Here is a 139,202-nt window from a genome sequence, read left to right on the forward strand (position 1 = left end):
CACAATATGCAAACCGTCTAGCTGGACATGTGCACCACATCACCACAACCGCATCAGTCCCACACTTTGCAGCTGTTTCTTGGGGGCCACTGAGTTCTCCCATTGCTGGGCTGGGCTGCGGGGACAGAAAGGCAGCCATTTTGGACTGCAATATGAGGAGGCAACGTTGCTCCTCTTTCAGAGACTTTTATGCTGCTCCCTCCATCGCACACATGCTCTTCCTTGTGGAAGAGCTACCGCCAGGTCAATCTCATACAGAAAGCAATAAACCAGCCCCCATTGCCAGCCTGTCCCAATAAGGGAGAGGCTCTCTGTACACAGCAATGCACTCTCACACTCTGCCTTGTGGCAACAGGACAGCATGGGGCATCAATTGCATCACATCACCCTCTCTCCAAAGCCAGCCAGTTCGACAAAGCCCCTTTCATCCTTCCCACCTATGCCCTTTTCTCCTTCCATTGTGGCTTAGACTAAACTATCCCTTATCATTTTAGCTATTCCTTCTCAGTCACAGCCAACAAGCCCCTATTTTCTCTTTATGCTCATCCAGTCCAACATATACCCTTCCATCAATTTACCCAGCCAGTTGTCCATGGCCCACATATTTTCTCATCCACCTTTCTAGTTTCCTTCACATTTCCCCCCCCCCCAAGTAAATCCAGCTCAAACATCACATTAAATCAGAATGTATTTCATCAGTAATTTCACCAAAATATGTAGGAAAACCTACATGGCAATCTCCCATATTTTATCCATCCATGCCGCATGGGTTCTTAAAGTGACTCACCAATTCTTCTGTCTTTATGATGCTGTGCACATCGTATTCTCCAAGGCTGATCCATCCACGTAACAGATTTGTACGTGATCTCTGTGATACTGGCTCCAGTTTGCACCATGGCTGCAGTTTGCATCCACTCCGTCATAATCAATTCATGGTTTCTGTTGGTGAACATCATTGGTCCATCATCATTAAGCATTCATCCATTTTCCCTTCCACCCATTTTTCACCTCTCTAGTCCTCCTTCATTGACTTCTTCACATGCACCCGGATGCCTCATTTGTCTTGTACTGCAATTTGCCCAAGAGAGGGAGGGATTAACCAGCAAAGTCCAGGCCTGTTGAACCTAGAAGGAGCAACTGGGCCAGACTGGTTTTGGTTGCTCACTACCACCCACCCTTGCATCCTTCCATTAACATTCAACTCTGGTGCTACAAGGGACTCCTGGATGAGTGTTTGGGCCTGTGTTCCCCTGAAAACTCTGTTAAGACCTGGCCCTGCCTCCCATCCCTTTGCATCTCCCCTTGATGGCGATAGAGAGGGAGGTGCATCTCACCTTTTTTCCCATTCACAGTGATCTTTTTATTTCTTCTCTCATTTTACATTTCATCCACTCTGCTTCCTCACCAACACTCCATCCTCCCCCCAACCCTTATCGTCCCCTGGTCTTTGGTCTCTGGGACATTATACTGTCTGCATGAGCTGACATGCCGAGGTTACAGCATGTAATAAAATTATTTCCTTTTCATTTAAAACTTTCAAAAAAAACCAACAACCTGCATCCAGACTATTATTCACAGGTGGAAAGAGGGTTGGAGGGAGGGACACGGAAGAAGGAAAGCCGGCTTGATGGTGAAACCTTTACTATTTCCTCTTTGTTCCTCTGTTGGCCAGAGAATACAAGATGGCAGTACCCTAGGTAAACACCACCCTAGAATACCACCACCATCTAGGGGATTATTCCTTAATCAGCAGAGAAAGATTAACACATGTAGTGCCTGCAACAGATGGCAGCTGGTTGTGGTGTCTGACCTGGAAGAGGATCGCAGGCTACAGTGTCACCTTGCCTGCCCTTTGCTTTGAAGTATTAAGGTCTTTCCAGGTCGGAGGCTGGGAAGCACCTGCTATTAAGTGCTAATAGACCCAGCACCTATGGCAATACATCAGTCCCCACACCTTGTTGCTGTGGAAGATAGGCATTCCATTTCAGGGGATCAAGAGTGTGTGACCTCTAAAAAAAGGGGGTGGCAAGAAAGTCAAAGGAAACAAGTAAATCAACTAGTGGGATATTTAAACTTCTTAAATGGCAGATTTAGAGAGGAGGGTGAGTGACATGTACTGGCCAAAAGTTCTTGTGACAGTAGCACTATTGCAGTCTACCCAACACTGCTTTATCACATTTAAATCCCACCCTTCTTCCATGGAGTTTGGGGATTATATGGGAAATTATTTGCCACATTTTATCTCCACCACGACCCTGTGGGACTGGTTAGACTGGGAAATAATGACTGGCCAAAAATCATCCTTCTTGGTTGTTTGGGGCATCATTGCTGGGGATTTGAACCTAGGACTCTGGGCCAACACTTCACAGGTTCCTATTACTGCTCCAGCTGTGGAAGGGGGCTGCATTTTCCCTTCAATGCAGCCTTGCAGACTGAGTGCAGAGATTTTTCACATTTCGCATTCACATAGTAATGCACTGGTTGAGGTTATTTCATATGTGAAGAAGTCAGAGAGTCATGGATAACTGTTCCACAATTCCTCTGCAAAATCACCACCACCAAGTAATACCCTTATTACCCAACAAAGAAATAAGAAATGATTCACACATACAGTACAACCAAATCACAGCTTGGCTCTACATGAACAAGCCTAGCAGCACTCAAGCTTAAGTGCTCCCTCCTTCCTCCAGTTCCATTCTTGACCTGTCCAAACCATTAAACACTGGTTTCTGATCCCGTTTCACAGGGAAAGTACAAACCTTATTTTTTCCAGTTCAGACGAATCAGCCAACAATGGTTTGCCATAAACCAGCAAAGAAGTAGGTGAGGATGCCACCTCTTAATGATATACAATGGTACCTCAGGTTACAGATGCTTCAGGTTACAGACTCCGCTAACCCAGAAATAGTACCTCAGGTTAAGAAATTGTGTGGCAGCAGGCCCCATTAGCTAAAGTGGTACCTCAGGTTAAGAACAGTTTCAGGTTAAGAACAGACCTCCAGAATGAATTAAGTTCTTAACCCAAGGTACCACTGTATTTGCCTTTTTCTGTGGTTGGTTTTGCCTCCATTGCAATTTTCCAAAGCAATCTTACTGCTGTTGAGGAGTTGGGCTCTGTTTCCTGGATCAAAGAAAAACTCTGGGTGACAGAAGTCTGTAGGAACTCTTAGCTAATTTGCATGTGAGTAATGACAAAGCTGAGCTGCAATGGAGGGCCTGTGAATATCTATCACCCACATCTGTTAGGCTCAATGAAGATCACACAGGGCAGTCCAAATCAACTCAGTCTCAACCTTTGCTTCCATATGGATGTTGCCACCCCACAGGATCCAACATCTGCAATAGGGGTGACTTAGAAAAACCAGTGTTTAATCTCTACAAATGAGATGCTGTAGTCCAAGCACCCCTGGGAACTATCATCTGGGAATGCCTATGCATTATCTGTACTCAGAAAATGGCCAAGTGGTTGCAATACCTTAGATATATTCCATTTAACATGGAACCAGCAAACCAAACAGAGCCTGTCAGCCACCTAACTCACTTGTCACCAGGAGCTCATTGGCCTGCTGATTTTTTAGAATCACATAAAGTGGAGAGACATTGACAGGCAAACAGCAGGCCACACGATACACGGCTGCTGAGAATGATTAGCTGGTAAGTTATGAGCTGCACAGGCCTGCACTTAAGCATTACCCAGATGTAAAGTCAGGCAAGTAGCATCTCTGCACAATTTCTAGCCTAGCCATTTCGATTGCTCGTAGCATCTGCGAGGATTGGGCAGTCATCACGTTGACTTTACCTTACCAAAGTCAGTTCTAGCACCTTTTCCTGCCCTGACATAGATGCTTAACAAAAATGTTTATATATCCGAGTGCCACTGAACAGACCACACCAAGGGATCCCCCATTGTCAAAGATGTCCTTGTTTTGAATCTTATTATTCAAGCCCTTGTAAAGTTTCTGCATCTCACTTGGCTTTCTTTATCCTGCAACTGCATCAAACTGCTACTGGGAGGCTGCCCGACAGACTGGACCACGTCTACACAACACATGATAATCTGTCTTGAAACTGGTTTAATTCTGGCTTCCCAGCCTGACCAAAGGATTGTGGGAATGCTTTGCTAAACTGCTCTTAGGTTCTGCATAAAATGTGAGCTCTGAAGGTTAGTATGGCTCAGAGCCATGGCAAACAGGTTTTGAAAACACTTATTAAAGTTTGCACCATAGACAAGGGATAGTATTCAGTGAAGTCAGGCTCACCGCACACACTGATATTAATTAAGCTGAGTTAGCAATATCTATTCATTTCAATTGGTCTTCTCCAAGTAGTACTAGTGTTGGATACCACCTATGGTATGTTTGCTCAGCTGCTTATGCTGCTTCATAACATCTTCTACCACAGTGCTATCAACCCAACTTGGAACAGTCACCTTTTAAAAAGCATCAGCATCAGCACCATCAACAAAGATTAGTCCACAGCAGGGATGGCTGCTGCCCACAGGGACTAGGAAAGCAGAATGCAGAGAGTCCAATAGCAGGCAGAGCTGGAGCCAATGAGAAGCAGAGCCAGCTAACTCTAGCTTTGTCTAGAGTCTTTCAGACTAAGGAGGAGGAAGCTAACAGCCAGTGGCACCTCCTGGAGGTGCAATGTCCCATTTGTCCTAATGGACCAGCCTACACAGGCCTATTTAATTCTTTATAACATCAGTCACTACGCAGAAGCAGTGAAACGATCAAATATATAGGTACTTCTGAGGAATCTGAGGTGGGGGTGGGTGGGTGGGAGAGCTATGCCACCTATATAAATGACTCTGCTCTGCCCACCCTAAATGGAACCCTTGAATGGGATCCCAAGCTTTACGGGAGACAAATTCGTCATCTCCGCCCTTGTTTTTGAGCCAGCTGTTTTTATTCTTTAATGAATCGGCTCCCCCATTAAATGGATTCCGCGCCCTTCCAAGGGGCCCCGGTGGAATTGGGATGCTTCTGCGGTTAGCAAAGAGGCTTCTGGGCCTCCCAGCCACCGACGGGAAATGGCTTTTGGCTGGCAGCACAGGAGGACTGGCCACTTGCCAAATCCCTTGATCTATGCCAGGAACTCCTTGAGCCCAGCCACGGACAAGGATACTGGCAGAGAAAAACGCAGACAGATTGCAGGGGAAACAGGAGCGGTAAGGACAAGGGGCTGTCAGAATTGGTGCCCTCCAGATATGGTAAAGACTCTGCGCACACACCTCCCTCGGAAGGGCACGTGTAAACCAGACATTATGAACTACTTTAAGGATGCAATGCCATACACAATTAAACACATTTAAGCCTCATTGAACTCAGCAAGACTTAACTTCTGAGGGGACTTAAACAGAATGGTGTTGTAATGCTTAGCTTGGGTGTCATGGCCACGCCAGCTAAGGAACATTAAGGAACTTGAGTTTTGTGAAGAAGCAAGTAGCATTTCCAACCACAAAAATTATTTCAGCTACCGGTACATACTCAGTACTTTTGCTTTTTTTTTTAATAAACTTTATTTCAATTTTGCAAACACAGGTTACAAAAAAAATTCATTTAGCCAAAAACAAAAACATAACAAAACAAAATATAAGAAAATCATATTCCAGACAACAACAGAAAATTAAAAATAGAAAGGAAGAAGGAAGTATGTATATATGTACACACATATATATAGAAAAGCAGAAAACATATAGACACTAATTTGAAATGCTATTCCATTTCAATAGCCTTAGAACTTAACATAATAAATAATATAATAAGTAATACAAATTAATATAACATAATATAACAGAAATCAACACCAATAATAGTATAGCAAGTAAAATATCATACAAACTTAAGATTTGGGTTATAAATCCTAAGATAAAGAAATAAAAAAGAGAATTATAGATTAAAAATTGAAGATTACACAAAGAGCTTCCCACTGTCCATACATCGCTTTATTTTCCATGCTTACCAGATTCTTGCTTCTTTTTAGTTACCCTTAAATTCCTACTACTATTTTTTATAATTGTTATTAATTTTTCCCTGTTTTCTTTTCAATATAGGCATATCACCAGATCTATGTTGAAATTCTCTTTTCTTAAGAAAACATACTCAGTACTTTTGCATCCAGGTTCATTATCTGGTACTTGGTTGAATGTCAAGTATTTAAAGTCTGGTGGTTTTTGCTGTTAATAAATATACAATGAAGCTCCTTGGATCACAGGCACCCCACTTACCTTTTTGATAGGCCATCTGACCTAGGCATTCCCAAGCTGCGGCCCTCCAGATTTTTGGCCTACAACTCCCATGATCCCTAGCTAACAGGACCAGTGGTTGGGGAAGATGGGAATTGTAGTCCAAAACATCTGGAGGGCCGAAGTTTGAGGATGCCTGATCTAACCACTATTTTTATAAGGCTATGATGCAGGGGAGGCTAAAACGGGGAACAAATCAGGCCATGGAACTGAAGCATTTCACTAAGAGACATTCTTATCTTTCCGCTCATAATTTGAACACAGGTTATACGTGCATGCCAAACCTGGTCAGAGCCTCTTAGAAGCAAACTTAAACATACTGTATTGCACTCCACTAGGCCCCAAGCAAGCGCTGCTCTCACCAGGAGGAGATTCCACTAATCTTCCACCTCCAGACCAGTCTGAATCCAACCTGGTACTGATGCTGACCAGTCATTAAAAATAATAATAATCAACAACTACAAGTTAGAAGTGGCTAAGGATCACAAACACACAATTCTCAGCACTATAATACAAAAAATTGAAATTCTGGAGCAACCTATGTCAACTGAGCTTCAAAACTGTTTGGATATACTGTGTATGGCTGAGGCATTTTCTAAGAGAGCTGAAGGTGGCATGGTTGAAACGTCATTTCCTCACAGTGTAGGTGCTCATTTATTTCTGTGGACGACTCTGGCCAAAACAGATCCCCCACCCCCACCCGAAGGTACTTCAAAATCCCTTCAAAACCTGTGAATACAATAATGCTCACCAAACCAGGCAATTATGCTTCTACGATACAACTTTCAACTCACCTGACAAAAATCTTCTCGACTCCTGTTTTACGTGTGCTCTTAATCTGCCTTCAAATAAGTTACAGGATATTTTAGCAGTCTTAAGGCCTGGTTCTGAAGGCCAAAGTAGTCATGAGGATGCAACCATCCATACTGCCTGTCCTGACTGAAGCTGAAGTGGGGAAATGGGTGTGTGCGTGTGAAGAAATTTTATTCTTGCTTGCTGTTCTCTGTTGCTTTAAGGGTAAGCAATTCCCCCCCCCAGTCCCGCTTCAGTATGGGAAGTAAGCCAGGCTTAGAGAACATTGCTTAAAGCAAAAAGAGGGTGGGAAGGGAAGACTAGAGAGGGAGACATGGTTTGCTCCCCTAACAAATATGAATATTTTCATGTAAAGAACATGGACCCACCAATGGAGCCCTGTTTTATATGTGAATGAAGCCAGACAAATCGATAAACCACAAACAGCTATTAGGTCCTCACAGAGGCAGTAACTCTGTGCCTGGGTTGTACCACTTCAGGTGGTAGGTCGCATAACTCCGTACAAAAAAAAAACCTAAATAAAACTTGCACAGCAGCAAAGAAGAGTAAGAAAGATCCCTAGTCTTGCTGATACTGTCAGGTTTCTACATGTAGGCCTGTTTTTGAGAGAGGAAGAGCATTCAGTCATGGTACATTCCCACCCACACCTGTAAACTGGAATGGTACAGTCCAGACACAGACTAACCATGGTTGTTGGTGGCGGGGGGAGGAGAAGGCTTAGGAACTGTAGCGCAGGCATCCCCAAACTTTGGCCCTCCAGATGTTTTGGACTACAATTCCCATCTTCCTCGACCACTGGTCCTGTTAGCTAGGGATCGTGGGAGTTGTAGGCCAAAACATCTGGAGGGCCGCAGTTTGGGGATGCCTGCTGTAGCGTCTCGCTAAGTTTACGGGGAGGATATACTGGACACCACAGGAATCATAGTTCCCAGGTGCATTGACACATTCCTCTCCCTCCCAGGAGGAAACGGAGGGGACAACTCATTTACAGCTTCCTAGCTTCCTTGTTTTTGCTCCTCCATTTGTGTTCCTTCATAGCTAATTAAATGTCTTAGCCCAGAGGGGCCGAGTTAATGAGAACTGAGTGCGCTGGCTCCCCAGAGGGATTATGGTCAGATTTCTCTCTGTGTTTTACACACACACACACACAACCAGCTCTGCCAATGCAATTAAATTCTATATCGCACAACAAAGGTAAAATATATGTTACAACCTGCTATTATTAGATCCGGACATTTCTGAACTAAGGCAGGAGACTTAAACAGGCAGTTACACACGTGCTCCTCACTTAGGTCAGTCCAGTTTTTTATTTGATGGGGATAGTCAAACAAAAAAAATAAAAATAAATATTTTGAGGTTAGACCAGCCCTCTCTGAACAAAGCGGCCATTTATGAGCAGCATCTGCGGTGGCGGCCATCTCGACAGCCCGTGTGGAGCCATGCCTTGACCTGAGAGCCCAGCCCCTGTATTTTGGACCTCACTATCAACAGGTTTAAAAATGGAGGAGGGGGAGGCCACACTACAACATTAAACAGGTGAAAATATTTGTAACATGCTCTAAAGAACCACTGTCCATCGAGCAGCCCACCTCGACACACACTGTCAAAGGATCTCCATCTCCTACAAAGTTATACGCTGGATTGATTTCCTGTATGTATAATTGGCCCACAGTTGGTTCTGAACAGTTAACATTTTACCTCAGAAGCAGCTGCAGAGGGTGAAATTGCAGGCTCTGTGCTGAGCGGGTGTTGGACACGAGATGATGCAAACGTCTCTTACCTCAGTTTCTTGGGAGACAAGCCATATTCACACCACACATTCGAAGCACGACGATGCCACTCTCGGCAATAATTCTGGGAACTGTCGTTTGTTAAGAGTGCTGAGAGATGTTAGGAAACCCCTATTACCATTCCCAGAGTGGTTTGACAGTCTATCCCTCTTCCCAGAGAGCTATGGGAATTGTCCCTCTGTGAGGGGAACAGGGGTATCCTAACAATAAAATCAAGAAGAAATGTAATAAATAATACGGTCAATTTGATTCAATGTCCCAAGCAAGCAGGGTCGCTGTTGTTTTAAGTGGACACAAAATGTGCAGTTGAGAAAACTGCACAGTTGGGAAGCTGATAATGTGCAGTTAGGTAAAATGGGGACTGGGAACGATATATTTTAGGCATATAAGTGTGTTTAGCACTTAAATAATAGGAAATGTCAGGGACAGCATGTGCACAAATCACACAGGGTAGTACCGTAAAGTGCAGCCAGTTTCCATACTTAAAACAAACTGCTCAACCCATATTTAAAAAACCTTCTTCTTTTGGGCCAGGACCTCCTCTTCTTTGCCTTCAACTTTGGGCAGTTAACTTTATTGAACTAAGGCAGATTCGTAAATGAATCACTGCTTTAGAGAAGAGAATAACGACTGACTCCCATGGGGAAACCGCTGTTGATACAAGGAGCAAAACACACACAGTGTTTGACCAGGAATTTGTGCAGTTGGAAAGCCTGCTTTAAATCAAACCCTGTAAACAAGTGTAAAGTGATGCACATTGGGGCAAAAATATTCCTAACTTTGCAATTATGCTTATGTGGTTTGAACCAGCAGTTGCTGACCAAATAACTCAATTACAATGCCAACCCAGTATATGGCAGCTGTGGAAAAAGCTGATTTGTTAGGAATCATTAGGAAAGAGATTGAAAAGAGACCTGTCAACATCATAACACCTTGATACAAATCAGTAATATGACTGCATGGAAAATTACAACATTTGGGTTTTGGGGTTTTGTTTGGTTGGTTGGTTGTTTTTGTATGTATGTTTGTTTGTTTGTTTGGAAAAAAGGCATGTAATAAGGGTAACATGATAGAGGGGTATATAATTATGCAGAATGTGGAGAAACTGGAAAGAGAAAGGTTTTCACCCTCTTGTGTAATACTACAACCCAGCCTGGATGATTCAGGACAGAAAAAAGGAAGTGTTTATTCACACAGTGCATATTAAGTAGGCAATTCACAAGCAGCAGGTGTAGTGATGGTCACCAACTTATACAGCTTTAAAAGGCATTTAGACCAAGGGGGGATGATCTTCCCAACTTCCACCTGTCAATCTTCTGATGTCTCCTGACACCAGGTGATTCAACTTCTAGTTGTGCTGGCAAAATAAGATTTTTGTCTTTGTAGCCTGGCTTGAATTCAGAGAAATGAGAGTGCACTCAGAGTCCACTCCCAATTACTGTAGTCTGCTCTAGCATTAATTTGGCATCTACTGAATATAAAAGGTGCCCAGCTGGCATTGGCACCAAAGGGAAGGGAAGGAAAAATTGAAAGTGGGCTTGGAGTGGGCTCCATCCTTTTCTGTTTGGTCCCATGGGCTAACATGCCTTTGTACCTGATGTAATACGATGCCAGGTGATGGGCAGACAGGCAGGCACAGTGGTTTGAGCCAAACTATCCAAACTATCCTGCAAGCTACTTGGGGAGGCCTGGTAGATCTAATTAGGCTTGTGGGATGGAGGTTTAACCACTGCTAGGTTAAACCAGTTTCCCAAACTGTTTTTGGACTACAACTCCCATCATCCCTGACCACTAGTCCTGCTAGCTAGAGATGATGGGAGTTGTAGTCCAACAACCGCTGGAGACCCAAGTATGGGAAACCCTTGTTTAAACCAACTCGTGGGGGATAATGACCGCTCCACACATCAAATGGAGGGCGACCTTTGCGTGGTCGCGCACAGCCCCCTGATCCCATAAAGTGACTCCCTGGTAGTTTGGGGCTGGCACCACCTTCCCAGGCAGGATGCCAGGGGTCTGGCTGGCCCCTGTGACAACAGAATGCTGGACTAGATGGGCAACTGGCTGGATTCAGCAGGGCTCTTCTGATATCAAGATACTATGCAATTTAAAAGAACCAGTGTCATGCTGTGTAGCATTTAGGGGACTGAATTGGGACCAGGGAGATCCAGGGTCTCTATTTGGGCCAGCCATCCTCTTTCAACCTAAACCACCTCATAAGCTTGTTATTCTGAATATAAAATATGTGGCAGGGGAGGGGGAAGAGAAACTTAGTGTGCTAAAAATATAGCAAATATCAGAGCAGCTGAGAGCCTTGAGGGAATTTCATTTCTAAACCTTTTCCCCATAGCTAATTTGTTTTCCTTTCATAGTTTACTAAGGTTGGGTTTTTTGTTTTTTTTGTTTTAAAGTCTAAATATATATTTTATCCAGTCTTCCAGTCCTGTTTAGGAAAGGGGGAGAAAGGGTTGCTTAAGAGCAACTACTCTAATGCTTCTGAGCATGTGCTGAATGCCTACCAAAGGTATCATATTTCACAGGGAGAAGAGTTGTTTTTTAAAAAGGCAAATTGTATCTTACGTAGCATAATGAATATCAACAAAAAGTCCAAATGCTGGACACGCTCTCTCTCCCCGCTCCCCGACTTTGCAAACTCCTGTTTTGACAGCTTTTCAAATGTGCAAAGTTCTGGCTGCTTGGTGATCCTGGTGGGGAGCTGCGGATCAAGACCAACACAAGGCCGGATTCTGGCACTGTGAGATGGAAGGTAGATTGGGAATATGGGTAGACCTGGCATAGCCACCTAGGTCGGCCCTGGGATTAAATAGGCAGCATCTAGTTTCTGGGCAAGGATAAAGGACCATTAACAGCTGGAATAAGTTGAGCACAGACAAAACAGACAGGAGGTCGGTGGAGGGTGGCCGACTCAGCTCCCTGGCCTGGGGTACATATGGCACTACTGAAGTGGGGTCTGATTTTGGATATCACAGCATGCATGCTCCCAGCCTGGATAAAAATAGGTTTGCTCCCCAGGGACACAGGCAGTTGCATAACGGGGGCTGCAGTTCCAGAAATAAACCCCCTCTATTGGGGCAGCGATGGAAGAGGAGGTGTGGATATGCGTGTTGCAGCTTTGCTGGGGTGACCTAGATTTCCCGTAGCTTAAGCCGAGAAGGACATTAATGCAATTTTTTTGTTGCTGCTAAAATCTTTTGCTGCCAGCCACAATCCTTAGCCGTGCCGGATCGAGAAGGTGCCCCTGGCACCCAGGAGCCTTCAGTCGCTTGCACTGGACTCATCGCTTTTTGTTTGTCAGAATTTTAATAGCACCCTCAGCGCAGAAGGCACTTTACACAGTCCTCATTCTCCGTCTCACAAGAGCCCCGTGAAAGTATGCCAACACTGGTGTAGCCACATTTTACAGAGGGGGGAACTGATACCATTAACGATTTACCCAAGGCCAGGGCTGAGCAAGGGTTTAAAACAGGGCAGCCACTTCTGCAGCCACGATCCAAGGCATGTTTACTCAAACTAGTTCTAATTTTGCCCTCCTCCTGCTGCTGAGTTCCATAAAGGGCAACCTTGGGACACAGGAGAGAGGAGAAGCCAACAGCCAGCGCTCGTCTCCTGGACTGGTTGTAAGGATGGATGCAGAGGCAGGTGAAGAAGTACTCAGAGCAGGCTCTGGTGACCTCTTCACCCTAACGGACTAACCATTAGAAGACGTGCAAGAAGTTTAGAAGATTATGTGCAGCACAAAGAAAGTGGCAAGAGAAAAGTTGTTAGGTGTTATAGGAATTCTAAGGTCACAGAACATTATATACATATAATGTTCATAAATGTACAAGGCAGACACATACATACCGGTAAGTATATAAACCACGTGTCTGAAATAGTACAGGAGAACAATCCTGAAACCATTTTGAGTCTCCCAATTTGACCTCAAATATTTATCTGAAAGGAGGAAGCAAGTGGGAAAAGCTTTCCAATTGCCTTTGGACTGTAGGGGCTTATACGGTACCTCCCTGTAAATACAGTCTGGCAAGGATCTGTTAAGCTGAGCACACTTATCAATATGCATAAGAGATTCAGGAACTAAGTATTTACCATCTCAAAGGAATGGCCTGGCCAGGCTACCCAGAAAAGGCAATCAGATAAGCCTAAGGCATTATCAGGTATCCTGGCAGACAGGAGAGAAGCGACACACTCACATTTCTGCTGGGGCGGACCACCTCTTTCTGTGATGTATGTATGATGTTTTGGGGGGTGGTCTTGAGCTACAGGGTAGGCAATTTCAAAAGCCTATATAAGGGCTTACACACCCAGGGCCGTCTTAAGCATATCTGGCACTGTGGTGCGAAGATCCCTCCGGCGCCCCTCATTTCCCAGCATGGCTGTCTGGCGGCCCGGCGGCCTGGCACATTGCACACCCAAGCCTTGCCTTAGGGCCGGCCCTGTACACACCAATGTTCTGGGTTCCTCCTCCCTCCTGTGTGGGGAGGGGGGGAGAGCACCCTGTTAATAAAGATAAGGCTTACTAGCTGCTTACTAGCAATTCTTTGGTTGGCCTCTGTTATTTTCTCCTACCGAAAGAAAACCTACATAAGTACTCTATATGGGCTCTTGGGTACCCCATAAGGGAAAAGGAACAGTTTCTTTTCTTATAACATAGGTAAAAGGTAAAGGACCCCTGGACAGTTAAGTCCAGTCAAAGGTGACTATGGGGTTGCGGTGCTCATCTCGCTTTCAGGCCAAGGAAGCCGGCGTTTGTCCACAGACAGCTTTTCAGGGTCATGTGGCCAGCATGACTAAACCGCTTCTGGCGCAATGAAACACTGTGACAGAAGCCAGAGCGCACAGAAATGCCATTTACTGCCGCAGCGGTACCTATTTATCTACTTGCACTGGCTTGCTTTCAAACTGCTAGGTTGGCAGGAGCTAGGACAGAGCGACGGGAGCTCACTCTGTCACAGGGATTCGAACCACCGACCTGCCGATTGCCAAGCCCAAGAGGTTCAGTGGTTTAGACCACAGTGCCACCCACGTCCCTAGAATAGTTGTTACCCTTCTCTCATAACACAAGAACTCATGGGCATCCAATGAAGCTGAAAGTGGGAAGATGCAGGACAGAGAAGAGAAAGTACTACTTCTCACAGCACATAGTTAAACGGGGGAACTCACTGCCACAGGAGGCAGCAATGGTCACCAACTTTGGATGGCTTTAAAAGAATGTTGGGCAAGCTCACGGAGGACAAGGATGTCAATGGCTATTAGTTTAGATGGCTAGGCTGGCCTCCAGAGTTAGAGGCACTAGCGCTTCTAATACTAGCTTGCTCCCAAGCATCTTTAACGCTAGCTAGCCCCATAAATGCAATGCCCTGGTTGAACGAGGCTTATGCAAATGTTGTGTATAGTCTGCAGCATTGAGAAAAAAAACTGTGTTGAGGGAAGCTAGTTTCAGCAACATACATTTTATGTGAATCATTTTGTGTGTTGCAGAAGTAAACAAATGGGAGCAGCAAGACCTGAAACCCACAAACTTCCTACCCTTGCATTTTCTTTTGAGATTCCCACTAGGAAGTTCCCCAATATGCAGCAATAAACACAAGAACTCCTAAGATATGTGCTGAGACATTCTGAAGATACAAGACTTTTTTTTCCTTTTTTTCTTTTTACAATTACCAAAGTTAATTTGTAATGGTTCAAAACACATGCGAGAGCCAGCCCTACAATTGATGGGAGGTAGAATTGTCAACCTAAGGCCCCATCTCTGCACTATGCCTTTAAAGCAGCATCTTATCACTTTTAAAAAGTTCTATCTTTCCCCAAAGAATTGTGGGAGCTGTAGTTTGCAAAAGGTGCTGAGAGTTCTCAGGAGACCCTGATCTCTTCAGAGCTCCAGATCTCAAGAGTGGTTTAACTGCCAATCCCTCTTCCCAGGGAACTCCGACAACTGTAGCTCTGTGAGGGGAACAACTTGTCAAGGGTTTTTAACAAACTACAATTCCCAGGGTTATTTGGGCAAAGGCATGGCTGTTTAAAGTGATATGGTACTGCTTTAAATGTATTGTGCAGGAAAAGCCTAAAACTGGGGGGGGGGGGACTGGGACGCACTCAGCTCACTGACCTATAGCCAGCTCCAGACACACACAAACACACACAGCCTAATCTACTTCATGGGGTTGTTGTGAGAATAAAAGCAGAAGAGAACTACAGACATTGACCCTGCGCTCTCTGAAGAAAGTGCATTTGCTTTTTTTTTTTTTTAAAAAAGTTATCCTATGCACCAATACTGGTTGTTGGCCTTTTCTTGGATTGGTTTGCAGGGTGTGGGTACCATTTTAAGATGCTCTGCCTTTTCCAAAAGCTGTATGCCAGGAAAACAAACAACTGGTATGCAAAGGAGAACGATGGCAGCCAGATCTCTAGTCTGGTTGCTCTCTACTTGCAAGTAGGCAACCCAAGAGCCTTGGAGAGCATTAGAGGCAACATCCCTCCTGCCCCTGTCATGTGAAACAGCACAGCCTTTCTGCTGCGTGTATAGCTCCAGTCTAAGGATGAATGCATCTGACACACGTCAAAGTCTGTAAAATGCTATATAAAGGCCAGGTTATTGCAGATATTAACAGGAAGGAGGCAGAGCAAGCCAGACCCTTGAGCTGAAATGGAGGTGCATTTCTCCCTGGCTCTCATCTCTGCGGGGGGGGGGGGCAAGGTAGTCTGGGACACCCATTTGGTAGCAGGGAGCATGGGTTTGCAGCTGCCTGCACAAGAAGGGAAGAGGCCAGGGACCTGGCTGTTGCTCCCCCTTTTGCAGATGCCCCCAGTATCTAGGACTGCTACTGAGGGAGATGCAGTCCTCTCCCTTTTTTTATTCTTCACCCGCTCTGACCTCCTTCTGCAGCTGAATTCTTCCTCCTCCCCTCCCCCCTTTTATGAATGAAACCAGGTTGCTGCAAGTGGCAGTTTTATGAATGCAGCTGGAGGTGCTGGGGACAAGAGGACAGAAGCCCCAAGATCCAGCTCTCCCTGCAGTGCTGTGCGGAGGCTCCTTCTCTCTCCTTCCCACCCACCCCCTTCCCCATCCCAAAAGCCACCACCGGTGGATGTCTAAGCAAGCAAGAGAGAAAAGGAGGGCACAGAAGCGCAAGGAAAGCCAGGCAAATAGCCAAGCTTTGTGATACTGCGTGAATAGCCAGTTAGTACTGCATCACCACCTCCCTGCATTACTCTCCTGCAGCGCTGGGTGAGGGGGGTGGAGGAGAGAGGAAAGCAATGCTACTGCATTCACTGCAGTGGTCTCTTTTGCTCTGCTGCAGAGACTGAAAAAAAAAGCAAATTCTCAAGCTTGTTCTCGTTTTAAACCCACTGTGAGGTGAAGAAGTGGATGATTACCTTTTTTTTTTGCAGAGGCTGAAGCTTGCACTCTTCCTGCAACACGGACACGTGCAACTAGGCCACTCTCGGACAGCAGCTTGAACACGCAAGGGTTGGCAACTGGAAGGCCTTGGGGCCAAATCAGTCTCCTGAAACTATACCATCTGCTCTCTACTCTCCCCTGCCCCTCCTCCCAGTTGCCACCAAGATAGCTATGGAGAGAGGCCACTTCTCCCAACAACTGTCCTCCCTCCCCTGGGTCCCACAGCCTCACATGCCACTTTGTTTTCCTTTCCAAGCCCCTGTGGCCTTTGCTTCTTCTAGGATCCCAGTCACACTAGCTCTTGTACACCCAAACCCCATCCAGAGAATATCCCAATATCCAAGGTCTCTTTTGGCGCCAATCTTCTCGAATGATGAGCAGTAAAACATATACAGTACACTCTTTTTCAAACAAACCCATATGGCCTTTTTGATGGAAACCTACCATGCTTGCAAATCTTGCCTGCTTTTCTTTTCAAGCATCTTAGTGGCACTGGAAATCAGGCCCATGCAGAGTAGGGGGACGGGCAGCCAGATACACTTGCTCTGGGCATCGGACAACTAAGCTGACCAGGGCCCCCTGCTTTTTGTCTTAAGTTTATAACTTTATTCTACGAAGGCTCTGGCCCGAGGCTTCAGACACAGAAGGCTAGGAATTAGAAGCTTTACGGCTCAAGTTTTATCTCATTATACACTACATAATTTAAATCCCTTCTCTGGAGTATTTGACCTGTTTTGACCTCCCAAACCCTGTTCCCAGCGCAACCACACAGGCCAAAGGCAACAGCTCTAGTTTCCAAGTCCTTTCTTATCAGAAATTCCACCTTCCTTCTAGATTGCCCTTTCCCCCCTTCCCCAAACCCAGGAATCCTAGCTAGTCTTCCGTTCTCCCCCATAAGAAGTCCAGTAACAACAAAACATTTGGTACTGCAGGGGTTAAAATCCATGAGTTCCCCCGAAGCTGGAGAGGGGTCATAGCTCAGTAGCAGAGCATGTGATTTGTATGCAGGACCACAGTTCAGTTCCTGGCATTTCCAGTCAGGACAGAGAAGCCCCTTCCTAAAGCCTGGAGGGCCACTGCCAGGCAGTATATTGGAACAGTTTCCTATGTTCCAAGTGATAACCAACAGCTGAGACCACTGAATCTACACTGAAAACACAGCAGCAGGGTAATATGATCTCACTCACTACTTGGGAGGTTAGGCTGGCTCTTGTTTTGTTTGGAGGTGTGGAGTCACTCACACTGGGGGGCAGAAATGAGTGAAAAAAATCACTTCATCTACCATACTTTATGGCAGGGTTTCGCAAACTTGGGTCTCCAGCTGTTGTTGGACAACAACTCCCATCGTCCTTAGCCACCATGGCCAGTGGGTCAGGGATGATGGGAATTGTAGTCCAACAACAACTGGAGACTCAAGTTTGGGAAACACTTCCTAAGGCAAAATGACATGTCGTGGTCTCACACAGACGCCGTGGTTTTCTACATGCACTAAAACACAGGTGTACCCTAGCTGTAAGTAGGCAAAGCTATCGTGGGCTTCTGTTTTGGGTAGCCTAGGAATTCCAATTCTGGAAGGAGCAGCACTTTGATGATTGAGGGATCTTTGGGAGAACCAAGGGATCAAACGAGTTTTAAATGAAAGGTCCGCGCACCATAGCATTTTAGGAAGAAAGGGGAAACGGACGTCCAACACCCCCGCCCCTTCGTTCCCTCACACCTCTCTCAGCTCAGCCCAGCCAACACGAGCAGCTCAGAGCAGTTTCCCATCCAAGATAAAGAAACACCAATGAGTGACATTACATTTTTAATGTTATGTTATAAAGGAAACGAAGGAGCCAAGGTAAGGGCTGAGAAGGATGCAGTTCAATAATCAGAAGTGGGGCATATGCAGACAAAGCATTGAACCCCCATGCCCGCCAGGCTGGAGAGGCACAAAAGAACAAAATCAGAGATCCTTTCCCCTCGTATCCAACTGTTGTCAGTTCATAAGCAACCTACTAAAAAAAGGAATGCGGCAAGTAGGGAGGGAGACAATCTTCCAGCCAAGGGAGGGAAGCACAAGGAGCTACGTCAACAGGAACTCCCTGGCAAAGGACCAAGGAACTAAGAGCTCTGCCTTGCAGCCTCCGCTGCCGTAACCACTGACTCCATGTTCTTCTCAGGGAGAACCAAGCCTCCCTCCACCAACTAGCCTCTTGCTAAGGATTCCTCATTTCCAGTTGCTCTGACCTGCTGCCCATTTCTCTTTGCCAAAGAACGTGTTTGTGGGCTGAGGCACAGGTTTCATTAGCAACCGGAAACAGTAACAAAAATAATAATAAAGATGTCGCCATCAGATTGATGCTTAGTAGACAAGCCTCAAATGCCACAGAGGGAGGTGCGCATGACATAGAAGCAAAACAGGTGTGTCACGAAAAAAGGCAGCGGGAACAGAAGGGAGAATTTAGGAGACTCAGCTGCAACACTTCAGGACCCAAATTGGATGAGAAAGTCATGGATGCCTTCAACTTGCTCCTTTCTGTCTCTGCGCATCCCGGGAAGGAAGCTGACCTCAAAAGCGAGCCCTTCCGCATTCTAAGAGAGATAGCCATGTCCCAGTGCATTGTGGGAAAGGCACACTGAGCACTGGGGAACTCTGGAAGAACACAGCCATTCCCAAGCCCTACTTGCTTTTAGAGAGGGTTGGTGTTTGTTTGACTAATTAAATCCCAGGGAGGAAAAGAAACACATCCCAAAGCCTCTACCCTGCCTCCCTTCCCAGCCCTCACCCTTATCTGGTTAAAGTGCTTGTGTTAAGAAGGTGGTGGTGGTGGCAGCAGCAGCAGCAACAAAAACAACAGGAGGTTTTCAAGGAGAGAGCGACTGCGAGGTGGAGGCCTCCTCAGTAGGCAGGATTTCGATGCTGCTGTCTGGCTGGCTTGGGGAAACACTGTCCGTCAGCTCCATCTCCTGGGCCTGGCTGGGTGACAGCGGCTGCGGGGAGCTGGCTGTGTCGGTGCTGGGTGTTGGAGATTTGCCCTCAGAGAGCCCCAGCAATTCCTGGACATTACGGGGTAAATCCTGGGAGAAAGGGAAAACAGAGATTTTATTTGTTGGGAAAAGTTCTCCCCTCCAGCTCACACCCGATTCAAAAACACATTGCCACAGTGGTGTGGCTGGGTTTCACACTGCTTCAGTGGCATATGAAGGCTGGGACCACATGGAGCAGGGACCACATGCAGGGAGAAAACCCCCAAGTTCAACGACTGCCATCTCCAGCTGAAAGGATCAAATATGTAGCAAGAGGAAAGACCTCTGCCTGAGACCCTGGAGAACCACCAGCAAATGTGCCCTTAGAGCCGAATTCATTATTTTAGCTTCCTTTAATAAGATGTACAAAAAAAGCATCAACAAAAACCAAACCCTTGAAGTGTGGCACATAAGAATATTCCTGCTGGATGAGACCAAATGTCAATCTAATCCAGGGTTCTTTATTGCCCAATGGCCAACCAGATGCTTCTGGCAACCCTCAAGCAGGGCCTGGAGGCGGCAGCCCTCTCCCCTGCAGGGTCCCCCAGCAACTGGTATTCATGCTCCCTCTGAATATGGAGCATCATAGTTCCTGGCCATGGTTGATAGAACCACTCTACACCAGCCAGTGTGTAAGGTATCATCACCTCAACCTAGGGGCAGTGAATTCTGTAGATTACGTATGGTGTGAAATGCCAAACTGTGTGCATTCCCTGAGCAGTGTCTTCAGCACCCCAGCTTAAACTTTCAGCATGTAGATAACAGTGGAGAAAGTTAACAGGTCCAATTCCCAGAGTTGATGTTCCAGTGGCAAACAACATTCCCCAATCAGGGAAAACTCTCAAAAAACAACATCATAAGGACTGAGAATGCTCATCGGACATAGAATACTGACTTACTACTGGAGGCGTAGGGGAGGGATACCAGGGTGTGTGGCAATGGAGTACCCTGGGAAAGGGTATGGTTGGCTGGCTCCCTGGACGGCAACACTCCAGGCAGCAAGCATTTTTGGTCGTAAGAAAAGATGACATGCATGGCATGGGGGGGCCTACTGTGCTGAGTTTGGGGGCCTCCCGTTTGGCAACCCTTATCTTTAAATCTGCTCTTGGTAGAACTATATTTTGAAGCCACAAGGGGAACCGCTGCATTTCCATTTTACTTATGAATGAGCACATGAGATGCTTGCTGCCTTGTTCACTCACAGAAGCTTGCTAGCTAGATCATGATCGTTTTATGTATCCGTTTTGCTATGAGGTGCCCAATGGTAAGGATAGAGGACTATAGGCTTGTACAGGGTGTGCAGAATTAAGGAATGCTTGGAGGCTCCACGCCTCCTCAGAGGATACCAAGGTACAGAGGTCTACATTCATGCTGGACTGGGGGTGGGTGGGGGTGGCGCAAGACTCACTGGAGTAGCTGCCAGCTGCCTGTAGATCGCCTCAGCCCGGCATAAGATGTCTTCCACACTCATCTTCATGGTAAGCTCATTGATGTGCTGTGAAAATGCAGACACGGAAATCAAGAAACTCTGAAGGCTAACTAGGAACAACAAAGGGGGGGACACACAAAGAAATGCACGTATATATTTTTTAGAGAGAGAGAGAGAGAGAGAGAGAGAGAGAGAGAGAGAGAGAGAGAGAGAGAGAGAGAGAGAGAGAGAGAGAGAGAGAGAGAAGAGAGTAGGTTGTTGCAAAGGGTTGGTTGGTTATGTATTTCTGGAAAAATAGTTTCTGGTTATAATGCTGCAACTGGAAAAATACAAGCAGCATTAGTCAGGAATGCACTATGTAAAGTGTACTGGGAAATCCTTACAGAGGAAAGCCAGGTATATAGAAAGGCTCAAGCTCAAGATGCTCAAGATGCTCCTGGGGAAGACTGAGATCTGTGGGGGGGAAAGATAAGCGTTGCTCCTTAATCAAGCAGATGGATCGTACTATGGCTCGTCTGCTATCTAATCGTTCAGCAGGAACTTCCCATACCAGCAGGGGGCAGTGTGGTGCAAAGGCAGACTGGAGTTGGCAGAATGGAGCCAAGCCCAAGAAAACGAAGAGCCAGGAGGAGGGGAGGAAGTGAGGGAGGATGAATGGGGCCCTTGTTTGTTTTGGCTTTTGAGCCTTCAGAGCAACCCTGACCATCCTTTTCAGAAGTAGGTGTAGTGCATAAATCACATTTTGCTTCTTTAAAGAAAAAACAACCACCTACGAATATTGCAGGGCTTAATGTACTAGAGCAGGCATGGGGAACCTGCAGTCATCCAGATGTTGCTGAACCACAGCTCCCACTGCCCCCGACCATTGGTCATGCTGGCTGCTGCTGATGCGAGTGGGAGTCCAGCAGCTACTGGAGGGTGACAGCTTCCCCATCTCTGTCCTAAGCCCACACATGGCAAGAGTTAGGCCCCCAAGCTCCACAGTGCTCACCTTCAGGATCTCATTGAAGCCAAAGCCAGAGTTCATGAGTGCCTGCCTCTCTGCATCCAGAATGCCACAGGCCACCAGCAGGTGGAAATTGGGGCAAGGCAGTCCCGTCCACAGCACCTGGGATCAGGGGACAGACACACGGCATGGATTGATGAGGAAGCATGCCATAACCCATCGTCAGGAGTGTTCTGTACCATACTGCCGGGTGTAATCCTCTGCTAATGTCTGGCTCTGCATTAGCCAGACTGAATCTATTTCTAATGGGAGCGTTGCTCGTAACTGTTGGTGGGCGATATGTATTGGCTGGCTAGAAGCCTGGGCTTCCCAGGTCATGCTGTGCCCTCGGACTAAACCCCAGACAAGAACACAGCTCAGGTTAGACTAAGGCAGCTTTAGCAAGACGCTCACGCAGCACTCAAAGAGAAAGAGGGACAACGAGATTTCTACTTTCTACGTCTGCTCCCTGATATGGCTCTCCTGCAACCAAGTAAGCTGCAGCACCTGCCTGCTTCATCTAGGGCAGGAATTGAGAAGCAACATTTTGCTTTCCTTTTTTCTTTTTCTTTTCCTGAACACAACCTTGCATTCTTAGTGACTTTTTCAAAAAGCCTAAATACGTGGTTAAAATAACTAGGCTTGTTCTGATCTGGGGCGAAAGGGGAGGCATGAAACCTTTTTTAGAACTAGGCAGTTAGAAATTGAAAGCTGGAGGAGCTATAAATAACCCGGACCTCTAAACCAAAGCAACTATTCCTCATGGCTGTAGCGAGCCTCTGCAGCTAAAGACATCTGATTTGTTTTAGGCCGTATTCACTAGTTCCAGCGATAAAACTAGTTACTGGATAGCCATCTAATCCAGTTTATCAGGTGATCTTTGGGATTTGAGGGGAAGGAAGAGGCCAAAGGAGAAGAAGGATGCTGGCATCCCTGTGGAACACTATGAGATTCCAACCCTCAAGTGGCTTGTGGAAACATTTGGCTGGAAGGATTACAATGCAGTTACTTTGCTGAAGCTTAATACATCCAGGCCTGGTCAGAACTTAGATGAAGACCACCTAGGAACTGTACATGACTGGGAAGGGGGAACCTGTGGCTCTCCAGATGTTGATAGACTACAGCAGAGGTTTTCAACCTTTTTGAGCCCATGGCTCCCTTGACCAACTACATTCTTTGTGCAGTACCCCTGTGGGGTTCAGGAGCCCAGTTATGTCACCCGTTGCCTACAGAGCCTCTCACCTTTTTTCAAACACCCTCCTTTGTGGAGTGCTGCCTCAGCCTCCTCTCCTTAGGAGCTGCCACCTGTGGTCTCTGAGCTGCCCCCTGCCCCAAAGACAGGTGCCTCCTCACACTGCCCCACAGGGACCTGGGAAGCATCCCCTGGCCAGCCCCAGAAGCACCATTGGCCTGGGGAGCTTGTAGCCAGGGCTACTGCAACAAACAGCTGTGCAAGCCTTTGGGAGGCAGAGACAGAGGACGGCATCAGAGGAGGGAGGGAAGGAAAGAGGGACAGAGGCCAGTGTTGCCCACAGCACCCCTGACTGTCATTCATGGCACCCCAAGGTGCCACGGCACACTTGTTGAAAACCACTGGTCAACAGCTATCATCCCTTGCCATTAGCCAAACTGGCTGAGGCTGCGTTCTTCAGAAAACACCCACCCACCCCGCTGCCTTCTCTACTTTCAAACCCCAACATTGCAAACCAAAAGTCTGTGTATTCACTCTCCTGTTCCCATTCTTCTTGCCTTTCCAACGCTGAAATGCCATCATGACAACGTAACTTATGTTTTCCCCAGCCAGAGATCCTCTCCCCACACAAAACAAACAAAAACCATTCAGTCTCACCTCCCATAGCTGAAGAATTTCAGAGAAGGCAAATTCCCTCTTGAACCAGATCAAGATCCATCGGAAGCAGAAGCACAAGGTGCCAGATTCCTTAGAGTCTAAGAGAAGTAGCCAAGAAGGGCAGAAGGGGTCAGTAACAGTTTAATACAATCAAGAATTCCAAAGATTAAGAAACGCCTCACTTGCTTCAGTCTTTGCTTCCTTTAAGCTTTCAAAAGGAATTAGCCAGAGACTAAATGAAAAGAGCCCCCAAATAATTAACCGAACCCCTACCTACACCCTTTTATTGAAACCAGCCAAAATGACACACAACTGTGGCAAGCTTTTGAGTTATCCAGAACTCTTCGTCAGGGAAGATGTTATACAAAGCTGGGGAAGTGAAGAAAAATAAAAAGCAAAGAAAGCGGTGATTTTGTAGCCAAGAGCTCGGTTTGTGGAGCTCCAAATTCACCTACTTGAATTTAACTATATTTCATTATTAAAAGCAGGCACCCACAATAGGTGACCTGTCCTTTCCAGACGACCTTTCAGCAGTCCCAGAACTAGGTGCACAAGTACCTAGGAAGTCACAGAGTGGGGGGTCCAGCACCCTAAGGAGCAAATTGAGCTGAGACAGCTGTCGCTTCATGGACTCCTGGCTTTCTTCAAAATTGCGGTGCTGTGGGCAGAAAGTGAGAGTACGTGAACAAGTTTATGGAAAGAAGGTGACATTTGGAACAGCTGCAAGGCCCTTTCTGAGCTCTCCCAGGCCATGTACTCACCACCAGCTCCATAAAACCACAGAAACACCAGAAAGCGTCCACTTCATTCTGGGTGACGTAGAGAATGGGGGACAGGAGGTCGCTCATGCCTTGGACATAGCCTGTGCAGGAAAGCAAAAGACATGAAGCCACTGGGTTTTACAACTGAAGCTGCAGGCCCACCAAGTTATTTTCTCTTTCTACTAGGGTGTTGCAGAATGACGGGATGAGAGATACAATTGCGGGACTGGTGAGGGTTCAGAGTGTTAAGAGGGCCCATAAAAGACTAGCTGAAGAAGTCTATAGGGCCATCTGCATTGTGCATACTTCTCAGCATGGAATTCAGTATCCCAGGTATTTCAGTTTTCAGTTTCATGGAAAAAATTGAATACTAGAGCCAAGTTTCTAGTCCGCATGACTGTGTGAAGCTTGAAAACAGGTGATGGGTTTGTTTTAGCACAGAATACACACAGCAGTACTTGGGCCCAAGATTATCAAGAACAGGCAACTATTGGGATAGCCTAAACCATTAAGGGAATCATCCACAAAAGGCTCTCTTACTGCAGACTAGCCTCCCACAATCTGGTGAGCTACAGATGCTTTGGAGTACAACTTCCATCAGCATAGCATGGCAGCACCAGCTGGGGCTGATGGAAGTTGTGGTCCAAAATCTCTGGGTTTGACTAGTGAGGGGTAGAACAGAGTGTAGCGGCCTCTGAACCAATACAAGTCCCTTGGGACACCATGGGAGATTCTGGAATGCATTCTGCAGCCACTTACCATGACCAGATCAGAAATGGTATATACCACCTCCAACCTAGCAAAAGGCTACAACAGTCTTCCCTGTGCTGGTGCCCTCCAGAGATTTCGGATTCCAACTCCCCCCTGCTCCCGCCCCGGTAGTTAAGGGGCCCTCCTAGGCCAAGCTAGCCAAAGACCCCCGAACCTAAGCTGGTTCTACAATGGCACACTGCTGGCGTTCCCTCCCCACCTCCAAACTCACCCAGGTCAAAGTTGTACATGCAATACGTCATCAGCACATCATTCAGGAGCACTAGACCAGGGTTCTCGCTGCCCTCGTAGAATTTGTTGTTCCTATCCGTGCGGCTCACGTCTCTTTCTGCAAAGGTAGACAGACACCCTCCACGAATTATCCATAAAACTCATTCATTGGCTTTCTGCCAAAGGCCACTCAAAGCGATGACGAATACCAGACAGTAACGAGGCAAATGAGCGAGAGAAAGTAGCAACACACAGCTTAGAGGAGCTGCAGAAGCACGACCCCAGGAAAAGCTCCAGGGCCCCCCAGCTCAGTGGCAGAGCAAAGGCTTTTGATGCAGAAAGTTCCAAGCTAAAGTCATGGTACTTCCCCTTCTGCCATGTTTTGAAAGTAAGACAGCTTGGCTGCCCTAACATCTTTATGGAAGTCCATGGAATGGTCACAATTGGAAAACTATGTGCAATTCTGCTAGGCCTCCCCCCCCCCCACCCCAATGTGGTGGCTGATGCCTCATGGGGCAGAAGGCGGGGAGACCAACAGCAGGTGGAATGAGAGCCAACTAATTCTAGGAACACAGGAAGGTGCTTTACGCAGGGTCAGTCCATGGGTGCAGCTACCTACAGTGACTAGCAGCAGCGCTCCGTGGCTTCAGACCAAATTATCTTCCAGCCCCATCTTGAGACACTGGGGATTGAACCTGGGACCTTCTGCATGCAAAACAGAGGCTCTGACAATTGTGCTACAACATTTGCCCGTTCTAGTTTTGTCCCCATCCAGGGTGCTAGCTTAGGGCAGAATGAGTTTGGCAGGGCAGTGCTCCATTTGCCCTAAAGGACCAGCCTCCATTGCTAGTCCCGTCCTTTAAAAATATCTATTTTAGAGGAGGAAAAGGTGCAAAAAGCCAAAAAATAAAGGAGCTGAAGTACGGTACCTCCTCAATGAGATGAGGCAAAAGTGTTTGGATCCATTTAGTTTAGAAAGAGATGATTGGGGCAAAACAGAAGTTTATAAAGTTATGAATTCTGTGTGGAGAGAGAGAGAAAGAGCGAGATTCTCCCCCTCCTCCCACAATCCTGGAATGCGAATGTCACTTAAATTGATTGGCAATCGATGCGGGATGGATAAAAGAAAATGGCTCTTCACACTATGCATAATTCATCCCTGAATTTTACTGCCACGAGATGTGGTGCTGGCTGCTGACTTAGATGGCATTGAAAGGAAGATAGATCCATTGAGCACGGGTTTTAATGCTCTCATTTATCAGCTAATAGCCACAACTGCTAAAGAGAACATCCATCCTCAGAAGCAGTATATCCTCCTCTTGAATTCCTGTTGCTAGAGAGAATGGTTGCCTTCGCTTCCTGCTTGTGGGCTCTCTTAATGCATCTATCTGGCCGGCCACTGTGGGAAACAGGGTGACAAAAAAACTTTGGACTGATCCTGCTGTCAGGCAGGGGAAAGAGGACGAAAAACAAAAACGAATCAAGAATATCTCTTGTGACAAAGAGGGGTGTTGAACTCCTAACAAATGAGGAACAAGAACCAGAACTTATACTGACCAATCAGGCTGCGGTAGCCACGCAGCAAGGAGTTCCGCTGTTCCTGTTCCTCGCTGACCGACTTCCACTGTAGTTTCATGCGGAAGTACTCATCTCTGTGGAGACACGTGGGAAGGAAGTTGTTAAGAGAGTTCAGAGGCTTAAATGCTGACCCACAGACTGATCACCTCCTTCCAAACCTCAGTTGCAGTACTCCTTTGGCTTCCCCATAACCCTGACCCAGACTTACGTTTTCCGCCTCACTTGTGCCTTGTTCTCTTCACTGGTGTTGTCCCATGAGTAATAGCCCAAAAGGCATTTCCAGGCTTCTTTGCGTGATGACATGTTGAGACCCTGGAAGAGGAGCGTGGGGGGAGAAGGTGAATTAGGCCAAGTGTCAAAGATGTTGGAAAGGAAACCAACACAACCCCACACTGCATTTATCCCTGGCCCAACAGGGAGTCACTCGCGCTTCTGTACAGATCCCCAATTCCCCCTGCAACAAACAGCCTCTCGCGCCCTCTCCTCCCCGCAGACCTCACCCCAGCGAAGATCCTTCTGCGCAAGGCAACGGGGTCCCTCACACGCCCATCTGGGTCCAAGTGCTGCTCCCATTCCTGCTCCGAGACGGGAGCCTCCCGCTGGACAGATGGACGCTCTCCTAGCCGTGCCTGCTGCCAGGGGCAGAAAAGAGGAAGGAATTTTTAAAAATCCCTGCACTGTTGGAAGGATTGCAGGGAACTTTCTAGGGTGCCTGTCTACGTTTGGGTCTGGACCAGTGGTTCCTAAATGGTGGGATCCACGGAACCCAGGGAGTCTGCGGAACCTACCCAGGGGGTCCGTGGCACATAATAAAACAACTATCATAACACAACAAAAACTACCACAGAGAGATCAGAATTTTCAAAAGTAGGGGTCCATGGCTTGGTTTTTGAAAAGCAGGGGGTCCACAGCACTTAGCTAATTGGGAAGAACTGGTCAAGAAGACAAGCAGAAAGCATATCGGATTGGTGCATGCTGTGGAGGAAGATCAGCAATGGTGAAAAGCTTACTTTTACAAGTTTGCCCACTCTTACTGATCCTCTTGCCTTAGATTCCCCAATAAGCTTCTGCAGAGCATGAGGGTTCCAAGAACAAATGGGTTGATATCAGAGCATTTTTGAAGCCACATTCTTGGTTCTCTAGCCCTCAGGAATTACCTCGTCAGTTACATGTATATTCATGGAAGCTCAAGGCCCTGGATTCTGCTCCAAGGAAAAATGAGGTCAACAGAGGCCTCGCCCCACTCACAAACCCATCACAAACCATCTAGACGAGGCTAACTGCTTCAACCACCAAGCCTGCCTTGTAATGTTGTAGTGTGGTGGTGGTGGGTGTGGGGTAAGCATGATGCAAATCTCCTTAGGCCTCTGTGTGAATGGATGGCTTGGTCCTCGCTCGATGGAAAGTGCTTTCTTGCAAAGGGGCTCATGTCCACCCTTCCATCTCTCTGGTATTCACCCCCATTTCCTTGCTCACACTTCTCCCACAACCGCTCCCAAATAGTCACCTCTGGTGCAATCATAGGCCAGTAGGCGTGAGCGGGTGGCTGGGAGTAAAAGAAGATGGCCAAAGATTATCTCGGCCTACAGAAAAGCACATACAAACACACATACACTGGGTGCCATTCCTCTCCCCCTCCACCGCCCAACAGTGGAGCTACCTGTTCCAACACTCACACAGGTGATAACTTCAAAGCCTGTCTCATCCTCAACGTTGGCAGCAGCTGGGTCACCATGGGAATGCTGGATGACGCCGTCCTCATGGTGCAGAGCCCCACGGAAGAAGTTGGTGACTTTGGAGAAGCCACCGAATGTGGCAGCATAAGGATCCTGCAGGAACCGCTAGGGAAAAAGAAGGTGGCTTAAAAAAGAAGAAGCCGCATATCACCTTTGGCTTGCTGCCCAATTCTAGCCTTGCTGAATTAAGATTCAATTTGGGTTTCTCAGCTCTGCATCAATAACCGATTTTCCAGATACAAAACACAACTTTATACCATCACTGCCTTTCTGTTCTAATATAATTTATTCAGAGAAACCCAGGAGTTCCCATAACTCCCTTCTCTAACCAGTGTCAGCACCTACAACAGACGACAAGTCTCCCTGTTTATAGCTTTTGTCCCCTCCCACATAATCCCACTGCCACAAGTCTTTAGATTTCTCCCACAGAACCAGGCCACACAAACACACCCTCTCTGCATTCTAATCCTCTAGAACAGTGGTTCCCAATTAGCGGTCTGCGGACCCCCGACCAGGAGGTCCATGGCACATATCCATCCTGTTTTGGGGAGTCGTGCTCTCATGCGGGTCACATGACTCATGCAGGAGTATGGCCTGGAAGACACACGTCTCCATTTTTGCACTGGGACATGTTGGAGGGTATGGTGGCGCCATCCGCATAACAAAACTACCACAGAGATATCAACATTTTCAGAAGTAGGGAGTTCCATGACTTGGCTTTTAAAAAACAAGGGGTCCGCAGTACTTTGCTAACTGGGAACCACTGAACTAGAACTTAAGTCACAGTTGCAGGGCATTTTGGAGAAGGGCCTCACCGACACAAGGTTGGAAGAGCTGTCATCGAAGAGTTGAAGCTCATCAAAGGAGTGGGAGAGGGCGTACGAATCATGAGTGTAAACCAAGTAGAGGCGGGAATCTTTGGGGGAGCTGCAAGGCGAGAAGAGAAACCAGAGTGAGTTTATTGCCTTCCAGACACTGTTAGGTTATCTGAAGGACCACTGGCACCTGGATGAGCTGCAAAATTAGCGAAATCAGAGGCCCTCCTTTCAGGTCCATGAGTGAATGAGCACCATGGGCAGGGCCTTTTCAGTGATGGCTCAGCACCTATCACATCCCCACCCTAAGGAGGGCCTCATCATTGTTGCTTTTAAAAAGCAATTGTGAAAACATCTTACGCCAGTCTGAGCCCAACTAATTTACTGCGATGGTGTTTTTAGTTCAGAACTGAATATTGTATCTATTCTTTTTCTTCTTTAATTTGCAGTGCTGGGGAAATTGCTCCCTGCCTCCAAGTTTGTGCAAACTGACTGCCTCGATCCTGAGTAATGTAGCCCAGAAGTTGAAGGCTAGTCAGGCAGCGCCTTCCACATCTGACTTAAGAGCTTTCTCTTTACTTCCACCGCCTTATCTTTTGTACACATAAGGAACCCGGCACCACCCTCACTCACGTGGCTATGATAACATATTTGCAGAGCGCCTTGAGCAGGGCTTTGGTGCCTCCACGGTGGAAGTGCAGGGCTTGAATGGAGATGCCGTCTTTGGTGATGAAGATGAGGTATGACCAGCCCAAACCTGGCTTGCTCTTGCGGATGGATTTCAGCTCAGACAAGCTGAGGGAGAAGGCCCACTGACCACGTGGGACCGGAGATTTGGGCCCGGAAGCTGCTGGAGAGGGGAAAGCCAAGCACAAATATAGAAGGGATGATGTCAAGAGAACCGGAAAAGAATATCCCACATTTGCCAGCTACCTCTTCTCCCCTACCACCATCCTGTATCCCTTGTTGCATCTTTACCAGCAATCCCTGTACTATGCCACTTAAGTATACCAAGGGGCAAGCATCCCCATCCTCATTTTGATTACCATTTGTTTCCTCTTGTGCCCGAGCCCGGGTCCCCACTGTACTGATCACAGCCCAGTCCGGTTCATACCCCGGATCAAAGATTTCTTCTTCAGTCTGGCAGCCCACTGGGTCCTGGAAAACGGAGAGAGAGATCGGGGCTTTCAGAAACTACCCAATTCCTTACATTTCATCATGATCTTCAAGGAGGTGCTCACACAAATTATGAATTCAACGGAATACACTTGGTCTCACTGAGAGGAATTTGAGTGTGGAAGGCATGGAAGGACAGACTCCTCTTTAAACAGAAGTGCATGCCTGCCTTTATGAACATTAACAGACCTGAAATTGCCCTGCTCCCTTTCTGCATCACAATGGAGGGGCTACTTCCTAGGATGAAAAATAAAGGAGAACTCACAGGATTCACTAAACACAATCCTCCTTGTTAGGGGAAAAAATAATGCACTGTTATATGTAAAGAGAATGGGAAACGGTATAGAAGATCATTCCCCATCCTGAACAAAACCATAAATGAGCATCAAAAGGTATAAGCGCTTCCTTAGGGTGTTCCTGTCTTAAAACATAAGAATCAGTAATGCTTTGCACATAGAAAGTCTCAGTCCCTGCCATTTCCAGTTAAAAAGATCTAGTGCAGGAGGACCGAGAAAGATCCCTGCCTGATGCTTTGTAGAGAGCCACCACCAACTGTAGTGGGCACCCTAAGCCAGTTGTTTGACTCAATATAAAGCAGTTTCAAATGTCCAACATTTCTGCTGGTTTAACTATATCACAGGATACTTTTTCTGTTCTACCATTTCCAGGATTGGCTCTGATCAACAGAGGAGGAAAAGATGGCATCCTTTATAGAAAATAGAACTGCAGAGAACTGGCATATCCTCATCACTTCATTCTCTACGATCCCCCTAGAGAGGGGGTGGGGTGGAGAAAGCAGGAAATAGATCCTTGTGTGCAAATCATAAAGTAGTAAAGGCACATTCCTGAATAACATTTGCAGCTTTGTGTCCTGGTTAATGGGAATGAAGCCCAGAACAACTACCTAACTACACCAACTCAAATGGAGGGGCAGTCTCAGCAGCTGCTCCACAGTCCTACAGCTCTTTCCCCCAGAAACCGATACAAAAATCTACCGTTTTTGAGAGGCTATGGCAATGTGATATGAAAAGAACAAGGAAACTAGAACACCAGTTCCCAATACAGGCAAAACTTTTTAATGAATCACTAGTCTAAAGAATGTTTTATTTAGATGATGTTTTGTTACTTAAGTTATTAGGACACAATGTGATGAAGATTTAATATACCAGTAGAAGTTTATACCAGCAAGAAAAAGGGCCTCACCTTCTTGGTATATGTAATCTGAGCAGCATCTGATGACTCTTCTATGGGTGTCCATTGTAGCAAAGTATCCGAACCCTGAATAAATGGAGAAAGACAGTCTCATGAGAGAGTCTTAAAAAAAGATATCCATAACTGTGTACATACTTTACTAAAACAATCCAGATGCTGTAACAAAGTAATCTGAATTTGATCACCTAGATTATATAAGTTTAAGGAAAGTTTAATAGCACTACTGATTCTCCAAGCCTCAGGGAAGAATAAGAAAGTATGCCAAGCACTAAGGATTGCCACCTCTGTATACCTCTTCTCCTACAAAAGTGACTCATCCCCAATTAGTGGAAAATCTGTTCAAGCCTACACCCTCTCTATATTCCAAGATGTCACCAGGTACTGCCTACACTTTTCACAATGTCACCAGGCCCAGCTTACAGTTTTTCAAGCCTACTTCTGAAATCACGAGCACTAGGAACACTCTTTAAAATCAAAGCCCAACGTACTCAGAATGCTGAAATCGATACCGACCAAATTCTACCACCACACACCACACGCACATGGCCCTGACCTTTTCCCTATCTTGGGTGCACAACCCTTCCCTCATCCCTTTTCCAACTCCAACCTGTATCCCACCTCAACCAACCTTCTCGATTATGCGGATAACCCCCGGGATAAGGGAATCCTGGTCAGGATGACGCTTTGCGCTGGTGTGTAAATAGACACCATCCTTCTCAAATGCAACCTGGAGGACAGGATAAAAACAGGAGGTCAGCACAAGAAGCAGGTTCACTGGCATCCCCCGCCCACCTCTGTAGAATGCAGATGGGGAAGGGAACCCCTGTCTCAAATGAAGGCCGCTGCTTTATGGCCCCCCAAAGGACTGCTCAATCACACTAAAGTAAGCGGAAGGGCGACTTTATAAAGACAACTCAGAGCAAGGGCCTTTTAGGAACTTCCACCCAGGAAGGGGGTCAGATTCCGCTTCTCCCAATTAACTATCCAGCTAAGGGGACGAGAGAGCCGCTCTACCAACCTCCCACTGTGCTCAAGAGGAGGAAAGAGACCCTCCCGCTCCGCTCCTGGGGGACAAATGTGAGCTCTCCGAGAGAGGGGAAACCCAACCCTCCCCCCAAGCCTCCCCTTCTCCGAGGAGCTGGCCAGCCCTGCCCCACTGGGGGGAAGGCCTCCCTCACCCTGCAGCCCCCTAACTCCATTCTCCCTGACAGCCACTTCCGGAAAAACAAACCGTCATTTCCTGCTCCATTTGCTCCACCCTCTTGGTTAAGCCGCTTCCCACCCACCCCGGCCGCCATCCTTGTTCCTGGCAGAAAGCGCCTCAGCAAGGAACGCTTACGGGCGCCACGTCCCTGGACGCTTCTGCCGCCATCTTGGTAGAGGGCAAGGTCGCCGAGAGCCACGGCTTTGCGATCTTTCCCGTCAGTGGGCAAAAGGCACCAATCGGATTATACCACAAACACTAACGGGAAGGGAAGCTCGTGCATTCAGTCGGGTCAAATAGAAATGTGCTTTTATGCTTAAATACGGGGTGTGAACATTTATAACCGAACCGCAATCAATTAGAAAAAACAATTAACGCAACAGCTTATCAAAGACAAGCAAGGAGGGAGGGGAGAGGAAAGTTGACGCACCCACCATCTTTATACAGGGCAAGGTACTAAGCGGGAGGGGCAACCGCTTCCTTCCGCGCCCTGTTTCCCGTCGCCTTTATCGAGGAGGCGAACGGCATTTACGCGTAGAGATAGAAAAAGGGTAGAGCGATGCACACTGCTCGCAGATGTTCATCCACTTCCGGGCCAAACCGGAAGTGCTACGCACATGAAATCTCCCCGCGCGAAGTGCAGAGAGATTCTGTTCCGAAGGCACCACGCTGAAAAGCGCCCAAGAAAAAAAAGGATGGGCGGCTTTCCCGTTATTCACAGCCGTTCAGGCCTGAGTGAAGTTAAATGGCAGCGCCGTTTTCGCAGGGGGGCAGCGCCGAGCCTCCTCCTCCATCCTTGCACGGAGCGCCTCGAAGCCCCCGGTCCACTTTTAGGAAGGGCGTTGCGTCCAGCAGCGTTGTGCGCTCTCGGCTGCGGTCCTTGCCCTGAGAGCAACCCCCACTGAGCTCAGCAGGGACTGCCTTAGGAGAAGGCGCGCGTAGGCCGCCGCCGCCGCCGCCTTCCCTAGCCCCGGACGGAACCAGCCCCCCGCCTTCCCAGGAGAGCCCCTCGCTCTCCAGCCTCCATCTTTGAATCGGGCATGAGAAAAACCTTCAGGCCTTTAAAACGGAGAGAGGGGGGCGCTGCGCTCTTTTAGCTCCGCCATCTTCGTAACGGGAAACGTGCGGGCGCCTCTCTCATGCCTTGTGAGGGCAGAGGGCGGGGCCTCCGGGAGGAGGAGGAGGAGGCGGTTGTTGTTTGGAGGAGGAGGGGGCCCCATAAGTGTGTTGGGGAGGGTCAAAGGTGAGAGGTCAGGGTTCCGAGTGGTGGCCCCCGAGGGGGGTGGGGAGGCTTCGGCGGCGGAAGAACTGAGAGGTGCTGGCAGGTAATGCAACCCTTCCCCCCTCCCTCAGGAGCTCTTCTTGGAAGGGGAGGGGGGAAGGTGTTTGTTTCTGCCTGTTTCTGTCCCCCTTTCTTCCTCCTCCCGTTAGCGTTGTTTGTCTGGAGATATTGTGTCCTGCCTCCCCCGCCCTCAAAGGGATGAACGTGCGTTTTGCCGTATTGCTGGAGCAGAACCCAGGAGTCCTGGCTCCCTGTTTCCATCCCTCACTGCGACCCGTTAGAAAGGACCCCACTGTCTACTACCCCCCCAAAAAAGAGAGCCCCAGGGTCTGGGTAGGGGTAGCCTTTTCTGCTTGCCCTTTTCTGGGGACCCTGGAGACGTTGCTTCTTGACCCTCCCTGCTTAATTGTGCTAGTTTGCCTTCCTTCCCAATGGCAAAAGTTTGCCCCTGATAGAATAGGCAACAGTTCTCTTTAATAAAAATGATTCTTGTTTCGATACAAATGCTTACAGAAATAGTGGGTAGCAGGTGCTGCTTTAGAAGAGGCATTACATGCAATTCTCTTCAAATACGGTCCATGCGTGTGGTCAAAAGGAAAGGTTGTTGGGTTGCCTCTCAAGTACTGTTTCATCCATATAACTTAAGCCAATTTAATATTTCAGTCAACTAAAGCCCTTAACGTTTGCCCAGCTGCTATTTCCATAACATTAACGTGTGTACCCCTTCTCTTTTTTGTTTGCCTGTAGGATGACGAACATGGCGGATAACCACAAGGAGAGCTGGGCGGCCCTGGTTGCTGCAGCAGAACAGTACCGGCGTCAGACAGGCAATGAGATAGTGCTGCTCACCGCCTTCAGGGCCCCACCCCCTGGTGGCTTCAGCTACGCACAGCATGGAAGTGGGGCCCTGGCTGATGCCGTTCAACGCTACCTCGAAGATATCGCGGTGGTTCACAAGACCACTGCCTTTACCTATGCTGCCCGTCCTCCTTCTGCCCCTCGCCCAGGTCCCACCAACGGGTCTTACTCCAGGAGCTGCCCCTCTACCAATGCTTCAGATGAGCCTGCCCCACACAGGACACCTACCCCCCAGGGGCCCTTGCCCCAGGCTTCTGGAGGCCAGGAGCCCGAAGAGGATGACGATGAAGGAGACAGGAACACATTGACAGAATTGGAGCAGCCAGGTGGGAGAGAGCATCCCAGTGACACCACTGGTACGTCTATGTGCAGTCGGTGGTTTGTTTGTGGGGAAAATATATTTATCTCCTTAAAATGCTTACAGTGGCTGATAGTAGCATCATTGAAATGCTGTATAATCACTAAAAATGGGGAGTGATAGGCAACATCTTAACAAATAAAGCAGCCAGAAATAAATTCATTAAGGCAACATTCACACCATACATTTAAAGCACAATGATACCATTGAAACAGTTGTGGCTTCCCCCAAAGAATTCTGGGAGCTGTAGTTTGTTAAGGGTGCTGAGAGTTGTTGGGAGACCCCACTCCTCCCCCAGAGCTTAAAAATCTTAGTGGTTTAAGAATCGACCCCTCTCCCCAGGGAACTCTGTGAATTGTAGGTCTGTGAGAAGAGGAGGGGTTTCTTAACAACTCTCAATTGTTACCCTTAAGCTCCCTTTAGTATCGTAGTGCTTTAAATATATGGTGTCAATGTGTCCTACATTATTCCTGCCTCCCAGGAGCTGCTGCTAGGACTCTCCCTTCTCAAGTAGCCTGGAGCATTCTCTGCTGTGGATGTGTCCCCAGAGGAAGCCACCAGACCTCTTTCAATTCAGGAAGGCAAGCTTTGCAGCACTAACGCTCACCTGAATCAGTCCGCATAGGATAATGCTTTGTTCAAAGCCATTATTATTATTATTATTATTATTATTACACCCTCAACAAGGGCTTGTTCAATGCATGAGGTTCGTCCATAGCAATATCAACATTTCCTTTTGTGGAAAACTGCTGAAAGTGTGCCTTTAACTCCTAGAAACGGTGTTTCTTTCTTCACCGCAAAATCCTGAGTATTTTGCCTGTTCTAGTCAGGATGCACTAGTCTTGTTCAGAGCACAGATAATAAACAGAGATAATGAGCTGAAATTTTGGTGTGTGTGGCTTTCTCATTGAATCTGCTTCTTCCAAAGTGATGCTTTCTTCACTCCTGTTGGATGTTTCCTGACACCTTGTATGCAGTAGTTGGGTCTCAAGCTCTACAAGTATCTGTAGGGTGCTGCTTTTGCCAGCTGAATAGGAGACACCCCTTTCTCAGAAACTCAACTTTGGATAATGCTTTTTTCCAGATCAGAATCCATATCCAGGCACACAGCACATCACCATCCTTGCCTGCCCAAAGGGGAGAGGAGCTCTTCACCATTTTAGCACTACTTGAAAGTATAATTTTCGACTCTTTAAATCTGTCCCCTAAAGAGTTGCAACATAGCCCCTAGCTCACAACCTAGAAACAAAAGTGTTGCAAAGTGGTGTTTATGGTGATAGAACTTGCGGAATCGACCACTTTAGTGAGAGTGGTGGTTTGATGTGAACATAAATAACAGAAAAAGACCCTGTGTGAGAGACAGGGAAGGGAAGATCTCCCAGGGTGGGAGCCTGGAAGATGAATGGGATGCTCCCAGGTGAAAGCTGGGATGGTCCATTTGCTTTTGTGTGAGACTGGTTAAGATCTACCCCTGATAGAGGGCTTTGTATTCCCACCCACCCCTACCCCTTCCACTTTTTCCTTTTTACTATTTAGAATAGTTTGTTTTTTATTGTATTGTACTGTATGCTGAAAAGTTTTGATAAAAAAACAAAAAAACACAAACACACCACCTACCAATACCCATTGATAGCTTTATCCTCCATGAATTTATCTAAGCCCCTTTTAAAGCCGTTAAAGTTTGGTGCCACTATTACATCCTGTAATAGTGAATCCCATCATTTTAACTGTGCTGGTCCAGTTGCCGTCCCAGAAAGCTGGGCTGCTGATGTACATTGCGATCAGATGTTATCGCAGAAAAATACGATTTCCGTGTAACGTTGCTTCTGTGCTCCTTAAGGAAATGTAGCAAAACTGACTTTCAGGTTTCCAGGCTCTGTCCCAGCTCCCGTTTTAGCTTATATTTTGATGTGGAAATAATGAGAAATGCGATATTTTCCAGAGACTGAACACAAATGCATTGTCCTTTAATCTGTAGCTCTTGGCACTGAAAAGAACAACCCCTCTCCCACTCTCCCTCCGGTACATTCTTAAATCGGAAATGCTTTTTTTAAAACTTTCACCTCCTCATCTGGTGAGGAGTTCCATACAGGTATATGATGATAAAATTGGCCACTGACCCAGGTTGCTTTAAAAGAGGCTTGTACAAATTCATAGTCGTGCTATAGTCCATGGGGTCACGAAGAGTCGGACACGACTAAACAACAACAAATTCATGGAGGAGAGGGCTCTCAATGGCTATGATCCATGCTGTCTATTCTCTGCCTCCACAGCTGGAGATAGTAATGCTTCTGAAAACCGGTAGCTGGAAACCACAGTGTGGGAGTGGTCTCCTGTGCTTGTAGGTTTCCCACAGGGCATCTGGTTGGCCACTCTTGGGAGCAGAATGCTGGGTTAGAGGGGCCATTGACCTGATCGAGTGGATTCTTCTTAGTTTTTAAAGTTGTCACAGGAAGGGGAAGATGCTTTGCTTACAGTTACCACTAGCATCTCTCAGTTGAGAGATGGAACTTGAAGCAAAATATAGCTGTACCTAACTAGTGAATAAGGGATCCCAGTATAATTGGGGGTTGGAGTTTGGGGGGGGGGGTTCTCCGGACGTAACACTGTTGATTGCTCGATAAGCAGTCCCAGAACGGCTACGTCTCATGTTCAAATAGGGGGTCCCTGTGCATACAACTCAATGAGATCTAATTCTGTTTTGTTTTTAATTCACTTCCAGGTTTGTTTGTGATGGACGAGGATTCTCCAAGCCAGGAATATGAGCCTTTCTTTGACTCTGATCTGGAGAGCACTGACGGTGAGTGGCAGCTGAATCTCCCACTTTTTTTTTTAGTCTCTTCACTCCCTCTGCCAGCTTCCCACAATGTACATACATACTATGTTGACTGCAAATGTGGAAGAAGCCAAGATACTGCTGATTGCATTAAGCCTGGAGTCATTCCTGGTATCTTGAGGGAGCAGCTTTTCCCACGCAGCTCCTCTCTGTTTGTCAGGGTCTTCCTTGTAGGGCATTGGAGAGGATCAGCAGTCAGAGGAGTGAAGTGGTGAGAGTGTACCAGAGAAACTTGGGTTTGAATCCCTGCTTGGCCCTGAAGCTCACTGGGTGACCTTGGGCCAGGCTAGCCTACCTTACAAGGTGGTCTATGAGGATAAAAGAGGTGACCCCCCCCCAATCCCCACACTTGCTGCTTTGAGCTGCTCAGGAAGGATATAATAAATGTGAACAATGGGTACAAGGAGTAGGGCTCTGTTGCTTCATACATTCATAAACTTTTTTTATTCTACCAGGGTTTGGAAGGGAGGTAGCAGCAGAAGTTATGTGCATCCTAATGACAAACGAATTGCCTTTTCCAGCCAAATGTCCCCATAGTCCTTTTGTTCTACCTCCAGCAAAGTTAAAGCAGATGTCTCGGGAAAGCTTGCAAGTGGGCAGACCACCTCCTGATAACTTGGCTCCAAATATCACATACCTCTTAAGATGTAGAACCCGGCAACAGACTTGGAGATACTGCCTTGGAACATGGAAGCTCCATGTTCATCTTACAAACCGTAAGGCAAGCCGGGAAGAGTCTGTCTAAAAAAACCTTGCAAAATGGCTTCTAGAGATGCATCTAATTTTGCTGTCCAGGTGAGGTAGGGAAAAGAGATCAGCAAATATGTTAGGCTGTTCTGACAAGAGCCTCAGGCCATTGGGAACTCCTTGATCTAGTAATTGCAAGAACTGGTGGGCAAAGAAAAGGAGTAACATTTAAGAGATTTTATCTTGGTTGAACACTTCCAGAAGGGAGTCCGACACTCTCTTGTTACTGCTAAATTTACAAATGATAAGGGAGGCATGTCAGGGACTTTATACAGCAGGAAGGAGACATTTGCTTGAAACATGCCTGCCTGGCTTCCTCTCTTCAGCCCTCTCCCGGCCAAAACTGAACCTTCCTTCTCAGTTGCACGCTATGACAGCAAAAGCTGGAGGTTTCATGGGGTGCTGCAAAATAACATCACTTGTCTGTAAAAAACATACAACCTTTTCAATGCAGTGTTGGCTCCTTAGCTGTTGTTGGACTACAACTCCCATTATCCCCAGCTAGCAGGACCAGTGGTCAGAGATTATGGGAGTTGTAGTCCAACAACAGCTGAGGACCCAAGTTTGAGAAACACTGCTTTAGTGAGTTTTAGGAATTTGAAATAAATGGGAGCATAGTTCCTGTGAGAGTGATGTTATCATTTCCCTCCTGTAGCTAGGGAGGAGGGTGCTTTCTGATGGTTCATTTCTTTTTATGTCCTTCTGACCCATTTTTCTCCCCCCATTTCTCTCTCCCAGATGGGAGTCTAAGTGAGGAGGCTCCTGGCCAGACAGCCCCTCCACCCCTCAGCCATCAGTATGCCAAGTCGCTGCCTGTCTCAGTGCCTATCTGGGGCTTCAAGGAGCAACGGCAAGAAATGCGATCCTCCGATGAAGAGAACAGCAAGGTGGGTAGGAACTGAGAACATGTGAATTGGAAAGGCAGACTTTTTTTGGGGGGGGGATACACTCCAGAGCTCTCTCCCTTCCTTTTTAAGACAGGTGTGTAGGGTTCAGCTGGTGGGTAAGATCCAGAAAAAAACACATCTTCCAGCAGGGTGGTAGGATCCCTGCTGGAAATGTGCTGGGGCCACATTTGCAAAAAGTTCACACACCCCAAGTTCCTACAGGTGTCACTGTAGCTTTTGTAAGTGGGTGGGGCTGTGCATATCCTGTGGCTGCAGCTTGAATGCACATAAATGAATGTCTTGCGTTAATTCAGCAGGCAACGAGTCTCAGCTTTGCTTTGCTTTCTTTAAAAATCAAGTTCTTACGATTGCAAAGATAAGCTTTGAATGTGCGTGGCCAACAGGAGAGAAGTTGGAAGTGAAGCGAGGTGAGGCCTGTAAGTCCTCCACAGCCCTTTCACTCTCCTCATGACTGGCAGACAATCGTGTGATGTGCACTTTATGCGAAAATCAGCAATGGTGTTGTTTGTTTTTTTAATGGTGGCTTGAGCAAAGGATAACGCCTGAGACTGGTTTGATGGAGAAGAGGGAGACTTAGGCGGCCTGGGTGCTGGAACTGCTTATAATTAGTGAGAGCTAGAAAGCAAAGTAGGTGAAGGGGGTGTATCTTGGGTTACTAAGGGCCAAATGGCTTCCACTAGGAGTTGGGCATTTTAGTGTCACCAGTCCCATGCTGTGGAACACACTTCCAGCAGAGATTTGGGAGACCCCTCTCCCCCCCCCCAAAAAAAACTGTTGACTTTCAGGTGTTTCTGGAATACCTTCTACCACCAGGCCTATATGGTGGCTTAAAGCATCCTTGATTGACCTGTCATTTTTAATTATTGTTTTTAATGGTGCTCAATTCTGTTGCGCACTGCCCTGATGCCTTTTTATTGTTCTGTGTTATAAGCATTGACAACACGGAAGAAAAGAGATACGTCGAGTCTCAATTTGGAGTTGTGCGTCTTAGAGTAGAATCCAAAGTCTTTGGAAGTTGGGTGGCAGAACCTCCAGACTTCCAGTGGGTGCTTCTGTCGAAAAGCTCTTCTAGGTAGAGATCTGAATTTAGATGTAGGATGGGAGCGATCTAGTTTTGCTGACTTTCGCCAATATTTAAAACAAATAACGAAGACTTCTCCCCCTGGCTCCCCCTTCCCTCGCTCCTCAATACAGCATTCATCCCCCGACCTGGAGAAAATTGCCGCCAGCATGCGAGCTCTGGTGCTGAGGGTGTCAGATGGCACAGAGATGTTTGGGGACCTGCCTCGGCCGCGCCTCAACACGAGCGACTTCCAGAAGCTACAGCGGAAATACTAATGGATCTGGTGGCCCTTTGTCCTGCGCCCCTTCCTCAGTTTGTGCCCTTTTTTTCTCCTCACCCCCCCCCCCAATCCAAATCGGTGGACAGGGTTGGAAGCTCCCCTCAAGCCATACAGCTCGAATTCCCCCTCTCTCTTCTCCCGCCCTACCCTTCCTGAGCTCCCACAAGCTTTAAATTAAAGTGATAACCTCAATCTCTACACTACAGCTGGGGTGGAGGGTCCAATTGCCTCCCGTTCTCTCCACGCCAGAAATTCTGTCCCACTTTCCCCTTCTATCCTATCTAATTGAAGGAGGTACAGTTGTTTGGGTTTTTTTTTTCTGAGAGGGGTCCCTGACACATAGAAGAGGGAAACGGAACACTACGGACAGATACTGACATAAAATACACCCCCATATCTGTTCTTGCCACCACCGTCAACCCTTCCGATCTACCCCAGCATCTGGCTGCAGTGGGTTCCCTTGGTCAGTTCCCCGAGCCCCCCCCCCCGTTTTTGCTTTCTTCCTCCCAAAATAAGTGTCTTAAAATATCCTTTGCACATAAGCTGGGTTTGTCTATACACTTGACCTAACCGACCCTTTGTAGAGCAGGGCAGCAATGGTGGGGGAAGGAATCCTGTCGTTTTGTGCTCACCCCACCTCCTGCCCCCCACTTTCCCCATGCATAGCCCTCTCCCAATTTCCAGGAGCGGTACTTCAGGGTCCTTTTTTCCCTCTTGGGGGGAGGGGTGGTGCAAAGGTGGGGCTGCTCTCACGGCAGGCGGGATGTAAAAGCGGCTCTAGGAGTCACCTACACCCCTCCGTTTATCTCCCACCCACCCCCTTCGCTGCCCCAGCATAATACTTTTGTATAAGATTTTTCAAGGGCGCTTTGTGGCCCTGGCCCTCTATTTTTGTCCAAAGATGATTGGTGAATTGGAAGGGAGAGGATGTACTTTTTTTCTCCTTCCTGCAAACCTACAAGCCAATAATAAGAATAAAAAAGCTGTCTTTTACCAACTCTTTTGCTGTATTGTCTGATTGACAGGAAGTGAGTTAGAAGGGGGGGGGAGTTGCATCTCCAGAAAGGTGGTGGGATATAGCAGGCCTTTATGGAAGACCTCTTCCTGTAACCACCAGCTACCTTCATCCAGACATATGAGCGGAGCAAAACAGGAGGGGGGGGAAAAACATGCCCCATTATATATTTTCCCTCTTCTGTTTATATCCCCCTCCCTCAAAGAGGAGATTGCCTCGTTCGTAAAATCACTTGCCATTTGGGCTGATGGAAGGTTAGCATAAAGAGTTCTGAGCAGCTGTCACTTTTAACCCCTAGCCCAGGCATCGCCAAACTTCGGCCCTCCAGATGTTTTGGACTACAATTCCCATCTTCCCTGACCACTGGTCCTGTTAGCTAGGGATCATGGGAGTTGTAGGCCAAAACATCTGGAGGGCCGCAGTTTGGGGATGCCTGCCCTAGCCCAAAATACAAATGTGCAGCAGAAAATAAATAGAGCGACTGAAAGGGATTAATTGCTTTATTGGTGCTTGGTATATAGTTCTGTTATATACAAAAGTAACAAGATGGAAGGGCAAAGGGTGGGTGGGTGTCAGGTTCACGATGTAAAATATAAGGGTGGGGTGGGGATTATGTAGGCTAAGATGAAAGGAAATATAATCCCACTCTAGGCCTGAAAAGAGTTATGAACAATAAAAGATTTAGCAAAAAACGAGGTCCTTCAGAGGGAAGGGGGTTATCTTCCTCTCCCAGCAGATATGGCATGAGCCTAATGGCAGGAATGGTCTTTGGCAAAAGGCCTCAGGCTCTCAAATAAGGAAGAAAGTGAAAGGGAGAGGAAGCAAGGGAAAGTGGGTGTCCTAAAGGAGCTAGGAATCCCCTTGGTGCTGCTTCTGAGCCGCAAAGATGGAGGAATGAAGAATGTACTTCGACGGGGCTCAGTCATAGTATTTCTCTGCCCGCCGCACCTGACAGTACATCAGCATGGAGAAAACGATGCCCAAGACCTGGAGAGACATAAATCGGGTCAGACTGACACACAAAAAAAGAGGGGGTGAAAGAGTCCCAGCCCAGCATGTCACTTCCTTACAATATTGGAATTATTATATCCTGAACTCCCCTCCTCGCCACTGCCTCTAAAATGTAGAAAGGCTGAGTATAAGGTCTCAGGTCCAACCACCCAGGATCTCCAAGCAGGACTATCTAAAAGGCTGGAAAGCTGCTGCAAGTCAGTGTAGACCAGGTGTAGGCAATGAGCTGCCCTCTAGATATTTTGGACTACAACTTGCATCACCTGTGACCTCTGGCCATGCTGCCTGGGGCTGATGGGAGTTGTAGTCCACAACTTCTAAAAGGCCCCATATTGGCTAACTCTGCGTTGTTGTTGTTTAGTCGTTTAGTCGTGTCCGACTCTTCGTGACCCCATGGACGGTACTAAATGAGCCAATGCCCTGGCTTCCGGCTTCCAAGTCACCTGCTTCTTGGCCCATTTTGTACAAACTGGAGGTGGCAGAGGGAGCTTCTACATGGTGTTTTCCCAGTCAGGAAACCATCCTCCTGGGCAGTCTTCTCTCCTAAAGGGGGGGGGGTGCCTTTTGAAAGTACAGATTGGACCAGCTTATTTGTTGCTTCCAATTTGTTTATTTACTCCCTGTGTGACCATGGCCAGTGTTGGAAAGAATTCCTGCCCTAGCTGCACCCTATTCTGTTGCACCAGAGCAGCCTCAGCAGTTGCTCAGGTCAGGTGTGTCCCCTCCCATGGCTGTTCCTTCCTGCTCACCTGGACAACAATGATGCAGGCAGCAAAGATGCCCATGGCTGAGATGTTCTCTCCTAGCCAGCGTTTCACCTTCTCGTAACAGGGCTTTAGGGGAATAGAGCACAAAACAAACATGGTCATCAGAGAGCGCTGGCAAGAGGAGGCAGTGCCTCTGATCTGGGTTGATCACACTCTTGTGCACCCAAAAAACGTCATCCTCCATTTAATCTAATGTTTATTTAACATGCAAGCTGTTTCTAGTAGGAACTCTGGGTCATTTGTTCCATTGTGGAACTGCGCTTGCCATCAATCAGTTGAATATTTGGGTTGAGTATTAAACTGAATATTCAACCCAAATCAGCTCCTGTAATTTAAAATGCCCCCCCCCTTCACTGGGCAGAAGTGAACAAGCCTTTCTTCTGCATCAGGTGAAGCCTGCCTTCTGCATCAGGAACCTTTGCCAGCATGCGGGCTGCATTTTCTTCTTGGCAGCTAGCTGGGAGCTGCAGGCTAGGATGGGCGAAGGAGTGAAGGTAAATTTTACCACTGTACAGTAAGTAGACTGCTTTCTGCAGTCACCCCTCTTTGTCCTCCACCCAGACAAGCAACAGGCATTATGAGAGTTCAAGGACCTACTACAGTCAAGCAAAAACACTAGATATGAAGCAGAACCAGTGAGGGATGAGGCCGAGGAAAACTTCAACAGACGGATAGGTCTGGCAGGCTGCATTTGACCCTGAATGAAGTTCCATGCCACTGCTTTATGTGACAGCACTTCTCCTCGAAGAGGGCTATTACACACACGCCCCTCTCAGTCTAAACAGAATAAACATACCCGGTTCCTTCAACCTTTCTTCCCAGAAGGATTATTTTCCATACAGCTGGTCATCTTCAGGGCTCTTTTCTGAACCTGTTCTAATTTGCCTATATCGTTAAAACTGCAGCTGACCGCCACTCTCTTTTTATGTAAGTCTTTTGAGAGTAAAATATATTAGGGAAGGGAGGAAGATAACTAAATAGGATGTATCCACACTACAGCCTGGACTAGGTGTTGTTGTTTCCCCCCCCCAATATATTTATAGCCTGCTTCTCATTAGCAACTTTTAAGTATAAACAACCTGACTTTTTCAAAATCATAAAGCAGACATACTATCCTGCTCAAAAAAAGAGCAAGAAAATCTCACAATTAAAAAGATGAGTAAAATTAACACGCTAGCTTTGAGAAGCAGCATTAATGAAGCAATGAAAGGCCTTCTCGGCAGTGGCACCCGCCCTGTGGAACACCCTCCCACCAGACGTCAAAGAGAAAAACAACTGCCAGACTTTTAGAAGACATCTGAAGGCAGCCCTGTTTAGGGAAGCTTTTAATGTTTGACAGACTATTGTACGTATTTTAATATTTTGTTGGAAGCCACCCAGAGTGGCTGGGGTATAAATAAATTATTTATTTATTTATTTATGATTATGATTATTATTATTATTATTATTATATAATTCAAAGATTTTGCTGCAGCTGTCATCAAAACTCTGTTGAGTTGAAACATCAGAAGAGGACTGGGCTAGGCTGCATTCCTCAGGAAAAGCAATTCACAAAGGCCCTGTGTCTTATTGCATATTGCTAATGGCAAGAAGACACACAAAATAGCTAGTCTTGAAATTTTTTGGGGGCTTCATAAAAGTCATGTGTTGGTCCACAAGCCATCAAAGACTAGGAACCCCTTCCCCCTCTGGTTTCATCATTCCCTCCCTCCTGAGACATCTCAACATTGAATGCACAAAATGTTAAAAACAGAGAGGTCTCAGCACCTCCTCGAATGATAATTCTCAGGATTCACTGGGATAAGCCATGAAGTTAGAACAGCACAAAAGTAATTCTGAGTGTGGTGTATAGTCAGAGAGGGAGATGAGAATCTACGTATCAGCCAGAAGCTGATACTTTTGTCGCAGGACAGAGTGTCAAAGGCCCTCTCAACCTCAACAGCTTCGAGAGAGAGGTCTGCTGGAGGGTTTTAAGGCTGGCCTTGATCGGACCCTGCATTTAGTCATTTGTCACTTGCTCAGGACACAAGCATTCCTGGAGGGGGGTCAGCACACAACCCAATTTGGAAACCACAGCCGTAGGGGATTCTCTGCTCCTTGAAGGCAACTCTTGCTGCCGTCTCACCTCCTTCCACCAGCTGGCGCTGTCCACTTGGCAGGTGTCGCTTTGCTGCAAACAGCAGGACTCGGGGACCCACGTTCTGTTGCGGACCTCAAACCAGTCTGTGTAGTTCTGCACCCCACAACAACGAAACTGGAAAGCAAGGGAAGAAATCAGTCTCACACCGGGGCGGGGGGGGTGTGTGGCTCTTCTGAAATGGGATGAGGATGCTTAAAGTGGGGAAATCTCCCTGCCTGTTTCTTAGCTCTCTAAATTCGCTTCCAGATGACCTCTTTGTGGGCAGATTAGATGGCAATGCATGATGCAAGCTCCACCCCACACTTCCTACTGCCTTTCCCCCACCTCTTTCTTGCAAAAAAATAAATAAATCCCAATATATTAGGGAAGTGGGTTTGTTGCACAAGAACTCAAAATCAGCTTTAGTTGTGCAGCCTGAAATTGCTGGGATGTGGCTGATGGCCATTTGGAAGTGTGTGTGTGTGTGTGTGTGTGTGTGTGTGTGTGTGTGTGTGTGTGTGTGTAACACTCACCTCATTCTGCACAACGTCCCATGCTCTGGTTAAACCCACATTTCCCTCTGTCTCATACAGCTGAAGTCCTTCCTTTAGATTGGACTGGGCATATCTATCAAACTAGAGAAAGGACAAAATAAGCACATCCAATGGACCAGCAGGACCTGTGTATTTGATGATAAGAGTGATGCAGAGACTAGATTGTGACTTCGGCTTGGTGGGGCCCTCATGGTGCTTATTCAAAGTTGGATGGAAACCTTGCCCTGCCATTTTTCTTCTAAACTTCTCCAAACCTGAGGAGTATCGGGAAGCCCTCCGATGTTCAAGTTAGGGGGGTGGGGGTGGAGACTTTGCCAAGTAGATCACTCCAACAGTTTGAAGTCCAGCCCTCATTCTTTTTTGAACTTCCCTTCTCTTTCCTCTCACTTCCTAATTGCGTGGGTTCCAGACCTCGTTCTGGAAGATACCACCCTAAATGAAATGGTGCAATATTCCAAATTCCAAGGACGAATTAAAACCTGCTATCTTAAGAAAGCATGTAACTCAAATAACTTTTATCCACACTGCAACTGTTCCATAGACATGAGACAAGCAAACTCCATGTCTGAGTGTAGATCCTAACGGAGCCAAAAATGGCACCATCCATTAACAAGTGGGAAGGTATCAGCAGGCTTGGCAGACCCCAGAGTTTGAAGAAGTATATGGGGTGTGGTGGGGAGGTGCAGGATGATGATTCATGAGGTCTAAACAATGGACTCTTTCCTCATTCCACAAGAATCGGGACAGGCGCATGGTTTGAATCAGTTTCCTCTCTGCACACACATCTGTTAAGAGCATGGGTGCTACAGGGAGCTGCCAGTATTATAATGGCATCTTTAAGCAAACTACCTTGTACCAGAGTGTGGATCTCAGGAGATGTCTCAAGCTTTGCATTACAAAGCCCTGGTGACCCGGGGGCAGCACAATGGTCAGCTTGAGAACTGCCCCCTTAGACCTCTTGCTAAAATGCAAAGCCTCCTTTTTAGGGGAACACAGGGCTGCACTCAGCAGTGGCAAGGGGCGTGGGCTGCACTGCAGGCCTGTGATGGCTGTACGTGGCCTGCAGACCGCAGGTTGCCCAAATGAGCTGGATCTCACCATCCTCATTCTACATGAAGGTCCTTACCTTGTCCCTGCAGGTGACAAAAACCAGCAACCCAACCAGCTCTAGGAGGAAGAGGGTGGAGAGGACCAGGAAGAACTAGGGAAGAGAGATACCCAGATCAGCAATCCCGGGGAGAAGGAGAAAGCCTCATACAACACGGTTTTGTGTTTACAGATGTGTGCATCTCTGAACAAAGTGTGCCCCCACTTCCTACTGCACCCCCTCTCTCTCTGCTCCATACTTGATTGCAGTCACAGGATCACATACATGCAACCAGACCCTCTGGTTCAACTAACCCTGCAAGTCCTCCTTCCTCCCAGCCACCCACAGTTAGATGAATAGCACAAGTTGCCGCTGCAAGCAGAGATCACTGGCATGGCTGAAAGCTACATGCAGAACCCACAGCTCTGCATCGCTCAAGCCAGCCAGCCAAGTCACAATCAGGAAGAAAATTTGAAAACAACAACATATCTAAAGCAAGATGTCCCACAAGCAAAGTTATGGCACGGCTCCCAATGGTTTTATGCACAGAAAAATGCACCTCTTGGACCCCATCTTGTCCACATCTTGTCCACATCTTGTCCACATTGAGGGCATCTCAGAAATGCACTTTTCTGCTTCCTACTGATGACTGCACTCTGTCTATGCTCCAAAGCACACTGTACATCATTTTGCATATTGCAGGGCTGAGCATTCTGGCATTTAACACATGCTCTGTAGAGAAACTTTGCTTTGAATTAAGTCAGCTACCCATTTCTCTGCCGGACACCGTCTCCTACTGAAGATCTTGTTAGACACCTCTGTACCAATTTCATCAGAGTGTCTCTCTCTCTCTCTCTCTCTCTCTCTCTCACACACACACACACACACACACACACACACACACCCTCTGCCCCCCAGTGTAACACCCAGTGGAGAGATACCTCTTACCGTCAGTAGGAGGCAGCGGTGCTCTGTGGCTGCCCCCAAGCATCCCAGGAAGCCCACAACCATGATGATGGCTCCAGTCGCCATGAAAAGCCCCGCTGCCGACAGAGACGGGAACGAGAACGACAGGGTGGCAAAGCGGCCCTGGGTCACGGCCAGCCATACGCCCACGCCAAGCACCCCACAGCCGCCAAGCTACGGGGAGAGAGAGAAGGCAAGCTCACACCAAGAAGAGCTATTATCACTGTTAAGGGACACATGCCAGGCATGTAGAATCACTAGAGGAGGGTGAAGATCAAGGCTAGTGAGGGGTATAGCTTGGGCAGAGTCCTGAGGGTCAAGTAGAGAGGTCTGGAGAGGTTCCCTACCTCTGAGGGTACCACCTCCCCCCACCCTCCGTCCAGGATGCTGTTGTGGAAGAGATCATCGGCTGAGTCTCCACTCACCAGCCGCAAAAGCTCTCAGTTCAGCCCCTTCCTACAAACAAGACCTAGTTCCACGTGACTCCCAATCCTGTGCCAAGTTTTTATTGGAACAAATAAAGCAGCTGTCAGCATTCTGTTGCTGACACCCTCCTGCCCACCCTGGTAGTTACAATGCCGATGAAACTTCTGTGACATCACAAGCGGTTCAGCCAATACTGTAGTGGAGAGTGGGGTCTCTCAGGCAGTCTACAGTCAGATTTTTGGTTTGCTATAAAATGACAGCGTTTTAACACACAAATGCACTTTCCATCCCGTTCGTCCTCACAAACCTGTAAGGCAACTTGTTGCGTTGCTTATTTATTAAAAGAGAAATGCCCTGCCATCAATAATAGGCCCACAAGCCCTTCCCACTAATCCTGGGAGACCCCAGGTCAGATGTAGACGGAAAGGCTATCCGATGCATTTTTGGACTTTCCCACAGCCTTGTCTGAGGAGAGGTGCACAGACCCGCTGCAACTCACCCAGAAGATGAGGTTGAAGACGAACATCTTCACTTTAACGCAGAGCAAGCAGCCACGGCTGACCCCCATGGTGGATGTGTCTGGAAAGGGGGGGGGCGGCAAAAAGAAAACAACATGTTGTGATTCTGGAACATTCATATATGAGCACTTACAATACAGTTGGCAGGAGGAGAGGGAAGGTGAAAAAGTCTGCTTGGATCCCACAAGCAATTTATTGGGGTTTTTCATATTTTAGGTAAAGTAAAGGTAAAGGTACCCCTGACCATTAGGTCCAGTCGTGACCGACTCTGGGGTTGCGCGCTCATCTCGCATTATTGGCCGAGGGAGCCGGCTTATAGCTTCCAGGTCATGTGGCCAGCATGACAAAGCCGCTTCTGGCGAACCAGAGCAGCACATGGAAACGCCGTTTACCTTCTTGCTGCAGCGGTTCCTATTTATCTACTTGCATTTTGACGTGCTTTCGAACTGCTAGGTTGGCAGGAGCTGGGACCAAGCAACGGGAGCTCACCCCGTCACAGGGATTCGAACCGCCGACCTTCTGATCAGCAAGCCCTAGGCTCAGTGGTTTAACCACAGCGCCACCTGGGTCCCTTTTCATATTTTATTCCCTTTAAATTCAAATACCGGTAATAAAAAAAAAATAATAAGAGGGAGAACTATGTATGCCACCTTGATCCCCTTGGAGGAGTGATAGGATACAACTGTTATAATTAAGAAATACTAAGCTGGTGTTACTCAGTGTCACTCAAACATTATGAAATAAAATGAAGTCTCTCTCACTGAAAAAAATCAGGGAAATGTTTGGTTTCCCCCCGCTTGCCGCTTCAGCCAAACTCTGATTAGGCTAATCTATATGAAAGGAAGCCTTTCCTCAGACAAAAACAAGCATTTCAGAGTTGGGAGACCCCAAACGAACAGGAGGAGGTAAAATTCCTTGGCCTAACTAACTGGGAGGATGGGCAGGTCAAGGCCTGGTGAGCATTAGAAATGGTACTGTGGATTCTACATAAAGCTTAAATACCGTCTCTTGGACATATTGAAAATTTTAAATGCTCACCTCCTTCTTTAATCAAAGTAAACAAGTTGGTGGCTATGGCCTTCATGCCTGGCACATTGGTTTCTACAATTTTGTACAAACTTTTGTTTATGTTATTCAAAAAGCAAAGGGTGGCTAAGGGACTCTCACCAATTGCATCCTGGCAACCGCCCCTGTGAGGTAGGCTAGGCGAAGTTCTGGCCGAAGGTTCATGGCTGAGGTGGGATTTGAACTCAGGTCCCTTCCTGAAGATAGCCCCAGCAGTCCAACCACTACACAGCCCTGTCTCACTATGGCTTCTAAAGTGCAGAATCAGTCAGCTGGTCAGAAATAAAGATGCTTCCGAACAATGATTAGACATACAGTGGAACCTCGGTTTACGAACACCTCGGTTTACGAATTTTCGGTTTACAAACGCCGCGGACCCATCTGGAACGGATTAATTCACTTTCCATTACTTTCAATGGGAAAGTTCGCTTCAGTTTATGAACGCTTCAGTTTATGAACATACTTCCAGAACCAATTGTGTTCATAAACCAAGGTACCACTGTAGTTTTGAATTTTTGTGGGGCAGGGTGTGGGAGCAATGACCCTTTAGGTCCCTTCTATATCATGCCAGTAGCAAGGGAACTGTGTATTCAGGCAGAACTGAGGGGAGTTTGAATCCAACCAGCTCCTTAACAGCCAAAAAAAGAGGCCTATCAAGAGAATGGCAAAATCTTCCCCACAAACACAGACAACAACCTTCAATCTGTAACCTCTGGACATCAAAATGGAGGGAGTTATTATTGGTTCCCAATGTTCATATACTCTGCTTTTTTAAAAGAACAATGCTGTATTTATGTACTTTTAACTTTAAAGGCTCGCCTATTTCCCACCTCCTCTTGAAAATTACTGCAATAAGAATTACGAATGCAGTCAAGCTTGGGAACCGTTTTATTTATTTATTTTTGTCCCATTTAAATGGAGAGCGCACCATGTTTTAAGTATCAAAACAACTAAGAGTATAACACTGTTTAATTTTATTTTTTTAGGAAAATAACTGGAAATACATAAAACGTTGGTTTATCCCCTTCAGACGAAGTGGCTAAGGAAGGGGGGGCGGGAGCAGGTAAATTATCTGATTTAGGGAAGGCTAAATAAACAACAAATGAACTGGGGGTGGGAAAGTCCCCTTATTCAGGCCCAGATTACAGATTTCCTGTAGGGCAGCACATCTCCTGCTATCATTTGTGCTGAAGATGAAGGTGCTTGAAGGGGAGAAAGAAGACAGTGTTTATCCCCAGACCACGTAAAAAGAAACTGCCAAGTTTTCCTTAGCCAAAAGCTCCCCACCCCGTAGGTCTTTCCTGCTAAAGCTACCCCACCCTTACCCTCATTTCTTGCCTTTTTGCCACTCAGAGTTCCTTTTCCATTTTTTCAGCAAAGCCCATTCTGTAGAAATAAAACATAACCCACATTCCAGACCCACCTTCCCAATTCTAGATCGAAACCTCCCCACCCCGTTCTGGATTTAACAAGAATGTTAAATTCCTGGATCTGAACTGGTCGAATATATTCCTTACAGTCAGTAAATAACCCATAAAATTGTGATGGGCTTCTAAAATGCACACCATTCCCGCTGTCCCTTAAATTATTTCCCTAAAAGCGGCGGGGGGCGGCGGCGGCGGGGGGGGGGGAACCAAAGGGGAGAAAAGCAAAATAACATGAAAGCAGCCTTTGGATCTCTTTCTTTCGTCTTTCTTTTAACAAAGTACCAGTACCTCTGGAGGGAAGTAACTAACTACAGCTGCCAAATCTCTCTCTGCCCCCCTGATCTTGCAGTAAGAGACTTTGGGGTGGGCAGAATCAGTTCTATGGGACCCAGAAAAATATTGCAATACAGCAGAAATCATCCCCTCTTCCCCCCCCCCCCCAAAGGAGGGAGTCTCATCCTGCTTTTTATATCCATCAAAATATTCCTGGTTCGACATATCCCTTCCCGCGCCACCCCCCCATCATCAATACATTTCCGTGCGCCCCTCACCTTGGTCTCGGGGCGGGAGACTTCGGGGCGGGAGTGCGGATTTGGGGCGGGAGCCCCCCTCCCAGACACCTAGACCTCTTCCAAGTTGCTTGTCCTCTGATGGGATGCAGGATGGGAAGGGAGGGGAGGCAAATTCCAGCACGGGACAGGGGGAAGGAAATGGGAGGGGAGAAAGGGAGGCAGGAATGGGTGTTTGAGACTGTGGGGAGGAGCCCAGGGGGCTCTGGGAGGGAAACGGGTTTCTATTCGAGACAAAGGCGTCCAGTCGGATTTGAACCACAGTTCTTGTTTAAACATTCCACCTCCCCTGCAAAAAAGGACAATGAAAAGCGACTCAGTTGTATCGCATTAACATCAGAAGCGTGTGGCTCCGGATTCTGTTCCATTCCTGTCTCAGTACGGCAAGTCCTATTGGACTCAATGAGACTTACTTTTCGGAGTAGACTTGTATGGGACTGGAGAATAATTTTTCTTTCTGCTTTCGAGACGTTTCCAAATTATGCCCCCCCCCCGCGGAAGGGAGGGTGTTGAAATATGCTTGCAGAGACTGGATCTCATGGTTGTGGGTTCCTTCCATCCCCACGTTGGGCAAAAAGATTCCTGCATTGCAAGGGGGTTGAGGTCGATAACCCTCCGTGTCCCTTCCAAGTCTACAATTCTAAGTGAACGCCGCCAACACAGACTGCACGTGACAGATAGCCTCAGATTTCCAACTCTGCTCAAAGCACTTCCGAGAGCACCTCCTGTTGTGCAGGAGTAGTTTACTCTGGGAGCAACTTCGGGAGTAAAGTACTTCGCTTCTGTACCTTCCACATTGCCAGCTTCCAAGTGGGTGTTTATTGTGGGTTTTGTGCTCCCCGTGCACACGAGTTTTCTCCAGCAGCGTTCACACGTCAAAATTCCAGCCCACCTCCATTCAATCCTGATTCACCCTTTCCACTGCCTGCACACCACATGCATTTAAAGAACATTCTCTCCTTCAAAAGAATTCTGGGTGCCGTAGTTTGTTACGGGTGCTGGCAATTGTAGCGACGAGAGGGGTAAACTACAGTTCCCAGGATTGTTTGGGGGAAGCCGTGCGCTTTGCAATATGAAGACCGGTTTGCCATATGAAGATCCCCGTGTGGAAGACAGAAAGTTTATTGTCAAATAGCAGATGCGGGGAGCGGGGGCCCAGCAAAGTACCTGGGCAGCACTCAGGAGGATTTCACAAGAGGGGACCTTTACCTCGGAATAAACCCCTGTTTGAGATGGTGGCTGTTATCAACCCCCTATATATAAATATTCCACAATCTTTACAACAACCCTGTAAGGCAGCAGTATCTTTATCTCGGGGAGAGAGAATGCGCATCATCATCACTCTCAAAATTTAAACCGCATACGCAAAAATTCCAATTTTGGGGGGCAAATGCCTTTATTAGGGCCAAGCAAAATGTATGAAATTAGCAAGCAAACTTCCGAGTTCTCCAGAATTCTTCCTCAGTCGGGATGTGAAAGAAAGAAAGAAAGAAAGAAAGAAAGAAAGAAAGAAAGAAAGAAAGAAAGAAAGAAAGAAAGAAAGAAAGAAAGATCTCCGGGGCGGAGAGAAAGAAAAAAAAATTTGAGAAAGAAAGAAAGAGAAAGAAATTGGGAGGGGAGAGAAAGAAAAAAGCTTGGATAAACGCGAAGATTCCGAGGATGTTAGCAACAACAAGATGTGATGACCCTCTTGCAGATCGATGCTGCTTATAAGGGGAAGAAATTTGGGCTCCGCTAGGAAGGGGCGGTGTCGCCGTCGGGGCTCCTCCTGCTACTGCGGCGGCGCTTGTGTCTCCCTCTCGCGGGCAGCGGAAGAAGCCAGCCATCGGCCTCGCTGCTGCGTCAGAACCACGAGGGACCCCCGGGAGAGAGGAAGGCGGCCGAGGCGGAGAGGAAGGTGGGGAGCGGCGGGGCGAAGGAGAAGGGTCGGCCAGGGAGGAGGGCGAGGGGGAAAGATGGCAAAGGGGAGGGAGGTCTGGGGAGCGCCGAGCTGGCGGGAGAAGGCCGGGAGAAAGTGGATGTGTGGGGCCGGGGAGTGAGAGATCCGGAGAGGGCGAGGGCTGCCTCCACTTCCCGAAGGTGGGACCAGGAATGGGGGAAGCGCTTAGGGGAGCGGAGTGTTCGGGACGGCTCCAAGGACACGAGAGGCAGAGATTCACCCGGTGAAGCTTGTAGAGAGAGTGGGAAAGACGCAGTAACAGAGGGAAGCAGCACCTGTTCAATTTCAGCCTTCCCTGAAGTTGTTTACAAGTGTAAAAGCCGGGGGTGAGGGCGTGGCCTTAACCTAAGATGTGGGGTTTTTTCCCCTCCCATCGTCTTTGCAGCAAGAGCAGTTAACCCGTGTCTGGCTGATGATGATAATTTTTTTTGGGGGGGGGGGCTACGGCTTCCATCACCTTTGGCCATTGGGCATGCCAGTTGGGGTTGGTGGGAGCTGGAGTCCCCCACCATAAAATATTTGAGGGGTCGGGCGTCCCCAAAGTTGATGAGTATTCCCATTCAAATAGTGTGGGTGCACTGCATTGTGTGATCAATTATGTGGGACCGGGACTTACCTGGACCCCCACAATATTTTATTCAAGTTGGGGGCCCCTGTTGTAAACTAAGAATAGCTACCGTAGGAAGCCCAGGAAGGTTTAGTGGGAAGAGAGGAAGCCTGGGTGACTTGCCTCTCTTCCAGTTTCTCCCTCCCCAAAGTATATTCCTTTTTAGGCCACTTCACAATGATCATCCCAGTTCGGTGCTTCACCTGCGGGAAAGTTGTGGGCAACAAGTGGGAAGCCTACCTGGGCCTCTTGCAGGCGGAATACACAGAAGGGTGAGTCCACAGGTTTGCCTCTTTGCTGTATCTTCTAGGATTTCTACCTTGTCTTTCTCTGTTGACCTGCTCTGTTGAAGCAGGCCAAAGGCCCATCTAGCCCCACATCCTGTTATCACAGATAATAATAATAATAATAATAATAATAATAATAACAACTTACTACACAACTTTTTTGGATGAAAACTTTTAGTATATGTACCTGTAACGTTTTAATGGTCTGCTTTCTCCCATCTCTGTAAATGGCTTCTGGACTCCTTCCAATTGTTGTTGTTGTTGTTGTTTTATTTGTATCCCACCCATCTGACTGGGTTGCCACAGCCACTCTGGGCGACTTTCAGCATATACAAAAACATAATAAAACATTATACATTTCCCTATACAGGGCTGCTGCCCTCAGGTTGTGGGATAAATTGGATTAAATTAGCTAACTCAATACATGGGACACTAGTGTTTTATCTGTGTCTCCAGTTCAGAGCAGGCCACTGCTGAAAGCACAGGAACAGAGGGCCACAGAAAGGCTGGCAATCCGAGTCAGGAAAAAGAGAAAGGGAGAGAAAATCCAGAAAATCTTGAGACCACCCACTCATTTTTCCGTTCCCTCTCTCAGGGATGCATTGGACGCCCTTGGCCTGAAGCGCTACTGCTGTCGGAGGATGCTCCTGTCACACGTGGATTTGATTGAAAAGTTGCTGAACTATGCGCCCCTGGAGAAGTAGGAGCGTTGGCACCCTGGAACAGAGCCACAATGAGGCTGGAAGACACCCCCCCCCCCCCGCTCTGTGGCTAGAAAGAGAGAGAGGAGAGAAAGATAAGTCTTCAGATTGTATCCAAACCAGGCACCTCCCACTGGAGGGTGCTGTTGTGCAATGGAAGGATTCTGTCTCATTCAGTGATGTGCAATAAAGAGCATGATGCATAGGAGCACACGCACTGTGCTCTCAAAAGAATGATACACACAAATTTACTCTTGTTTTTTCCATTGTTTTTTTTTTGTATTTTGTGGCATATGTTTGTAGAGTAGATTGTACTGTTGCTTTTGATTTTGTCTTCAACACTGTCTTCCTCGGGATTTTTATTTTGAATGACGGGAGAAACATAATTAATTATGCTTGGAGCGGTTTATGCAGCCTTGTTTCCCTGCATATAGGCTTGCCCAGGTTTTTAGAACAATCTTGTGAGATTTGATCAGAACTAGTGTTAAATCAGAACAGACAATACTCTGGACAGTGAATTATTGAAGCAGGCTTTCCAACAGAACAGAGAATGATTTCAGGAGACGTGCCCTTCCAACAACCACGGGTCCCAGAGTTCCTCAGTTCCTGCAAAAGCCAATAGGGTATGGCAGCGAGAGAGAGAGAGAAGCATCATTCTCCTTAAAAACAAGCCGGCCCCAGAGATTGCAGGAGCCAAGATTTACAGGCCCCAGGAACATATTACACACCACCCCAATCTTCTTGTGTGGGTCTGTGTTCCTTTTTGGAGAGGGGCACAGCAGAGTCTGTGGTGTCTTTAGGATATATAGTTTATTTACACTTATATGCAAATTGTGGCTACTGTGAACCTATGTTGGATTTCACAGAATTATGGATGTGTGGCACACAACTGATTTAATTGGACTTCACACATGCTAACTAAAGGATTAGCAGGGACACAGCTACCATCTCCAAGGAAATTGGCTTTGACACCACCAAACCTGAAATGGAAGTTTGGTCTCCTGAATGTATGGACTCCACTTTAGGGCAGGCAGTAGCTCAGAACTTGCTGGTGTGACAGCCAAGGCTGCCAGTGTGCCTGCGAGGATACCTGCAAAAGGGATCCGTGAATATCCCCTCAAAAACAGACATGAGAGGCTATTTGCTCTTCCTGCTCAGTTTGTGTTTGCACCGACATGGCCTTTCCTCCGCCCATGTTTCATTGGCTGCAAGAACTGGGCCCCGGCCCTCGCCTCCATTTTGTGTTCCTGTCTCTTAAATGTGGCAGCCATTTTGTGTTCTCCCCATAACCATTATGTGACTGGTGCCCACTGGTCCACAAAGGTTGGCAACCACTACCAGACTAGCTGAAGTCCAGTTAGAGAAGTGATGCCTGTTGAACAGAAACTAGTACTGGACGTAGGCACAGGTAAAACGTCCATTTATATGAATTAGCATGCCCACACATTCCAGAGCTTTCAGAACCAGCTTTTAGTGGTGCAGAAGTTAAGCTCAACCACCAAAGCCAATTCAGTGTTTAGGTTACAATCTCTAGGAGCAAGGGCTCCATGTGTCATTCAGGTTTCCAGATTCAATGATGCACAACAGCAATATACCACTGAAATGCTTATTCTAGGCCTGGGAGATATAGATCATCCAGGACCTGTGTGAGGAGCAAACCGTGATGTCTACTTCACCCAGCGATATATATCGCTGGTGAAACCACCGCTTCAGAGTCCCTCTACTGAAGACTTCCTCCAGCGAGTGTTTGTGAAACTACCATCCCATTCTGCCCTCATACTGCACAGAGAAATTTTTTTTTTGCGTCAGCGCAGATGCAGCTTGTTCCTCCCTCTGCATCTTTTAACTGCTCAGGTGAGGTGTGTGTACTAGACTCAAAAACAGGAAGCTAGATTAGGCTAGACTTTGTTACAGGCAGAGGTCTTTCTCCATTGCTTGCTTGAATGTGGTACCTCCTGCATGCAAATTAGGAGTGCAAGAAGTTCCCTTATACAAAGTCAAACCATTGGTAATGTATCTAGTGCTATACTGTCCGCACGGACTGGCTGTGGTTCTCAGGGTCCTTTCAGCCCTGTACTTGGGGATGCAAGGTACCCCCTGGAAACAGCACTCTAGCACAGTTCACAATTCCCTCCAGGTCCAAATTACAGCTGCCTTTGCAGCTGGAACTGCCTTCTTCAAAGAGGGGAACACAGCATGGTTCAGTATCACCTCAGCTTCATAAACCTCTGTTCTCAGTGATGTTTCATGTAGAGAAGAAAGCAGATCTGTTAAGCACTCCTTAACAGAGCTTTGATCAAAATTAATACCCTAGGGAAGTCTCCACGACCCCTTATGTTCAGCCCCCTTCACACCCCTGCCAAAGGAGTGAGACCCATAGAACAAAAAACCATGTGTCTACATTGGTCATAAGAAAATCTGGTATTGTCAATACCTTCATTACACCCACCATTCCCACCAGTGTGCACACTATTTTGTAATCTTTTGATGGGCCTAATAAAGGTACTGTCCTTTTGTGAATTTGAGGCAAGGGAGACATTCCTGTGTCCAGCTGTTCTGGCACTTTAAACTGGAGTTTTGGTCCCTGCATCCAAGGTGCAGTGTCGGCTCCCAACCACAGGATCAGCCTTCGTCCCCTGATCCGAATCCTTCCATCTTAAAATCAAGGAATAGCTGGGCATGCAGTTAACCACCTTGATAATCTAGGCTCCCCACTTAAAACAATGATTTGTAACAAGAATCTGAAGACACTGCTGGTGCAATTGGGTCCAAGAACAATTCACTTGCTGGTCCCATTTGCTTCTGTACCTGGCAGTGGGAACAAGGGGCCTTGTTCTCCATCTCCAGTAACATGTCTTGGGACGGCTCTGTAGAGAACACCACCGTATCTGTACTAGTCCAAAGCCACAGTGTTATGGAACAAAAGCATGTCTTCCTCAGTAACCTTATTTTTGTGTGTGTAACTAAGTTCTGCCTTGTGAGGTTCGACAGCTGGTTAGAGTGCCCTACACATTACATTGTTCTTCTGTCCACACAGCTGTTGGGGTTTTTATTATTATTATTGTTTTGGGGGGAGAGACAAGCAGTGAGGCTGGGCCCAAAGAAAAGGCCCCTCTCTAAATGTAACCCTAAGGCCATCAGGCAGGCAAGCAGGCAATATGTTTGAGTAAGAGGTGGTTTCAACTTCTTTATTATTATTTTTTCCCTCATGAATGTAACCATATAAAAACCATAAGTTATGAAACAGTCACACGATGTCAGCTTTTGAAGGGGCAAGGGATTTAAAAAAAGAAAAACCCCACACAACTCCCTCCCACAGATCCGAACAAGGAATTGTTAGGAGGGGGAAAGTACAAAACCGTCAGTGGGGGGGGGGGGCTTAACACTCACAAAATGGAGATGCCTTTTCCACCCACACCCCTCCACGTGCCCTCTTGATAAAAACCTGTTGGGAACCCCCACCCCTCCCCCACCCCCATTTGGGCACTGGATAGAAGTGTGTACCCTTCAAAAAACTGAGCAGCGTTTACACTGGAGCAGAGGATATTGTCAGGAGCAGTTACTCCAGAAAACAGGGCAGGAGGAGGGAGGAGGATCCTGGGCAACACAGTTTGGCAGGTGATACCAACAATGATTTAACTAACTAAAAAAAATATTATTTTTTTAAAAAAGAAATTCATGATGGAAGTCTGCTGTCGGGCCTCAGAACAAACGGACGGATGGACAAACCACCTGTGTCTTCAGTTGTGCTAACAGCCTTGGCTCCTGGCCTGGAGGAGGGGAGGTTGGTTGCGGGTGGGGAAGGAAGATTTGAAAATGAGGGGCGATGGGGTTGAGGGGGGTCTTGGCTATTTCCCTCTAGCCTCTAATACTGACCCTCCCCTTGCTGGCCCAGAGTCGCAGCAACAAGAAACTACACAATGAAATGAATTAGTGAGACACCAACTTAAACAGGACGACAGGGAGGGTTAGCTCTGGGTTGCAAGGTCAGTTGGAGGAGGAGGAAAAAAAATATCTGGCAAGGGGTTGCTGAGCTAACGCATCCGGTAATCCGTTGAGCAAGACAGCTCACACAACTGGCCCTTGAAGTCCAGGTCGATGGTGAAGTCCAGGTCTCGCTGCACATGGGAGGAGAGAAAGGAAAGGTGTGTTCGTCACAAAGTGTTTTTTCCAAGATACACTCCCTTGGAACAAACCTCACATTACCTCTGTGCCCCCAGGGAATGGCTTGCCCTCTTTACCTCCTAAGTACCGTTCTGGAGATGCAACTAACTCCTTTCAACATCTCAACACCTGAGGGTGCTCCCCGGCCACAACAGATGTGTTTACCAGGTCACACAAATGGAGCACTCATAACCACACTGAAAGCATGTGTGCCCAAGCTTTGGAACCTTTTGACAGCCCTGTGTGCCCCCTCCAACACTGCACCCGTCTCTTGATGCCACTGGATAGTAGGGCTGGGTGATGTACCATCCAAAACTGGTTTGAAGTCCATATTGTGATACCGCTTTCATAATTTTTGACCTGGCAATATATTGCAAACCGTGTGTGTCCGCGTGCACGCGCTATGCAAAAATCACAATACGGGGGAAACCATGAAGCCAGCAAATATCTCTACTAAGCTCCATCCTTATTTCAAGTATTGTGATATATCACTATAGTATATCATGATGTTTAGCTGGTGATATATCACAATGTTGAAAACCAGATGTTGCCCAGTCCTACTGGATGGCTTCTTGCACCAAATGCCTCAAAAAGGAAAGGTTAGAGAGCTGAATGTCAAGTTGGCTGGGAAGAATGTGACTTTCTAAAGTCAATGAGCAACTATGGCCCAGACTGGGTGAGCTGGCCAGAGTGGCCCAGGCATGGAAGAACTGCATTGCTGCCAATGTGCTACTGGGCCAAACTTAAAGGCTTCTTTCATTATTCAAAGCCCTAAGCAACCTAGGGCAAGCTTGCTCTGTGTGTCTCCCTGACCAACCAGAGAAGCATTTTGAACCATGATTCATGATGCCCACTAGGAGCAGGGCATTTAACATGGCCATGCTAATATTAAGCGAGTGTCATCAATGCTTCATTTTGGATGAGGGGTGGGAAACCTTTAGCCCTCCAGATGTCCCTGGACTTCAACTCCCATAATCCCCGACCATTTGCCATGCTGACTGGGACCGATGGGGGAGTTGGAGTCAAACAACATCTCCAAGGCCACAGGCACCTCACCTGTTTAAAAAGGCCTTCACTCAGGCTTCCCAGCCACGTGCTCTCTGTGTGTTTCTGATGGAACAGTTTCTTCCCTATGACTGAGAATCTATTGTTATTCATGAAGTAGTAGTATAAACACAAAATATTTACGCCTCCTCAAAATTGTAAACGCTAGTTTGTCAAAGTTCTAAAATGTTCACTTGTGTTTATCTTATGCGAGCTTTGGGCACTGAAGGAATTTAAAACTGAGTTGGGAAGGAAGAGACAGGGCTGGGGAGAGGGAGCTGGACCGTTTAAGCAGCATGGGCAGACACACAAATGAGGGAGGGAGGAAGTCTGCTCGCAGAGGCTACCATGGAGAGATTTATTGAGATCAGCTTCCAGCCCGGATTATGCTGGGAAGCAACAGAATTCCTAGGCTTGGCAGCCACCCAGTCCTTATGAGTCATAAAAATGCTGGGGAAATAAAGGGCTGGACCCAGATTGAGGACATATTGTCTCCCATCAAATATAGTCAATTCACCAGTTACTTCAGTTGAATGCACTTTTAAAGCCCTTAAAACCCCCTCTCTCACACACCCACACACCAGGGGGGGGGAGTGAGTACCTATATATACAGGGACTTGAGGAAGATACAGAAGTGTCTGCTTGCAACTTGTGTGGGCCCAGAGCCTTCCCTTTACTACCTCTGCATCACTGAATACATTTCTGTTCTTTAACAGTGTGCAATTACAGGAGGTGGCCATTTTCCGCAAGTTCAACTGATGCACAACCACCAACACTTGGGTCATTTTGGACCTGGAAGAGGGCAAAATGGGGTGGGGTGGACTTAGGTACGCTTTGCCAATGCACATGGGGGCCAGGGATGGAACCCCTGCACAAATGGGTCGCCGCCTGTGGTACAAAGGGTATTGTCTCAACATGGTGGCTGTTACCAAATGAACAAAGCAACTCTTGACAAGTTACATGGTGCATTTCCCTGTGTGTGTGTGTGTGTGTGTGTGTGTGTGTTTGTGTGTGTGTGTGTGCGTGCATGTATATATGTGGATGCGTGCACGTGCACACACATCTGGGGTTGATTTTTAACATTCAGGACTGGTCAAGCGGGACCAGCCTCAAAATATTGCCATGAATCCTCACCCGCCTAAATGGAGTGGCTCCTTTTCTATCCAGGCTCAAGCTCCTCCTCCAGCCAACCACTCCACTTCCCACCCTCAGGTTTTTTGTTACTCTTTTCCCAACTGACCCTCCCCACTCCATCGCTACTCAGCCTGCACTGGACTGGTTTCTGGAGTTTCCTCCCTCCCCCCCAACCCTCCCAAATAATTTTTTGCTTTATTTCCTTAAAATATTTTGCAAACCGACACACAGTTACTTCTCCCCCTCTTATTTCTCAATGGCCCCCATTTGGGCTTTGTTTTCGGCTTACCACCCTTGTTTGCCATTAGAGGAAGTGATGCTGCTAATGTTTACAAGGGCGGGCATATATAGGGTTAAGAACCAAAGTCCTCAACTCACATTGTTCTTGGCGTTCGGCTTCATGCCAATGGTGCCAAATATCTCCTCTCCTGTCTTCACTGTTAGGTAGTCCTCCATGTAAAAGACTGTCTGCTTCCAATGGGTGTAGGGAGATTCGGGACCTGGGAAGCAACAGCCATGTGAGGTCAATGTGCCGGAGGGTGCAGGGTGGGGAGATAGAACAGACATAGGGAAAGAGACATAGGCCCCACACATAGTGTCCCCTATACAGTGGTGCCTCGCTTAACGAATGCCCTGCTTAACGAAATTTCCGCTTAACGAAAGGTTTTTTCTAGCAGAGGTTGCCTCGCTAGACGAATGTGTTTTACGAAAAATTCATCTAGCGAATCGCGGTTTCCCATAGGAATGCATTGAAATTCAATTAATGCGTTCCTATGGGCAAAAAAATCAAAAAAAAATATCAATGCATTCGTATGGGATCCGCTAGACGAATTTTTCGTTATAAGAAAATTAAATTCGTCAAGCGAGGCACCACTGTAGTTTGCTTGGGTTTAGTTTACTTTTAGCTTTACTCTTAGCTCAGGTACTTCTTTTCCAAAAGAACTGAACCTTTCTCCTTGCCTTCAAGCTTCCCAACTGTGCTTTACAAGCTCCCACTTGGCAAAATCTACAAGAATTTTAGGCTGGGAGGAAAGCCCAGTCTCATAAACTACTAGCTCCTGGCTTCAACTGAGTTCCTTGCGTGCCAGGAACAGCACATTCTTCCCAGAAGTACAGGCTAAAAGTAGTCTGTTAACCAGCTAGTTCTTAAAAGCAGGTTTTTAGAAACCCCAAAGTTCTATTGCCCGTTACGATGCAGCCACCAAGTCCCACCCTGATTCAAGTATACTTGGAAGGCAGAACCAGACCACCAGCCTGCCCACTCCCCTGCTAACCCCTCAAACCAAGGTCATGCCCCTTACTGGTGGAGAATCCAGTGCGCTTGTGGCAACGAGTGAACTCTATGTTGAAATAGGCGACCAGGGCATGGATGTAGTCATTGCGCTTCACTTGGAGGCAGAAGGGTGATGTGAAGGTGAGATCTTCCACCTTCACCGTGTAGATATCCACCTCCTGCCAACCATGGGTGAGGAGGAGAGAAAGAAAGAAAATAAAGAGAAGGCATGAGAAGCAGCAAGAAATGAGGTCAAGAACATACTAAATCCTTACCCTTTACTAACCCAACACTACAAATTAAAAGCCAAGCATTAAGAAGCAAACTTCTGTGACCCTGTGCCAATCAAATCAGGGCCACCTATAAACAAAGGGGAAGGTCCATCATATTGGGGAATTTTTAAGCAAGTGGAAATACAGACATTAAAAAACAGAGTTAAGGGAGGACTGCACTTTACTCATTGTTTGTTTGTGTTTGGTCAGCTCTGGCCTTCAAGCTGGCTGTGAGAGGTTTGACAGATTCTCTCCCACTCCTCTTGAGGAGAGACCTTTATCACTGGCCTTCAACAGCCTTACAAGACAGGCTCTGCAACATTTTGCTGTCAATCCCTTTTGTGGTGCTGTTTCTCCATCCATCTCCTCCCACCAGAACAACAAGGCTGCAACCCTCTTGCCTGCAGACTCTGGTAGTGGGCTATCTGCTCCATGTCCCTAACAATAAACTAATACAGACCAGAGCAGTTGTGTCACAATGTGGGGTGAGTGCAGGTGCTCTGCCAAAAAAAAGGAGGAGCAAGCAGGAGAGTTGAACTAACGACGGCAATGGCAGGCAAAAATAGCCTGCAGCGCCACACACCGCAGCTAAACACTCACATCTGCCCTCCCACTTATCCAGATGTGGGCTGCAAACCCCATGGACTGGCACCATGTTTCCCCTAAAGTTTTGCATATCACCATTGCTCCATGCTTATCCATCTGAAGTCATGAAAGCCAGAGTTTCATTCCACCTAGTGAGCCGTGAACAGTTTTGAAGAGGCAGCAGCAACACAGGCAATAAGGGGAGGAAGTGAAGCACCCAAAACCTTCAGGTTCCTTTTGCTGTGCATTATGCCCTCTAGAAAAGTACATTGGCCTTGAAACAAGAGCATAACCAGTGGACAAACTGCATTTTGTAGGAGACAGGGTTCTCGGCAGCAGCCATGGAGGTCCCTGGGCAGAATGTCCCATTGTGTGGTACCAAAGGCGAACTGCTCCAGAAGCTGTGCTTACGCCATCTTGGCACTCAAAACAAACCTTCAATTAATTGGCTAGGAGCTCATGTATGTTTATATATGCTTGCTTTGAGCCACTAATTGGCTTAACTTCGATGGTGCCCTTATCTGGGGGAACTGGGATGCTGGGCTCAAAAGCCCAGAAGAGGAACGTCTTGGGTATCTGCTACCTGTAGCCCTGGTCAGGTAGCTGACGTCATCTACCATAGTGTATAAAGAATGTATGCATTTGGGGCTGGGTGTGGACAGTCCACCAGCAGACAAGCCCTCTCCTTGCTGTGCAGCCTACTTGCTGTAGAGTCTGTCCCACGTATGCAAGGGCAAGGGGACCTGACAGACTGCTTTGCTGAAAGCCTATACCAATCTTCAATAAAGCAACAAGACTGTGCACTCTGGCATTTGGCATGCTTCCTGGGAACTCCTTCATCTCACAAACTCCCAGTAGCTTAGCCCTAGCTCGAGGGTGTGACACTCAGCTAGTAGTACCTTGATGAGGCAAGCATTGGTGACCAATTGCTTCGGGTCAACAACATCCACCAAAGGCTCCTTGATCGCCACATCTTTGATGCAGGACATGTCAAAGCCGTAGACATTCTCCCACCCTGCAGCAAGAGACACAGGTTGGAGGTGAAGTCAGATCCTGGAAGGCCGTAGCAGAGGGGCACAGCACCGAGAAACAGACAAAACTTCCCACCCATGACTGGTCTAAGAGTTTTTTTTTAAACTGTTAACCTTCAGGGAGCTATTCTGGAAGACATCTCTCGAGCAACACCCACCCTGCTTCTCACCGCAGAACCCCTGGACATTGCAGAAGGTTCTAGGACAAGTTTGTGGGTGCGCAGACAAACTGCTGACTGGGGCCCAACAGGCCTGGTGGCACCCCTGGATAACCAAGGGTTGACCCAAGAACAGACCCCACACCCCTATGCTGCTGTGGAATGTACCCCGGGGCGCAGGAAGCCGTAGCTTTGAACAAGCTGCATTTTTGGGAAGATTGTTTCCCATTATTCATGTTCTCTTGGAGAACCTACCAATTCCCAGAGGGCTGTTTGAAAGCCACCGGGCTGGGCCACCTTACAAGCAGAGAAATACTTGCTCCAAAACAAGATGGAAGGTACAGCTTTTCTCCAGTTACAGCACTCAGCCACCAACACCTGCACTTGTCACCCTTGTCTTCTGTTAGGGGAGCTCTTGCGCCTGGCCTTGTTCCCTGCAAACCACTGTGGTGCCACCTGCTACTTACAGTGGATCTTGTAATCTTTGTACTGCCGGTCTTCAATAGCTGTGATGTACAGTGTAGCACGGTCTGGAAATATGAGTCCATCGGGGGTCTTGGACAAAAAGAAATAAGTGTTGTTACAACTCACTTCAGCCCTATAGTGCCCATGATTTTTCCCTGCCCAGAGAAACTGATTCCTTGTGCTGAACTACTGGATGAGTATGTGAGAGCTTCAATCCAAACACCATCCTGATTTGAATTATAACAAAGTGGCCTGGATTCAATTTACATGCTGCAGAGCTTTAGACTTCAAGCAGCTGTTAGAAAAATGCAACTATAATTAAAAGTCATGATTTGCTGCTAAGCTTCAAGTCACACATTCACACTCCAAGTTATTACAGTATCGAACTTACAGTTTAACTTTTCCTATGGCTTTCCTGAGGGCTGATCCTAGACCTGGGCAGTGTCATACACTATTCACACAAACACAACTTGCTTCTAGAGCTAACATGGAAGAATGTGTCCCAAATTTGTTTCCACACCTCAGAGCATCCCAACAGGAAGTGGCTCTAAATCCCCACTGGGGCCATTTTGCCCTTTGATGAGGTTTCATTTCCCCTCAATCTTAAAAGCTGTTTGAGCATACTGCCCTTCTAACTAGGGAACATAGTCTAATTCAGCAAACGGTTGCTCTTATGACCGAGGGCCAGTGACAAAACCTGCCCCTTGTGAAGCAGAGTCCCCACAAGGAACAGCTCTTGGTTCGACCTGGGAATCTGCACAGTATACACGGCATGCCACAGTCCCAGTGTCAAAGGAATTGACACCATATTGGAAGTCCTGGTTACTGCTGTTTGTCCAGCTGATCAGGTTTGTGAACCTGGGATATTAATAAGAAGCAGCCGCCCCAAATTTGCACCCTCCACATGTTTTGGACCACAACATCCAAAACATTTGGTGGGCAACAGGTTGGAGGAGCTCACTATCTCAACTGCTCTTTCAGCCAAGAAAGCAACAGAAACCGTTCTGCCCCTAAGGTCGGGGGGGGGGGGGAAGAGGCTGGTGCACTCAGTTATCAGCACATCAGGAGACTCAAAAGTGCCAGTATGGACCCAGGAATTGCAGGCACAGCAACGGGGCAGGGCAGAGACTCACCAGCCACTTGTCCCGGGCGTAGATGACAGTGTTGAGCATGGACTCGTAGAAGAGGCAATAGCCCATCCACTCACTGATGATGATGTCAACCTTCTCCACAGGCAGCTCCACCTCCTCCACTTTGCCCTTGATGATGGACACCACTTCACGAGAGAAACATAACAAGAATGTTAGCGTTGCACTGGAAGGAGGTGCAGGCCGGCAGCAGCAATGGGATTTCCTCATATTAATAGATGTTCGGCAATGACTAGACAGGGGCTCTTGCAAAAACATGACCTTCCCCAAGCAAAAGAATTAACACACACAAAGTGCCTGGGAGAGTTGCAACAGCAACCGATCTCTGTCAGAAAGAGTTTACAGCCTAGCATTCAGCAGAGATGAGGAAGGTAGAAGCAAAGTAAGGCAGGGGGAAAGGGTGTGCGTTGAAATTCAGTTTCTTGTTTTCATGGTTAGTTTTAGTCAGGGAGGAGGAATAAAAGATGATGGGAGTTTCGACAATTGACTTGAAGGAAGAGACAGGCAGCAGCTAACAGGTGCATGATATGGCAGACGTTTAAAGGGCAAGGGAGAATGTAAAACAAAATTAACTCACCATGATCGAGTTTGTTGGCTTTGACAATTTTGACAGCGTAGTCAGAGATACTGGAGCATTCAATCTGTTAAGAGGGCAGTACCAAAAGGAGAGAAAGGATATTCACATGTCCGTACACTATACAAAAGTAAAAATACTTCTCCCTTCTTGCCTTGCTCACCCAGGAAAGAATCTTATTCATGCCCTCCACTAAATGTTGTTTCAATTCAGTACATCATGACCTCAGCACTCTTTGGGGCCAAGTTTTACTGCAAACTAAAGAAGTAAATGTTTCTAGTCCTCATGGCTGTGCAGCAAGACACAGCAAACAAAGGGGCAGCAACGTCTAGTCTCTCCTCCAACCTCAGCTTTCTCCCGAGGTCCAGCTACCTTGCCCCACATTCCCAAATTCTGAAAGGAACACAGAGTCAGGCTGGCAACACACACACACTTAATATGCATGACTGGTTCCCACAACAGAATTTGGTTTTGTGGGTGGAGAATACAGATTTTATAGAACCTATCAGTGCTTGTGTTTTTATGCTTACCACCCCTCACAAAAAGCACACAGACCAACCAGCCTATGGCCACTTCACTCACCCCAATGACCCGCTTGGCACCAGCCTTGGCTGCGAACATGCAGAGGATTCCAGTCCCGCTGCCAACATCTAGGACCACTTTGTCTTTGAAGAGGTGCCGGTTGTGAAACATGGAATTTCTGTAGGTCAGCGTGCGCACCTCATCTTTCAGCATTTCCTGGGGGCAGGAAGGCACATCAGTCAACTTTCACAAAATCCATCTACACAAACACACCCCTTGGACAGGCAAGAATGGGTCCCTGCGCCAAGGAGGTGCTTTGTAACCCAAGCCCCAGCCAACTCTCTGTCACCTCATGGATCCCGAAGTGGGCGTAAGAATCAAAATAGTAATCCTTGGAGGTCATCTCCTCCGCCGTTGGCTTGGCGCTGCTTTCTGGCTGGGTGCACGAGACCTGGTGAAAGACAAGAGGCAGTTAAGGCGAAACAGGCCCACACAGGCAGGATCTCTCAATATAACAAGTCCCCTCCCCTCAACCTCTTCATCAGTCATTCCCATTAGCTTTCATTCTTTTCATCTGAAGATTCTTCAGCTGGCAGCAGGGTTGCAATGTTTAGTTAATTAACAGGTTGGATAAATTCAAAACATTTTACTATAAGGTGCCCCTGATTGATTTGGACAGGGTTACAATGTTCATAGTCAATTAACTCGCTGGATCAATTAACTGGTTGGATAATTTCAAAACATTTTACTGTAAATATGACCCCGATTGAATTGGGCAGTTTTTTTTCTAAAAAAAAAACAGTCAGTACAACTACTTATAAAAATTCAGGCTGGCAAGTGCTGTCTTAACAGGCATTACAGCCTATATGTAGGAGGAATGCAGCCAGCAGCATCTCAGAAGAGGCAACAAACATGCATGAATGAGCTGAAAAGAAATAGGCCTTTTTTCTTGGAGACTATTCCTTTAATTCATTTGCACACCTATGCCAATTTAACCAATCACTCAATTAAAATGTCTTCAGTTGGGTGACTGCCTTTGGTAGTAGTATTGATAAACCAACTGCTTTATAGTACCAATTGTTTCTGATCATCACATCTGCAAAAGTAATTCCGTTTTTGAAGGATGAATACATTTTGAGGGGGGGGGGGTTCCAAGGGACCAACAGAGCCTTTTGGAAATATCTGCAACTGGTTTTCCTCTCTTCCCCATAAACCATATATTCCAATTATGCGACAGTGATATAGTCTTCAGAAGTAACATCTTACTCCAAACCCATATGAGTACCAGCCCACATGTGCTAATCATTTGTATCTTAAAAAGCAATGGGGTGGGGAGAGACTAGCACTTAACAACTTACTTGCAGACACATTTACTACAACTGACTTTTATAAGCCTGAATTTGCAAGCTGTAGGGTCAGCAACTGGCAACCCCGGGGGCCAATCTGACCCTGCCAAGAAGGCTATTGGGGACACTGTAGTTGAAACAGCCTAGCTGGAGGCTAGCAGCAGCAGGGAATGGATCTCTTTATTCAACTTTGTATCTGTGCAGGGTCTGAATCCTGATACAGTATTTTACTGAAATGAGACACAAATGCCCAACAAATACAGTGGTACCTCTACTTACGAATGTAGCTCCGTCCGCCATCTTGGATGCGGTTTAGATAGGATTTTTTCTACTTAATTGAATTTTTAGATAGGGTTGCTTCTACTTACAATTTTTTTTTCTCCCAATGCATTCCTATGGGATTCGACTTACAATTTTTTTCGACTTACAAATGTGTGTTCGGAACGCATTAAATTCGTAAGTAGAGGTACCACTGTATATAAGATAGGGCTCTACTATAGAGGACAGCAGCTCTTTAGGCAGTCTCATGCCCATCCACCAACCACCAGAAATTCTGACACAATTCAGAGACTGAACCTCAAACCTTAAATACACAATGCATGTGCCCCACAAAAGACCTCTGATCCCTTAACCTTTTGCCTCTCTGTTATCACCCCAATTACTAGGATGTAGATAAGCTCCTTCAGGAAGGGATCAAGGGTGTTTTAGGTATCTCGGTTTTGCTTAGGAAAATATGGAAAACCTGTTGTGTACATTGATGGCACTGCAATACTCTTATTGGGAGAGTGGCCCTGTGTAAAACTAAATGCCAATTGCGGCTCTCTGTCAAAGTGAAGTTCTGATTTACAACCCATCATTCTGCCCGCAATGGAAATTACACGGCTCTCCTTTCAAGCTCCACCTCAACATAAAGTCATTAGTGTAATGAAAGCTTAATTATCTTATTTCCACATGTAGCACACCTTCACACTTCCATGTGTCTTGGGTTCTCAGTGTTGCCGACAGGCTTTAGAATGGGGCCAAATATCACCCCCAAAACATACCAGAATTTGCATTTGGGGGCCGATTTACAAAACTACTTTCCGGCCCGTATCAAGATCACACAGGTCTATTTTGCTTGTGTGCTCACAGTGGATCAGCCCTGTCTTGAGAGATTACCAAAGCCTATTCTTGGATAGAGAGCTCATTTAGCTCAGATTACGCTGGGACTGGTTAACTTTGATTGCATTCATATTAAAAAGCAGCAGCACTGATGCCCTTTCTGTGGTTTTGGCTTTTAATTGACCACCTCTGAGGAAAAACCTAAAGTATTTCACGATCCTTTTAAGTAGACTGCTTCATTTAAAAACAGAAGCCACTATAAGCTATTATTAGGACAAAAGGATGTTTATGTTCCCCCTGCTGTCAACTAGAATTCTAGCTTTTTTTAAAAAAAACCACATTTGCATTCCCTGCCCCCATTAGGCAATGTGAGGTGAGAAAGCAGGGGACCACTTTTGCACCACTGCTGCAACCACCAGATTTCAAGATTCCAGTCCTAACTTTCACTTCTCTAGGCTTCATATGGTTGAGGTCTCCTGCTCAAAACTGGGGGCAGGAGAAGACCGGAATATAGGACTGCAGGAGGTGTGGCCTCAAATCATTCACAAGTTGCATTTCCAAGCATGTCACTCAGCGGGGGGTGGGGGTGTTTGAACCTGCCCAAAAAACAGTCTTCGGAAGTAAAAGCTGGAAGCCCCCATCGGATTCATGCCTCCAAAGTCCCAAAGCTAGACTGCTCCGACACACTAGGAAGTTTACCCCGCAGAGCAAAGAACAGAGGCTTGGTTGCGAGGCGGGTGGAGAACATAGGAAGATGCCTTCTACAGTCAGGCAGTTTGTCCATCTTTCCCAATATCATCTGCAGGGACTGCCAACAGCTCTCCAAAGTTTCAAACAAGAAGTCTCTCCCAGTCCTGCCTGATGATGCTGTGGACCGGTGTTCAAAATTCCCCAGGCGCCAGGTGTGTTTTGAAAGACAATCTGTTGCAAGCCGCCTTGAGGATTACTGGGATTGAAAGGTGGGATATAAACCTCCTGAACAGATAAAATATAGGGCAGGTGGAAGTTTCTCTCATTCCTGCCTGAATGAAGACAAGCTGCAGTTCCGTGGTCCAGCACATGCTTTACACAAAAAAGGTTCAATCCCCAGCATCTCTAGGTTGGGCTGGGGTGGAAAAAAGACCTCGCTGCAAAACCCTGGAGAGTCGGCATTTGTTAGCTTTGAGAGTTCTTAGCTAGAAGGACTAATGGCCTGATTTGGAATAAGGAAGCTTCCTGTTGCAAATCTGCCACCATGGCCTCTTCTATACCTGGGTCACTCTTTCTCCAAAAAAATCTTCCTTTAAAAATTAAGTCAAAATAAAATTGGTGTAAGCCACCTTAAATTTAGCAACTCACTTGCAGCTCCCATTCTATCTGCTAAAACACGGGTGGAAAAACTCTGGCCCTTCGGATGAATGCGGACTCCCAGCTCCCCCAGCTCTCAACCACTGGCCCCATGGGGTAGAGCTGATGGGAGACCAACAATATCCGGAGGGCAGCAAACGTTATTGTGGCACGCAACCCTGTGGACTAGAGGCCACGTCAAGTGCACCAAAAGTGGGCGGCAGTTCACAAAAGCTTCTGCCCGCAATACACCTGTTGTTGCTTTACGGTGCCCCAATATCCTGTTGTTTGGATTTTAGGAGTCAGCTCTGTGCAGGGTTGGAAAGCACTTAAGTGTCAGGTTTGTGTGTGTTTCAGTGACAAACCACTGAGTTCTCCCCCTTTTGGGTCAACCACAGTATGCCAATTCCACTTTTGTGACTGGAAAAAGTCTGTTGTCTGGGAGAAACCCAGCAAGACTCTCTACTTCAGTCTTCTTAGCTCCACAATACCTATGGACCCAGATTCCACTTTCCCCCCGCTTTCCACTCTAGGGCCAATATTTTCACCCCAACCCAGGGGAAGGGTGGCAGGCTGCCCCAGTGTAGGCCTACCTCCTGAGCTGCTCTACCCCCCACCTGCCCCCTGGAGTGAGGAGCTGCAACAAAAGTTAAGGAAACAGTGAGTCAAGACTCCCAAATGCAACCAGCTCCTTCACCCATGGCCCCAGAGCCACATGGGTCCATATGCAGCCCTGCCCCACGTATCTCCATGCTCAACATACATTGCATGCCTGTTGGAAAATGAACCAGCCTCCTTACAGTTTGGATTTTAAAAGGGGGGGAAGAAAGAATTGAGGGTGGGTGGGGAATCTGTAATATGAACTCCTTCCCACCCCCCACCCCCAGTTCCAACCCAAAAACAAGCTGCAGAATTTATTTGACCTGATTTTGGGATGGCATTGTATTAGAACTGGGAAAGTGTGGATCAGGAAGAAAGGCTCGGGAAACACAAGAGGGACAATGGGTGTCTAGCGCACTGGAAGTAGGAGCCACAGGCAAAGACAAGCAGCCAGGCTGAGCACAGCTGTTCCATCTCTGACCAGCAATGAAATCCTCTTTTTTTCTCACACACCCTCCCCCCCAAAAAGTTTCCTGAACCTTCAACCTGAACGGCCCCTCACAATCTCCATTTTCGTTTTCTCTCTGAAAAGCAGAAACCCAGGTTTTTGTATACCAAACTACCCATTTTTTTTCCATTCGCAACCATATATAAATTGTTTAGATCAAAAGTGGAAGCGGGCTCCAGACTACGCGAGATCGCATTATCAGCAGATTTAACCGTCTGAAATAGAACAACTGTGACCTGGCTCCATAGCCTCAGTGTGGATTAGTAACACTCATTCAACAAAACATGTATGTTCAAGGGACCCCACTCTTTTCTCTCCTGTGCCACTTAGCTTTCTGGACTGAGCGGGTACCGTATAACAAGTCAAAATCACCAGCGGTGATGTGGTCTAAATGATGTACACAAGCAAGCCAGAATGGTAGGGATTAAAAACCAATTCTGCAGAAGGGGGGAGGGTGGTGAGTGGGCAGGAGAGAGGGGGGAGGCAGAATGTGGCTACATCTACAACTCATGGGGAATTAGATGGGTTATTCCTAGCCGCTCTGAAGGGCAATACCTCTACGCCTCTTAAAAGCATGGGAGCAACTACAGAGGCATTTTTTTTAGCAGAGGACAAGTGCAAGGTAGAGAAAGGGGTGACTGGGTGATGCACCGCCAAGCTGGCGACATAGCAAGGAAAATAGATTTTCTTTTGCCAGGGCTAGCGTGCCTCACCCACACCCAGGGCTGGGCACTAGTCTAGCCCTCGTGAACTCAAAGGATATTTACATCTTCTAGCGGTGTCTGCAGGCTCATCCCATTAGCCAGCGTGGTTACAAAATTCTAGGAGAGAGAGAGTAACAAGGGAAATAAGGTCAATTCAAAGCTCAACGGGAACTGAGCCGGAGACTGGGTCTTATTGATGATGGGGATTTGGGGGGGGGGTCAGAAGAGGTGGCAAAAAGATGGTTAAGGACACAAAAACCAGACTTGTGAGGGTGGCAGGGGTGTGTGTCAAAGGAGTCTCCTGCTAAGTTTGCCACAGGTGGCTAAGAAGACTGGGTCAGGTACTGGGTCTTAAGATCGCCATGGCAACAGAGGCAGATAGATGCAAGGAAGGGGAAGGTTGTACTCAGGAGGGGTTCTCTTATGTTGTGAAGAGTAACAGACACCCCCACCTTCCAAATAATGCATGCACTCTATTATCAGCCACTATGATAACCGCAGCACATGGAACAAGGTCGCCACTGGTCCAAAAAAGCCCTCTTACAGGATTACCACAATCTCATGCCGTAAATAGAAAACAAAACCCATCTGAAATACCAATGAGGTTGCTATGCCAAGCTATTAGGGGCCCTGCCAAGCTGCTCTGTTAACACACCCTCCCAGAAAATTCAACAATGGCTCTCCCCCTCTGCTTCCTACTCTCCCTGCTCCGCTCCCCTTGATGAAGGGCCAGATGTTTTTGGACAGCATCTCCACAAGGGACTAATAGGCAAAGATGCATAGACATGGCTAGAAATGGCTATGTATGGAGATGAAAAAGAAATGGCATACGGTTTGCATGGGCTCTTTAAGATGTTGGGGTGGGGGGAATATGACTGCCACTTGTCATTCAGCACTTCTGTTCAGGACCATTGTGCTTAACACCCCTGCCATTTGGTTTCACTACTCTCAATAGTCATTGCAGATATGTCCATTATTTTCAAAGCCCATAAATGCATAGGGTCTACACTGCAAGCTGCCAACCCAAGCCAAGGGAATCATTTGCAGGAGCCTCTGCTCTAGTCTGGTGCTAGTTGTCCTGTGCCAGACTATATTGCTTCTCACTGGCTCAGAGGCACAGGCACCAATGGAAAGGGCTCTAGCTCACTGAGAACATCTGCCTTGTATGCAGAACACCCAAGGTTCAATCCCCAGCATCTCCAAGGACTGGGAAAGAGTCCCAGCCTGAAACCCTGAAGAACTGCTGCCAGCCAGTGTAGCCAATACTGACCTAGATGGACTGGTGGTCTAACTCAGGAAGCTTCGTTATGTTCAGCAAAAAAACTTTGAATGAATGTGGCAACTGTTTTGGGATGTAGTTGAGGGGCCGCTTTTAAGGGACCCTTAAAAGTGCAAATCGAAAGGCAAACTGCCTCATCTTAGTGAGGGTAGCGAGCTCTCCTTTCTTATCCAAACTATGAAGGCCCTGATCCCTTTTCAATAAGGACACATGGCAGAGAGTTGTGTGGGGAGTTCCCCACTGTTGCAACACTGGGTGCTCCTTTGTTCAAAGGATCACCACATGGCGAAATAGGCGGGAGACACACTAATTTCCTGTCTGAGGAAACCCCTCTCTGCTAAGGCAGGCACATATTCTTCCCCGCTTCCAGTCCCATACAGCTTCCTCTTCCAACACTGTACAACCCCACATTCCAGTTTACCTTTCACTTCCAAACTGCCTTTCATTCTTTCCCTCACCACAGCACCATCCTTCTAAACTTAACCCCATCCTCTCAAGCCTATAGGTTGTTGTCCAAACTTCCCCTATTATTTTCCTCCCCAATGAAGCTCCACATGCAAGGCCCCCAGGCTCACCCTAGCCCTATCTAAGTTCCGAGAGCTTTCCCTGACCACCTTTTCACCCATAAGAAGCCCCCCACCCCTGGATTTCCCAATATTACCAAACTCCCTCCAACTCCTCCTCTTTCACTGGCACCTCCTTGAACAGGGCAAAGCACAATAAGCGCTCTCTTCCTAAAATCAAATTTCACTGAAGACGCTTGCGGCTTCACAGACCCACATGTAACCCAGGACACAGACAAACCCTCAATCAACAACAGCCCCCTTAATTGCCAGGGCACAAGCCACTTGGGAGTTTGGATCCAGTGCTTAAGTTAAAACTAGGAAATATCTTGGGGGGGGGGGGGAGATCAGGAAGCAGCAGACAGGCTGAGCATACCGCTACCTCAGATAGGTTGGAGACTGGGGGTAATGCTTAGGAAGAGGTTTGGGAACGAAGACTGCATAGCTGCCAAGTTATCCCTTTTTTAAAGGGATTTTCCCTTATGCTGAATAGGCTTCCTCGCGAGAAAAGGGAAAACTTGGCAGCTATGGAAGACTGTTTAGCAAATTTCTTCGGGTGTTTTCTTTTGGGGGGGAGGGTGCTTTCCCCCTCTGGAATAACTGAATTTGATTAAGTAAAAAGGGGACCTTTGTTAAATGAGAGTCAATGGGGGGGGGGCGTGAGGGTTCCTTTTTGGTCCAGGGTGGGGTTTAACACGAGCTCACAAACCCCAGCGGTCCACGATGCGGGAATATTACATTACAAGAGCAAGTCAATCGCCTGCGGGGCTAAAAAGAATCCCAAGGGGGCTGGAAGTTCAATGGGCCGGATTCTCCTTGGACAAAGAGCTCAGTTACAGCAACGAATGGCCGGGGAGCGGGGCGGAGAGAGAAGTGTTACGGGGGGGGGGAGTGCGGTGGTCGGGAGGTGGGGAAAACTGGGAAGAGCGACCCAAGGAGGCCAAGGAGCATCTGCAAGGGAAGCAGCCTACTGGCGGGACAAAACAAAACAATGCTTTTTTTTTAATTGGCGGTGCTGGGGGGGGCGTGTTGCAAAGAAGACTTTCCAAGGGACGAGGTTTCTTCTACATACCGTACATCGCGGGAGGCTGGCGGGGGGCGGAGCTCCACGGGCCTCCCCCCCCCGGGCCAAAGGAGGCGGGGTCCTATGGGGCAAGGCGTGCCATGCGGCTACCATGAGGAGCGCAGGCATGTTCAACGAGAGGGAAGGGGGGGGGGAACCCATAACTTTATGGTGTGGGAAGTGGGATGGAAGAAGGCGGGTGCAGAGCGAAATGGAAGGGAAAACCAAACGGGAGATCCTGTTCAATATTATTCATACTTCGGGGGGGGGGCGGCTGCGCACAATTTAATCTTTATTTCTACCCCACCTTCAGATTTATACTAACGCGGGTGGGGGTGGGTTAACCCTAACCCCCCCAAAAAATGAGCACATGAGGAAAGGGGGGCGATGGGATTCTTCTCTAGGGCACCAAAAGACTCCCAGAGGTGAGGAAGGGGAGGATTCAACGAGCAGAGGCAGAAGGGAAGGAGGAGATGTGGGGCTGAGGCGCTTGGGGGCCGGGTCAGCGAGGCACCGCGGGGCCTTTCAAGGGAGTGGGGGGGGGCTCAATGGCAAGAGGCTGAAAGGGGTCTCAGGTGAGCAAATCCACCCACCCCCAAGGAGCAAGGGGGTTATGGGGTACTAGAGGGAAGCTGGGGCAGCCACTAGGTCTCCCGCCGCCGCCTTTCTTTCTCCCGTCCACCCGCCCTCCCACACTCCCCTCACCTCCATGATGCAGTTTGCAGCCTCCGCCATCTTGTGAATGAGACACAGAAAGAGAAGCACTGGCGCGGCTCCCCCAGCCTTGCTGAGCGGAGGGGAGGGGGCTGGGCAGCCCATTGGGCGGAGCCGTTGTCATTCAAGGGGCATGGGCGGGAAAGGAAGTAAAGCCCGCCTCTGGATTTTCATAGGCTGACTGGGTCTCGGACCGTCAGAAGGAGGAATGGCTGTCTATCAACCGACGCGCAATCCCCATTGGACCAACTCGGAGAGGCAGAGGTGGTTCTTGGTCGTTTACCTGCGCGCGCGCGCGCTGAGCGCTCCCAGAGGCTAAAGATCCAAAGGAGTTCCATGAGCTTTAAATGCCATTAGATGAGGTGGGGAAATGGCCGTCAATCGTGGCAGGGAGGCGGTTTTTATCAGTGATAGACGAATAGCTATCGGTGTACCTAAGCGTCATTCAAAAATAAAGGTCTCCGTCTTCTCTATAGCTATTGGTTTTTCTCTTCGTCCCACCTTCTCAAACGAGGAAGCTATAATCAAATAAGTGTTCGCGTTCAAATCCAGTCACTTCATATAATTTGACACGCGGGAAACATGACAAAGGAAGAGCGGGATCTCGAAAAGGAATCCACATTCTGAATGAGAAACTCCGGCAGCACAGAATGAAAACCGGATGGCATAAGGAATTAGGAGACAGCCGCCCTGAAACACCGAACATTGGCTCGATTGGCTGAGATGAGGAAGAGACCGCCTATAAAGTGACTCTCTAATGACCATTGGCCGCCTTGGTAGTCACTCACACATTTAAAACCCCACATACCGGGTAGCGCCCTTCATTCACTTATTGGCGGGTCTCTATGACAATTATTGGCGGGAACGATTATAAAACGATTTAAAAGTTGTGATGCTTCATGGCCAAGGTCAAATTCTGTTGAGAAGGGCAAGATGTTAGGGATTAGCCCTTTCTCTTCAACAGCCCTTTCTCTTCAACAGAAGCCCTTATTGGGCGAGTTCGTTGTCAATTTAACAGCTATCATGTTTGATTGGGTACTTTTGTTATCGTTCATAAAGCGCGAACTGTCTGTATCCAACAAATACAGGCCTCCGATTAGAGTCAGGCCTATATGGGCCGCGCCATTACCAGCCTGGGAATTCTTTCGTGAAAGCTCATTGGTAGAAGCCCTAATGAGATCCTATTGGTCAAGAAGGGTGCCATTGACAATGTGAGGTTATGCACGTGTCCCTGTAGCTCCGTCCGTCCCTTTTTCTACGTATCGCAGTGAGGAATAATTCAGCGCGTTACGTGGTAATAGGAAATTGTTCAAATCTCTGACTAGTGTTATTCTAGCTCGCACTAACCCGGAATCTGAACAGTGAATTTAGAGAACACCTAACAGATACTAACGAATCTGACACCAAGAGACTCAGGCCCATTCAGATGAAAATGTTTTATGTGTGTTTCTGAATTTAACAGTGGTGGGACCTCCAACACTTTCCCCCTGTGTCTTTCGCGCTTTTTAATCACAAGTCACTGAAGTTTTTCTAGGCAGACATCAGGCAGTCACTATCCATTATCCTAATCTACCTCGCAAGGTTGTTGTGATCATAAAATGGGGTGGGTGAGACCCATGCACCCATGAGCTTCTTAATGGAAGGAAAGGAAAGATAATGCTGTAGAAAATTAATATCCTAGCTGCATTGTAAATCCTACTGAGTGTTGCTACCTTAAGAGTCCCTTGAATTGAGCCAGATTGCCAAGAGAACTGTTTTGGGTGTGCCTCTTCATCCAAAATCCCCTGTTCACAGAGTCCTGCCAACACCCAAGATCGAGCAACTTCCGAAGTGTTGCAAGATCCATCTGTCTCGCTTTGGGAGGTTAAACTAGCACATGAGTTAAGATACTGTATTTCAACAAAATGATGCAATCTATTTTTATCCATTTGTAATATTTCATTTTATGCCTTTTAGTTGCTTCCCACTGGCAACCTGTTTTTGCAATCCCAGGCAGGCAGCAAAGTTTACTGTACCTCAGTGGGCTGTCATACACAGCTTGTAAACAAGATTCAGCCTAGCTGATCAAAAGTTGTGCAGCCCTAATTACTTTCCCCCTCTCACTTTTTTGAAGCATTTGCACACTGCAGGCTCTCAGAGCTCCTTACAAAGATCAGTAATAAGATGCATGACACAAAAGGAATTGGGAGGAAGGAGGAAGATGTTAATTAGTCCATAATCTCCTTTCACCTTGATTATCCATCATTATCCCAACATCTATTCCATAATCTCCTTTTACCTGATTCTGTCATTAGCCCCATATTTTACACCATAAAAGGTAAAGGTAAAGGGGCCCCTGACCATCAGGTCCAGTCGTGTCCGACTCTGGGGTTGCGGTGCTCATCTCGCTCTATAGGCCGAGGGAGCCAGCGTTTGTCCGCAGACAGCTTCCGGGTCATGTGGCCAGCATGACAAAGCTGCTTCTGGCAAACCAGAGCAGTGCACAGAAACGCCGTTTACCTTCCCGCTGGAGTGGTCCCTATTTATCTACTTGCACTTTGATGTGCTTTCCAACTGCTAGGTGGGCAGGAGCTGGGACCGAGCAACGGGAGCTCACCCCATTGCAGAGATTCGAACCGCCGACAGGCGCGGTGCTAGGGCTTTTTGCGCCCTAAGCAAAATACCTTCTGGCGCCCCCCTGGGAGGAGCGCGGGCCAAGGGGGGAGCTCGGCACCCTCCCGCCTGTGGAGGGGACGCTTTGAGCTCCTCAGTGGTGGCGGCTGCAGCGAGCGAGCGAGTGGCGGCAGCGCCCGTAGCTGAAGGCTTCGGCTGCGGGCACTTGCCGCCACTACCGCCGCCGCTGGAGAGCTCTCGGCGTCCCCTCCATAGGTGGGAGGAGCGCAAGCGTGCACCTTGGGAGGGTGGCGGTGGCGCGGGGGTTTTGCGGGGCAGGCTCGGCAGTGCCCCCTCAATTTTTGCGCCCTAGGCAATGGTCTAGTCCGCCTAAATGGATGCACCGGGCCTGACCGCCGACCTTCTGATCAACAAGCCCTAGACTCTGTGGTTTAACCCACAGCGCCACCTGGGTCCCTCATTTTACACCATAATCTCACTTTAACCCTCAAACCACCCCACTCTGCCTTTACTCAAATTCTCCATTGTTATATCCCACAATCTTCTTCTCTATCATTACCCCACACTCACCTTCAACCAGACTTTCTGCTTTTGCCCCACAATGTGTCCTTAAGCTCTCTTTTTCTCTATAATTATTCTCTTATTCTGCATAATTGCCTCCTATATTTTTCCTGGAACCCCCTTTCGCCCCTCATTCTCCCTGTACCCACATTCTATGCCCCCACCTTTCCCATTCGGCTTTCTCCTTCCATCGCCAATGCTACTCCTCCTCCCTTTCACTGCCGACACTTCCCCTTTAAGACCTTGCAACAACCTCTCTTCCTTTCCGACGCGTTCGAGACGGCGCCGAGCCTGCTGGGAGGCTCCCCCCCCCTTCCAGCCAATCAAGAAAGCCGGAGAGGCAAAGGAACGTGGGTCAGGGTGGGCAGAAGCACGAAAAGAAACCCCGGAGGCATGAGAAGAGCCGAGAGGGGCGAGTCCGCCTTGGGTCATGGCCCCGCCCACTAAGGGGTGTGGCCTCTGAGCAGGAGGGTCTGGAGGGGCGGGCGAGGAGGTCCGGGGGAGCGAGCAAGTAGTTTGTCCTCAGCTGCAGAAAGGTAAGCACAGCCGGATTCCCCCGGGCGCTCCCAAGGATCTCCAGATCCCACTTTCCTTTAATCGCCAGTGACCCAGCTTTATTCATAACTATCCCTAGGACTCTTTTCATTTCATGCTGTATCTAGCTCTTCGTGCTCCCCCCGATTCCCAATGGGAACCGCACTGCATGCTTCCGACACACACAAAATTCCTGCGACAGTTACTTCTCCGTTCCTTCTCTCTCGCCCTCCCTATCCTTGCAGAACCCTCGCCCAATACCTCCGAGGAACAAATATTGTACCTCTGCTCCCACAGGCCTGCGACCCCAAATCTAGTAGGCTCTCCTTTCCCCCACCCTGTTCCTAGCAAGATTCTTAAAGGATCGCTACGTTCCTTCTTATATTCTAGTCTTTTCCGCGCTTCCCGGAAGGATCCCAAACCAGAGTCTCTTGCAGAGTAAGCGAGGCCTGCACTCCGCCTTCTCTTCGCCTAGGTTTCCCTCTCCCTATTGCTTAGGAAAAAAATCGGGACCCCAGTTCCTTCCTTCTTAGATACAGAAGATTTCTATGTACTCTTCCTTTCAAGCTTCTCTAAAATGCCAGCTCTTAAATGTTGCAGTCAGAAGCTCCCGGCAGACTTCCCATCTTACCCTTTCCCCTACTTCAGCTGTTGCTGTTACTCAAGACTAAATGCAAGCCTTCGAAAAGATCAAGGGGTGGTAGTGGTGGAGAGGAGGGAGGAACTTGGACCCCTGGGTTCTTTAGAAGCAAAACAGGGGTGGGGGTGCAAAAGTAAGTGAGTTTTTCCAACACAGAGACAAAACTTGGTTTATAATGGTTTAGAGAAGGTGGGGTGGGAGCCAGGACTCCCAAGTAGTCTGAGGAGGAAAAAAGGAGGGTTGAAAAGGATTCCTGTATTGTAGGGGCTTGGACTAGATTGCCCCAACTCTACAATTCTAGGATCTGAGGAAGGGGTTTTATTTAAGTACATTGAGAGAACTGGATGCTTAGAATTCAGGGAACCCTGAAATTCTCCACCAGTTAGAGCAGGCATCCCCAAACTTCGGCCCTCCAGATGTTTTGGACTACAATTCCCATCTTCCCCAACCACTGGTCCTGTTAGCTAGAGATCATGGGAGTTGTAGGCCAAAACATCTGGAGGGCCGCAGTTTGGGGATGCCTGAGTTAGAGAGACCCTTCCAGGCATGATAGAATAATAGAATACAGTACTGCAATAGATAATAGAACATGACCTTCTTTTTCTGATTCCTCCAGGCTAGACCTAGACCCTCCTCCGAAACCTCTTGTCTTCACTTTCAACCCCTGGGCACCATGCCACTCGCCCGCAGCCTCTCAGTGACCTCCCTAACAGGACTAGAGGACTGGGATGATGAACTCGACCTAGAAAATGCCATCCTGTTTGAGGTGGCTTGGGAAGTGGCCAATAAAGGTAAGATGTCATTTCTTTTCAGACTTCTCTCTTTTTTTTAAAGGAAAGTGGGCTTGAGCAGGTTGGCAAGTGGAAACAAGAATGTCTGAGGTTATTTTCCTTGGTGGGGGTGTTGCAGAATTGGGACTAGTGGGTGAGCATAAGGAGGGACTGAGAACACACCTTGCTGAGATATTTGTAAGCAAAGTAATGTTGAGTCCTGAAAGCCAATAACCTGAAAGCCAATAGCCTACACCAGTTGGACTACAACTCTCATCATCCCTAGCTAGCAGGACCAGGGATGATGGGAACTGTAGTCCAAAAACAGCTGGAGACCCAAGTTTGGAAAACCCTAGTCTAGATGTTAAAGCAGGAGGGGCAGGCTTGCAATCCTCTAGATCAGGCACCCCCAAAATTATTTCAGTGATTCGTCTGTGCTTGGCCTATGGTCCTTTTATATTATTATTATTTGAATCCTCTTTAAACTTATTTGGGAGTCGCTTCTCAGGCTTACTTCTGAGGAGACCTACACACCACGGGGATGGGGGAACCTGTAGCCCTGCAGATGTTGCTAGACTGCAACTCCCATTGCCCTTGACCAGGCACCCCCAAACTTCAACCCTCCAGATGTTTTGGACTACAATTCCCATCTTCCCTGACCACAAGTCCTGTTAGCTAGGGCTCATGGGAGTTGTAGGCCAAAACATCTGGAGGACCGCAGTTTGGGGATGCCTGCTCTAGATGTTGTTGGACTACATTTCCCACCATCCCTGGCAATTAGCCATACTGGCCAGGGATAACGGGAGTCCAGCAATATTCTAGAGGGCCATTGGTTCCCCATCCCTGCTGTAAAGGGTAAAGGTATCCTTCCCACAGCCTGATGTCATCTAGAGATGTTGTCGGACCTGAGCTCCCATCACCCCTGACCATTTACTTTGTTGATGGGAGCTGGAGTCCAAAACAGCTGGAGGGCACTTGTTTGGGGAACAGTGGTGTCAGAGGAAAGGAAGCTGAAAGTCAGGGGTCCTCTTTTCTCTGGGGTTCCCCTTCCTCCTACAATGGACCTCTGTGGTCTCTTCCCTGCAATCAACAGGTGTGGGAAGTAGCTTAGGCCTTATTCCTCCCTATGACTATGCATGGCTCCTCCTAGCTATAAAGCCTCCCCTTTTATGTTAATGCAATATGGGTGGATGGGCGGCTGCAGTGCCCCATTATTCTGAGTGTTCCCAGTCCAGTCAGCTGTCAGAATGTAGAATGATCACCCAGTGTGCCTTCCAGCTGAATAAGTTGCCATGCGTTTTGCTTTAGGTTCAGAAGTCCTGGTGCTCTTTTGTCAGGCTATAAAGTGATTAACATGGGGTGCAATGATGTTGAAAGGATGTAGCTGTGGTGCTCCTTGGACAAAGCGCAGTGGGCTTTGATGGAGACTCCTTTCGATCCTGGACACTTGCCAGCGCCGTCACTATCCCGGAGGATCTGTTCCCATGTGCGCTGTTAAGAGCATGACCCTTTGGGAGGTTAAAGTTCTCCTGGCTTCTTCCCCAGAGTTTGAGCACGTGCCTTGCATGCCCCAGCTATATTACCAACACAGAAAGGTTACACTCAACCTCCCCATGTTCACGCACACACACACACAGGTTACACTCAACATACACACACCCATAACCCCACACACCGTTCTGTTGCATAAGGAACGTCTTGAAATGTCACACAGTCCTTGAAGTTGCTGTGTCCTTGTATAAATAGGCAACTGTTTAGAAGCAGGAGGGTGGCTGCTTCTAATGTCAGGTTGGCAGAACCTTCCCTATCCAGTGTCATGATTCAGCCACCTCACCTGGAATCGTGCTGCCTAGGAACAAAAACCTGACTTCGGTTCGAAGCAAAATCAAGCTGCTAGTCCTCATGAGATTGTAAACATGTAAAGCAACATCTGCTCAACTATCAACTATTAAGAGCCTGTTGCAACTTCTGTTTATTGGGGAATTGAACTTCTGCACCCTGTACTGTACTTCCTTTCTCCCCCTGCTTCTGTCACATTAACATAGCCTATTCTCTCTTTCCTCTGTGTGTCTTTGGTTTTACTGGTTACATATCAGGAAACGGCAGTAATGTTGCTTTAATATGTGTGTTGCTACTGAAGGTACACTATTCATTTCTTCCCTTCTGTGGTCCCAGTTCCTTTCCCATGTAAAAAAAACCAAACCCTCAGCATCCCAGGTCTTGTATCTGAAGATGGTATATTCAAGAAGGGGCTGTTTTAGATGACTTTCTGGGAAGCTTCCATTGGATATAGAATTTGGAGGCCTATCTTCTGATGGTGGGTAGGATGCCAAGAAAATATTACAGTTGTGCTCTAGCATTAGTCCTGGCTCCACATTGTCTTTTGGACACCATTCAAGATGCTAGTTTTAACTTGCAAAGCCTGCTGTTTATCTTAGGACATTCAATGAAACGTGGTCTCCATTGTGACTACCGTATTAGATCAAGCACGAGCCAGGTCACCAATGCAGCAGAGCCAGACGACAAAGGCACGTGGTGGCTAATGATGGGTCCTGAGCAATTCTGGAATTTGTTTAGGGCAGGCTTTTAACACACTGGGCTAAGCAGGTTAATGGCTTTTTATGTACTGTTTCACATAACTGCCTTTTGCCCTAATTGTTTTGTTGGTGTGTTTTTTTAAACAGTTGCTTCCACCAAGATCCTTGGGGATCTGAGAGGAGGCAGGTCTTAGAAACTGAAACCTGCAGCCCTATACATGTGTAACCCGAGCATAAGTTGCGCAGAATACAGTGGAACTTGCTTTCGGGCTTAGTGTTGCACTGTAATTTTGTAAAACATAGTTGGAATTTGTGTCTGAATGTACCCTACGAAATTCTTTATGTGTGTATGTGTCTCTTCCTATGTGCAAAAAATTGTAAGACTGTTGTCATGTGGGCAGCCTTGACAACTCCTGTCTGGTGAATAGCAAGCAGCCAAGCAAGCAAGTGGGGGGGGATAGGTGGGGGGGAGGCACCATCAGAGGCACAATGAAGTTTGCTAAATCTCTGTGTGAAGCACCTCCCCCTCCCCATTAAGCACACCTTCACATAGCGGTTTAGCAAGCTGCTGTATTGGGTGGGGTAGGAGGGGAGGGGCAGGGCCCTCAGATTGCAGGGTCCTTCAGGGCCCTCAGATTGCAGCCATCCAGCTGAGGTCTTGCCTGAGGCCAAATTGAGCAGCAGTGCCCTCATAAATTCCATGTGAGATGCCTGCATTTATCCAGCCCCAAATTGGCACTTACTCCTTATAGAAGTGATGCCCCAGGCCCTTGTATCCTGCAGTGCTAATTTCCTGGCCAAACCTTTTCACCTACATTATTCATGTAGGTGGTTTTCCTTCCCTTCTTTTCGATTTACTAGCTTGGAAGGGGATGCAACGAGCCAAGATGAGATGCACATTTGACAGAGGGAGCCAGGACCATAGGTAGGCAAAGTGGCTTGCAAGTGATGGCAGAGTTCATGCTCTTTCCAGGAAGAGAACTGGCGCCTAACTGGTTATAAGAGAACAATTAGTGCCAGGAATCTTGGAGCAAGTGTATGGCCTCCTTAATTCCCTCAGGTCTGCAGAGTCGGAGTGAAGTACTTTGGGGCAACTCCAAACTGAAAGACCTAAAGTTTTTATCTACGCATCTCCTGGCCAGTTTTCCTTGGCAAATCCCAGAACCCCAAAAGCCTCGGTGAGCAGATGCAAGGGTATCTCAAAGCTTCCTTTTTGTGTGTGTTCTTCAGTTATAATGTTGAAACAGGAACCCGTTCAGAAGAGGTGTGCATCGTGTAGCTGCTTGTTCGCCACCCCTGAGCGAATTCTGCCTCAGTCAGACATTGCTATGGAAGTGTAGCAATACCCTATTGCAGGAATGGGGAACCTGTGCCCTTGAGATGCTGTTGGACTCCTGTTCCCATCAGCCCCAGCCAGCACAGCCACAGATTGGGGATTATGGAAGATGTAGTCCAGCAACATCTGAATAGCCATAGGATTCCCATCCCTACCCTAATATCTGTAGCTAAACCTAAGTAGATGTAACTGAAACAGTTGTATATTCCTGACCTACTTACTTCTGCTTATGGCACTGTGTAAGTGCATCTCTGTGGCATCCACAAATTCATGTTCCCCGCCATGATTTATCCTTTCTCAGTGATGATTTGGAGCCAAACATGTGAGCTGCCCCTACTGAGAACCATTCTGCTCGACCTGCAATTCGCATGTGGAAATTCTTGTGCTGTGCCACAGACATCCATCAGGGAGCATGCATGAGCCAACCTCCCCTTAATGTTTCTGACTTAATGTTGGAATGCTTCCATTTCTGATTAAGGATCTAGCGAAAGTAGGCTGTTGCATTGCACAAGGGCTTTTCCTATCGAAAGGTAATAGTGTTAGTAGGTTACTGTATAAAGCACTGAAATAGGTTCACTTAGGAACATCCAAGCAATACAACCAAAGGAGTACAGGAAGAGCTCTGCTGGATCAGATCTAAAGACCTGCCTGGTCCAGCATCCTACTTCCTGCAGTACCCAGGCAGGTGTTTCTGGGAATCCTACACAAGAGTCGGAAAAATGCCCCTCCCTCCTTGTTGTCCCCTATTGTGGAATGAATGTGCAAACTGGATATACCCATTGTGACTAATTGCCATGAATAGACCTATCCTCCATGAACTGCTTAGCCTGAAGAAGAGATGATTAAGAAGCGATGCGGTAGCCATCTTCAAATATTTGAAGTGCTGTTGCATAGATGATGGAGTAAATCTGTTGCTTGGGTGGGTGGGACCGAAACTAACATTCGAATTACAAGAAAGGGGATTTCAAATAAAAGCTGCTGCTGGAGAACTCTCCTTCCCTAGGAGTTTTTAAAGCAGAGGTTGAAGCCATGCAGGGATACTGAAGCAGTGGATTTTCTGCATTAGCAGGGGGTTAAACTAGGTGACCTTTGAGATCCTACTCAACTCTATGAATCTATGAACTTCTCTGTCCATGTTTGAAAGCCACCAGCCATCCCTACATCATGTCTTAGCGAATCCCGCAACTTTACAGCCTCCCCTGAATCTACCACTGATTCACATTCAGCATCCTGTGGTCACAAGCCAACCCAATGCCAAGACCCCTGAAAGTGGACGAAACTCCCTCTCTGTGCTAGTACGCATTGATGTCTGGGAGCGGGTGGGTAGCAGCCTACAGGGGGTCAACTAATGCCACCCCTTCTCTCCCTTTCAGTTGGTGGGATCTACACGGTTATCCAGACCAAAGCCAAGATTACGCTGGATGAGTGGGGAGAGAATTATTTCCTGATTGGGCCTTACCTGGAGCTGAATGTCCGCACACAGGTAGAGCTCATAGAGCCGCCCAACCCTGCCATCCGCCGCACCATTGACTCCATGAACGCAAAAGGGTGCAAGGTAAGAATCGGGGGGGGGGGGGAGAGGCAGGAATCGGGGGGTCCACAGAGGCCTAATTCTTGCAGGAGCACCTCACTTTCCTTTGAGGCAGAGACTGCAGCTCACTGGTAAAGCACATGCTGTGAATGCAGATGGTGCCAGGTTAATCTCTAATTAAAATAATCAGGCAGCAGGTGTCAGGCCAGACATCTTCCTGAGACCCTGAAGAGCTAGTCAGAGTAGCACATACTGGGTTAGATGAACAAAGTTTGACCTGGTATAAAGCTTCTTCCTGAGAGAGGGGGTGTCATGTGACTGTGACTGTCATGTGACTTTCAGTACTGTGCCTTTTCAGACCACAGATGGGAGCCGACAAGACAGAATTGCTCCCCCACGGAGTAAAAATAACATTCCTACATATAGGAAGCTGACATGCCTAGGATACATCCAGTTTAATTTTGCCGGAGTTTTTTTTTTTTTTTTTTTTAACGATGAAGCATACGTTCTTGTGAGCCTCTTTCTGCAGTCTGAAGTGGTACAGTCTAGAACCTGCTGTGCCACCGTTGTTTGTGGTCAATGTCTCTGTACATGAGGTTCCCTGGTCTAAAAGAAGGGTCTTTTCATTTCCTCTTATCGCATCCTTATTCCTCTTTTTCTTCATTCGGAGTGTATTGCTTGTCCCCCACTCCCATTCCAGTGGCAAAGAGGGCTACTTCACACCCCTAAGCACAATACACTTCTTTTAAAATAAATAAAAGTAGAACCCTTAAGGGTGCTGAATTTTGCACCCAGTACTGAGTTCGTTACTGTATTTTATCTACACTTGGGCAGAATCGTGGAATCCAAGCAATCCAAGCAGCTATCAGTTGGGGTCTTGCTTGCCTCTCTGGGTCGTGCCTGAATCTTAACATTATAATGCAGAAACTCTAATGCAGGTTTTAAGTACAGTTTTTATCATCCAGGGGCCAAATTTGATAGGACAGCTGGGGCATAACACAGAGACATATACTCTTTGTGTTCATCCCCCAAACAGTGTGGAGCTGCTCTGCACTCTCATAGCACATTCCTTTAGGCAGCTGCTGCTAGCATTGACGGCTGTCCACATAACTGGGAGACCCCAGTAGTAAGCAGTGCAATTGATAGGGGATTCAGGACAGATAAAAGAGAAGTCCTCCTTGAATTAGCATGTGATTAACCAGTGGAATTATCTGCTGCAAGATGCAATGAAAGATTCTGGCTTAGATAAAGGTAAAGGGACCCCTGACCATTAGGTCCAGTCGCGGACGACTCTGGGGTTGCGGTGCTGATCTCACGTTATTGGCCGAGGGAGCCGGCGTACAGCTTCCGGGTCACGTGGCCAGCATGACAAAGCCGCTTCTGGCGAACCAGAGCAGTGCACGGAAACGCCGTTTATCTTCCCGCTGGAGTGGTACCTATTTATCTACTTGCACTTTGATGTGGTTTAGAACTGCTAGGTTGGCAGGAGCAAGGACTGAGCAATGGGAGCTCGCCCTGTTGCGGGGATTCGAACTGCCGACCTTCTGATCGGCAAGCCCTAGGCTCTGTGGTTTAACCCACAGCGCCACCCGCGTCCATTGGATAGTTTTAGGTAAATCTAAGGAGGAGGAGAGACCACTAAGCCACGACGACTAAATGAGACCCAGATCTTGCAGGGCAGAAAGGTCTGTTTCTGCCTTGCATGTGAGCCTACTTGAAGCATCTAAATGGTCACTCGCTGCTGATAATGGGATGCCTTGGTCTGATCTGTTTACATGACAACTCTTAGCTTTGGAGGTGCTTTCGCATAGCCACCATTCTTGGCAACTTCCATATGGTGGATGTAACATGCCTACCTCTGGTGAGGGCAGTGCAGGCATTTAAAGTGTTTTGTTGAGCCAAAGTCCAGAAGTGGAAGATCAGGAGAAATAATTAAGCTGCTTTCATCAAGGTTTGTGGGTTTCTTTTAGCCCGCAGCTGGCAGTCCTGTTCACTGCTGCCCACTCTTACCTCAGCTCCCACTTTAAAAGTGTCAAGCTGTCTACTAGCTGGGCAATTCCTTCTCCTCCTCCCTCTCTCCGCCTTGCCTGCCTTGAGCTGTTTTGGTGGCATGCCGGGCCCTTCTTCACTCTCTGGCGACTCCGATCTTGGATGCTGTCTCTCAGTCTACAGCAGACAGGCACAAGTCACTTTTCACATCTTGGAGGGTGTGAAAGCACATTGTGTCCATAGGATTTCTTATTCTTGTAGCCTTGGGGCCAGAGGCAGAAAGTGGCTCTCTGGCCTCCAGGCTGCCTCTTTGCACATCTTAGGAGCTTCGCACCCTCCTGGAATGCGTCTTTGAGCTCTGATAAGGCTTCTTGGTTCCCTGGATGGAGGAGAGGGGGGGGTTTCTGTGTGTGTGTGTGTGTGTGTGTGTGTGTGTGTGTGTGTGGAAACCAGCCTAGTGTACAAACTTGATTACTCCTCTCACTTTTGCTTCAGGCCCAGCCAACTGCTGGCATGTGCCCCCCCTCAAAGGAAATGTGGCCCTGGGCTGACAAAGATTCCCCACCCCATCATAGGACTTGATTTCTAGGCCTGACCTTTTCCCCATAGTTCTGCTACTTTTTAAAAAACCTTGTAAGATAGGAGCTTGATTCTCAAACTGCCTACCTGACTGGTGACATCACCACCCTCTTTTACGTATTTGTGATTAACTGAAAAATTGGAATTCTAAAGACATTTAATTATTATTATTTTTTAAAAAAAGCAGGAATACTAAACTGTAGTCTTGGTGGCTGGGGATGCTCTGGACTGTGGTTTGGCCAGACCTGGAATGACGTTTGTATTTATATACCGGTATATGACGCCCATTTGACAGGCTTGCCCCAGCCATTCTGGGCAGCTCCCAACAAAATATTAAAAGCACAATACAACATCAGCCATTAAAAACTGTCCTGTACAAGACTGCCTTCAGGTGTCTTCTAAAAGTCAAGTACAGTGGTACCTCGGTTTACGAACTTAATGCATTGCGGAAGTCGGTTCTTAAACCAAATCCATTCTTAAACTAAGATGCACTTTCCCTAATAAGGCCTCCCACCACTGGTGCCCTTCCACCGTTCGGTTTCCATTTGTAGACCGAGGTAAAGTTTGCAAACACTACTTCCAGTTTTGCGGAGTTCGTAAACCGAATCGTTCATAAACAGGACTGTTCTTAAACCGAGTACCACTGTAGTTGTTTATTTCCTTGACATCTGATAGGAGGGCATTCCACTGGGTGGGTGCCACTACCAATAAGGCCCTCTGCCTGGTTCCCTGTAGCTTTGCTTCTCGCAGTGAGGGAACCTCCAGAAGGCCCTCGGAGCTGGATTTCAGTGTGTCCAGGCTGGACAATGGGAGTGGAGATGCTCCTTCAGGTATACAGGGCCGGGGCCGTTTAGGGCTTTAAAGGTCAGCACCAACACTTTGAATTGTGCTCGGAAACTTACTGGGCCAAGAGAGAGTCAAGATGTGGTCAGGGCAGAGTGTGTGGCAAAATGAGGAGGGAAGTGAGTTGAGTTCTGGCTCTTTCAGGCCTTCCAAGTTTCTAAGCTCTGACAGAACAATCAGTTTGATCAGAATGATCAGCGTTCAATTCTTCCCCATAAGATCCTGTTCAGCACCGTCTGCTTTTCTCCAAACACAGCTGGGTTCATGCAAATGGTTTCAAAAATTATAAGAAAGCAACTAATAGAAGTAATTATTATTCTTTGTAGCTAACCACCCCGCCCCATCCCTGGCCACGAAGGCAGCTGGCCTGAGCATTTCTGCCCAGGCAGTTATTTTGGGCAACGCGAAGAAGAACAACACCAGGCAGGCGGGACCTTTCACAAAATGGAGGGTGGGGGCGTAATATGAACCGTAGGCTAAAATTAGACACGCAGATACACAACACACACTGCCTCGTGAAGCCGGTTGAGAGGGACCGATGACACTGAGGCCCACTGAGTTCAAGAAGAGGGAAGATGCCAGGATGGAGGGGCAGAGGGAAGGGAATGGTGAGAAGAGCAATCTGGGTTAAAAATGGAAGCCTGAGCTCCTTGGGTTCTTCCACAAAGGAAGACAAGAGCTTGGAGGCTGCTCACCAGAGTTGACAGGGCTGTAAGGCCTGCGTTGCAAAGCGGCTTGGCAGAACAGACAGGAGGTGTATAAATTCTTTCAATAGATACATAGTTCGGCCATAGAAGATGATGGTTACTCTTGTGCAGAGGGCTGATAGGAGTTGTAGTCCAAGTCTGCCTCTTGTGCAGTTCTGTGAATAATTTGATGGCCTAGTGTAGAGTTTGGGCCTCCAAGCGTTTTAACTTCCTCGTAAAAAATCTGAAGCAAGTTTCTAGGCCTCGTGACAAGGAAAGGAAAGGTTTTAACATGTTACAGGCACCACCTGCTGAAGCTCAAAAATATAAGGTGGAGTTTTGAGTGTGATCCGCTTGCCCAGTGCAAATCATTTTCTTTCTGAGTAATTCTCATTCCCTTCCCGCTTCTGTCTCTCCTCCTCTCCTCAGCCCTTTTAAAATAGGTTGAAATCTTCCATCCCAAAATATGCCTGCATGTACAAATATTCAGGATTTTGCTTCAAACAATACTATGCTTAGGCTCTAATAATCTATTCCTTAGCCTGAAGCCCAGCATTTTGAATTGGAGCTTTCGAACTGGGAACAAAGCTGAAGTATTTCAAGTTTGCATGTTGAAATTCAAAACCCATGCTGCAATGGTTGCATTTGGTTGCAAGGGGAACTTGACTAGATAATGGGGAGGATTTGCAAGTCCATACCTGCCTGCAATCTGATAACCTGCTGCACATATAACATCTGTCCAGGTTTATTTTGGCCGCTGGCTGATTGAGGGAGGTCCCTATGTTATCCTCATTGATATCGGGGCAACTGCCTGGAGCTTGGACCGCTGGAAGACAGAGCTCTGGGAAAGCTGCTCCATCGGGATTCCCTGGTACGACCGAGAGGCCAACGATGCCGTGCTCTTTGGCTTCCTCACAGCCTGGTTTATGGGGGAGGTAAGAAAATGCGCTTCTTCCACATCCTGTCGGCTCCTTCCCTTTCCCTTCTCCTCTTTTCTCCGGAGATGGCCCTGCTAGATGGAGATGGGGTCCCAAGCCATAGGTCCCAAGTTCCGGATTGAAAAATCCGGGATCAGCAGCACTGCGGCACCGGAAGTCGCTTCTACGCACTTCCGCACATGCGTAGAAGCGACTTCTGGCGCTGTGGACATTTTGGAAATGGGCACAGTGACACCGGAAGTAGCTTCTACGCATGTCCGGAAGTGCGTAGAAGCGACTTCTGGTGCTGGCACGGCACCAGAAGAACATGGCCACCGGCAGGAGCTCCATAATCTGGGGGAATACGGGGTATTTTGCCAGTCAGGACACCTGCGGGAAACGGAAAGAAAATACGGGAGGTTTCCCGGGGAAAACGGGGTACTTGGCAGCTATGTCCCAAGCACATTCTCAGCATGCACACAGGCCTTATTCTCTGTCCATGCCTTTTTCTACAGTTTGTTGCACAATGTGAGGAGAAGCCTTTCATCATCGGCCATTTCCACGAATGGTTGTCCGGAGTCGGTCTCTTCCTCTGCCGAATCCGGAAGCTTCCGGTGGCTACCATCTTCACCACACACGCCACCTTGCTTGGCCGTTACCTGTGTGCGGGCAGCGTGGACTTCTACAACAACTTGCAGAAAGTGAGTTTGGGGAGGCCAGGAGGGAAAAGCGATTGAGGCAGGGAGCTGTGGGGTTCGGAGGGGGCGACGCCGGGACCTCTGGGTTGCCGTTTTCGTCTTCTGCAGACCCCAGGCTGTCGTCGTAAGGCTCCTGGTCTGCCCCAGAAATCCCCTGGTTCTCTGCTTCCTTACTCAAAAGTCACAAAATCCAGCTCTCCTAATCTCACTCTCTTCTCAGAGGCACATCATCCCCAAGGCCTTTCCAGGGAGTCTCCTAGTCAGAAAAAAAGTGCAGTCACATCGTACAAAATCCAGACACTGTTCCTCAAGGCAGGGTCTGAAGAGATCACATTTTCTCCAACACTCAAAACAGCAACATTTTCACTGCCAGGAAAACATAATTCTGCACCTTCTAATACTTCTCTTATTGTGGGTGCTGCGGGGAATTTGTTTTGCTTGGGCACTTTCCACCCTCTTCCATTCCTAAGGCGTCGCAATGCCTAGGTCCTGTGGTTTTGGTTCAGTTTTGTTGTATCGCCTTCCTCTTTAGTTTAATTTGGACAAGGAGGCTGGGGACCGGCAGATCTACCACCGATACTGCATGGAGAGGGCTGCTGTCCACTGCACCCACGTCTTCACCACCGTCTCCCAGATCACAGCCGTGGAAGCTGAACACCTCTTAAAGCGGAAGCCTGGTGAGTGGCATTCGGCAGGGGTCCTCAGCCCTCTCAATAAAAATACAGGATATATGCACAAATTAAATAGTTAAAACAAAGCAGGTGACATGCAACCAATAGGGCAACTCCTCAACCTTTTTTTTTTAAGCTCAGTTAAAAATTGGGAGGGGTTGGGGTTTTTTTGTCAGGCGCTGGTGTGTGTGTGTCTGTGTCTGAGTCTGAGGATGCCATAGTAACCAAAAGGGGTTGTGTAAGCACTGATTGGCTGGTTCCCTATGATGGCATGAGGCTGCACCCTCTTCATTTTCCAGAGCTGTAAATCACCTTTTCAGAAAGTGCAGATTTAAAAATAAAATAAAAAAAACTGCATGGAACAAACCTGAAACATTGTCTTGTTGCTGTGGCTCTTATTTTCTTTGGTATCTCTGTAGGTAGCTTTTGAGTGTTTGTCAGGTTGCTGATGATCTTTAGAGAAGAGAAATAAAATTCTGCCTCCACCTTTTCTCTGCTCTCTTCTCCACTCCCAACGTATCCAGATATCGTGACTCCCAACGGACTGAATGTTAAGAAATTCTCTGCCATGCATGAATTCCAGAACCTCCATGCCCAGAGCAAAGCTCGTATCCAGGAGTTCGTCCGGGGCCACTTTTACGGGTGAGTCTTTGTGGGCCCGCTTCAAGGCCTGGCTTTGCTTTGCCTTCTCAGTGCCTTGTCAGTCAATTCAGTTGCTCCAGAAAGGTGAGTTTCTCTGGAAAGGAAAAGGAAGGCGGTAGTGGCGATCCATCTAGGGAGAATGCAGTTGGGTTGAAATATCAATGTTTTTTACAGGGTTTTTTTTGGAGGGGGGCAGAGCAGGAAACTACCCTTTGCCTTATTTATCCCCATATGGTCTTAATCCTTGTTATACAGTAGTTCACATTTGGAGAGGCGGGAAGTGGAATTAGAAGACTCTTCCTTTAAAAAAAGGGAGGGGGGCTCTCCCAGAAGTTGCATTCGTGGCCTATAAATATAAAACTTTTAAAAATAGTATAACCTGCATTTCACCATGTGTCTCTTAAGTGGCATACAAAAGGAATAAGTACAGTATGCAAAATTTTAAACAGAGATGAAAACTTCAGAGAGCAGAACAACATTCATGGTGCAAAGGCCTCCTGGAATAAGACAGTTTTAACCAGGTGCCTGAAACTTAGCAGAGGCAGTGCCCACCTAATGGGGAGGAAATTCCACAGTTGGGCCTGCTACACTGAGAGAAACCTCCATTGATTCCCCCCCCCCAAAAAAATCTTGCTTTGTTCTCACCTGCCTTCTCAGTTATTACATCCTTGGGCACTTTCATCTTCTTCCTTCCTTTTCTCCTTCACCTCCCCCTCCCTTTTTTCTTTCTTCCTTTTTTAAATTACATTGTAAGCCTGAAGGTAGAGCTTCCATTCATATTTTTGTGATTTTGATCATTTGAATGGTGTCTAGTTTCCTAAAGGCAATTTAATAAATAATACACCTTGGCTGAATTCCAAAGAGCTACTAAGGCTCGTGTAAAGGTCTTCTACTAGTTTTGTGTTTGCGTATGTGTGTGTGTACTTTTCTCCCTTTCAGCAGCTGACCTAGGCCCCTAAACACACATACACTTGGAAGCTTCTATCATTTTAAAAGCAGTTCCCCCTGCTGGAGGGTGAGGAGTGGCTGTTGTTTAAACTAAGGATGCAGTTACTAAGAAGGAAGTCCTATTGGACCTACTGGGGCTTACCTTTACATAAACCTGCCTAGGTTTTTCTCCCTCTCTTAAAATGCCCAGGGCCATCCAGTGAAACTGCTGAGTGATGGGCAATAACAGAAAGCATTTCTTCATGAAGTGCCTTCTTATTCTCTAGGCACCTGGATTTCAACCTCGACAAGACCATTTTCTTCTTCATTGCCGGGCGCTACGAATATTCCAACAAAGGGGCTGACATTTTCTTGGAAGCTTTGGCCCGACTCAACTACCTGCTGAGGGTAAGCAGAGAAACAGGGGCTGAGGTGGTCAATCCAGTATGACAAGGTGGAGGAAGGGATGTGGCTTATAGGATTTGGGCCTAGCGGTTACATTAGTAACTGCTGGCCTTCAGGAATCATTCACAGCAAATACAAACCATTGTTCTGTTTTGTTTTGTTTCTAAATTTCTATCCCACCCTCCATTGCAAAGGGCAGCAAACATCGAAAAGTTAAAACGATACAATTTAAAACAAAATACAGTGGTACCTCGGGTTACAGACGCTTCAGGTTACAGACTCCGCTAACCCAGAAATAGTACCTTGGGTTAAGAACTTTGCTTCAGGATGAGAACAGAAATTGCGTGGCGGCGGCAGCAGGAGGCCCCATTAACTAAAGTGGTACCTCAGGTTAAGAACAATTTCAGGTTAAGAACGGACCTCCAGAGCTTCCGGTTGACCGCGCCATCTTGCTCAGACGGGGGTCCGCTCAGCGGAGCGGACCTCGGCGCTTCAGAGGTGGAGGGAATCGCTCCAGCGAAGCGAAACCTCCTTAAAAGCCCCAAATCGAGCTTTTTGGGGACGGATTTTGCCTGGCGGCGCCAAAAGCGGGCTCTCTCCTCCCCGGATCGGCTTTGTTTAAGCCCCCGAGAGCGAGGAGGTGAACCGCGGCGGACAGGCTGACACTGCTGCTCTGAGAGCGCGAAGCTGCGTGTCTGGGAAGTGGAGGCGGCCAATTCTTCCAAGAATATTCAGCAAATGAATAGACTGTGAGTAATTTGGACTGTTTGGAATTTAAATTAAGGCTATAATTTGGACCTGGGAGAGAGGGGGAAAAGAGGAAGCCACCCCCCCCCACGGTAACATAAGAGACAGTAAACAGAAACCCGAAGCCGTAAACAGAAGATTTTAACTTAAAAGGATCCCTCAAAGGCATCAAAGAGAATCTCCCCTAAATGCAGGGTAAAAGGGGAGAGAGACTGTGGTTGTGAATACCCTGCAGAAAGAGGTAAAGACTAAGAAAGACCTTTCTTTTCCTCGGGAGCCGGCAGCCCAGACAACCCAGTGAGCTGATCAGGATTTATAGTCAAATTTTATTTCTATCTTTATTTCTGGACTTTTTGGAAACTTCTTTTTGGTCTAAATGTGAGTTCGAACTTTATTTATTTATTTTTTTTTAAAAAAAGAGACTTGAAGAATGCAGCCAGCTTGTTAAAATGGAGTCGAGAGGATAAACTGCGATCATATTCCACCCCATGTGACAAGTTTTGACCTTGACAGGATTGAACTATGTCAACAAAAAGGTATTCGCCTGAGTTTCAGCGGACTGTTTTGACCTTAATGTGGGAAGCAAGAATAGAACTATGTCAAGAGGAGACACAACGGCGAGAGTTACAGCAACAATTCCGGATGGTGATGGCAGAATATGACTTCATAGAGGATGAAGCTATTGAAACTGAAGAAGATGAGAGAGAGAATGACAAGGAGGGAGACTGTGATTTGGAAGAAAAAGAGGAGGATGAGGACTGTGATAATGTAACGCAAAATGAAGCCCACCAGGAAAAAAATGACGTTTTTACCTTACAAAAAGTCGGATGGAGTGCCCTCCCTTCGAGGGGGGCACGATTGGATTTATTGGAACTCCAGAAGGACCACAGGGAAGAAGGAAAAATCAAGCAGAGAAGAGAAGAAGCTCAGGGGTCTGATATGGAGGCCTGGATGGCAAAAGACTGTAAACAGGGGGTGGGGTGAAGGGAAAGTGAAGTTGTGATTGTAAGGATGGGTTAATAGGATTATAACTGGACTGCTGACTATGGAATTTGCTGGATTGGTGGGGTGGAGCCGGTACTCGGGGGTGCAAGGTTAGATTGGGAATAGTTATAGGTTTAAAAAGTGAATTGATTCTGGAAAAAGATGAAAATATGGAGGCCTATAGAGGGGGTAAAAATTAGGCACGGGAAGAAAAAATGGGAGTTTGATTTTTCAGTGATTGGACATTAGGTGAAAATGATAATAGTTAGTTTAAAAGTGGGATAAGCTATAAAGGTGTATGTTATAAAATATGAAACTATGAAACTGTTGAAGATGATAAATAAGGGAGGAAAACCGGGGAAGGGGGGAGGGTGGGGAAGCCCACAAAATATGGTTTAACAATTATGAATTTATGATGAATTTTTTTTGTCTTTTTTCTTTTTTGTCAGTTTTTTTCTTCTCTTTTTTCTCTTTTTCTCTTTTTTGTACTCTCTTTTTTTTTTGGTATGACAATAGATGGTTGGATGGATGACCTCCTGCGTACTGCCCTGGTTCGCTGGAGCTTCCTGGTGGCAGGGGGGGGCTTCGGGGGCAGGGGAGGGGGAGGAGGACAGAAATTCAATCATAAAATGGACCACCTCTGACTGTTCACCTGCGTGGGATACTTCTGTGGCAGGGGAGGACCCATGGGGGGGGGTGGGAAGAAGGTGGAAAAGGTGTTCATGTATGTACCATTCTTTGTAAGTTGTAAAAACAATAAAAATTATGTTTAAAAAAATAAAATAAAAAAAGAACGGACCTCCAGAACGAATTAAGTTCTTAACCTGAGGTACCACTGTAAATACTTAAAGCATATAAAAACAACCAAAAACATGAAAAACGATAACATGTCCTTACAGTTGCTAATATCCCAGTTTCCAGGGACAGTATCTCTCAGCCATCAAATGCCTGTTTTTTTCCAGTTTCTTCTGAATGTTTTTGAATTTCTCCTGAAAACCAGTAATGATCAAGGCCTCAATGCACCTCAGTAGAGAGAGCATTCCATAAGCAGGGAACCTCCACCTCTTAGAAGACCCTGTCAAGGGTCAACGTCAAACCAGGCAGCAGTCAGAGGCAGCGGTTCCACATGTTATGACTTCTGACAGGCCTGCCTTGAATGGAACCATGCACTTTGAGGGGAAACTATGATCCCGGAATGGCTTGGGATGTGTGTACAAACAGGGAGAACAGAAGAGGAGTGTGCACTTGTGTTGGTGTGCCTGCTTTTGAGGATTCTGGGAAGAAAAGTCAACCTTCTGGGATTCCTTTCCACGTTCACAATTGTTGTGGAGATGGGAGGCAGGGCTTTTTCCCCAGCCGGAACTTGCTGGAACCTCTCAGGTGGGCGACATTGCCGTTAATAAGAGAACAAGGGAGGTGTTCGTGGTGAGTTCCGGCAGCACCTCTTTTTCTAGAAAAATAGCACTGATGGGAAGTAATGGCAAATGTGAGAGAAGCAGGTGATACAGCTTGCCCCATGTGTGGTGGAAGCAGGAAGCGCAAGCCGTGGGTGACCTACCCCATTCACCTCCTCTCCTCACAGGTGAACGGCAGCCAGACCACAGTGGTGGCCTTCTTCATCATGCCAGCCCGGACCAACAACTTCAACGTTGAGACTCTCAAAGGCCAGGCGGTCCGCAAGCAGCTGTGGTGAGTTCCCTTCGCACAGGACACTCAGATGCTCCCTGAGGGGATCAAGAGCCACAGTACACGTAACATCCCCTGCTCCAGAAGCCACTATGCCTCTCTCTCCCTTTCCAAGAGTTAGAAGAGCCAGTGTGGCGTAGTGGTTAGTGCTGGACCAGGACTGGAGGGACCCGGGTTCAAATCCCCCCTCGGTCATGAAACTCACTGGCTGGTCTTGGGCCAGTCACTCAGGAGGGCCGCCAGGCTTGAGGCAAAATGTCTTCTGGGCCTCCACCACCACATGCACACCATGTTGCTTCTGGCTCCCTCAGCCTGATGCCTCCTCCATTGCTGGGCTCCACTTTATTCCCTCAGCATGCCAGGTGACGTCAGGATGATGTCTTCCCCCACCTAAATATTAACTGCAGAGATTTAGTGCCCACAAGCTCTGCTGTGGATGATAAAAATTGTGGCGGCAAAGAAGGGCGTTGCTGTGGCGGATGTGTGGCCTAGTATGCTCCTTCTGAGTGCCTGGCACCAGGCCTGCTTCCTGCTGTGCTGCAGTTGTTCCCCAGTCCCGTGTTAATGGTGCTGATGATCACTGTTTCTCTCAGTCCAACAGTGTTGTTGTAAGAATGAATGGGGGAGAATTATGGAGGCTGCATGGAGCGCCTCAGAGGGAAGGCAGAATTACCAAGTACAGTCATACCTCGGTTTAAGTACGCTTCGGTTTGAGTACTTCAGCTTAAGTACTCCGTGGACCCGTCTGGAACGGATTAATCCACTTTCCATTACTTTCAATGGGAAAGTTCACTTCAGGTTAAGTACACTTCAGGTTAAGTACAGACTTCCAGAACCAATTGTGTACTTAAACTGAGGTACCACTGCACTAGAATAAATAAAATATTGAAGTCCACCTTTGTTCTCCAGTCTGCTAGCCTTCACTGACAAAGCCTCACTCAAGGGGGATACAATAGCCCCAGTGCTCTCCCTGTGTTTACCTCGTGGTCCTGATTTCTGATTCAGAAGCCTTCAGAAATCCTGCCCCAAGTTCATTATTTTTCTCACTCTCCCCTTTTTGATTTAAATCTAGGGACACAGCCAATGCAGTTAAGGAGAAGTTTGGCAAGAAGCTCTACGAATCGCTGCTTGTGTAAGTGGGTCTCCTGTGAGAAGGCAAGAGGGAGGTGGGGAAGGGGCTGAACCACCGAGAATGGGCTGGGTTGCCATGGCTGCAGTGGATGAGGTCTCAGGGTCTCCTCCCCACACTGTTCTTTGCCTTCTGCATTTGGGAAACCTTGATTCTGACATAGACAAATAATATATGGGGAGGTGGAGTTCCTCTCTCCTTTATCCATTCTCATTAAGCTCTTGCTTACCTGTTCTTCTGCCTCAGGGGGAATCTTCCTGACATGAACAAAATGCTGGACAAAGAAGATTTCACTATGATGAAGAGAGCCATCTTTGCTACCCAGGTAATAGGGAAATTTCAGAAAAGAATAAGAAATTAGGCCATCATGTGTGGAGGGGAGATGAGAAGGAGCCAGAGGAGTTAGAGCAGAGGATTCTAGGAAGCCTGGCTCCTTAGTTATTTGAGTTAAAATGTTACCTGAGCAGGATGGTGGGGATTGGATCAGCATTCCTGAATTCACTGAGAGAATTCAGCTGTAGCCCAAAACTTTAAGAGGACACCAGGCTGGAAAGGTCATGAGGAATATCTTAGCCAAGCTATATCTTTTTTTGCTGCTGTTGTTTAGGTTTTTATGGTTTTGAATGACATCTATTAATGTGTCTGGGCTTCCCCCCCCCCTCTCCAACCAGCGCCACTCTTTCCCCCCAGTCTGCACCCACAACATGCTGGATGATTCCACCGACCCCATCCTCAACACCATCCGACGCATCGGCCTCTTCAACAGCAGCGCTGACCGCGTCAAAGTAAGTGGCAGGAGGCTGGCTATCTGCGATAGTTTTCCCAGGCTTGGGCCTTAAGGAGTTGCCAAGAGTTGAGGCGCTTGGCTGCCTTGCAGAAGGAATAAACCTGGTTTCACCACAGTGAGGGTCATCAGAAGCTTCAGTCTATAAAGTCTGTGACGTTGGGAAGATGAAGAAAGTTCTTCCGCCACCTGCCGAGTGTCAGACTTTCCCAAATCGAACACGGATACTTTTTTGTGTTGATGGTGGGGGTTATTTTATTCTGCTGCTGTGGCTTTCCTCTGGGCCTGGGTGCTTAATGGTGGCCCCTGAGGAGCTGACCTCACATCCACTGTAAGGGCCCGGCCTTGTTTTTGAGTTAGAAATTCCATCTCTGGTATATGAACAGTTTTGTCTGCAGGGACAGGATGTTGGGCAACTGAACTGCCAGCCACTGTGTCTTATCTCTTCCTAGGTCATCTTCCATCCCGAATTCCTGTCTTCCACTAGTCCTCTCCTTCCTGTCGATTATGAAGAGTTTGTTAGAGGCTGCCATTTGGGGGTCTTCCCTTCTTACTACGAGCCGTGGGGCTACACGCCAGGTAGGCTTCTTTGGGAGGGGGGCAATCGGGAGAGTAAAGAATCCCTAATGGTGCAAGGATGGAACACGAGTTCTGTGGTCAAAACATGATACTGCAAATATGGATTACCTTTTTGGGGGGTGGGGCATTCTCTGCACAGTTACAAACATTGCTCTGAAGTGCGTGATCTTGGCACTTATTTTTTTATTGCAACGAACAGTTTCACAACCAGGAAGATAGATAATCAAAGGGCAGGGGGAGGAGCAAGCATGCCAAGGAACAGGTTTGTGTATAACTTGCCGTTCTTCCATGGTGAAACTCAAGGCCACATCTATGAGGTTATCAGGCAGCCTCCCGTCCACGTGTTGACTGCACCCAGACCTCCATGGAGTTAAACAAATGTGTTCAGGAGTTTTGCTGAACTTATTCTGCTTCTGCTTGTCCTGAAGAGACGCCGAGAACCATGCAGGACAGTGAAACCTCAGTCCTTCAGAAATAATGCCAGGCATTTCCTTAAAAAACAGGAAAAAGCCTTAGCTGCCAAGTATCCCATTTTTTGCGGGAAACCCCCCGGATTTTAATCCGTTTCCCACTGTTCTCCCGAATGGAGAAAAATCCCGGAAATCCCCCGGATTTCCTACCTGCCAGGGAGCCCCCATTTTGGGTGCCGCTCTTCCCATGTGTGGGCACCGGAAATCGGGCAGAGCAGCACTGGAAGTCGCTTCTACGCATGCCCGGCAGCCACCAAGATGGCCACCGGGCATGCGTAGAAGCGACTTCCAGTGCCGCTCTGTCCGATTTCCGGTGCCCACACATGGGAAGAGCAGCCCCAGAAGTTGCTTCTACGCAACTTCCGGTGCCGTGCCGCTGCTGATCCCACATTTTTCAGCGGGAGACTTGGCAGGTATGGAAAAGGATCAGCACTTCTTCCTCTCCCCCCCCCCAAAAAAACCCCCCACAGTAGATGGATGTGGCAAACCAGAAATTTTGTTTCTATCATGTGCTGAGCCTAAAAGGTAGAACCACCAGAAGGTGCATTAGTTAGACTAGTGGCCCATCTATCCCAGTTTAGCCAGCACTGATTGGCAGCAGCTTTCCAAGGTGCCCTTTGTGGAGATCTCGGAGTCTGAAGCTTGGGCCTTTTTTGCATTCAAAGTAGACGCACTACCACTGAGCTACGACCTTTTCCCCAGCATGAAAACTTACGAGGACTATAACTGTTTTAAGTGAGAGAAGCGCAGCTTTTTCTGCAAGTCTGAAACCAGATCTTGCGGACAATTCGGAAGAGAAACCCCTTTGGGCTTGCTGCTACCATCTTCAGCTTGTTCATGTTACCCTAGGAAAAAGCACATTGGAGTTTTGCTGGTTAGGTTGGCTGACCTCTTTCTTGAGCAGGTCCCAAAGATTTTTAAACCCCGACATCTTTTCTCTCTCCCTCCCTCCCCCCCCCCCTCTCAATCTTTCCAGCTGAATGCACTGTCATGGGAATCCCCAGCATCTCCACCAACCTCTCCGGCTTTGGCTGCTTCATGGAGGAACATATAGCGGATCCATCTGCCTATGGTTAGTGTTATGAGCTGTGAACCAGCTCATTTGGGCACTCTTAGACAGACATGGTAGTACGGTGGCCCTAGGGGCCAAACCTCGCCTAGAGACAAACACTAGAAAGCCTCCCTGACTTATCTGGGAATGTGATTTTACTGTTTCCATGATAGATAGATAGATAGATAGATAGATAGATAGATAGATAGATAGATAGATAGACAGACAGACAGACAGACAGACAGACAGACAGACAGACAGACAGACAGACAGACAGACTGACTGACTGACTGACTGACTGACTGACTGACTGACTGACTGACTGACTGACTGACTGACTGACAGACTGACTGACAGACTGACAGACTGACAGACTGACAGACTGACAGACTGACAGACTGACAGACAGTGTGTGTGGTGTGTGGGTGTTACAAGGAGCTCAGGGCAGCATGCAAGGTTCCCCGTGCACAAACTTAGACCTTATTGCAACAACCCTGTGAGGAGGGCTAAGCTGAGAAAGACCAAATAGCCCACTTCACAGCTAAGTGTGGATTTGAACGTGGGTCTCCCAGTCCCAACCACTAACTCTACCCAATACTACACCGAACTGGTTGTCCCTGTCTGACACTCAGATTTTACCTGAAATGGTGTTCGGGCATTACACTGCATATTTCTTCCACACCCAGGAAGGAGGGCACCAATTCATGTGGTTGAGAAGAGAACTAGAAAACGCTCATGCGTCAGAACCTCTCTCAAATTATGCTATGGGGGTTGGAGGGGCTGCCACTTCCTTGGCCACATTAGATAGTCACTAAGTCATTCTACTCTTGACTGCTCTTTCAATAGGTTTGAGCCACGAGAAGCCTGGGTTTTCTGAAAATAATACAGTGGAACCTCGGTTTACGAACACAATTGGTTCCAGAAGTCTGTTCATAAACCGAAGTGTTTGTAAACCGAAGTGAACTTTCCCATTGAAAGTAATGGGAAGTTGATTAATCCGTTCTAGACGAGGAAAAACACCCCCTAGAACGGATTAACCGCTTTGCTCCGATGCCTTCGCGGAGGCTGGGGAGCGTTTCCGCGACTGGGCTGCAGCCGCGAAAGCGGTCCCCGGCCTCCGCAAAGATATCGGAGCAAAGCCCCAGCCTCCGGAAGGCATCGGAGCTGGGACTTCGCTCCGATGCCTTTGCGGAGGCGGTCCCCGGCCTCCGCAAAGGCATCGGAGCGAAGTCCCGGCTCTGATGCCTTCCGGAGGCCGGGGAGCGTTTCCGCGACTGGGCTGTGCAGCCGCGAAAGCAGTCCCCGGCTACCGGAAGCCGGGGACCGCTTTCGCGGCTGCACAGCCCAGTCGCGGAAACGCTCCCCGGCCTCTGGAAGGCATCGGAGCGAAGTCCCGGCTCCGATGCCTTCCGGAGGCTGGGGAGCGTCGCGAAAGTGCTCCCCGGCCTCCGCAAAGACATTGGAGCGAAGTCGCTCCGATGCCTTTGCGGAGGCCGGGGAGCACTTTCGCGACTGGGCTGTGCAGCTGCGAAAGCGGTCCCTGGCTTCCGGTTGCCGGGGACCGCTTTCGCGGCTGCACAGCCCAGTCGCGGAAACGCTCCCCGGCCTCCGGAAGGCATCGGAGCCGGGACTCCGCTCCGATGCCTTTGCGGAGGCTGGGGAGCCACGAAAGCGGTCCCCGGCCTCCGCAAAGGCATCGGAGCGAAGTCCCGGCTCCGATGCCTTCCGGAGGCTGGGGCTTTGCTCTGATGCCTTTGCGGAGGCCGGGGACCGCTTTCGCGGCTGCAGCCCAGTCGCGGAAACGCTCCCCGGCCTCCGCAGAGGCATCAGAGCGAAGCCCAGCCTCCCCGAAGGTATCCGACGCTCCGATGCCTTTGGGGAGGTTTGGCCTTCGCTCCGATGCCTTCGGGGAGGCCGGGCCTTCGCTGCGGGCCTCCAGGAGGCATTGGAGCGAAGGCCCGGCCTCCCCGAAGGCATCGGACGCTCAGTAGACCTCCGGCACCTCGGTTTACTAACTTCCGGGTTAGGATAGTTCGTAAACCGAAAGTTCGTAAACCGAGGTGTTCGTAAACCGAGGTACCACTGTAATAATAATAATAATAATAATAATAATAATAATAATAATAATAATAATAATAATAATAATAATAATTTATTATTTATACCCCGCCCATCTGGCCGGGTTCCCCCAGCCACTCTGGGCGGCTTCCAACAAAACACCAAAATACAGAAATCCATCAAACCATGAAAAGGAAAGAAAAAGTAACTACTGGGTTGTGGGGAAAGACTTTTGACTCAGGATTCTAAAAACATCTTTTAAGAAAAGAAGAGGATTCAGCCAGACTGAGCGAAGGGTTGAGGGAACCTAGAGTTCTTTGGCCTTAAGAAAGGAAATTTCAGTGGGACCAGGCGCATTAGAGCAAAGGATGCTGGGAGCCCATGACCTGTGGTGTCTCAGGCTGATCACAGATTGAACGCAGCTGTGTAAGAGGAAACCAGTGCGGGGCAAATTGGGCAGAGTACCCTAGAGACGGTCGTGGGGTGGGGTAGAGCAAATTCCTTGATTTGTATTGTGCTTCAAATGATGACCATTCATTTGGGAACAGGAAGTTCAGGCCTGTGCTTCAGTTTGATCCATTCTTAGCTCTGCATATTGGATTAGAGCGGCGTGCGTCCTTTAACCCTTTCTGAATCTACCAGGGATCTACATCCTTGACCGACGTTTCCGGGCCTTGGACGAGTCGTGCACGCAGTTGACCTCTTTCCTCTACAGCTTCTGTCAGCAGACGAGGCGGCAACGCATCATCCAGCGAAACCGCACCGAGCGGCTTTCCGACCTCTTAGACTGGAAATACCTGGGCAGGGTGAGCTTCCTCTGGAGCAGCAGGAGGGTGGACATATCGGGAACATTGGGAGAGCCAGGGCAGATAAAGGAAAAAGCACTTCTTCATGTAGCATATTGTTAAACTTTGGAACTCCCTCCCACAGGAGGCAGTGATGGTCACCGACTTAGGTGGCTTCAAAATAGGATCAGGCGGATTCAGGAAGGACAAGCCTGTCCCGTGGCTACTAGCCACAATCTTTGTTCTGCCTCAACAGTCAGAGACACTATGCCTCTGAATACTGGGAATCGCAGGTGAGCGGAGGGTTGTTGTGCCCAAGCCTCACCTTTCCGGCTTTCCGCAGGCATCTGGTTGGCCACTGTGAGAACAGGATACTGGACAAGATGGGCCATTTGCCCGATCTAGCAGACTCTTCTTCCGTTCATGTATTGTTGTATCTCACCCCACTGTGGCGATCTCTCTCTTTCCTGCTCTTCCCTGGCATTTCACCAGCCTCCTTCATGCTGCAGCTCACCTCTTTGCCACCAGGGGGTGCTCATTCCAAAGGTCAGCTCTGGCCGTGTTTCCCAAATGCCTCTCTTGAAACTTAACCCAGCCATCATTATCGTGTTTTGTTTACTTGCCTTCTGTGGCGCTTGCTGGAAGGGGAGACAAAAGTGAGGAAGCGTCAGGAGTATTAACTTCTGCTGAGAACCGGATGTAGAACAGCCCAGGGCTGTGTGCCATAAGGGCCTGAGACTGCCTCTGTGAATCTGCAGAGTGTCTTCTCTCTCTTGCCACTGAGTCCCAACAACTGTGTCCTGGACATCTGGAGATAGGATGAAGAATGAATCATAGAATCGTAGAGTTGGAAGAGACCACAAGGGCCATCCAGTCCAACCCCCTGCCGAGCAGGAAACACCATCAAAGCATTCTTGACATATGCCTGTCAAGCCTCTGCTTAAAGACCTCCAAAGAAGGAGACTGCACCACACTCCTTGGTAGCAAATTCCACTGCCGAACAGCTCTTACTGTCAGAATGCCTGAACCTCTCGCTTTACAAATGGTTTCCAGATGAGTGTTTCTGAAGCCTTGATATCACAGAGGTGGTTAAGCCCTGTGCCTGGTATTTTGAGCTGGCGGTGGAGGGCTCTTGCACGCCTCCATACAAAAATATCTCCACATACAGAAAATGAGTACAGGTGACTCTCAACTTAACGCAAGGGTTACGTTCCAGGAATCAGATGTAATGCCAAAGTGGCGCATATTGTGTGCTCAGTGGCAGGTGGGATTGCCAAAGTCATTTTCCCTGGAACCCCTCTTCCTTTCCCTTTTTTTTTAAAAAAAATTGTTTGCCAAGTGCGTAGAGCTGAATGCGCACAAGTTAAGTGTGTGTACGTTTCAAGTTTCTTGCATATGATTTCAGCTTGGGTGTCAGTGGAAGAAAGTTAAGTTGCAAGGGAGTACAGTATAAAAAGGAAGCCTCTCTAATGTCCCTTTTCCCCTGTCTCCTTCCTCCCTTTGCAGTACTACATGTATGCCCGCCACATGGCACTAGCAAAGGCATTCCCTGACAACTTCACCTACGAGCCGCATGAACCAACAGGGGTGAGTAAGGCACCATGTGGCCAAGGAGAGGGGTGGGACAACGTAATTCTGATTTATGCGGGGTTCTTTACCCCAGGAGGGGCAGGTACCACTTACCTAGTGCACAAGGCTGTCGTTCAGCGGTAGGCTTGTATGCAGGGCTTTTTCCCCAGCCAGAATTCAGTTCAGGCACCTCTCAGGTGAGCATCATTGCCATTATAAGAGAACAAGGGAGGCATTCATGGCGAGTTCCAGCACTTCTTTTTCTGGAAAAATAGCCCTGCGTTGTATGTACGTACAAGGTCGGGGGGGGGAGTGCGCACATAAGCTTGAATCCTGCTTGCGGGTTTCCCATTGGGGCATTTGGTTGGCCCCTCAAGGATGCTGGACTAGATGGGCCACTGGCCGGATCCAGCAGAGCTCTTCTTATGTCCAGTAGAAAGGAATTTGGGTACCAGGGTTGGATTATTTTAATAATAATAATATGGATGTCATCTCAGTGCACAACGCTAGAGGGCAGGCTCCTGCGAAGAGCAGGCCGCCTCATATTTTTCAGTGGGAAGAAATATTTATTTCAGTTACTTAGGCAGAGCTGTGACAGGGCAGACTTCGCCACACTGGTCCCCTCCTGGTGGTTTGGACTTCAGCCAACAAGACACCCCAGGCAGTGCAGCCAATGGTGAGGGGAGTTGTGGCTCAGCGACACCAGAAGGCACCAGGCTGAGGAAGTCCGAGGCAGGGCGGATTAACTAGAGAATGGTGCCAAAGGCTTCATGGAAAACGTGGGTGTTGAGGCAGGGTTCAAGGTATTACTGTCAGTGAGGGAGCTAGGGTGGAGTCACGTGATTCATTATCTCTTGTGCACCTTCTCGTGCCTCGTTTCTGTTTCGTTTTCCCGCCCCCCGCAGACTGAGGGCTTCCGCTACCCCCGCCCGGCCTCGGTGCCGCCGTCCCCCTCCGTCTCCCGCCACTCCAGCCCCCATCACAGCGAGACAGAAGAGGACGATGAGCGCTACGACGAGGACGAAGAGGCAGAGAAGGACCGGCAGAACATCAAGTCCCAGGCACTGATGGGCACTGTCCCCGATTGGCGCAAGCGCTCCAAGAAGGGCTCCAGCGAAGCGAGCGTCTCCTCCACCCCCAGCACCCCAACCCCCAGCAGCCCCAGCGACCTCAGCAGCCCCACTAACTCCCTGAGCGAGGAGAGGAATTAGCTGGGGGGAGAGAGAGAGAGAGGGCCGGTTGCGCCCCGGCTCGCCCTCCCGCTCCTTTCCACACCTTGCCCCCCACCCCCATAGGTCAGCTGTTCTCTGGTGCTGGATTCTGAAACCGTCCTGGAGTGCAGTAGGGTTCTAGCATGCTCCGGAACTGAGGAGGGTCTCGGGGCTGGCGTGTTTCTGTGTAAGGCTTTCTGCTCTGGATTGGGTCGTTGTGGAAGTTGCCAGGAGGCGGTGGCGCCCGTGCTGTGGAACGGGCAAGGAAATTGCTGCTCTAGACCACGAGGTGCATCGTTCCTGTGTTTGGCTGGACCTAGAATGTTCCCCCACCCCACAAGCATGCCGCCAACTTTTTGGAAGGCGCTGTCGTGATGTCCGTGAGGGTCCTTCTGTGCTCAGGGGAGAGTTGCCCCTGGGATACAGGAGGGGTTGTTGTGGTTTTTGGTGCCCATGGCTAAACCGGTGACTGAGTAGGTGTGAGATCTAGAGATGTAGCAACGTTGCCCCCAGATGTGCCACTGACTCGGAAGAACTGCAGACTTTTAAAAAAATAAAACTCGAGGATTTATTTTAAAAATAAAATTCGAGGACATAGTCTTGTAAGTTCCTGATCCTTTTTATAATAGTTGGTTGGGTGTGGTGTGGTGTGTGCGTGTGTGACTAGCAAAGTTCTGGAATGTTAACTTGAGGAGGCCAGAAGCATTTTTAAAAGCCATTGGCTGCTCTGCTCAAGAGTGCTGTTTATCAGGAGAGAGGCGGGCTTTCCCACTACATTTTGGATAAATTGGATGTGTATCTTACCTGCCTTCTGGTTTTGTTTTTCCCAAGGAATTTGTGAAGCCATTGAAAATGAAGGCCTTAGTATGTGAGAGGCAGGAATTCTGGACCTTTTGGAAAACGAAGCTGTCAGGTGGGATCCTAAAGGGTGGTGTAGTTCACTTGTTGCGGGATGTGTCAGGCTCTGGGGGTATTATTGCCTTCGTTTCTAAAGTGATCGAGGGAGAGGAGTAGGTGCGCAGCATTCTAGGGTGGAAGAAATCTAGAACTCATCTTGTGGTATAAAACACTCTTAAGTGGCTCTGCTCTGGAGTGGAATAGGAGAACTGACCAGAAGTTCCTTCCTATGGTAGCTGAAAGGGACATTTTCTTTCTGAAGCCATATTCATAGCCTAGGAACTGTTTCTCCTAGTGGACACTCAACATTCTGGGACAATTATAAGTGCAATATTATTCATTCTGTGTGATTTTTAAAAAGTACCATGTTGACCTTAGTGAGGGAGAGGGGCGCAGCGGGTGAGCAAACTGCTTACAAAGGACGGTGGAATAAGCTATATGAAAGTAGTCTTACATTTCTTTTGCTTCAGGAATGCAGTCTTAAAGCCATCGCCCCTTCTGTAGAGGATGCCTGGCATAGAAGGGCAATGAGTTCTGAGTGGCGATTGTTTCTAGGGGAAGGTTTAGAAGGTTGCGCACTGTGAAACACGCAAGTTCTTTAACAGCCCTAAGAGCCCCAGCGTGAGAGGCTCTGAGAAGATAGGCAAGCTGCTGGTGTTGTAGGGTGCGCATCGGTTGTAGCCCCCAGCTGCTCTTCACAGGGTGACCCTGCTGTCTATGATACGTGGAGAGAAGGGGGGGGGGCCTCATGGCTGTCATATCGGGGGTCTTGGAAGACGGGACATAGCCCTTGAGATCAGAGCGTGCTATGACATTCTGGACCACTGTGTTGCAAACTGTGAGCCTGGGGTAGCAGCGATGATGCAGGAGGGCTGCATGTCCAAAGCAGGTTCCCAATTTGTTCAGAGCAGCAGAGGGAATGCTTCTGAAAGGGTGTAGGACACTTAACTGTAGTTGGCACGGGAATATTCTGTCCAGCACAAGAGAGACTACACCTTGTGGGTATAGCAAAATGCCAACACACACAAGAGTCACTTCAGTTCTGCATCTGCTGCCAACTTTGGCAACAAGGAAGGAAAATCACTTTATAAAAAACCTAACTCTTTTCCTGTGGCCTAGGTAATTTATATCCCCCTGATTGTGCCTCCTGTTCCTACGGACTGCCTGACCTCCTATGCTTGGATCGTGAGCCAATTCTCCCCTTCTCACCAACTCTTATTAAGAAGGGACTCCCTTTGGTTGAAGGTCCGTCGTGAGCCAACACCCTTTTCTCCAGTCTCTCTCTCCCCACCCTGAAGAAAACCCTAGAGATTTTATTTATGGTTGTTGAAATATGCTTGAGGTTTTTGTTTTTGGTCTCTGTCTCTCCCCCTCCCCCTGGTGTGGAGAATCAATTTTGAAGAACAAAAGCTGCTTGCAAGACACAACTCAAATATTTAAAGAATAAATTTTGCTTTGGAAAAAGTGTATTCCAGTACTGTGGCTATGAAAGTGAAATGGGAAAGGGGCACCTTTTGGAGGTGGGTGGTGCTTTTGGTGCAAAATGATGCAGGACACTCATATTGTTTACACCAAAAGTGCAGAGTTCAGTGGGAAGAGGAAGAGCACGTGGTTTGCTGGCAGTGGGGCCCAAGGCCTGCTCATGCTAATCTCCACTTCAGATGATCTTGGCTAGCAAATACTGGTTAAACATACAATGCAATATTGCACACAACTGGCAAAGCACCGACAGTACAAGACTAGACCGAATGGTCTGGGCTTGGGAGAAGGCAGCTCTCAACACTGATTTTTAATTTAGAGCCTTGCCTGAAAAAGTAGGAAGACCTCAACCCAAGATGCACAACACGCAGCCCCATAGTTGCAAAACAATCAATTGAAAAGTAATGTACCAAGTTGGGCCACCCACAGCCTACTTGAGGGGGAGGTAGGAGGTAGATTAGAGCAGGGGTCCCCAGACTTACCAGCGTTTGGGCCGGTTCCCACCGCGCCGATCGCGCGGCGGGCCGGAGGACGGGGGAGTGCGCGGCCGTGCACATGCGCACGGGCGCTTACTGGCGCGGCGGCGCGCTTCCAGGGTGGAAGAAGTGCCGAAAATCCTTTGTGCGCATGCGTATGGGCCTCCCCCGACCCGGAAGTGCACCAGAAATGACCTCTTCCGGGTCGGGAGAGGCCCATACGCATGCGCACAAAGGATTTTCGGCGCTTTTTTCCCGACCCGGAAGAGCGCTGCCGCGCTGCGCGCCGTAAGGGCGGTCGGCGCGGGCCGGATTGGCAGGCCAATTGGGCCGCATCCGGCCCCCGGGCCGTAGTTAGGGGACCCCTGGATTAGAGTGAGGGGTCTCTTATCTTCATAGATAATCATCAAGGTGGACAGGATACAGGAGATGTCAGAACGTGAGTTGCAATGGAATTCAGGACAGATGGAAGTAATTATTTCCCCCTGCAGTGTACTAGGGTGGGGGTCTCAGCTCCACATCCATCACTGCCAGTACCTACACTGGTTGAAGATGACGGGAGATGCAATAGTCCCCAACAAATCAGCACCAGGTTGAGGGAGGCAGGGCCATCCAATGACTGACCACCCCTTCCTTAAATCTACATCAGGCATCCCCAAACTTCGGCCCTCCAGATGTTTTGGACTACAATCCCCATCTTCCCCAACCACTGGTCCTGTTTGCTGGGGATCATGGGAGTTGTAGGCCAAAACATCTGGAGGGCCGCAGTTTGGGGATGTCTGGTCTCCATCATAGGGTTGTTTCAAAGATGACATGGGAAAGGGGAGTGAAATGGAAAGAACTATGCATGCCAATTTAAGCATGAAGGATGAGGTAAATTGCTGGTAGATTAGGCTGTGCAAACTAAACTACCTACCAACATGGTAGACCAGTGAATAGCACCTGCCAGCAACATAGCAGGAGATTCATGTCTTGCTTGGTTCAGAATGCTGTATGGGACAACTTTTGCTCTAATCTGAAAAGGTGACTTTTTGCATTTGAAGTCAGAGACATTCCAGTATTGAATGACTCTTCTGACTGCCCAAGCATCAAGCCATCATACCCCCAGTAGTTATACATACAAGCCATGCAAAGTAGTAGTGCTTAATGCCAAGTTTATTTAATGCCAGTTACAGGCTTTTCCCTCCCTGTAGATGGGACAGGGTTACAGAGGCCTCACTGCTTAAGCAGCCACTTTCAAGAGAACAGGGTCACACACACACAAAGCAGCACACACTTCTGGCAGATGAGGCTGCCGGGAGGGAACCAGCATCTCTGGATTCAGTCGCTGGACTCCCCCAAGGTGAGACGGTCAAAGAGGTATTCACCAAGGCCCTCGTCACTGGCACGCACACGCTTGAGGTTGGTCACGTGGTCCCCGAGCTTCTTGATCAGTTTCACCTCCTCATCCAGGAAATGAGTCTCCAGGAAGTCACACAGCTTGGGAGGAGAAAAAGAAGAGAAGGTTAGCCATAGAAACCTGGAGCTCACAATTCAATGGGAAATCAGCCAAACTTCCCACTGGCCTCTGGAGGCTCAACTCAAGACTAGTAGTGCTGTCTTTTTAACTTGTTTTTGCTGCAACACCCCCCCCCCGGCCCTTTCTGGAAATTAATGCAGGTAAGACATCTATCGCATTGTGCCTGCATATATCCCATGCCACTGGGCACAAAATTCAGCACTCCAGCCATCTTCATTCTTAAAAAGATGCAAGTTGCCTAGTCCTTAAATAAATCTGTACACAAATCTAGGAAGGCTTTAGATATTTAGTAGACCTGTTCAATCGACTGGTGTGGGGTAAGTACTCTGGTTCTCACCATTCACTGGAATTAAGCTAGTTTGCATAGTCAATGGTCCCCAAACTTTTCACACACATAAAGCAGTATACCCATGTTCAGACACTTCCCATTTTATGAAGTTGATTAGTGGGGACTGATAGGAAAGTTGAGATGACCCCAACCCAACCGCGTTAGGTTCCTTCAGCAAGACTTACATGGGGATCCGTGGTGCTGGTAGCAACCTGGTGCAAGTCCAGCAGAGCCTGGTTCACACTCTTCTCCAGCTGAAGGGCCGCATCCATGGCAGCAGCTCCGTTGGTCCACTCGTCACGTTCTGGTTTCTGAAGTTAACGGCAGAGAACAACCATGAGAGAGCCTGCCAATTGCAGCACCTTCACAGCCAGCAGCCCTTACATCCTGCTCTGCAATGTTCTACACCTCCAGCATCAACAACCCACTAATGCCAACAGAAATGGAGCTAAATTGGGAGCAGGGAGGACAGCATGGGAGAAGCCCAATGTTAACACAAGTCATTTCCCCCCCTGTAAGAATAAAGCCTAAAGCAGCCAAAATGCAACCCAATGAGAACTGGGCATGCTCAGTAGCAACATAATGTTTTAGTGGGGGAAAAGGTGAAGGAATGCTCTCCTTGAGTTTCTTTTAAGATCTTGGATGTGGGCATGGTACCCTGAACAGGAGCACTCTTACTTTGAAGATACAATGCAACATTTAGTTGCACGTGTTCATTCCATGCATGGCAACTAACATTCTGCAGTAAGACTTGCAGAACAAAGCAGCCCCATGCTTTTCATACCACTAATGCACCCCCAATTCATCAGATGGGAACAGATGAAGCTACAATATTGATGAAGCAATAAGCAGGTGTACCTTAGAGAGCTTACTGGGAGAGCCAAGTTTGCCGGGGGGGGGGGGGCGGGGCAATACAATGCACACTTTAAAATGCAATTCAGAGTACAAAAGCATGCCGTAAACCAGGCATCTCCAAACTTCGACCATCCAGATGTTTTAGACTACAGTTCCCATCATCCCTGACCACTGATCCTGTTAGCTAGGGATCATGGGAGTTGTAGGCCAACACATCTGGAGGGCCGCAGTTTGGGGATGCCTTTCATAAACAAACATAACAGTGTGCTATGGAAGAGCTGTTACAACACACCCAGCAAGAGGAAGCCCAAGCTTTGAAGGGGGAAAGCGGACATTATTTCTGCCACACCCATGACTGAGGCCTTGATCCACAACCAGGCCTGGCTCTAGGGGTAGTCTCGGTGGTGCGGGGCTGGCAGGAGGGCGCTGCGTGGCAAAGCCATGCAGAAGCCATGCTGCACGCTGCGCCTTCCCATCAGGGCGGGGGCGCCGGAGTGATCTCCGCGCCACGGCGCCAGACCGGCTTGAGACGGCCCTGTCCACAACCACAACACCCCTCCTGTCCAAGCCGCCTGCCTTCTTACTTTGACATCCTGCAGGACAACTCTGCCTCCACGGCGGTTCTGGAAGGTCAGGAGCTTCTCTGCTTGTTCGTGCTTCTCCTCAGAGAGGTGCCGGAAGAAGGATGAGAACTTGGATAAGGCCACATCATCCCGGGTGAAGTAAAAACCCTGAAAGGGAGAAAAAGGCAAGGGCTTAAGGTTTACTCCAAACAACTAGAAATGAACACAAAAGGTTCCCAATTCCATTCCAATAAATATTTACCGTTTGTAGCCATAGGCCACTGAAAATACAGCAAAATGCCTACTGGCCCAGACATAAAAATGTGGGGAAATGTACACTCAAGTTTAAAAATACAACCAGAATTAAAACTTCCCTTGGTTGCTCTTGCGATTCGGCCAATTCACAACTCCATTCCTAGGATCTGCAACACCCAAACATGTTGAATTAATGTAGCCATGTTTCCAGAGGTCGACTCTTGACTTACAGCACAATTCCAGCTTTTATTTATTACTACATTATTACATTTATACCCCACCCTTCCTCCTCAAGGTGGTCTCCCCATTCCCTTGGGGATCCGAACTCTGGTCTCCCAGGCCCTAGTCCATTGCCAACCACTACACTGAACAAACTGGTGTTGTAATGGGAGAAAATCTTCCTAGCCACATTCTGCACATCATTAATAATTTTTACACACCTCTATCCTGTTCCTCCCCATTAATCGCCTTTTCTCAAAACTAAAAAGCTCCCAATGCTGCTATGGTTCCTCACAAAGGAAGTGCTATGTTTTATGAAGTACAGTGGTGCCTCGACTTATGAATTTAATCCGTTCCGAAGGCACCTTCGTAGGTAAAAAAAATTCGTAAGTCGAAAAGTGCCATTGGAAACGCAATTTCCCATAGGAATGCATTGGAAATGGAAAAATTCGTAAGTCGAAGCAACCCCATCTAAAAATTCATAAGTCAAAAAAACCCTATCTAAAACTGCTGCGGTTTCCATTCGGATGTCAAGAAATTCGTAAGCATGCGGCCATTTGCCCCATTCATAAGTCGAAATTTCGGTTGTCGAGTCGTTCGTAAGTCAAGGTACCACTGTACAGTTGTGCCTTGGAAGTCGAACAGAATCCGTTCCAGAAGTCCATTCGACTTCCAAAACATTCGAAATCCAAATCACGGCCTCTGATAGGCTGCAGGAAGCTCCTGCAGCCAATCAGAAGCCGTGGAAGCCTCACTGGATGTTTGGGTTCCAAAAGAACGTTCGCAATCCAATTACAGTCGTACCTCGGGTTACGAACCGCTCGGGTTGCGAACAGTTCGGGTTACGAACTCCGCAACCCCGGAAGTGTTTTCGTCGCGCGCGTATTCCGCGCATGCGCAGAAGCAGCAAAGCGCAAAAATCATGCTTTGCGCATGCGCAGAAATGGCGCTTGGTTTGCGACCTTTTCGGGTTCCGGAACGGATCGTGTTCGTAACCCGAGGTACTACTGTACTTCCAGGTTTGCAGCGTTTGGGAGCCAAAAATAGTGCCGGATTTACATATAAGCTAAACAAACTATAGCTTAGGGCCCCACTCTCTTTGGGGCCCCAAAAAAAATTAAAGGAAAAAAAACCTGGGTGCACATTTCCAAAATATAAGATAAAAAACAAATAGGATAAAACCTACATCCAGCAACAGTGTTTTGTGTTGTGTATGGACCTATTAGGTCTATAAATTACCATATAGCATATATTCAACACAAAAAAACAGTGATGATTTGTTGTTGACAAAGGACAGCTGGACATATAAAGGGCTCAATTACCTTCAGTAGCTTAGGGCCTCATCAAACCTAAATCCAGCCCTGGCCAAAACATCTGAGTTCCAGGGCATTTCGGACCCAAGGTATGACAGTATATAGAGACCCCTCAGAGGCAGCAACATTCCTTGGCTGGAAACCAGGGCAAGTTAACTTACCTAACAAATGCAATAGCAATCTTGTAGGTTTTATCCGAATCTAGCTATAATTTCCCCAACCCATTTAACCCACAGAAGAGGAGTTCAAGAGACAGGCTGGATGGCACCTCCATTTCAGGCCCTTTAAGCAGACAGGTGGGGAGGTTTGGGTTGTTTTTAAATCATTAACGCTATTATCTTCACAACATTGTTTGTTCAGACCACACAACTCAAGGGAACTCAGCAGTGGGTAAACGGGAGGGCAGCGGACTTTGCCACAGCCCACGATGGAGGGAAGGGATGTCGCAGTAAGCAGGCAGCAGACCCAATGGGGAGGGAACAAAATGGAGACAGAAGCTGTACACACGCTAGTCTCCTTTTTTTAAAAGGACATTCTTCCCCTCAAATAGTTTTTTGGCCTCTGCTTCCCTCTGGAAGCATCTGGCCCCTGGAACATTGCTCTGGGGAGCAGTGTGGCCCTCAGTCCGAAGATTCCCCACCCCTGATCTCGAAGACAGCGGAGGGAGCTCTCTAAGATGTTGACATGGAAAAATATGTCCCACGCAATCATGGCTGCCAGGTCCACACCACTCTACTCCTATTTTGCAAGATGCAACAGCTAGACCAGGAGATTTAGGAACAAGGAGAGCCAGATACAGACGTAGCCAATGAGAATCCAAACAGGCACTGCCAGCCATCAGACAAAAGCAGTTTTCTGCACTGAGGTGAAATAGCAACACTGGGAAGGAAGCAACACAGGGGAGTTGTTTTTTAATGCCCTTCTCTTTTATAACCCAAAAAATGATGCACTATTTAGAAAAGACTGTGCTGTTGGAAGGCAAACGCCCATTGATCAGGCAATAGCTGGAAAGATTAAGCCATCAAGATTTCCCTATTGGAAAGGTAGTTCACCTGAAACCCGTAAGTGCTGAATTCTCCTGAAGAGGGACCCTTTTATTGTTTAGAATTTTTGAGAGAAAAGCCAGCCTCAGTATATTAGAGCTTAAAAAAAACAAGCCCCTCCACTATCCATTGCCATCCTTGCACCCTGTAAGATGCTTTGGGACTACAATTCCTTTTTACAACTGTACTCGCTGGGGCTGATGGGAGTTGTAGTCCAAATCTCCCGGAGGGCACCTGGCTGCCAGAAAGGAAAACCGCACCTGCTTGATTTCTACCTGCCACGTACCCGTGGAGAAGCGAAACGGACCATCAACCGCATACCCAATGCACATGAGAGACCAAAAAGATTAACAAGAGGTTATTAAAAGCCGAGGCTTCGCCCCCCCCTCCCCCGACGCTCACCAGGGACAGGTAGTTGTAGCTGGCATGGAGAAACTGGTTGACCAAGCGGTTCACTCCGGCTTCGCTCTTGGCGTCGTAGTTCTGGCGGACCTGGGAGCTCATGGTGCAAATCGGCGACTGGGCTGGCTGGCTAAACTAAAGGATGAAGATGATGGGGCGGCGGCCGCGATCCTGCTCCGTTCAAGCACTGTTGAAGCAAGAGCAAAGGAGCAAAGGCCCGCAAAACGATCTGAGCTGGGTGTGCCCGAACAGGGGCTTTTATAGGCAGCCCGAGAGGCTCTTCCAGGGACCTCCCTCCGCGAGGAGCGCAAAGGCTCCGCCCCGTTTGCTCGCTGATAGAGAAGCAGTTCAGGCTTTCTGCCTTTAACAAGGGGATTGAAATCAGTCCGATTTTTAAAGAGGAAGGGGATAGGGGGGGGGAGTTCCACGGGTTCTCAACGATTTGCAACCCTTGAAGGTGTTACCAAGAGACAAGGTGCCTTTGCGTTGCAATAAAATCTTTACATGCAAAAAAGAAAATGGAATGGCCAGAGATACAGCTATAGATGCAGTGCTATTTTTTTCCTTCTTTAAACATGTTTAGGGGGTACTCTCATTTTGACTCAAGAAAATCACCATTTTATAGTTCAAATCGGGGGAAAGAAATACAGTAAATGGACAAAAGTACAAAGATTCATAAAATGTTTAGGCGTATGAGTACACCTGTGCAGAGCCGGCCCGTCATAGACCCCCGGTGGCGCAGGGCACTATGGCGCCGGCCCGCCAGGAGGGCGCCGCGAATTGCGCCCGCCCGCTGGCCGGCCGGTCCGCCGGTCCGCTGCGCAGCTCTGCGTGGCACCCACCTGCCCACCGCACTGGGAAACAGGGCGGAAGGGTGCCGGAGAGATCCGGCGCACCATGGCGACAGGGGCGCTTAAGACGGCACTGCACCTGCGTCCCCCCCCCCCGGAACACTGTACTGTATATATTGTGGGGGAGGGGGAATCCTTTGTCGTTTGCTGACTCGGAAACCAAATGCAACTGAGTTTCTCGAGGTGGGGCTTTCTCCCCGATCTACAGCATTAACCATATGCATGTCTACCCAGATGTAAAGTTCAGTGGGGTTTGCTCCTAGGTAAGTGTGTAGATAAAGCTTGCTACCTTAAGGAGTTTGCAGCTTTAAATTCCTTGTCTGCATTTTTCCCACCTGCTGCGCCAAAATGGGGTGACACAATAGGTGACCAGACTCCACTTCAAGAAGCCCAGAGGAAGGCTCTGTGTTCTCAGCTGCTGCAGGATCAGGGCCATGGCTTTAGGGTGATCCCTGATCCTGTATTTGTGCTGGATGCACAAGTTGGCACGAGAGGCTTCAGCTGGTACCACTAGCCAAGACTGCCTCCTGATAAAATCAGATATTGCCAGGGTTATTTGTGCTATGGGGAGCATCAGATTAGACTGCTGTAACCTGTTCTACATGGGGCTGCCTTGAGAAGCATTCAGAGACTTATAACTCATGCAAAATGTCACTTCTGTGTTGCTGACAGGGACTAGACGTTCTTATTGGAATAGAAATGGTTGCCAATCTGTGTCAAGACTCAAGACTCAATTAAAAGGGCTGGGTTTAGCTTTGAAAGTGCTAAACAGGCCTAGACATTTTGCCTTCTTCCATATATTCCTGTGCTTGACATCTGGAATCTTGCTCCAAATCCCTCAATTACATGATGTATCAATGGGCAAGTCCTTTTCTGTGGTGGCCCCTCACATTGAGAGAACAGTCAGACCCTAGAATGATGGCTTTTCTTAAGGCATTTGGTCAAAGCATGGCTGTTCAAGAATGTTCTCCTGGCCCATTGGATGAATGTTCTCCTGCCCGTTAAAAATTTTTTAAAGGTTGTTTAATGATGTGATTTTCGTCATTGTATTAAGTTTAAAGTTAACGCTGCTTTGTAAGTTGCCTTGAGTTCCCCTGGTGAAAAAAAACAGGCATCTATAATTCAAATAAATAAATAAGATGACTGGCGGCAATGATCCCAATGAATTTCAAAGCTGAAGGTGTTTTTTCCCCCTCATCCTAATGCAGTACTCTCTCCCCATTACACCACATAGGACAAGCATCCCCAAACTGCGGCCCTCCAGATGTTTTTGCCTACAACTCCCATGATCCCTAGCTAACAGGACCAGTGGTCGGAAAAGATGGGAATTGTAGTCCCAAAACATCTGGAGGGCCGAAGTTTGGAGATGCCTGACATAGGAGATGGTGATAGGTTGGGACACTCCTCTTAATGGAGGAAAGTGGAGTTGGGTCTCTTTTACAGTGAAGTCATTTGCTTACTTAGGAGTGAGTCCAATTTAACTAAGTGGGACAGAGTGCTTGGATAGGATTGCATAAAAAACCAACAACATACGATTCCTAACTGTTTTCCCTCCAGACAGATACACTGAGCCTTTTGGCAGAAGCACATTTCAACAGACACAGCTTTCCCCTTCCTAGAGTCCCACAGTGGGGCGGGGGGGGGGGGAGCAAGAGAAGCTGTACCTGTTGAATATCTGCTCTCTTTTAAAGGGACTAGCAAGCATGTTTCGGGATGAAGAAGGTGCCCAGGATCAGGCCTCTTGGGTTCTGTAAGAGAAGCTCATCACCTTTGGATTAGAGAGAAGCTAGGACTGTAAACACACCATACATTTAAAGCACATTTGCCCGCACAAAGAATCCTGGGAACTGTAGTTTGCTAAGAGTACTTACGGGACCGTCTCTCCCGGTATGCCCCGCGGAGGACTTTAAGGTCCATAAACAGTAATACCTTAGAGGTCCCGGGCCCAAAGGAAATCAGATTAGCCTCTACTAGAACCAGGGCCTTCTCAACACTGGCCCCGACCTGGTGGAATGCTCTGTCTCCTGAGACCAGGGCCCTGCAGGACCTGATTTCTTTCCGCAGGGCCTGTAAGACAGAGTTGTTCTGCCTGGCATTTGGCCTGGAGCCAACCTGATCCCCCCCCCCAATTTTCCCACTTTGAGGCTGCATTTTTAATTTTAATTCAATTTTGATGTCTTGTTGTTGAGCTGTATTTTAACCAGTTGTTTTATATTTGGTGTTAGCCGCTCTGATCCCGGCTTTGGCTGGGGAGGGTGGGGTATAAATAAATAAATAAATAAATAATTATTATTATTAGTGCTGGGAATTGGAGCTCTGTGAGGGGTAAGCTACAGTTCCCAGGGTTTTTTGGGGGAAGTCAGGTGGATGTGGTCTAGGACAGCCAAGTTCTCTAGAGCTGGGGTAGGGAACCTTTGGTCCTCCAGAGGTTGCAGAACTTTGTGTAGTTCAACAACATCTGGAGGGCCCACTGTTCCCTGCACCTTCTCTAGAGGGATAAATTCATGGGGTTTTTAAAAAAGAAGAAAACACTTTCCCAGGGGTCCCCAAACTAAGGCCCGGGGGCCGGATGTGGCCCAATCGCCTTTTCAATCCGGCCCGCGGACGGTCCAGGAATCAGCATGTTTTTACATGAGTAGAATGTGCCCTTTTATTTAAAATGCATCTCTGGGTTATTTGTGGGGTATAGGAATTCGTTCATATATTTTTTCAAAATATGGTCTGAGGGACAGTGGAAAAAGTTTGGTGACCCCTGCACTTTCCTATCTCCCTCTTATTCCCACATGAGCATGACTCAGCAAAAGCACTTCCTGCAGAACACTGACAGGAGGGGGGGGAGAAATCTCAGAATGATTCAGCAAAAAAAGTGTCTTTCACTTCCCTTTCCTCCCCCCCCCTGTTATTGTTCTCAAGCTGAAGGCCTTGAGGCTGTTCTGTCTATCCACCGCTGCCCCCTGAAAATAACTAGCTAGCAATGTGTGGGATGCAGCAGCAGCCAGGAGACAGAGATCTTGTAATTCCAGCAAAATGAGAACCGTTTGCCATCTGGATCTTGTAGGCTTCATGTTGTTGTTCTTGTTTTCAAAAGATAAATTATACGGGGTAGTTTTGGGTCAATCGGACACACAAGGCCCACACAATTTGTAGCAAAATATTAGGAAATTATCCCAGGTGTTCCTGCTCTGATTATGTGATTGATAATGAGCTATCCACACATGCCTGGGATAAAAAAACCCACCCTAAGCACAGATACAGAAATAACCCCTTCAATTTCACACCGCGTCCGGTTTTGGACACCATGTTCAAAATCGGTGGGATGTATTCATTGTTCTGTCCTAGTAGACCCATTGTAACAAATCAACCTAAGTTAGTCATCTTAATGAACTTCAGTGAGTCTACTCTGAGTAGGAGTAGCACTGCCTGCAACAGTTAGCGCCCCATTGTGTTCAGCTGCTTGCTTTTTGCGATATTTATCGCAGGTGCTTTTGAAGAATTCAGAATACAACACTTGCTGAGGACGTACGTTTTGTTTACAGCTTCTGTCAAGCAACGCTTTCCCGTCCATTCGAACCAACCTGGTCCTAGTTCTCTCTGCATCCCCACGAGGTGTCCTCTTGGGTTCAGCTTTGTAATCGTCATGAAAACAAGTTGGAAGGGGAATCGGAAGTGGGGCGGACGTGAGGAGCTCAGGAGTGCAGTGAGGATCTTGCTGTCGGCCATGACCCCATGACATGTTTAACGGCATGATGCTGGGAAATAGGGACCGAAACTATATGAGGAAGCTGGGCCTATGATGGGATGGGTCTTAAACTGGCCTGAAGTGGGGTAGAAAGGGTGAAGGCGAGGGAGGATCTCGTCTGTCTGTCTTGCTTCTCTATCTGCCTGTCATAAGGAGTGCAGGATATGCAGAATTTCTGCAAAGGTCAGCTTTGTTGGGGCGGTGGCACATGATAGCAGAATGCGTTGTGATGACACATAGCGAAAGAGGAAGCTTAGAAGCCAGAAGATCTCTGGTGAGAGAATTTATTCTATCTAGATTTTGCTTCCAACTGCTAAAGATGGTCTCCCCGTTCCCAAAAGTATTGCTACAGATCTGGGGTAACAGAGTTTGCGGGTGCAAAGGCACCCATAACAACTAGGGTTAGTGAATATTAGAAATCAATAAAGGGGTAGAATTTAGCTGATTTGGGAAGCATTGAACGGAAGTTTCCAGGCCAGTGGAAAAATACAGGATATGCTCCCTTTCCAGACCAGGGCCTCACCTGGGATAAAAGTCGCTAAGAATGACCAAAAGTACGTGAAGCAAGTCATTCACACATCAACCAAAAGGTGATGTCCCATAGGAAATATGTGTCCTTTTATAAAGCAGAGATTTGGAGGGGGGCGCAGGCAGAAGGGGCAGGGATATCAAATCCAAACTCTTATTCATCTTCTCTTGTACACAACAAAGCTCCATGTGCATTGGCAATGCTATTCAACAAATAAATAATAATAATAATCATCATCATCATCATAATTCTATCATTTGTACCCCACCCATCTGAATGTAATTGTACCCACTCTGGGCAGCTTCCAACAAATATAAAAGCATAACAAAACATCAAACATTAAAAACTTCCCTATCTATACAGGGCTGTCTTCAGATGTCTTCTAAAAGTCATATAGTTGTTTATCTGTTTGACATCTGATGGGAGGGCGTTTCACAGGGTGGGTGCCACTACCGAGAAGGCCCTATGCCTGGTTCCCTATAAGGGCAGCTGTGTTTGCAGTGTTATTGGTTTGTGGGTGTCAGACCTCTAAGCCCTATAATCCTATAAAGTGTTTTAAAATATAAATCAGGTTAGCTTCCTTATGAGGCTATTGCCTGGGTGAAGGACCATTAAGAAAGCAACATAAAGGTTATGTGCCTTTAAGACAGCAAAAGAGAGGGGGCTCTGTGCCAGATGGCAGCTCACAAATAGGGAGAAGGACAAGAGTTGAGAATTTTGCTGTTATGTGAGCTACGAAACAGGGAAAAAAGCAGCAAGCAAAGGGTCAGAGAGCAATGCTTGATTTCTGCTGAAATATTGTTGTAGGCTCAGGTTGTATATATGTGTAAATCAGGGGTCAGCAAACTTTTTCAGCAGGAGGCTGGTCCGTCCACTGTCCCTCAGACCTTGTGGGGGGGCTAGACTATATTTTGAAAGAAAAAAAACCCCGAACGAATTCCTATGCCCCACAAATAACCCAGAGACGCATTTTAAATAAAAGGACACATTCTACTCATGTAAAAACACGCTGGTTCCCAGACCATCCATGGGCCCGATTTGGAAGGCGATTGGGCCGGATCCGGTCCCCGGGCCTTAGTTTGCCTACCCATGGTGTAAATAAACCAAATATCATAAAGATTTCACAGGTTCTGCTGTGCCTCATTGTCCAAAAGCAAACCCAAACCCTGGGTGAGCACTTGGAACCCTGGAATGTCACAGCACTCAAGAGATTGGGGTGGGGTACAATAACAGCAAGGAGAGACAAGAGGGTCTTCTTAAATGAGCAATGCAAAGAAATAGAGGAAAACAATAGAATGGGGAAAACCAGAGATCTGTTCAAGAAAATTGGAGACATGAAAGGAACATTTCGTACAAAGATTACCATAATCAAGGACAAAAGTGGTAAGGACCTAACAGAAGCAGAAGACATCAAGAAGAGGTGGCAAGAATACACAGAGGAATTATACCAGAAAGATATGGAGGTCTCGTACACCCCAGGTAGTGTGGTTGCTGACCTTGAGCCAGACATCTTGGAGAGTGAAGTCAAATGGGCCTTAGAAAGCACTGCTAATAACAAGGCCAGTGGAAGTGATGATATTCCAGCTGAACTATTTAAAATTTTAAAAGATGATGCTGTTAAGGTGCTACACCCAATATGCCAGCAAGTTTGGAAAACTCAGCAATGGCCAGAGGAATGGAGAAGATCAGTCTACATCCCAATTCCAAAGAAGGGCAGTGCCAAAGAATGCTCAAACTACCGCACAATTGCGCTCATTTCACACGCTAGCAAGGTTATGCTTAAAATTCTACAAGGCAGGCTTAGGCAGTATGTGGACCGAGAACTCCCAGAAGTGCAAGCTGGATTTCGAAAGGGCAGAGGAACCAGAGACCAAATAGCAAACATGCGCTGGATTATGGAGAAAGCTAGAGAGTTCCAGAAAAACGTCTACTTCTGCTTCATTGACTATGCAAAAGCCTTTGACTGTGTCGACCACAGCAAACTATGGCAAGTTCTTAAAGAAATGGGAGTGCCTGATCACCTCATCTGTCTCCTGAGAAATCTCTATGTGGGACAAGAAGCTACAGTTAGAACTGGATATGGAACAACTGAGTGGTTCAAAATTGGGAAAGGAGTACGACAAGGTTGTATATTGTCTCCCTGCTTATTTAACTTATATGCAGAATTCATCATGCGAAAGGCTGGACTAGATGAATCCCAAGCCGGAATTAAGATTGCCGGAAGAAATATCAACAACCTCAGATATGCAGATGACACAACCTTGATGGCAGAAAGCGAGGAGGAATTAAAGAACCTTTTAATGAGGGTGAAAGAGGAGAGCGCAAAATATGGTCTGAAGCTCAACATCAAAAAAACCAAGATCATGGCCACTGGTCCCATCACCTCCTGGCAAATAGAAGGGGAAGAAATGGAGGCAGTGAGAGATTTCACCTTCTTGGGCTCCTTGATCACTGCAGATGGTGACAGCAGTCACGAAATTAAAAGACGCCTGCTTCTTGGGAGAAAAGCAATGACAAACCTAGACAGCATCTTAAAAAGCAGAGACATCACCTTGCCGACAAAGGTCCGTATAGTTAAAGCTATGGTTTTCCCAGTAGTGATGTATGGAAGTGAGAGCTGGACCATAAAGAAGGCTGATCGCCGAAGAATTGATGCTTTTGAATTGTGGTGCTGGAGGAGACTCTTGAGAGTCCCATGGACTGCAAGAAGATCAAACCTATCCATTCTTAAGGAAATCAGCCCTGAGTGCTCCCTGGAAGGACAGATCGTGAAGCTGAGGCTCCAATACTTTGGCCACCTCATGAGAAGAGAAGAATCCTTGGAAAAGACCTTGATGTTGGGAAAGATTGAGGGCACTAGGAGAAGGGGACGTCAGAGGACAAGATGGTTGGACAGTGTTCTCGAAGCTACGAACATGAGTTTGACCAAACTGCGGGAGGCAGTGGAAGACAGGAGTGCCTGGCGTGCTATGGTCCATGGGGTCACGAGGAGTCGGACACGACTAAACGACTAAACAACAAACAACAATAACTTAAGCATTTACTTTGTTTATGGAGTTCTGCGAGTCTGCCTATCAAGAATAGGAAGGAAAGTTCGCGGAAAACAAGCTGAGCTCTCCTTTTTTTAATTGACCGGAGTTCTTTGAGAAAATAAAATAAAAAGGGAGATTTTAGATTCACACGCACTTTTACAGGCTGCGATGGAAGGAGAACAAAGGGAGGAGGTGCGAAGGGAGACTGGCAGTTGTCCAAAGTGACAATAGAACAACGTTGTTGCTGAGCTGAAGGAGGCCACGAATGCCTGCACACTGCTCAAGGACTAATTATAGGGACAAGCAAGGACAAACCTAGACAGCATCTTAAAAAGCAGAGACATCACCTTGCCGGCAAAGGTCCGTATAGTTAAAGTGATGGTTTTCCCAGTAGTGATGTATGGAAGTGAGAGCTGGACCATCAAGAAGGCTGATCGCCGAAGAATTGATGCTTTTGAATTATGGTGCTGGAGGAGACTCTTGAGAGTCCCATGGACGGCAAGAAGATCAAACCTATCCATTCTGAAGGAAATCAGCCCTGAGTGCTCCCTGGAAGGACAGATCCTGAAGCTGAGGCTCCAATACTTTGGCCACCTCATGAGAAGAGAAGACTCCCTGGAAAAGACCCTGATGTTGGGAAAGATTGAGGGCACAAGGAGAAGGGGACGACAGAGGATGAGATGGTTGGACAGTGTTCTCGAAGCTACGAACATGAGTCTGACCAGGAGGCAGTGCAAGACAGGAGTGCCTGGCGTGCTATGGTCCATGGGGTCACAAAGAGTCGGACACGACTAAACAACAACAACATCTACAGTATATTGCTAAATGCCCTGACTTTTTCTCACACTTGAGTTCTGTCTTGTGGTCACAGGACTAAAGGCAAGGCTAAGTAGAGAAGAGCAGGTTTGGTTCTTGCCACAGTGTCATGCCCCAATAAGAAGTGGAGGAAGGGTGGGGGAGGGCCGCCCCGGGTGTCACCACTGAGGGGGGTGAAAAAATGCCTGGTGGCACTCACCGAAGGGCCTGCAGCGCGCCCGAGCCACGCGTCTCTCCTGGGAGTGACACGGTGGCTTGGGCCCCTGCAGGCTCCGCGCTGCCCCAAACAGTCTGCCCGCCGCCTCCCCCTCAGCCAGTGGCGGAGGAAGCCGCTGTGTCACCCGGGGTGGCAAATTGCCGTGCACCAGGGGGGGGGCGTCACTTGTAGCGTGCACACGTCACTACGTAATGAAGCTGCACATGTGCACTACATAGAGGGGGGTCGCGCTCCCCCCCGCGACTTCAAAACGGAGCCGCCAGACTTCCGGTAGAAAGCCTTGCTCGGCGCGGCGTGCAGGTGCCACCCTGGAGCTGGAGGGGGGTGACAGTCGGTGCCCCCCGACTCCCAAGCTTTTTACCAAGCCTCCAGGTAAAAAGTACTCTCAGCGCGGCGCAACCAGGAGGCTGGAGGGGCTCGGCTTGGGAGTCGCGGGGCGGGGCGCCGACTGTCTCACCCCCCCCAGAGTGGAACCCGGGGTGGACTGCCCCTATCGCCCCCCTTGCTACGCCCCTGCCCTCAGCTGTAGGACGGCTGTGGGAGGAGGCAGGCAGGCCTGGCTCTAGGTAGACCCCCGGTGGCATGGTGCGGCAAAGCCGCGCGGAAGCCATGCTGCACCCTGCGAGGGCAGGGGCGCCGGAGCGATCTTCGCCCCTCAGCGCCAGGGCGTGCGACCTGCTCAAGACTGCCCTGGAGGCAGGCAGACTCCTCGGAGGCTCCACAGAGTGACCTGCCCCGGCTGGCCCTGCCCCTGGTCGCAGGGCACATGCACTGCCCCAGGCGCCCAATCGGTTTGCTCTGCAGCTGGCTCCAATGCAGCATTTTCTTCCCCGGCAGGAGTGAATGGCAGCAATGAATTTATAAAGGAGTCTTCTTGGAATGGGCGCAGTTCCCTGTATCCGATCAGCCACCCATCACTCCTGCAGCAACTTGACAAGTTGTTTTCTTCCCTAGCAGCCACCCCCAGGGTCTTCAGGAGAGAGGCCTTTCACACCACTTGCTACCATAGCTGCCAAGTTATCCCTTTTTTTAAGGGATTTTCCCTTGTGCTGAATAGGCTTCCTCGCGAGAAAAGGGAAAACTTGGCAGCTATGCTTGCTACCTGATCCTGGAGATGCCAGGGACAGTACTGGGGACCTTCTGCACTCAAAGCATGTGTTCTGCCACTAAGCCAGGGCCTTCTCCCAAGCACTGCATTTTAAGACTTGGAGGAGCAGTGGTAGCGGTGAAGACAAAACCCTCCCTAGGCCCCTTACTATGGTTGGTCTGACTGGGACTGTTGTCCCATAAACTTTTTTCTAGCGGGGCTCACGTTAGCATCCCACAGCCCCCCCCCTGCTATTTAAGAAAGATTCCATATTTTCTGCCGAGTGTTGGCAAATCCAGTTTTAAAACACATGCCTGATGCCCCTACATACAAGTTTGTCCCTTACATCTGTGTCAGTGTGTGGAGGAATCAGTGTGTCAGTGGTATTTTGATTCTGATGGAAACCAGTTATTTAACACACACACGGGAGGGGGGAACTTTTAATTTACACAACCGTACACGGAAAGCCCCACCGTTGTTTTCAAGTTATGAGCTGCAGGAGGCTTCAGGTGTAGGCTAAGAGGCTCTGTGGTTAGCAATAGCAGAGCCCTTATCTCTCAAGCACAGCTGTGGGTGGAGTGATTTGGGTATCTGTTGGTTTTTTTTAAAAGAACAGCATAGTTTGCCTCTGTTCCTCCATAGAAGCAAGCAGGGCCGTCTTAAGCACCCCTGGCGCCGTGGAGCAACGGATCCCTCCGGCGCCCCCCACCCCGTTTCCCAGCGCGGTGGGCGGGCGGGCGCTGCGCGGCTGCCATAGGCGCTGCTGCGCAGCGGGCGGGCAAGCACAGTTGCACGTCAAACCAGCCGGCCCGCGGGCGGGCGCAGCTCGCGGCGCCCTCCTAGCGGGCCGGCGCCGTGGTGCCCTGCGCCACGGGGGTCTACCTAGAGCCGGCCCTGGAAGCAAGAAAGCCAAGCTCCACTTCAAAGGTATTCACAGTTGCTTGAATTTGCAGTCTTGGGCAATAATGAGAATGTAAGATAAGTGCAGTTTGCCTCTTTGTAAACAAAAACGTAAGTATAGGCTGTTCTGCTTGCAATATCCCAGAAAGGCACTTGGAGAAACTCAAAAATAAAATACTGCACAGGTAAGGTTGATGCCTAACCAACTACCGGTAGTTCAGCAGTACTGCAGAAAATTTTAATAAATTATTTCAGTGATTCGTCTGTGCTTGGCCTTTGGTCCTTTTATATTATTATTTGAATCCTCTTTAAACTTATTTGGGAGTCGCTTCTCAGGCTTACTTCTGAGGAGACCTACACACCATGGGGATGGGGGAACCTGTAGCCCTGCAGATGTTGCTGGACTACAATTCCCATCATCCCTGACCACTGGTCCTCTTAGCTAGGGATCATGGGAGTTGTAGGCCAAAACATCTGGAGGGCCGCAGCTTGGGGGTGCCTGCCCTTGACCATTGGCCCCCATGGCTGGGGATGACATGGCAGATGGAGTCCAACAACATTTGGAAGGTAGCAGGTTTCTCCACCATTGCTGGTACAAGATTGAAATGCCCTGCTGTGGAAGGGGAGAGGAGCTTCCCCTCCCATTTCAGAGCAATGTGGAATTTAATCTAAGGTAGCCACGGTGCAAATGGAAACAGGACAGATTTTAAATGTAGGTAAATTAATTAGGAACAAAGGTTTCATGCATTTCAGGGGGTTGGACTAGATCAGGGCTTCCCAAACTTGGGTCTCCAGCTGTTTTTGGACTACAGTTCCCACTGGTCCTGTTAGCTAGGGACGATGGGAGTTGTAGTCCAAAAACAGCTGCCGATCCAAGTTTGGGAGGTCCTGGACGAGATGACCCTCATGGTTCCTTCCAACTCTACAATTCTGTGAGTTTTGGCCCTAGCTCCATCCGCCATCAGCATGTGGCCCCGGACAAATCATGCCCAAGGGAAAATGGCCCTTGAAAGGGGGGAAAAAAGTTGACTGCCTAAGACAAGAGTGTTTGCCTTTCAGCCCTTGTTTGGACATTGTAAACCTCCCCCCTTAAAATCCCAGAAAAACCACAGGCGAGTTTAAACGGGTGAACCCTTGTTTATTGGAAGCATGCCAACTGAGTGGTGGCAGGTACCGCCCCCCTTGAGTGGGGCCTGGCCAGAGTGACGGAGCCAGAGTGACGGAGGTGGGTCTTTCTTCTGTGGGTTCACGGAAGGGGTGTTGCGCTCTTGGGGTGGAGGGAGGGAGACACAATCAGCTGCTACTCTCTCCCAGGGTGTGCTTGTCAAAGAGGTACTCGCCAAGCCCTCCCTGGGACGCCCCCAGCCGCCGGAGGTTGGTGATGTAGTCGCCCAAGACTTTGATGGCTTTCACTTGCTCCTCAAGGTAGTGAGTTTCCAGGAAGTCACAGAACTGTAGAGATAAGAGAGAGAAGAAGACGGGGTGAGATGCTTGGTTAGGCAGGTCTACCATCAAAGATTTGAGACAACACCCAGAGCACTTCCAATGAGCTTCCCCCCCCCCAACTGTTTACTTCTGAAGCTCTCTCTTCTAGTGTAGGGTTCACCTTGGATCAGTGGCAATCTGATGTTCAAGTGCTGCTATTTTTTTATTTTTTTAAGGTATGGCAGTTTTATTTCACGACTACACTTAATAACAGGGAGGGCTACCTGTGGTCCTCCAGGTGTTGCAGGACTCCCACCCTTCCTGATCGTTGGGCCATGCTGACTCGGGCTTACGGGGCTTGGGAATCAAATGACTTTTGGAGAGCCGTCCTTGCTTAAACGCATCACAAAGGATTTTTTCCCCTCTTTCTCTGCATTCTGCCTCCTGCCCCACATGATATGAACAGAAGCTTTTCCGTAGCTTTATGGGCGCTGCAGCTGCTACCAGGGATGGCCTATCCATAGGTGCTAGGGGTGCAAGGCACCCGGGCCCTGGGCTCTCAGGGGTGCCAGGCCGAGAGGAGTCCAGGAATTGAAGAGCCGGCAGGCTTTTCTGCTGCGGGCGCTAAGGCAGCTGGCCAGCTCTGCCCTCCTGCGCGCCTGGGATTGGCGGGCCATCGAGAGGCCCACCCAGTGCACGCATGCTGTTCACACAAAGTGTCTGGCTTCACTCAGTTGCTGCTGCCACCTCAGGTTCCTCTGTTGCCGCTGAGGCGGCCAGCCAGCTCTGCCGTGCACACCTTGCCAGCCAGCCCAGAGTGCACTGCCCAGCTGACGAGGCCGATTGAGGAGGCAAGAAATGAGTAGTTTTTGTTTTGTTTCTTTTCCTGAGCAGAGATAAGCGTGGTGTCAGCTCCCTAAAAAAAAGGTTGACAACTCTGGACAACCGGAGTGTGCGTGTGTGCTGGGAGGATCTTTGCACCCCGGCGCCACACATGCTTAAAACAGCCCTGGCTGCTACAACTATTTCTGCCCAGGAGGGTAGCAAGAAGACCTATAGGGTCTTGGCATAACATCTCAGGGCTCACAAAATCAGAGGCAGGATGCAGAGATGGCTGGACCACTGATAAAACAGTGAAGCAACATTGTGCAAATCCAGTAACTTATCAGTACCTCTGAGGCTAAGTAGGTATGTAAAAGGCGTGTGTGCAAGGACAGTAATGGCTCAAGACGGGACTCCTAAGCCTATCAGCACCCCATGGATACTTACATGTGCGTCTCCCTGGCTGGCTGCCAGTTGGTGCAGATCTAGGAGGGCCTTGTTCACATTCTTCTCCAGCTGAAGGGCTGCCTCCATGGCATCAAGAGTTGTGCCCCAAGCATCCTTTTCTGGCTTCTGTAGAGAGAAAACAAATATAAATTATGGGGTTCCACAACAAACTGGCTTTTGAAGACTGGCTGCTGCTATTTCTAGGGCAGCGGTTTCTCAAAGTCAGGATTTGGTCAACATTCCTGCAGCCGTTGCTCTTGGTATCTCTAGCTAGATCGCAGCGCCCTCACCTAAGAGAAACAGGGCACCCCCCACCAGATTTGTACCTTGATGTCCTGCAGGAGGACCCGGCCACCGCGCTGGCTCTGGAACTTCAGCAGCTTCTCGGCATGCTCCCGCTCCTCGTGGGACTGTGAGCGGAAAAAGGCAGCCACATGTCGCAGGGCAACGTCATCCCGGTCAAAGTAGGAAGACTGGAGAAAGGGAACAGGAGGAAATGCTGGGTTATGTTGGGGAGATCCTAGCCAGACTGCGGACAAGTGACCAGACCAGACGAAACAGACCTTCAGATCTGGGAAAGTGTTGTGGGCAGGGAAGGAGGAGGCCTGGGCTGTTAAGAGAACGAATTGTTCCCACAATGCCTCAGAAGCTTGCGGGTTCTGTAAAAGAACAACCACCCTAAGTTCTGGGAAGCAGGGGGAAACCCTCAAGTTCTTCTGCATAAGTTGTCTTCTGTATACCCAAGCTGGCCTCAACCAGAAGTCGGGCATTTCGGGTTGCTGGTTTCATGCTGCATAACACTCTTCTAGCCGAGATTCAGCAAGCACCCTCACTTTTGTCTTTCTTACAGACTTCTTTTATGCCAACAGGTCTCTGCAGTTGTTTAGAATTTCCGCGAGTAGCCAGTCTTTTATTACTGATTCTTTTGTACTGCTTTTAATTGTTGTTTTGCATGTTTATATTGCTGTGCACCACCTTGAAGATTTATGAGAGGGCAGTATGCAAATACTTTGTAAAAAATAAATAAAACAAAACTCTTGAGTCAATGATTAAGTCCACGCCACTACAAAATGTCTCCCCTTTAGCCACGTGCCGAGACTACAGAGAAGACACTTGTCTGCAGTTTGCTACCAGGCACAAGCAGAGCAGGACAGGGGCCCCTCCAGACATCCCTTTCCATTGTGCCTTCAGGATGATTTCACAGTTCTGCAAAAGGAGCCTCTCACATGAGAAAACAGGAGGTACTGTGAAAGTTTGTGTTTGTCTGTTTTTTTTTAAAAAAAAATCTCTCTCACACACAGAGCTTAACTGCATCAGCCCAGAAATTTATTTGCAAAAAATGTTTTCTCCTGTTGCAGGAAGAGAGACGGGGATAACTGGAGGATGTCCTAAGGCTACAAAAAAAGAAAAGAAAAAAGAAATTGCCACCCCCATCCAAGAGACGCTACATATGACAAACTTGAATTGGCAAAAAGGCTGTAAACAGTCAACCCCCTCCCCCCAAAAAACCTAATATTTTTTTTTTTAAAAAAAAAGATTAATCGGCAGGGATCCACAAATCCTGCATGCCTAATACTGCAGAGAAATGGGTGGGTGTGAGAGAGGGATATGGAAAAAACGTGAACAAGAACACACAAGTTTTGAATGGAGAATCTGTACTTCCTTCCAAGTCTGGAAGGTATTCAGGGGATAAACACTTATTTTGGAGGGGGAGGAGGGGGAGGCAAGACTGAATGGAGCCCATTGGTGTTAGAGGAGGAGAGGCAAGCCTCAAGTGTGGACTAACCTCAAACTGTATGCAGATTGTAAAGCAATTGAACTGACCAACCTGCAAAGCAACAGGACAGGGGGGGGGGGAACCAACCCACATATAATGGGGGAAGGAAATGTATGAAGAGCCATGGGGCAAGCAGGGGGACACAGAACAGAGTGCCCTGGGTGTAAAGGCTCCCCTCTTAAAAATAAAGTATATGGGGGATGGAACCTGCAGAAGCCCAAGGGAGCAGAGTTCTGGTGAAAGTTAGGCAATGCGCCCTTGAAAGATTGCTAGTATCACTCTCTCTCACACGGTCCATTTCGCAGAGACATAAAGGCATGGGGGCATCAGAAGTTACAGAAAGAAACAGTTGTTAACAGAAGCCAAAGCAAAAAAAAGAATAACACACACACCCCTTTCCATCTTCCTATACTGGAAGTGGGTCAAGTAGAGATTATGGTTTGGGGGACAAGAAGGCGTTATTAGGTCTGGGAAGAAAAGGGAATAACTATCATGGGATGTTCTTTTTAATCACCCCACCCCACCCTAGAAGCTTATCTCTGCCTCCCACACTTGTTGATCCACCCAAGACGGGGCTTGAACACAACATGGGCAACTGGAAGACAGCAATGGGTGGGGGGGGGAGATGGAGACTGCAAGAATGGTGTTTTATGGCAAAGAGAGGGGAGGCTGTGTAGGCAGGCTGATCAGCAACTACAGTATGAGGTGCCAAGCCCCACCACCATGACCCCTAAGAAAGAGAAAGAGAGAGAGAGAATGAATAAGTATTTTTGGAGAGTAGGAAGAGGACAATGAGCAGGACTAAGGGAAGCACTAGAAAGGAAGTGAAAGAGTGTTCATCTGGAAAACAAAGGGAAGCAAGCAAGCAGAAGCAGCCAGGACTCTCAAGACCCTGTCGTTCTTGCTGCCGTTTTTCCCCTTGCAAGGAAACAAAAGTGATGAAAATCGAGATTTCCAATAATTGGAGAAGAGAGCATGGTGTTGTTGGGCTCTTCTCCGGCCCCGTTCAAAACCGCTACTTAGCCATGAAACTCTCTGGGCGAATTCAGCCCCTGAGTCACCATCTCTCAGGCTTGTTGTGAGCTTCCAACGGGAAGCTGGGGGTGGGGGTGGGGGGAAGCCCATGCCTGCCGCCACCTTGAACTCTTTAGAGTAAACGTGGGATAGGAGGAACGAAGGGCTAGTGGAATTGGTGTCCTCCGGGGTTCTCTAGCCACGCTCCCTTTCCCAGGGAACAGGGCCAACTGATCACAGAATTGTGGAGTTGGAAGGGGCACCCAGGGTCATCTAGTCCAACCCCCTGCGCAATGCAGGAATGAGGCTGTGACCCGGGGGCTCCGCACCCCAATAATATACCACCACCACCACGTCGCCGACACACCCTGATCCCTTGCTCACCATGGACAGATAGACGTAGCTGGCGTACAGCTCCATGTTGACCATGCGGTTGACAGCGGCTTCGCAGTCGCGGTGGTAGTTCTGGCGGATCTGGGACTCCATGGCTCCGGCGGGGAAGAACTGCGGGAGGTCGGCTGCAAGGCGTCGGCGGGGGTCTCGCTTCGCTCACGGCGGAGCTGCTGGCAGCTGGTCTCTCCGCGGATCAACTCAAGCAAGGATAGCAGAAGAAGCAAAGGGGGTTCTCTTTTTTTGCTGTTTTTGTTTGCTGAAGAGGGAAAAGAGAGAGAAAAAGAAAAGAGGCTGCTGCTGGTGGAACCGGTCCCGTTCAAACACTGTTGAAGCAAGAACCAAGCTCTGCGGGGACAAAGGGATCACGGGCGCTTTTATAAGGCCGCCGGGCAGCGAGAGGGACGTGCGCAGCCACCAATGACGACCGGTGAGCGCACGCCGAGGTAGAGTGTTTGCGAAAGGCGGAGTCTGGGCAAAGGGGAACCCAGGCGTCCGAGCGCGCGGCCCTCCCCGCCTGGCGCACGTGACGGGCTCGGCTTCTCCTCCGCCCTAACGAAGGGGGAGCGCGCGCGATCTTTGTGCTGCACACCCCGCATCGGAAAAGGCTACGTCCTATTGTTGTTTTGCGCCTGCTGCAGACTCTCGGCGAGTGGTATTTAGGATTAAAAGAAGAGTTTGGATTTGATATCCCGCTTTATCACTACCCGAGTTCAACATGAAAAGCTTTTTCCAACGGAGTAATTGCACATTCTCCTCTAAAAGGGGTGGTGGTGGAATAAACATTGAGAGCAGTGTTTAAAATTACCTATCCGAACGAACCACCAGCTGTTTCTCACTCACTTATTGACCCCACCATGTAGCCCCGGAAGACCCAGCAGTCCTACCGGTAGCTTTTACTGCTTATAACTTACGCATCTTAATTCCTGGAGAAGAAACAGGCTGCATACACACCATACGTTGAAAGCACTCGGGATGTCCTACAGAATCCTGGTGATAAAATAATTAGCGACCCAAGGCGTTTCTTTCTTATCCAACCCTGACAGTGGTGCAAATGGCAGGATATCTATCATGAGTTAGCAACAACAAGACTGTTGATCAGCTATCCTTGAAGCTATCTGAGATCCAGGAAGAGGATTTTAATGGTGCTCTTATCTCCCCACCCTGGCTACCAGGGTAAAAGTGTGTGACATCTGACACCTAAAATGGTCAAATGGCCAGGGCACATTGAGGCCGCATTGTGGGGGTGAAGAGGGCCGATACTGAAAGATTCCAACTGAGAAACGAGATGGCAATACGGAAACAGTGGCTCATTTTCTCCTCTCCTGTCCTGTCCCCTTTATAAAGATCTGAGGAATGAGATCATTACCCCACTCTTACTTACCATCCCAAGCCACCCATCTGTGGCCACATTGTTCTTTCTTCTATCAGACCAAAATGATCATCAGGCAACAGTAAAGGTTGATAGGTTCATTGGGGGTGCAATGAGATCAAGGGCTACTATCTGAACGATAATCCTGGTCATTTGATTGCCATTTTTTTTAAATTAATTTTTATTGATTTTACATAATAAAAGTTTACATAATAACAAAAACCATACACATACATAACATATTTTTCACATTCTCCTACCCCCCCTCCAAGAGCCCTCTCCTCCCACAAGAGAATCCCCCGAAAGGTAGGCAATCGAATGTGGTTCATTTTATAGTTGGGTCTCTACCCCCCCTCCCTCCTTCCCCCCAGAGCCTCCCCCTGCCACCAAGAGGTCCCAGGATGGCAAGGATAGGAACAGGCGAGTATCCACCCAGCTGTTGTCCAACTTTAGCATCCAAAAACTATAAAAAAGAAAATAAAATAAAAACAATGACAAAAAATAATAATAATAAAAACCCACAGCATGAAAAAATATATAATAAAAATAAAAACAAAACACACAACATCAAAAATTTAAACCTTATCTAATTTCCTAAACATTGTCTCTTGGGCTTCCCCAGACCCCCCCTTTATTGATTTTCATTTGCCATCCATCTTTACAGTTTTCATTATTTACCAACCATTCTAATCTCATTTAATTTAAAATTGTCCATTTAGCCAATTAATCAGATTATCAATAAATTTTTTATTTGTTTGCTTATATATCTCCATTCCATTCCCCTCCTTCCCCCCACACCCCAGAACTCTCCCTGCCACCGAAAGTCTCCAGGATACGAAAGGAAAGAAGGGATGTTTCTTTTCCAGCTGGTTCTCCCCCTCCCCCCTTCCCCCCCACTCCGGAAGCCCCCCTCTGCCACCAGGGAACCCCAGAACGGAGACGACCACAGGGGGAGGGTTAGAGCACCCCGCTATCCCATTATTCATTCTTCCTAGCTATACTAATAATCTCCTTTCAAATCTAAAAAGAAAAACACATCTCTATTCTACTTTCCCTCCCTTGCCTAAATTTTTTCTGCAAGAACTTTCATACTTTTATAAAATCTATATCTCATTTTCTTAATCCATTTTAAATCTTGTCTTCTAGTTTTAGCCTCTCCCCCCCCCCTGTTCACGGCACATCCCTTCTCGGATCAGCAAATTCCATAATCCGTAAACCAGTTTCAAAACCATTTTAGCCAACCTTTAAACAAAAATCCTTTTTCTATTCACCCCACTCCCTTTCTGCGAAATTTTTCGTGACCAAATTCTCCATTCCCTCGCTGTTGCCCCTTTATTGTTTGTATCATCCACTCAATGTAAGCAATCCTCTCCCACAGTCTTTGTTCCCTATGGGGATTCTGAAGTCCAGACATAGTTTCTGCTCCCCCTTCCATGGGAGCGTCGTTCCCCTGGCTCACGTGCTCAAAAACTTTTTCCTCTTTCTTCTCATTGCAGACTTCCTCCTGATCAAAAAGCTGACATACTTCTCGCTTTCC

The 139,202-nt window shown here is 48.0% G+C and overlaps 8 protein-coding genes across 14 annotated transcripts; 3 read left to right on the forward strand and 5 right to left on the reverse strand.

The window, feature by feature from the left end:
- Positions 1-18,058: 18,058 nt before the first annotated feature.
- On the reverse strand, positions 18,059-33,043 carry TBC1D17 (TBC1 domain family member 17). Of its 4 annotated transcripts, none has more exons than XM_035134917.2 (17): positions 32,977-33,043; positions 32,427-32,525; positions 31,790-31,864; positions 30,457-30,568; positions 30,044-30,257; positions 29,411-29,522; positions 28,536-28,700; positions 27,360-27,488; positions 27,068-27,171; positions 26,839-26,933; positions 25,283-25,399; positions 24,301-24,401; positions 24,098-24,197; positions 23,540-23,637; positions 21,697-21,813; positions 20,685-20,771; positions 18,059-19,327 (listed from the first exon to the last, which is right to left on the reverse strand). In XM_035134917.2, exons 1-17 carry the CDS (start codon positions 32,995-32,997, stop codon positions 19,115-19,117), a joined length of 1,959 nt encoding a protein of 652 aa, XP_034990808.2. In that variant the 5' UTR covers positions 32,998-33,043; the 3' UTR covers positions 18,059-19,114. The 4 variants fall into 4 exon arrangements, with proteins under 4 accessions (XP_034990808.2, XP_034990807.2, XP_034990806.2 ...); XM_035134916.2 differs by having other exon boundaries at positions 27,360-27,491; XM_035134915.2 differs by having other exon boundaries at positions 30,044-30,260.
- A 613-nt stretch (positions 33,044-33,656) lies between these two features.
- On the forward strand, positions 33,657-42,334 carry AKT1S1 (AKT1 substrate 1). Of its 3 annotated transcripts, none has more exons than XM_060281596.1 (5): positions 33,657-34,245; positions 35,032-35,468; positions 38,223-38,300; positions 39,822-39,970; positions 41,186-42,334. In XM_060281596.1, exons 1-5 carry the CDS (start codon positions 34,142-34,144, stop codon positions 41,327-41,329), a joined length of 912 nt encoding a protein of 303 aa, XP_060137579.1. In that variant the 5' UTR covers positions 33,657-34,141; the 3' UTR covers positions 41,330-42,334. The 3 variants fall into 3 exon arrangements, with proteins under 3 accessions (XP_060137579.1, XP_034990810.2, XP_034990809.1); XM_035134919.2 differs by having other exon boundaries at positions 34,008-34,245; positions 35,032-35,498; XM_035134918.2 differs by having other exon boundaries at positions 34,183-34,327; positions 35,032-35,498.
- A 480-nt stretch (positions 42,335-42,814) lies between these two features.
- LOC118094469 (tetraspanin-4) lies at positions 42,815-52,998 on the reverse strand. Its single transcript, XM_035134921.2, has 8 exons — positions 52,841-52,998; positions 49,779-49,858; positions 48,836-49,027; positions 47,927-48,001; positions 46,780-46,881; positions 46,253-46,381; positions 44,110-44,193; positions 42,815-43,336 (listed from the first exon to the last, which is right to left on the reverse strand). The coding sequence occupies exons 2-8, from the start codon at positions 49,845-49,847 to the stop codon at positions 43,268-43,270; spliced, it is 720 nt and encodes a 239-aa protein (XP_034990812.1). The 5' UTR covers positions 49,848-49,858; positions 52,841-52,998; the 3' UTR covers positions 42,815-43,267.
- Positions 52,999-54,641: 1,643 nt separating this feature from the next.
- LOC118094482 (DNA-directed RNA polymerases I, II, and III subunit RPABC5) lies at positions 54,642-60,054 on the forward strand. Its single transcript, XM_035134965.2, has 3 exons — positions 54,642-54,755; positions 55,571-55,676; positions 56,287-60,054. The coding sequence occupies exons 2-3, from the start codon at positions 55,582-55,584 to the stop codon at positions 56,393-56,395; spliced, it is 204 nt and encodes a 67-aa protein (XP_034990856.1). The 5' UTR covers positions 54,642-54,755; positions 55,571-55,581; the 3' UTR covers positions 56,396-60,054.
- On the reverse strand, positions 59,567-78,106 carry PRMT1 (protein arginine methyltransferase 1). 2 transcript variants are annotated; one of them, XM_035134963.2, is made up of 11 exons: positions 77,958-78,018; positions 74,411-74,464; positions 69,112-69,213; positions 68,823-68,978; positions 68,244-68,307; positions 67,652-67,794; positions 66,521-66,608; positions 65,764-65,879; positions 64,036-64,186; positions 63,113-63,234; positions 59,567-60,510 (listed from the first exon to the last, which is right to left on the reverse strand). In XM_035134963.2, exons 1-11 carry the CDS (start codon positions 77,985-77,987, stop codon positions 60,427-60,429), a joined length of 1,110 nt encoding a protein of 369 aa, XP_034990854.1. In that variant the 5' UTR covers positions 77,988-78,018; the 3' UTR covers positions 59,567-60,426. The 2 variants fall into 2 exon arrangements, with proteins under 2 accessions (XP_034990854.1, XP_034990855.2); XM_035134964.2 differs by lacking the exon at positions 74,411-74,464 and having other exon boundaries at positions 77,958-78,106.
- Positions 78,107-81,826: 3,720 nt separating this feature from the next.
- Positions 81,827-112,264, forward strand: GYS1 (glycogen synthase 1). The gene is made up of 17 exons (XM_060281597.1): positions 81,827-82,112; positions 82,931-83,105; positions 88,331-88,512; positions 93,329-93,520; positions 94,018-94,203; positions 94,733-94,877; positions 95,396-95,513; positions 96,728-96,848; positions 100,159-100,265; positions 101,335-101,394; positions 101,638-101,716; positions 102,063-102,176; positions 102,628-102,754; positions 104,201-104,296; positions 106,976-107,139; positions 108,625-108,705; positions 109,593-112,264. The coding sequence occupies exons 2-17, from the start codon at positions 82,988-82,990 to the stop codon at positions 109,896-109,898; spliced, it is 2,196 nt and encodes a 731-aa protein (XP_060137580.1). The 5' UTR covers positions 81,827-82,112; positions 82,931-82,987; the 3' UTR covers positions 109,899-112,264.
- Positions 112,265-113,887: 1,623 nt separating this feature from the next.
- FTL (ferritin light chain) lies at positions 113,888-119,486 on the reverse strand. The gene is made up of 4 exons (XM_035134421.2): positions 119,248-119,486; positions 116,037-116,183; positions 114,783-114,908; positions 113,888-114,229 (listed from the first exon to the last, which is right to left on the reverse strand). The coding sequence occupies exons 1-4, from the start codon at positions 119,347-119,349 to the stop codon at positions 114,071-114,073; spliced, it is 534 nt and encodes a 177-aa protein (XP_034990312.1). The 5' UTR covers positions 119,350-119,486; the 3' UTR covers positions 113,888-114,070.
- A 12,049-nt stretch (positions 119,487-131,535) lies between these two features.
- Positions 131,536-136,694, reverse strand: LOC118094239 (ferritin heavy chain A). The gene is made up of 4 exons (XM_035134422.2): positions 136,288-136,694; positions 133,439-133,585; positions 133,113-133,238; positions 131,536-131,870 (listed from the first exon to the last, which is right to left on the reverse strand). Exons 1-4 carry the CDS (start codon positions 136,387-136,389, stop codon positions 131,712-131,714), a joined length of 534 nt encoding a protein of 177 aa, XP_034990313.1. The 5' UTR covers positions 136,390-136,694; the 3' UTR covers positions 131,536-131,711.
- Positions 136,695-139,202: the final 2,508 nt, after the last annotated feature.

The sequence above is a fragment of the Zootoca vivipara genome, chromosome 13 (genome assembly GCF_963506605.1).
Source record: "Zootoca vivipara chromosome 13, rZooViv1.1, whole genome shotgun sequence".
In the NCBI taxonomy this organism is placed as follows: Eukaryota; Metazoa; Chordata; class Lepidosauria; order Squamata; family Lacertidae; genus Zootoca; species Zootoca vivipara.

Excerpts from the sequence above, each read along its gene's own strand:
- AKT1S1 (XM_035134919.2), top strand. The coding sequence starts at position 34,142 with ATGCCTTGTGAGGGCAGAGGGCGGGGCCTCCGGGAGGAGGAGGAGGAG. Across the intron at positions 35,499-38,222 it reads GCATCCCAGTGACACCACTG|GTTTGTTTGTGATGGACGAG; the intron begins GTACGTCTATGT and ends ATTCACTTCCAG. Across the intron at positions 38,301-39,821 it reads TGATCTGGAGAGCACTGACG|ATGGGAGTCTAAGTGAGGAG; the intron begins GTGAGTGGCAGC and ends TCTCTCTCCCAG.
- LOC118094482 (XM_035134965.2), top strand. The coding sequence starts at position 55,582 with ATGATCATCCCAGTTCGGTGCTTCACCTGCGGGAAAGTTGTGGGCAAC. Across the intron at positions 55,677-56,286 it reads CAGGCGGAATACACAGAAGG|GGATGCATTGGACGCCCTTG; the intron begins GTGAGTCCACAG and ends TCCCTCTCTCAG.
- LOC118094239 (XM_035134422.2), bottom strand. The coding sequence starts at position 136,389 with ATGGAGTCCCAGATCCGCCAGAACTACCACCGCGACTGCGAAGCCGCT. Across the intron at positions 133,586-136,287 it reads GCTACGTCTATCTGTCCATG|TCTTCCTACTTTGACCGGGA; the intron begins GTGAGCAAGGGA and ends CCCTTTCTCCAG. Across the intron at positions 131,871-133,112 it reads CCAGCCAGGGAGACGCACAT|TTCTGTGACTTCCTGGAAAC; the intron begins GTAAGTATCCAT and ends TTATCTCTACAG.
- FTL (XM_035134421.2), bottom strand. The coding sequence starts at position 119,349 with ATGAGCTCCCAGGTCCGCCAGAACTACGACGCCAAGAGCGAAGCCGGA. Across the intron at positions 116,184-119,247 it reads GCTACAACTACCTGTCCCTG|GGTTTTTACTTCACCCGGGA; the intron begins GTGAGCGTCGGG and ends TCTCCCTTTCAG. Across the intron at positions 114,909-116,036 it reads TTGTCCTGCAGGATGTCAAA|AAACCAGAACGTGACGAGTG; the intron begins GTAAGAAGGCAG and ends CGTTAACTTCAG.
- GYS1 (XM_060281597.1), top strand. The coding sequence starts at position 82,988 with ATGCCACTCGCCCGCAGCCTCTCAGTGACCTCCCTAACAGGACTAGAG. Across the intron at positions 95,514-96,727 it reads GTCCGGGGCCACTTTTACGG|GCACCTGGATTTCAACCTCG; the intron begins GTGAGTCTTTGT and ends CTTATTCTCTAG. Across the intron at positions 102,177-102,627 it reads GCAGCGCTGACCGCGTCAAA|GTCATCTTCCATCCCGAATT; the intron begins GTAAGTGGCAGG and ends ATCTCTTCCTAG.
- PRMT1 (XM_035134964.2), bottom strand. The coding sequence starts at position 78,071 with ATGGGCTGCCCAGCCCCCTCCCCTCCGCTCAGCAAGGCTGGGGGAGCC. Across the intron at positions 68,979-69,111 it reads CCCACTTCGGGATCCATGAG|GAAATGCTGAAAGATGAGGT; the intron begins GTGACAGAGAGT and ends TCCTGCCCCCAG. Across the intron at positions 64,187-65,763 it reads CCAATGCTTGCCTCATCAAG|GAGGTGGATATCTACACGGT; the intron begins GTACTACTAGCT and ends CATGGTTGGCAG.
- LOC118094469 (XM_035134921.2), bottom strand. The coding sequence starts at position 49,847 with ATGGGGGTCAGCCGTGGCTGCTTGCTCTGCGTTAAAGTGAAGATGTTC. Across the intron at positions 49,028-49,778 it reads TCTTCAACCTCATCTTCTGG|CTTGGCGGCTGTGGGGTGCT; the intron begins GTGAGTTGCAGC and ends CTCTCCCCGTAG. Across the intron at positions 46,882-47,926 it reads TTGTCACCTGCAGGGACAAG|TTTGATAGATATGCCCAGTC; the intron begins GTAAGGACCTTC and ends TCCTTTCTCTAG.
- TBC1D17 (XM_035134913.2), bottom strand. The coding sequence starts at position 32,997 with ATGGAGTTAGGGGGCTGCAGG. Across the intron at positions 30,569-31,789 it reads AGATTACATATACCAAGAAG|GACCCAGTGGGCTGCCAGAC; the intron begins GTGAGGCCCTTT and ends TCCGTTTTCCAG. Across the intron at positions 30,261-30,456 it reads GGCACAAGAGGAAACAAATG|CAGCTTCCGGGCCCAAATCT; the intron begins GTAATCAAAATG and ends TCCCCTCTCCAG.